The 121,896-nt window shown below is 38.7% G+C and overlaps 1 protein-coding gene and 1 non-coding gene across 2 annotated transcripts; both read left to right on the top strand.

Moving 5' to 3' along the window:
- On the top strand, positions 552–82,284 carry SLCO1C1 (solute carrier organic anion transporter family member 1C1). The gene is made up of 15 exons (XM_013964182.2): positions 552–859; positions 12,668–12,821; positions 14,216–14,357; positions 32,134–32,266; positions 40,259–40,383; positions 45,214–45,360; positions 47,569–47,667; positions 51,368–51,613; positions 52,787–52,951; positions 62,093–62,288; positions 65,658–65,823; positions 68,753–68,937; positions 71,429–71,493; positions 80,020–80,137; positions 81,668–82,284. Exons 2-15 carry the CDS (start codon positions 12,693–12,695, stop codon positions 81,888–81,890), a joined length of 2,139 nt encoding a protein of 712 aa, XP_013819636.1. The 5' UTR covers positions 552–859; positions 12,668–12,692; the 3' UTR covers positions 81,891–82,284.
- On the top strand, positions 75,603–75,674 carry TRNAC-GCA. Its single transcript has one exon. It is a non-coding gene; the product is annotated as a tRNA-Cys (tRNA).

The following is a 121,896-nucleotide window of genomic DNA, read 5'->3' as shown; positions in this document are numbered from 1 at the left end:
ATAAAATTTCTCAGTGCAAAGAGTTCTTAAATTTACATAGAATGAACTCCTGAATGCCAAAAATTCAATGTTTTTCTTTTTCTTCTCTAGTTTTAAGATTTATAAAAATTGTGGGTGTTAAGCAATTGATCATGTCTCTTTGAGAATTAACTCTTTCTGGAAACAACTCTGCAGAGCCTTAATCCTGGCTTGATACATGGTCCCTGAAGATTCTAGAAAGAATCCCAATGGGGAAAGAGACCATACAGAGCCATACAGAGGTTGAGACCACGGACCTTTTAAAGAAAAAAAATTCCAGTGATGTCCTCAAGGAGCGGCTGGCTTAAAAACTTCTTGGAAGGAGAAGGAGAGATCTTTGTTACAAACTTCCGTCCCTCCTCCTGCTTCTGTTCCCTTACCCTCTGCCCCCTGCAGAGTTCTGTTTTCTGGGAATCAGCAAGTAAGATCACAAGTAGTCTTTTCTTTTTTCACTCTCTCCCATAAAGAAAGCTTTATCACGTGCGGCCTTAAACTTGCAGCAAATTGCAAAGAAATGGCTCAAAGGCTTCAGCTCTTTCTGTGCCCTGGGAGCTGAGATGCACGTCAGTGGCTTTGCCAGCGTGGCCTGTTCCCTGCAGACTGCCAGAGAAAAGAGGCCAAGAGGAAGGAGAAAAGAGAAGAAACTGGCCAGGGGTGAGACCATGCCCTGTATCTTCACTTTGCCCTGATCTGCTCCGTGTCCAGCGAGGCTCTCCCCACCTGACAAAATTGTTCAAAGCTGCTGTAGGATCCACCTGCTTCTTCTTTCAGGTTCTTGAGTGCGGTCCAGCCTCTTGCTGGGCACACGGAGGGGAAATGGCCATCTGATCTCCACCTCCAGGTAAGATCTGGTTCTCTGCTTTCATATTTCATGATGATCATATCAGAGTCTCACAGAAGAGAGGTCAATAAACCCTGTGTTCTGCACTGCACATGTCTTACTCATAACACTTCTCATGAAACTTGTGGGGGCCCTTGTAAGGCTGGTGAAAATGGGAAAGGATACTGGTTAAAGAAGATAAACCCAGAAACTCAGATCTGGGTTCCAACTGTGACTCTGATGCACGTTTTATGGGTTATTTTGGACAAGTCCCTTAACTGCTCTGAGTCATAGGATTTTTCTATAAAGTGAGAATTAAAGTGTTAACCTTGTTTTAAGGATTAGCACAAAGTATATAAATCACCTGGAACATAAACAGTATTTATTAAATCTGCATCTGACACAAACAGTTACTTGTAGTGAGGGGCTCAGCTTTCTAAACAATGCATATTCCTTAGAAAGTACCTAGAGGTTATTTTCCCTCCTGAAGGAAGGGATCCCGGTGTCCACCAGACAAGCTAGTACAAGGCTTTTCCTCATGGGAGATGACTAACACAAGACAGTGATGGGAGTGGCTGCCTTTCTGACTCTCTCTGGGGGGTCAGTGGAGGCTGACTACTGGACGGAATCTGTTAATGGGATCAGGGCAGGGCAGTCAGGCTATTCGCAGGATCCAAATACAACCTTCCCAGCACACCTGCACTTTTTCAAGATGGGAGAACTGCTTATCTTCCAAAACACTGTGAACAGAGAATTCCATTTTTGGAACTGAAAGGAAAAACTGTTTACTTTTTTTTTTTTTTTTGGCCTCCAGAGTAAGTTTTACTCCAACCCGGAGTGTTGAAGGGAGACGTTGCGGAAATCTGTTCAAGTTGTGCGAGAAAAAGCAAGGATTTGCCAAACGCAAGTCCTGCTAAATAACTACTCCGTCTACTTCTGCAGTTGCTAATGGAGAGGGAGACAGGGCCAGCGCAAGTGTGCTGGGAAGCCCGGAGGATTTCTCCGTTCATGTCACTGAGCGCCGCCTTTCCCCTTCTTTTCAGACAGATGAAAAGCTCAGTGCTCAATAATGTAGCCTCTTTGAAACATACTATACTTGAGAGGATATGCAAATTAACCATCAAGATTACGATGTCTGTTCAGTAAAACTATGCAATGTCAATATTTTGATTTAGATGTTATTTTGCCTTAATACAACATCAGTTAGGAGTTCTCTTGTTCTGTCATCCCTTTGGATTCTAGTGAGAGTGATTTTTGTGTCAACATCTCTAAAGAGAAGACAGTGTGTTTTGGTGTCCCAAGTTTTTAGTATTATTTTCAACATTTTTCCCTCTTCAGCATTAGCATTCTAGATATGACCCTTTGAGTCTTTTCAAGGTATGTTTACCATAACTAATAGTGTATTTTATTATTAAATAATTTATTATTTCTGGTCACTGACTTTACTATTATGACTGATCAGAAATATATCTGAACTCCTAAAACAGTAGTCCAGTGTGTATTACAGAGTTTAGTTTGTGGAAGAGAATTGCATTTTACATGGTAAATTTGATATTATTTATTTTGTATTTTAAGATCTTTCTGGTATATATTTCTTGCTGGGCGATATTTCTATATCTTTAATATTTAAAATATTTTTTCATATAGGAAATGTATATTCATTATAGAAAAATTAGAAAATGTGGACATACAAAACATTTTAAGAAATCATCTGCAATGTCACCAGCCAAAAATAAAGTGTTAACCCATTCCTAAAATTTATTTGTTTTTAATTGGAGGATCATTGCTTTACAGTGTTGTTTGGTTTCTGCCATACATCACCATGAATCAGCCATAGGTATACATATGTCCCCTTCCTCTCGAACCTCCCTTCCACTTCCTACTCCATCCCACCCTTCTAGGTTGTCACAGAGCCAGGTTGAGCTTCCTGTATTATACAGCAACTGTCTGTTAGCTATCTATTTTACATATGGTAATGTATTTGTATATATTTCAATAATACTCTCTCAATTTGTCCCACCCTCTCCTTTCCCCGCTGTGTCCATAAGTCTGTTCTCTCTGTCTGAATCTCTATTCCTGCTCTGCAAATATATTCAGCAGTACCATTTTTCTAAAGTCCATATATGTGTGTTAATATTATATTTGTTTTTTCTTTTTCTGACGTATTTCACTCTGTATAATAGGTTGTAGGTTCATCTACCTCACCAGAACTGACGCAAATTCATTGCTTTTTATGGCTGAGTAATTTTCCACTGCATATATGTACAACAGCTTCTTTATCTGTTCATCCATTGATGGACATCTAGTTGCTTCCATGCCCTGGCTATTGTAAATAGTGCTACAGTGAACATTGGGGGCCATGTGTCTTTTTCAATTATGATTTTCTCAGGGGGTATGCCAAGTAATGAGATTTCTAGGTCATATGCTAATTTTATTCTTAGATTTTTAAGGAATCTCTGCACTGTTCTCCATAGTGGCTGTATCCAATTACAGAATTCCCACCAACAGTGCAAGAGGGTTCCTTCTTCATATCCTCTCCAGCATTTGTTTGCAGATTTTTAATGATAGCCATTTTGACCAATGTGATGTGATACCTCATGGTAGTTTTGTCTTGAATTTCCCTAAAAATAAGCAATGTTGAGCATTTTTTATGTGTTTATTAGCCATCTGTATGTCTTCTTTGGAAAAACGTCTGTTTAGGTCTTCTGCCCATTTTTTGCTTGGGTTTTTTTTTGATATTGAGCTGCATGAGTTGCTTACATATTTTGAACATTAATCCTTTTTCAGTTTCTTATTTGCAATTATTTCCTCCAATACTCAGGGCTGTCTTCATTTCGTTTATGGTTTCCTTTGCTGTACAAAACTTTTAAGTTTAATTAGGTCCCTTGTATTTATTTTTGTTTTTATTTCCATTTTTCTAGGAGATCAGTTGTAGAGAATCTTGCTGTGATTTATGTCAAAGAGTGTTCTGCTTAGTTTATCTTCATGTAAGGTGTTGTGAGTGTTCTAATTTCACTCTTTTATATATAGCTGACCAGTTTTCTTAGGACCATTTATTGAAGAGACTGTCTTTTCTCCATTGTATATTCTTGCCTCCTTTAACAAAGATAAGGTACCCATGGATTTAACTCTGGGCATTCTATCTTGCTCCATTGGTCTGTACCCTTGCTAAGTCACTTCAGTCATATCTGACTCTTTGCAATCCTATGGACCTAACCTGCCAGTTCCTCTGTCAATGGAATTCTCTAGGCAAGAATACTGGAGTAGGTTGCCATGCCCTTCTCCAGGGGATCTTTCCAGCCTAGGGATCAAAACTGCATCTGTTATATCTGCCTGCATTGGCAGTGGGTTCTTTACCACTAGCACCACCTGGGAAGCCCTCCGTTGGTCTATATTTCTATTTTTATGCCAGTACCATACTGTCTTGGTTGCTATAGTTTTGTAGTATAGCCTGAAATCAGGAAGCCTGATTCTTCCATCTCCATTTTCATTTCTCAAGATTTATTTGGCTGTTTGGGGTCTTTAGTGTTTCTGTACAAATTGTGAAAGAGTAGTATAATCATTTTCACAATATTCATTCTTCTGATCCAAGAACATGATATACTTTCCATTTGTTTATGTCTTCTTTGATTTCTTTCATCAGTGTGTATAGTTTTCTGTATACAGCTCTTTTGTCTCCTTGTGAAGTCGCTCAGTTGCGTCCGACTTTTTGCGATCCCATGGACTGTAGTCTACTAGGCTTCTCTGTCCATGGGATTTTCCAGGCAAGAGTACTGGAGTGGGTTGCCATTTCCTTCTCCAGGGGATCTTCCTGATCCAGGGATCGAACTCAGGTCTCCTGCTTTGCAGGCAGACGCTTTACCTCTGAGCCACCAGGGAAGCCCTTGGGTGAGTTTATTTCTAGATATTTTATTATGGTGAATAGGATTGATATCTTAATTCCTCTGGATTTTCTTTTATAGTGTATAGGAATGCAAGTGATTTCTGTGTATTGATTTTGTATTCTCAACTTTAGTAAATTCATTGGTTCAGTTCATTCTCTCAGTCATGTCCGACTTTTTGCAAACAAGAGTCACTGATTAGCTCTAGTAATTTCACTGATTAGCTCTAGTAATTTCCTGATAGTATCTTTATGGTTCCCTGGTGGCTCAGGCGGTAAAGCATCTGTCTACAATGCAGGAGACCTGGGTTTGATCCCTGGGTCAGGAAGATCCCCTGGAGAAGGAAATGGCAATCCACTCCAGTACTATTGCCTGGAAAATCCCATGGACAGAGGAGCCTGGTAGGCTACAGTCCATGGGGCCGCAAAGAGTCGGACACGACTGAGCGACTTCACTTTCATGTATATTATTGGGCTTCCCAGGTGGCACTAGTATAGTATCATGTCATCTGCAAACAGTGAGAGTTTTACTTCTTTTCCAATCTGTGTTCCTTTTATTTCTTTTTCATCTCTGATTGCAATGGCTAGGACTTCCAACTATACTGAACAATAGTGGTGAGAGTGGGCACCTTTGTCTAGTTCCTCATCTTGAAGGAATGGTTTCAGTACCATTGAGAATAATATTTGCTGTGGGTTTATCATATATGGCATTTATTATGTTGAGGTAGGTTCCTTTCATGCCAATTTTTTCAAGAGTTTTCTCATAAATAGGTGTTGAATTTTATCAAAAGCTTTTTATGCATTTACTCAGATTACCACATGAAGTTTATCTTTCAATTTGTTAATATGGTGTATCACACTGATTGATTTGCATATATTGAAAATTCTTGCATCCCTTGGATAAACTCAACTTGATCGTGGTGTGTGATCTTTTTGATGTGATGTTGGATTCTGTTGGCTAGAATTTTGTTGAAAAATTTTGAATCTATGTTCATCAGTGATATTGGCCTATAATTTTCCTTTTGGGGGATGTCTTTGTCTGGCTTTGTATCAGGGTGATGGTGGCCTCATAGAATGAGTTTAGAAGTATTCCTTCCTCCACAATGTTTTGGAAGAGTTTGAGAATGATAGGTGTTAGCTCTTCTCTAAATATTTGATAGAATTCACCTGTGAAGCCTTCTGGCCCTGGGCTTTTGTTTTTGGGGGGTAGATTTTGGATCAAAGCTTTGATTTCAGTGCTTGTGACTGGCTTGTTCAAAATTTCTTTCTTCCTAGTTCAGTCTTGGCAAGTTGATCTCCTCTAAGAACCTGTCCATTTCTTCCAGGTTATCCACTGCATTGGCATATAGTTGCTTGTGATGGTCTCCTTTGATCCTTTGTATTTCTGCTTTGTCTGTTGTAACCTCTCCCTTTTATATCTGTGTTTGCCTTATATAATAAGCTGCTCCCATGTTTGGTGCAAAAACATTTACATTTGTTACGTCTTCTTTGATTGATCTCTTGATCTTAATATAGTATCCTTGCTTATCTCTTATATCATGCTTTATTTTAAGGTCTATTTTGCCCGATACAAGAATTGCTACTCCAGCTTTCTTTTGATTTACACTTGTGTGGACTATTTTTTTCCACCCTCTTGCTTTCAGTCTGTATGTGTCTCTATGTCTGAAAAGTCTCTTGTAGTTAGTATAGGTCTTGTTTTTGCATCCATTCAGCCAGTCTGTGCTTTTGGCTTTCTACTTTAATCTATTTGCCTTTAAAGTAGTTATTGATATATATGTTCCTATTGACATTTTATTAATTTCTTTTAGTTTGTTTCCATAGAACTTTTCCTTCTTTTGTGTATCCTTCCTATAGAAGTCGCTTTAGCATTTGTTGTAAAGCTAGTTTGATGATACTAAATTCTCTTAGCTTTTGTTTGTCTGTAAAGATTTTGATTTCTCCATTAATTTTTATTAATTTGAATTTATTTATTTTAATTGGAGGCTAATTACTTTACAGTATTGTATTGGGTTTGCCATACATCAATTTTTTTTTTTTTTTAGGTCACTAATTCTGTTTTTTGTTTTTTTTTTTTTAAATGAGATCCTTGCTGAGGAGAGTAATCTTGGTTGTAGATTTTTCCCTTTCATTACTTTAAATATATCCTGCCATTCCCTTCTGGCCTGCAGAGTTTCTGTTGAAAGATCAGCTGTTTACTGATCTTTGGGGTTTCCCTTGTATATTACTTTTTGCTTCTTCCTTGGTGCTTTTAATATTTTTTCCTTGTGTTTAATTTTTGTTAGTTTGATTAATATGTGTCTCAGCATGTTTCTCCTTGGTTTATCCTTTATGGGACTCTCTGTGCTTCTTGGACTTCATTTTTGTCTATAATCTGTTCACAAGTTTTCTCAGACCTTTTCATTTTCTCTTCTGCTGATGCTAAGTCGCTTAAGTCATGTCCGATTCTGTGAGACCCCATAGATGGCATCCCACCAGGCTCCTCTATCCCTGGGATTCTCCAGGCAAGAATACTGGAGTGGGTTACCATTTCCTTCTCCAATGCATGCATGCATGCTCAGTCACTTCAGTCGTGTCCAACTCTGTGTGCCCCTATGGACAGCAGCCCACCAGGCTCCTCTGTCCACAGGATTCTCCAGGCAAGAATACTGGAGTGGGTTGCCATTTCCTTCTCCATCTCCTCTTCTGGGACCCTGTAATTCAAATGTTGTTCTGTTTAATATTACCCCAGAGGCTCTTGAGACTATCCTCAATTCTTTTCATTCTTTTTTTTCCTATATTCTGCTCTTCAGCAGTTATCTCAAATATTCTATCTTCCAGCTTCAATACTTTGAATACTCCAGCTCCAATACTTTGAAGCTTCAATGTTTTGCCCACATGTAGCAAAGACCTGACTCATTGGAAAAGACCCTGATGCAGGGAAAGACTGAGGGCAAGAGAAGAAGTGGGTGACAGGATGAGATGGTTTGATGGCATGACTGACTCAATGGACATGAGTTTGAGCATACTCAGGGAGATAGTGAAGGACAGGGATGCCTGGCATTCTCTAGTTCATGGAGTTGTAAAAAGTCATACATGACTTAGCAATTGAACAACAGCAAATTTTCCAGCCCGCTTATCCATTCTTCTGCCTTCATTACTCTGCTACTGATTTCTTTTAGAGTATTTTTAATTTCAGCAATTGTGTTGTTTGTCACTGTTTGTCCACTCTTTTATTTCTTCTAGGTCCTTGTTAAATGTGTTAAATAATTTTCTCCATTCTACTTTTGAGAGTTTGTATCATCTTTACTATCATTACTCTGAATTCTTTCTCAGGTAGTTTGCCTCTTTCCCCTTCATTTATTTGGTTTTGTGGGCTTTTACCTTGTTCCTCCATCTGCACAGTGTTTCTTTTCCATTTTATCTATCTTACTCTGTTTTAGGTCTCCTTTCCCTAAGCTATCAGGTCTTAGTTCCTCTTGGTTTTGGTCTCTGCCCTCAGTGGGTGAGGCTGTTCAAATGTTTTTTTTTTTTTTTTTAATTTAAATTTATATATTTTAATTGGAGGCTAATTACTTTACAATATTGTATTGATTTTGCCGTACATCAACATCACTCATTATCAGAGAAATGCAAATCAAAACCACAATGAGGTACCATTTCACGCCAGTCAGAATAGCTGCGATCCAAAAGTCTACAAGCAATAAATGCTGGAGAGGGTGTGGAGAAAAGGGGACCCTCTTACACTGTTGGTGGGAATGCAAACTAGTACAGCCACTATGGAGAACAGTGTGGAGATTCCTTAAAAGACTGGAAATAGAACTGCCTTATGACCCAGCAATCCCACTTCTGGGTGTACACACCGAGGAAACCAGAACTGAAAGAGACACGTGTACCCAATGTTCCAACGGTTTGAGTAGGCCTCATTTGGGGCTTCATGGACACGTGTGCCTGTGCTCTGGTGGAAGAGGCTTTTCTTTCCCTCTGATGGGCAGCGCTATGTGAGGTGGGGTGTTTTGGGGTGTCTGTGGGAAGCCTATCTGCTGACAGTCGGGTTTGTGTTCTTGTCTTCCTTGTTGTTCAGGTGAGGCATCCTACATGGAGTGCTGCCAGGTCTTGGATACAGGTGGAGGTCTTCGAGAGAGTTCTCACTAATTAATAGTCCCTGGGGTCAGGAGTTCTCTGGCAGGCCAGTGTTCCAGACTCAGTGCTCCCATGCCACAAGCTCAGGTCTAATCTCTGGTCAGGAAACCAACCAGAGCTACAGTGAGGGCTCCACCCTGCGTGTGACTCAGCAGTAGCACCCTGCACCCATTGGCTGCCCAGCTTTCCTCCAAAGGTATTCCCTGCCATCTCCCCACCGTCAAGAGCAGTCCTCACCCTGGGATTACTCTCCAGTCCCTGTGCTCCAGTGCCCGACTGCTGCATGTTCCAGTGGACGTGCATACTTGACCAGGGTATGTAGGGCTGCGGCACAGATCATCTATGTGACTCTCACTCCATTCAGACTGTCACAGATCAGCTCCTCTACTCTCCAACAGCCTTCCCCTTGGTTCCAATCTATCGCCTCAAAGTGGGGATCTTGACCCTGCTTTCAGCTCCTCTACACCCTGGGTGCAGGTCCAGTTCACTCACTCTTCTCTTCTTTTCCCCTTCCTTCCTGCATATTACTGAGATTTGCGTGGATCTATTTATTCCTTTCTAGTGGTCAGGGACTCCTGCCTCTTCTCAGCTGGTGCTGTGCAAGACCTGCATCTGAAGTTGTATTCCTGATGCATTCATGAAAAGAGATGTACTCTCTGTCTACCTCCTCCTCTGCCATCTTTTCTTTCCCTAACCTGTTCTTTATATACTTTCTGTAGCTTTGTTTCTGTGTATACACACCAATGAATGTATGTGTTTCTATTATAAAGTAGTGTTTTATACATATATATATTGTTTTTAAGCACTGTATTTTTAAAATCAACTCTGTAATAAAAATAGTTTTATATTTCTATATTCACTTCTTTACACTAATTTCTAATGATTTCAAAGATTTCCTATGTGAGTACACCGTAATTTGTGGACATTTAGGTAATCTTTTATAAGTAATATGTTTCTACAGGGGTTTAATTAAAGGTATTTCTGTAGAAAAGATACCTATTTAACTCAATGCTTCACAAATGTTCTTTCGCTGTTCTGGCAAAATGTCATTCTGAAAAGCTAGTTTTAATGATTCAGTGGTTATAAGAAGCTAGCTGGGTCATCCCAGTGCACCAGCCCCAAGCATCCTGTATCCTGCTTTGAACCTGGACTGGCGATTCATTTCATATATGATATTATACATGTTTCAGCCAATACAATATTGTAAAGTAATTATCCTCCAGTTAAAATAAAGAAATTTATATTTAAAAAAATTTTTTTTAAATTAAAAGGACTATTTGACAAAAAAAAAAAAAGAAGAAGCTGACTGTTGGTATCAAACAGTAAAAAGAATATCTATGTACTCAATTTCTTAAAATTTTTAAAATCATAAATGCCTATTGAACTTTATCACCTGATATGCTGCATCTTCTGAAGTTTTATTATTTTTTATTTTGAATTTTTCAGCTTTATTGAAATATGATTGACAATAAAGATTGTATATATGTAAGGTATACAATGTGATATCTTGATATATTATACATGTAACCTTTTGAATTTTTAATATGATGATTTAGGTGAAAAGTTCCTAATATTAATCAATTGTTATATATTTTTAAATGTTAATTATAGAATTTTAATTAATTGTATTTTCTAGTATTTTATTTAGGATTCTGGCATCTCGAAGTTGGTTCTTTTCATTTTTGGTGCTATCTTAATGAGATTTTGTTATCAAGGTAACTCTGGCTTGGTCAAATGAATGGAGACTATTAGCATCTGTTTCCATTATCTACTATTTTTCCTTAAAGGATATTCCTTGATAAAGCACCCCTGTTACATCATCTAATCTTACTATTTTTATTTAGGGGATAGGTTTAGAGTATTTTTGTTACTGTCTTCCTTAGCTGTGTTTTTCTCCTGGTTTGTATCAATATAGCAACTTATATTTTCTAGAAAGTTATCCATTTTGGAAAGACCTTAAAGTTATTTCTATATATTTTCCATAATTTTTATTTCGTATTCTCCTAAACATCTGTGTTTATATCTTACAAATATTGTGTTCTTGTGTCTTTGTCTTTTGCTCTTGTTTAGAATTCTCTGCTCTTTGTTTATTTTTTGGCTTTAAAATTTTTTGTTTTCCTCACTTTCCTTTATCCATTTTTAAAAAGCTAAATTTATTCATGTTTATGAAATTGAATAATCTAAAAGTATAATAGCAAGTTTAAAACAAAAACAAGTCCTTGACCTACCCTTCTCAACCCATTTCTCATTCCCTGGAGAAAACCCCTCCACTTTTAAATCTTTTAGGTCTTTCTTCTGTTATTTAACTCCATATCTCAAAATACAATTTGTTCACTGCTATTTCTTGATTTTTCAATTTGAGATACTATCTAGGAAATCAAACTATGAAAGATGAGACTGAGTAAACACAGAACAAGCATTACATACAGTCAAGGTAATATACACATGCATGGGCGTGATCAGTAGCTCAGTTGTGTCCCCATGGACCGCAGTGCGCCATGGACCGTAGCCCACCTGGCTCAGAGACCCCATGGACTGTAGCCCATCAGGCTTCTTTGTCCGTGGGCTTCTCCAGGCAAGAATACTAGAGTGGATTGCCATGCCTTCTTCCAGGAGCTCTTCCCAAGCCAGGGATTGAACCTGCATCTCCTGTACTGGCAGGCAGATTCTTTACCACTAAGTCAGCTGGAGATAATATCTATGAATTCAAACTATGAAAGATGAGGTTGGATAGACATAGAACAATCATTACATAAAGGCAAGGTAATAGACACATAGAATCATTTAAAATTTCTACCACAGAACATTAAGTTTTATCCCTAATGTCATTCTTTTAATGTGATGAGAATATGGAAAATCTCTGTTTATGTATAAATACATCATCTAATAAACATTAGGGTGATCCAGAAGTTATTTTATTTCTAAATCGCTTCACTAAGATTACTTTAGCAGGCAGGCAGTGAGCTATATGGAATCCTAAAGGCCTGGCGTGGGGTCGCAGAGTCAGACATGATTGAGCGACTGAACTGAAAGAAGCGGGGGCATAGGATATGTAAATATTGATGAGAATCAAAAGAAAAGAAGTTCAGAGTATATGACCCTGTGAAACGTTTAGTAAGGACAAAGGAAGGTGGGAAATTAGACTCAGGAAAGGAGGTATCTTACTTGCTTTAAAGCACACCAAAGACTACTTGGGCCAGAATGAAAACTAAGCCTGAGGCGTAAATCATGCTGCTTCCCTATTTGTTAGACTAAAATGTTACACAGAGTGGTCCCCTTCTCCCCCCACCCATATTTTAAGACTTACTTTGGATGCTACAGCCCTATAGGAGTCATGGTGTATTATAAGCATCTACCAGGGGCATCAATCTTTTCTATTCATTCCACAAAGATAATAGATTTAAAGGTTTTAAAGACTTAATTCCAATGAATCAATATTCAAATGGCTGAATTCCTCTTCCTCACTTCCTGCTTGCCTCTAGTTTTAGTTGGCAAGACCACAAAGTTAGCAAAATTCTCCCTCTTTATTTATTCCAAAGGCAACATTTAAATTTATTCTTTGCTATAATGAGGCTTACTGGAGGGATTGAGAAAGAATGCTGGCTACAGACTCCCAATAGCAGGATTGCTTAATCAGTTATCCTGGTCGATTTTAATTGAAAAACTTTGCCAACTTACTGTGGTAAAATAAGGGAGTTTCGCATAGTGTTATGTCTACAGAATTGTGATCTACTGTGAAATAAAAACATTGTTTAACAAACTGCATGGAAATTAAAACTGGATGTGTATTAACTTTTTTTTTTTAATACTTTAAAAATCAACTTTGACAGATCAGAATCAAGGAACTTTTTCAAAATGGACACTTCATCCAAAGAAAATATCCGGTTATTCAGCAAAAATTCCATGCAACCTGTTGGGAGACTTTCTTTTAAAACAGAATATCCCTCCTCAGAGGAGAAACAACCCTGCTGTTGTCAACTAAAGGTAACAAGCAATTAAGTGATTAACAACCATAAGTGGTTAACTGAAGAGTGTCAGAGAATTTGATGGAGTCCATGCTCTTGGCTCTCGATCTAGATATTTTCTACACATTGTAACTACAAGTGAGAAATTTTTTCCATTTAAAAGAATAATCTTAACTTATGGTTGCCAGGGGCAAGGATGGTGGGAGGGATAGTCACGGAATTTGAGATGAACATGTACGCATTGCTATACTTGAAATGGATAATCAACAAGGACCTACTCTATAGCACATGGAACTCTGCTCAATGTTCTATGGCAACCTGGTTGGGAAGGAAGTTTGGGAGAGAATACATACATGGCCGATTCCCTTTGCGCTCTACCTGAAACTATCACAACATTGTTAATCAGCTATACCCCAATACAAAATACAAAGTTTAAAATGAAAAGTAAAAAGTGATCTTAGATGCAATTTATGAAAATCACATTTTGCCAGACAGTGAAAGCAATCTTTGCTTGACCATGCAGGTTAAATTTCTAATTACTTTTCTGGCTCACTTGAATGTCCCTCCTAAACAGAAAGAAGAGAGGTAAAAGAAATTATTATTTGTTAAATATCTACCATGGATCAGTTACTGTGCTATGCACAGTTGGAACATTTAATCTACAAAACATCCATTTTATTCCTATTCTATAAACAAAAATTTTGACTTTCCTACCCACATGGTAAGGGACAGGATTGCCTTTTAAATGGAACTCAATGTGACTCCAAGTTCCTGTACCTTCTTCACATCAAAAATTTTCAATGCTTTTTCCATGTAATCTACCTATGGATACTCCATCACAGACCCAGGTCTAACAAAACACACAAGCCAGATATCAAACAAATATTTTGTTCATTGAATAAGAATCTGAGTGTTGATTTAACTTTAATATGAACTTAATCACTAGGAATAGTTGTTCTGCTTCTCAGTCCAATATGTTCCCTGCTGGAACATGTACCATCCCTGTGAAATACAGTCATGAGTAATAGACTTGTGACAAGACGTCAAGTGTCTGGTTTATGGTTTTTATTTTCTTACCTTTCAATGCCTCCTTCCTCCTTCTGCTTCCCCAAGCAATGGATCTTCTTTTCAAAGCCAAGATACCTTTAAATATCCTTTAGGAAGGAGAGGAGAAAGGGAAAGAAGAAATTCAATATACATTATAAATGAAAATCTATTACTTCTAAGAAAATTTGAATTGTTAGAACTTCACATGAGCTTGAGGTGGGAAGAAGACTGTTACTGTGCTTGAATGAAATCGTCGATGGCAACAAGCTTGTTCCATGCTTCTTGGTTTGTGTTCGTCTCTTTATCAAATTTCTAGTTTTAGGTCAGGCTGGATTTAGACTAAGTGTGACCTGTCATATTTTCCAGGTGTTCTTGGGTGCCTTGTCTTTTGTCTACTTTGCCAAAGCACTGGCAGAAGGCTATCTGAAGAGCACCATCACTCAGATAGAGAGAAGGTTTGATATCCCTTCTTCACTGGTGGGCATTATTGACGGTAGTTTTGAAATTGGTAGGTATTACAGATGCCTGACTTTACTTTTAAGTACAAAGTTCTAGGCATGACTGAAGGACATCCTCATGGCATATTGTTATCTGCTCAATGTGTAAAATCAGACTCTATGTGTAAAATCTTATTTGGACATAGTTTGCCACTGCCTCATGCCACAGTGTGTACATAAGTCCTCAGTCATGTCCGACTCTTTCGTGACTCCAGCGACTGTAGCCCACCAGGCTCCTCTGTCCATTGAATTTCCCAAGCAAGAATACTGGAGTGGGTTGCTATTTCATTCTCCAAGGAATCTTCCCGATCCAGGGATCGAACCCTGGTCTCCTGCATTGCGGGTGGATTCTTTACCACAGAGCCACCTGGGAAGCCCTGGGCTACAGTAGAGACAATTTGTTCTCTCCAAGTAAACAATTAACATCCTGTCCCAGATTTTCTCTATCATATGATTGACACAAGTTTTCAATCAGAGTGAGATTTTTCAAGGAGAGAGGGTGAAATGCTGGTGGTATTTTGAGTTAGAAGTATGTGGGGAAACATCTTTACAAAAGTTATATTCTAGAAGCCCTGTGATTCAAAATTTGGAAGAATTCAAAGGAAGTCTTCGAATTATTACAATAAAATTTTTACAATAAAAATGTATTGTGATAATTTAAGAAAACGTTAAGCCATAGAAGGAGTATTTCTGCCCAGTGGCCTAGTAACAAGATAAAGGAATTCTATTAATAACAACCCTAGAGTAAAGCAGGAAACAAAAATTCTACTCTCTGGGGTCTTTGCTTAGCCACCAAATCTGTATTTCCTCTTAGGACTTGAAAAGACCAAGAGATTTTAGTCACTGTTTTAGAAGTATTTTAAAGAGTGTAATCCCACTTAGTCATCTTCCTAAACTGATAAACTAAGAGTCTTTGATCTTTGGTTGAAATAAAAAGATTAGTAGCCTCTGTGGTCCTTAATGGCTCCAGGTTCAGCTTCACTTGATCCTTTAGAAGAGTGAAGAAATATTTTTCAACTGTTCAACAATTACTTTTTTCATTCTGTTGGGTCACAGGCTAGCAAGCCCTGTACATGGCCCAGCTTTTTTTTTTTTCAAAGTTTGTCTTTTTTCAATTGAAGAATAATTGCTTTACAGTCTTGTGTTGGTTTCTGCTATACATCAGTGTGAATCAGCCACAGGTATATATACGTCCTCTCCCTCTTGAACCTCCCTCCCACCTCTCTCCCCATCTGACCCTTGTAGGTTTTTACAGAGTCCCGGTTTGAGTTCCCTGAGTCATAAAGCAAATTCCCATTGGCTATCTACTTTACATATGGTAATATGTTTTCATGTTACTTTCTCCATACATCCCACACTCTCTTTCCTCCCCCCACCCCCCCAACCCCGCCACCCCCACCATATTCCTAAGTCTCTAACTGAAGACATAGAGCCTGGAGTCAGTGACAGAGACATCAATGGTTTATCTGAGAAGACTTACCTGTCTGAAGCATTGCCCTGGAGCAACGCCCCAGGAAGAGGGAGCAAGAGGGCAGGCAGGACAGGGTGGTAGTCTTTGCTCCAGGGGAGGAGGGGGGAGCTTACCATTCATAGGGGGAATTCATTTTAGGTTGGCTCATTTGTTTCCCAGGACCAGTAGGAGACACGCCCCTTCATTGCCCCTTTGATAAGCTGTTCTGTGGAGATGTTCTGACCTGAAGTTAGAGCAATCAGTAGCTGGAAGGTCAAGTATATAGGAAGGTCAGTCATGTGAGTAGGGTGTAACTGAAGCATGCCATGGTTGGACAGGTACAGAGAGCAAGAGGAGTTATCTTGGGTGGCCTGATCATACAAGTTCATACTATGTATTTCAGTTCTTACCCTAAATAACTTGAGAAGGAAATGGCCACCCACTCCAATGTTCTTGTCTGGAAAATCCTATGGACAGAGAAGATTGTTGGGCTACAGTCCATGGAGTTGCAAAGAGTTGGACATGACTTAGTGACTGAGCATGCACTCTAAATAACACAATAAGAATGAAGAGAGTATACAGGTAATATTTTACCTTCAGGCTTTTGCTTCCCAAATCCATCTTTTATCACCTTATCAGAAAAAATGTCTTGGATCAGTGCTAGTCAAACATTAATAGTCACACAAATGACTAGACAGGTTTGTTAAAATGCATAGACTGATTCTGTAGGAAGGGAAGTAAGGTCCTGCATATCCAACAAGCTTCAATACAATGTTAATGCTATTCATCAATGGGCTGTAATCTGTGTAACAAGTTTATAAAACATCTGATCGTATCACTCCCTTGTGTAAACTCCTTAGATCAGTGGTTCCCAACCTTTTTGGTACCAGGGACCAGTTTCATGGAAGACCATTTTTCCATGAATGTCATGGGCAGGGGTAGGGGGATGGTTTTGAGATGATTACACTGTGATAAGTGCATTACATTTATTGTTCACTTTATACCTATTAATATTATATTATGATATATAATGAAATTATTATATACCTCACCATAATGCAGAATCAGTGAGCCCTGAGCTTGTTTCCCTGAGCTCAGGCAGTAATGTGAGCGATGGGGAGCTTCCTGTAAATATAGATGAAGCTTCACTCACTTGTCCAGTGCTCACCTCCTGCTATGTCCCCCACTCCTAATAGGCCACAGACTAGCACTAGTCCATGGCTCTGGGGTTTATGGGACCCGTGCCTTAGATAGGTCTGGTTAGGAGATGTATTCTTTGATGCCTGCCCTACCTACAACCCCATATAGAATGAAAAACCATGGAGAGAACTTCTCTGGTGATCCAGTGGTTAAGAATCTACCTGCAAATGCAGGGGATGCGGGTTCGATCCTTACTCAAGGAAGATTTCACATGCCATGGGGCAACTGAGCCTGCAAGCCACAACTGCGAAAGCCTGCATGCCCTAGAGTTTATGCCCCACAATAAGAGAAGCTACCACAATGAGAAGCCTGTGCCCTGCAACTAAAGACTAGCTCCTGCTTGCTACAACTAGAGAAAGCTGGCACACAGTACTGAAGACCCAGCACAGCCAAAAAGAAATAATTTTTGCTTACAAAAAAGGCCATGGAGAGTCAAGGTAAAGGTAACACTGCATCAAGAGAAGAAACAAGTACAAAGAGGAAACTGAAGCAGATCAAAAGAATAAATTAGATTTACAGAAAGAAGAAGAAATACACAGATATAAAATTATACATGAAATATTTCTTTGATTAGTGCTTACTCTAGGTTATAGTATAAAAACATTTTAGAGCTGAAGAAACTTAGAATCTAGTCCAAACTTACTCTTAGATTCCCAGACCCCAGTGCAAAACTTGAGAGGATCTATATTTAATAGAGGGTACTAATGTTACACAGGAAGTGAAAAAGGACCCTGACTCTAAACTCATATTAACCCTTCCAGAGCATTCTAAGGATAGAAATTTTTTACTGGATTAGATGCAATAAAAGTCCTCTTACTTCCATTGCAAAACTTTATCCCAAACATCAAGGGGTTGCTGTAGTTAATTGCAAGCCCTAGTTTTCCAGAAAAGTGGGTTTCCTGACCATAATTTTAATTCATTCCTTTGTCTGTCTCCACATTCCTTCCTTCCAGTGTTCTGGACCCATTCCCACACTCTGTCTCTAGCTTTAAATTCTTCAATTATTTTTTGGAGAACAATTTCATTTATCCTCTAATATCAATTGTCATTATCATCTAATATCCACATACTAGACATTCAGTTTCTTCCCACATATACTGCTTTCCCTCTAAGGACTCTTTCTCAAACAATGGCCAGGAAAGCAAAATTTTTTCTATATCAAGACCTACTAATATTTCTAGATAGTAATTCTTTGTTATAAATATTTTCCCAGGTGTTTTCTTCTAAATATGTAAACGCTTTTGCTTTTAAAGGCAGTTTGGGGTTCACAACAAGAGTGAGCAGATAGAGATTTATCATATACCCTCTACTTGAACACATTCATAGCCTTCGCCATTATCGACATCCCCCACCAGAGTGGGACATTCATTATAGTTGATGACATACAATGACAGCTCATTATCATTCAGAGTCAAGAGTTTACATTAAGGTTCACTGTTGGTGTTATGTAGTCTATGGGATGGAAAAAATGTATAATGACATGCATCCACTATTATAGTATCATACAGAGCACTTGCAAGGCCCTAAAAATCCTCTGTGCTCTGCCTATCCGTCCATCCCTACCCACTATCCCTTGGTAACTACTGATCTTTTAACTGTCTCCATAGTTTTGCCAATGTCAAAATGTTATATATTTGGAAGCATACAGTATGTAGCTTTCTCAGATTGGCTGCTTTCACATGGCAATAAGCATTTAAGGTTCTTACATGTCTTTTCATACTGAGTAAATAATTTTTTTAGCACTGAATAATAATCCATTTTCCAGATGGACTTTAGTATATCTACTCATCTACTAAAGGACTTCTTGATTGCTTCCAAGTTTTGGCAATTATGAATAGAGCTACTATAAACATGTGCAGATTTTTGTATGGACATGTTTTCAACTCTTTGGGAGAAACACATTGGAGCAAACTTGCTGGGTCTTATAGGAAGCATATGTTTATTTTTGTAAGACACTGCCAAATTGTCTTCCAAAATGGCTATATCATTTGGAATGAGAGGTTAACAACAAATGAGAGTTCTTGTTACTCTGCACCCTCAGCACCATTTAATGTTCTAGATTTTGGCCATTCTAATAGATATGTAGTGGTCTGTCTGTCTTTCTTTCTTTCTTTCTTTTTCTAGTTTCCTGATGACATGCAAACTTGAATATCTCTTTTCTGTGTTTATTTGCCATCGGTATATCTTTAGTGATCTGTCAAGGTATTTAGCCCACATTTTAAACAGGTTGTTTGTGTTCTTATTGTTAGATTTTAAGCGTTCTTTGTGTATTTTGGATAACAGTCCTTTATCTGATATAGCTTTTTCAAATATTTTCTCTTGGTATGTGGCTTGTTTTTTAAGTCTCTTAACATTGTCTTTCATAGAGCAGAAAATTTTAATTTTAATAAAGTCTAACTTATCATTTTTTTCTTTCATGGGTTGTGCTTTTGGTGTTAGTTCTAAAAAGTCGTCACCAAACCCAGAGTCTTCCCTGGTGGCTCAGATGATAAAGAATCTGCCTACCATTGCTGGAGACCCAGGCTCAATCCCTGGGTCAGGAACATCCCCTAGAGGAGGGAATAGCAACCCATTCTGATATTCTTCCATGGGAAATCTCATGGACACAGGAGCCTTATGAGCTACAGTCCATGGGTTTGCAAAGAGTGGGATACAACTGAGTGGCTAACACTTAAACCCAGGGTCATCTAGGTTTTCTACGTTATATTTTAGAAGTATTATAGTTTTACATTTTACATTTAGATCTGTGATCCATTTTGAGTTTATTTTTGTGAAAACTAATGTTTATGTCTAGATTCAGGATTTTTTGTTGGTTTTTTTGCATGTGGATGTCAAGTTCTATCAGAACCACTTACTGAGAAGACTTATCTTTGCTTTATTGTATTGCCTTTGCTCCCTTCTCAAAGACTGCTGCTGCTGCTAAGTCGCTTCAGTCATGTCTGACTCTGTGCGACCCCATAGACAGCAGGCAACCAGGCTCCCCTGTCCCTGGGATTCTCCAGGCAAGAACACTGGAGTGGGTTGCCATTGCCTTCTCCAATGCATGAAAGTGAAGAGGGAAACTTAAGTCGCTCAGTTGGTTCTAACTCTAAACGACCCCATGGCCTGCAGCCTACCAGGCTCCTCTGCCCATGGAATTTTCCCGGCAAGAGTACTGGAGTGGGGTGCCATTGCCTTCTCCTCTCAAAGACTAGTTAACTATAATTCATGTAGTTCTTTTCTGGACTGTCTATTACGTTCTATGTATCTGTTTGTCTTTTCTTTCACCAATGTCACACTGTCTTCATTACTATGACTTTATAGCGTGTCTTGAAATTGGGTGGTGTCTGTCCAACATTTTGTTCTTCAATATTTTGTTGGCTGTTCTAGGTATTTTAATTCTGGCTGCCTAGGTATTTTAATTCTCCACGTAAACTTTAGAATCAGTTTGTCACTATCCACAAATAACTTTCTGTGATTTTGATTGAGATTGTATTGAATACATAGATCAAAGAGAAAAGAACTGATGTCTTGACAATACTGAATCTTCCTACCTGTGGATGTGGGATATAATCTCTCTCCATGTATTGAGTTAGTTGATTTCTTTAGTCAGAGTTTTATGCTTCTCTTCATGTAGATCTTGTACGCATTTTGTTAAATTTATACTTATTTTAGGAGATGCTAATGTAAATGCACTGGTAATAGCAAACACCCTCTTCCAACAACATAAGAGAAGGCTCTACACATGGACACCACCAGGTGGTCAACACTGAAATCATACTGATTGTATTCTTTGCAGCCAAAGATGGAGAAACTCTATACAGTCAACAAAAACAAGACTGGGAGCTGACTGTGGCTCAGACCATGAACTCCTTATTGCCAAATTCAGACTGAAATTGAAGAAAGTAGGGAAAACCACTAGACTATTCAGGTATGACCTAAATCAAATCCCTTATGATCATACAGTGGAAGTGAGAAATAGATTTAAGGGCCTAGATGTGATAGATAGAGTGCCTGAAAAACTGTGGATGGAGGTTCATGACATTGTACAAGACACAGGGATCAGAACCATCCCCATGGAAAAAAAATGCAAAAAAGCAAAATGGCTGTCTGAGGAGGCCTTACAAATAGCTGTGAAAAGAAGAGAAGCGAAAAGCAGAGGAGAAAAGAAAAGATATAAGCATCTGAATGCAGAGTTCCAAAGAATAGCAAGAAGAGATAAGAAAGCCTTCCTCAGTGATCAATGCAAAGAAATAAAGGAAAACAACAGAATGGGAAAGACTAGAGATCTCTTTAAGAAAATTAGAGATACCAAGGGAACATTTCGTGCAAAGATGGGCTCAATAAAGGACAGAAATGGTAGGGACCTACCAGAAGCAGAAGATATTAAGAAGAGGCGGCAAGAATACCCTGAAGAACTGTACAAAAAAGATCTTCATGACCAAGATAATCATGATGGTGTGATCACTAATCTAGAGCCAGACATCCTGGAATGTGAAGTCAAGTGGGCCTTAGAAAGAGAGCATCACTACAAACAAAGCTAGTGGAGGTGATGGAATTCCAGTTGAGCTGTTTCAGATCCTGAAAGATGATGCTGTGAAAGTGTTGCACTCAATATGCCAGCAAATTTGGAAAACTCAGCAGTGGCCACAGGACTGAAAAAGGTCAATCTTCATTCCAATCCCAAAGAAAGGCAATGCCAAAGAATGCTCAAACTACCGCAAAATTGCACTCATTTCACACACCAGTAAAGTAATGCTCAAAATTCTTCAAGCCAGGCTTCAGCAATATGTGAACTGTGAACTTCCTGATGTTCAAGCTGGTTTTAGAAAAGGCAGAGGAACCAGATATCAAATTGCCAGCATCCGCTGGATCATTGAAAAAGCAAGAGAGTTCCAAAAACATATCTATTTCTGTTTCATTGACTATGCCAAAGCCTTTGACTGCGTGGATCACCACAAACTGTGGAAAATTCTGAAAGAGATGGGAATACCAGACCACCTGACCTGCCTCTTGAGAAACCTATATGCAGGTCAGGAAGCAACAGTTAGAACAGAACATGGAACAACAGACAGGTTCCAAATTGGAAAAGGAGTCCTTCAAGGCTGTATATTGTCACCCTGCTTATTTAACTTATATGCAGAGTACATCATGAGAAACTCAGGGCTGGAAAATCACAAGTTGAAATCAAGATTGCTGGGAGAAATATCAATAACCTCAGATATGCAGATGACACCACCCTTATGGCAGAAAGTGAAGAGGAACTAAAAAGCCTCTTGCTGAAAGTGACAGAGGAGAGTGAAAAAGTTGGCTTAAAGCTCAACATTCAGAAAACTAAGATCACGGCATCCGGTCCCTTCACTTCATGGGAAATAAATGGGGAAACAGTGTCAGACTTTATTTTGGGGGGCTCCAAAATCACTGCAGATGGTGAATGCAGCCATGAAATTAAAAGATGCTTACTCCTTGGAAGAAAAGTTATGACCAACCTAGATAGCATACTAAAAAGCAGAGATATTACTTTGTTCACAAAGATCCGTCTAGTCAAGGCTATGGTTTTTCCAGTGGTCATGTATGGATGTGATAATTGGACTGTGACGAAAGCTGAGTGCCGAAGAATTGATGCTTTTGAACTGTGGTGTTGGAGAAGACTCTTGAGAGTCCCTTGGACTGCAAGGAGATCCAACCAGTCTATTCTGAAGGAGTTCAGCCCTGGGATTTCTTTGGAAGGAATGATGCTAAAGCTGAAACTCCAGTACTTTGGCCACCTCATGCGAAGAGTTGACTCACTGGAAAAGACTCTGATGCTGGGAGGGATTGGGGGCAGGAGGAGAAGGGGACGACAGAGGATGAGATGGCTGGATGGCATCACTGACTTGATGGACGTGAATCTGAGTGAACTCCGGGAGTTGGTGATGGACAGGGAGGCCTGGCATGCTGCGATTCATGGGGTTGCAAAGAGTCGGACACGACTGAGCAACTGAACTGAACTGAATGTAAATGATATGTTTTTAAACTCCAATTATTCACTCCTGGCATACTAGAAAATAATTGACATTTGTGTATTAACTTTGTGTCTTACAACACTTCTATGGTCACATATTAGTTACAGGAGTTTTTTTGTTTATTCTTTCAGACTGTCTACAAAGATGATCATGTCCTATGGGAAGAAAGACAGTTGTATTTCTTCCTTTCAAATCTGTATACGTTTACTTCCTTTTGTTGTTCTATCGCATTTAGTTGGACTCCTCGTGAAATATTGAAAAGCAATTTTAAGAGGACACATGCTTGCCTTGTGCCTGATCTTAGTGGAAAAGCTTTGAATTTCTACCATTAATTATGATATTAGCTATGCTTTTTGGTAGTTTTTTTTTAAAAATCAACTTGAGGACATTCCTCTATCTTTCAAGTTCATGTAGGTTTGTTTTTTTTTTTAATCATGATTGGTTGTAGAATTTTGCCAAATGTTTTTTCTGCCCATGTTGATTTTTCTTCTTTAACCTGTTGATGTGATGGATTACATTAATTGGTTTTCTATTGCTGAAACAGCCCTGAATACCTGGGATAAGTCCTGCTCGGTCTTAATGTATAATTATTTCTATATATTGTTGGATTTGATTTGCTATTATGTTGTTGACAGTTTTTGCTCCTATGTTCAGGAGACATTTTAGTTTGTTTTCTTTTCTTGTAATGCCTTTTCTGGTGTTGGTATTAGGGCAGTGTTACCCTCAAAGAACTAGGGGGTATTGCCTCTCTATCTTCTGAAAGAGGTTGTAGAGAATTAGTATAATTTCTTCATTAATTGTTTGGAAAAGTTCACAGTGAGTCTATCTGGATATTGTACTTTCTGTATTGGTAGAATATTAACTATTGGTTCAATTTTTTTAAATAGATATAAATGTATTCAGATTATCTGTTTCTTTCTATATAAGTCTTGGTAGATTGTATCTTTCGATTTGAATTCTTCCTTCTCATCCTTTGTATCACTGTTATTAATCATTTTATTTCACTTATATATAAGAAAACATGCGTACATAAGAATACATCACTGAAAACATTTTTTATATTATTTTGAACTATTATCTGCTGGACTTATTACAAATAAGAAAAATAAAAGTTTTACACTTATCTTCACTTATCTCTTTTTCTCTTTAGTTATTAAATCATGTCTGACTCTTGCAACCCCATGGACTGTAGCCTGCCAGGCTCCTCTGTCCATGGGATTCTCCAGGCAAGAATACTGGAGTGGTTGCCATTTTCTTCTCAAGGGGATCTTCCTGACCCAGGAATCAAACCCAGGACCCCTGCATTGCAGGCAGATTCTTTACCAACTGAGCTATGAGGGGAGCCCATCTTTACTTATGCCTTCTCTGAAGCTCATCCTTTCTTTATCTGAGATCTGAGTTTCTGAACTTTATTATTCTTTTTTCTCTAAAGAACTTCTTTTAACATTTCATTCAAGGCAGGTCTACTAGAACCATTTCCTCAGTATTTGTCTGATATAGTATTTTCTGTTTGCTTCTGAAGGATAACTGCAGGGTACAGAATTTTAGGTTGGTGGAGTTTTTTCTCTCAAGACTTTGAAATTCTTTTTATATGCCTTTCTTGTTTGCATGGTTTTGGAGGAGAAATAAGATATAATTATTTTCCTCCCCTATGGGTAAGGTTGCTAAAAAATCATCTCATATTTGATTTTCTATAGTTTGAAAATGACATATCTGGTTTATATTTTTTGGCATTTATCCTGCTCATTGTTCTCTTAGCTTTCTAGATCTGTGGTTTGGTGTCTGACATTAATTTGATAGAAATTCCTAGTCGTTACTTTAAAAAATATTTCATCTATTCCTTTGTCTCTTTCTTCTCTTTCTAGAATTCCCATTACCTGTATGTTACATCTTTTATAGTTCCACATCCTTGGGTATTCTGGAATTGTTTTTCAGTATTTTGCCCTTCACTTTTCAGTTTTGGTGTTTTCTATTGATATACCTTCAAGTCAGAAATTATTTCCTCAACTGTGTCCAACAAGCCAATCAAAGGCATTCTTTACTTCTGTTACTGTATTTCTGTTCTCTAAAATTTTTCTTTATGGATCTTTCTCAGAATTTACATCTCTCTGATTTACATTGCCCGTTTGTTCTTGCATGCTGTTTACTTTTTCCATTAAAGATCTTGGCATCTTAATTATAGTTGTCTTACATATCTAGTCTACCAACTCTGAAATCTCTGCCATGTCTGGTTCTGATACTTGCTCTGTCTCTTCCAAAAGTTTTTCTTTTTAATTTCAGTATGTCCTTTTTTTTTTTTTTTCTTCATAGTCAGAAAAGATGTACTGGATGAAAGAAGCTGCTATAAACAGGCCTTTAGTAATGTGATGGTAATATGTGAGGGAGAGAAAGCATTCTATGGCCCTATGGGCCTTAGGCTCTTAGTGAGTCTATGCCTCTGGACTCTGAACTTCAGGGGTGCTTTTCAGTCCCCCAACCCCTCATTGGCGGGACAGGATAGCTAGAGTGGCTGGAGTTGGGTATTTCCCTTCCCCCAGGTCAGCTGGGCTCTGATAATGCCCCAGCAGGTTAGACTCTGGTTTCTAGCTCCCCCTAAAAGCAGGCTTTCTTAAGATAAACAGAGTGCCCTGGCATATTTCAAATGGTTCCCTTTCCCCTCCCCATGCTGGAAGCACAAAAAATTTAATCTCTGATATCACTGTGAAAACCTAATTGAGCTCTTGAAGTAAAGCTCACAAAAGTGTGGGGGCCCTCAATCACTGGATCCCTTTGGAATTTTCTTCCCTCAGAATTGTCAATGCTGAGCCTCTTGTCAGGTAGAGTTCAGGTTTTTCTTACCATAAAGCTTGTTCCCAAGGAGATTTATTGCTGTGGATTTCTTTTCCAGCTGGCCACAATTCTTTGCATTTGCCTGTTGGTCTCTCCAATTATGAGGGCAGCAGTTTACCCTATGATCCCACCTCTCTGACAGATCTAAGATTTGTTGATTTTTCAGCTTTTTACTTAGTGTTAGGATGAAGAAAACTCTTCTAGCTTCTTATATGCTGGATCAAAAGAGGCATTCTAAAATAGAATTTAAAAAAATTCAAAGCCAGGGAGCAGCCTCTTTATATTATCATAACAAATTGTCTAATCAGCACTAATTCAATATATACTTATCCCAGGTATTTGAAATACCCTTTTATCACATAAAAACTTATCTATTAAGTGTAAATCTTTTCCATAAGTCTGTTGATCCCTAACTCTATACAAGACTGTCTTCTTGATTATAGTTTTATAACTAGCTCTGCAATTAGGTAGGAAATTTTCCAACTTTTCTATAATTTTTTTTTCTTGGTTGTACTTAGAATAGTTTTCTGAAGTATCCCATTTGGTTTGGTTGAAATTGCATAGAATTTATATATCAAATCAGATATATTTTATGTTAATGAGTCTTTCCATCCAAGAACATGGTGTGTATCTCCATTTAGTTAAGTCTTTTTATAGCTTTCAATATTATATTTACAAACTATAAATATACTACTTATTTTCTGCTATATTTGTTCCTACATTTTTAAAGTTTATGTTGCCATTATGAAAAGAATTTTTGCTACATTTCTTATTTAGTAATTCTTAGGGTACTGGAAGAGTATTAATGTCTAGTGTTACAAGTATACAGCAATCTTGTTGAATTTGTTAATTCTAATTGATTGTCTATAGATGCTGTAGAGTTTCCTGAACTCTAAGACAGAAGGTAATTTTATGTCATTCTTTCCCATTATTAGATATAGTATTTCTTGTTCTTGTGTTATTCCACTGGCCTCAGTACTATGTTGAATAGAAGCAGTGACAATGGGCATCCTTGTCTTACATCTTACCTTAGTGAAAATACTTTCAAAATTTCACCATTAAACAATCTATGAGCTGCACAGTTTTGATAGATATACTTTAAAAGCTAATTTGCCCAGATTTTTCTCATCATAAATGGCTAATTATAGTAAATGCTTTTATATGTCTGATCCCCTGGAATAGGAAATGGCAACCTGCCAGGGTCCAGCCCTGGTCGATCCAGGGAATTTGAAGGGGAGATGGAGTTGGCGTCCTAGGAAAAAGCTATTTAATTAGAAATATAAAAAGAGATTAGAAAAGAATAGTGTAGTAGGAAAATTAGTGGAGAAAAAGAGGCTGAATAACTTGGTTTACGTGGAATACCAATAAAACCTCGAGACAAGAGGTTTGGACCACCTACATAGGTCACCGGCGCCCACTTGAACAGTGGAGAGTGCCCCGCCTTGGGCTCCCTCTCACATGGGTCTTAGAAGCCAGGGCAAAATTAGGAGGCTTGGTGAGCATCCACGCTCCAGATGGGAATTCAGCCAGAAGGGGAAAGAAAGAATGACACGGGGGAATCAGTCTTTCCAGAAACTGATCCGTTTTCTTTGTTTTTCAGGTTCGCTTATATACTTTTTGTTATACATAGGGATGAATAGAGTCATGTGGGGTCAGCAGACCTGACCTTTATCAAAATCAGGTGTTTCATATAAATGTATACTAAGGTCTTAGGGGTTTTACATCATCTTATGGCCATGAGGCCTGCTGACATTTTTTGGCTCTTTCTGATAACAGTCAGTCAACCAGAAAACTTATTTTTTCCAGTGGTGATTTTTTTCTTAAACCAGGTGCCACCCTCCGAAGGTACCAGGTAAAGTTCATTCCTATAGGGTGAGGGTGTAATGGGTTACAATTAAGAAAGGAATTTACTTAGCCTAAGGTTTAACATGATTAATATCAAAGGTTAATACTTATTTCTCCTATATGCTAGTTATATTCATTATAAGGGCAGAGAATATGGAGACTTGGCAGCAAATATTGCCCCAACAAATGAAAACCCTTCACCAATATAATTCCTAATCAACCCACTATATTATACTAATAATTTTCTAACTTCTCAAAAGAATCTGTATTTAGAAAGTTTAAGGCATCTCGTGCCTCTCACGGTTGGGAGGCTGTGAACAATCACATGTGGCTGGACGAACCTGTTCAGGCAGGCTAGAGAACCTTCAGAGGAGTTTGTAAGTTGAAGCACTCCTGTCACGTCCAGGAATTTTTATGGACTGGAGCTACAAGTTAACTCCTTCTCCGAGAGAGGTGGTGGGGGACAACCCCCCCGTAAAGTCAGAGGTATAGGTGAGAGCATAAAACAGTAAAGTAGGCAGACTCTGGTTTTGGGGGGTAGATGCTCAGGAACAGGGGGTCTCCTGAGGCTCAATCCTGCCTTTGTGTATGCCAAACCTCCTTCCTCATGACCTTTGCCACAGGTGGAGTTCCTCACACTTGCTCCCAGCATCACCCACTCCAGTATTTTTTCCTGGAGAATCCCATGGATGCAGGAGCCTGGTGGGCTACAGTTCGGGGGCTCACAAACAGTTGCACATGACTGAAGTGACTGAACACAATACAATCATGGAACTTTTCTCTTTCCATTATTTTATATACAGCTTTAATTAACAGATTTGTTTCTTATTTGGTGGTGCCCTTCCACTCCTGGGCTTCCCTTGTGACTCAGACGGTAAAGCATCTGCCTGCAATGCGGGAGATCTGGGTTAGATTCCCGGGTCGGGAAGATCCCCTGGAGAAGGAAATGGCAATGCATTCCAGTACTCTTGTCTGGAAAATTCCATAGATGGAGGAGCCTGGTAGGTGACAGTCCATGGCATCGCAAAGAGTCAGACACAGCTGAGCAACTTCACTCACTTCCACTCCTAGAATAAACTGCATTTGGTCTCTTCCACTGTCTTCATCTAGTTTGGATTCAGTTCAGTTCAGTTCATTCACTAGTCGTGTCTGACTCCTTGCAACCCCATGAATCACAGCACGCCAGGCCTCCCTGTCCATCACCAATTCCGAGTTCACACAAACTCATGGCCATCGAGTCGGTGATGCCATCCAGCCATCTCATCCTCTGTCGTCCCCTTCTCCTCCTGCCTCCAATCCCTCTCAGCATCAGGGTCTTTTCAAATGAGTCAACTCTTCCCATGAGGTGGCCAAAGCATTGGAGTTTCAGCTTTAGCATTAATCTTTCCAGTGAACACTCAGGACTGATCTCCTTTAGGATGGACTGGTTACATGTTGATTTCAAAAAAATAAATAAATAAATAAACTCAAATTCCAACTGCTATAACAACTAGTAGATGATCATTAAATACTTCTTAAATACTCTTGAATAAAACTATTAACAGGTAAATGAATGAATTGTATGTTTTGGAATAAATTATTTCCTTCTGTGGACAAAAAAAAAAAAAAAATAGGATGGACTGGTTGGAACTCCTTGCAGTCCAAGGGACTCTCAGGAGTCTTCTCAAACACCACAGTTCAAAAGTATTAATTCTTCAGTGCTCAGCATTCTCCACAGTCCAACTCTCACATCCATGCATGACTACTGGAAAAACCATAGCCTTAACTAGATGGGCATTTGTTGGCAAAGTAATGTCTCTGCTTTTGAATATGCTATCTAGGTTGGTCATAACTTTCCTTCCAAGGAGTAAGAGTCTTTTAATTTCATGGCTGCAGTCACTATCTGCAGTGATTTTGGAGCCCCCAAAAATAAAGTCTGACACTGTTTCCCCATCTATTTCCCATGAAGTGATGGGACCGGATGCCACGATCTTCGTTTTCTGAATGTTGAGCTTTAGGCCAACTTTTTCACTCTCCTCTTTCACTTTCATCAAGAGGCTTTTTAGTTCCTCTTCACTTTCTGCCATAAGGGTGGTGTCATCTGCATATCTGAGGTTATTGATATTTCTCCTGGCAATCTTAATTCCAGCTTGTGTTCCTCCACCCCAGCGTTTCTCATGATGTACTCTGCATATAAGTTAAATAAGCAAAGTGACAATATACAGCCTTGATGTACTCCTTTTCCAATTTGGAACCAGTCTGTTGTTCCATGTCCAGTTCTAACTATTGCTTCCTAGTTTGGATTACAAGTTTGTATTATTCTTACAGGCATGAGTTGGGTAGCTTTCTTTTCTATTATTTGAAGTACTGTGTTTGGGGAAAGAGAGGAAGAGAGAAAGCAGGAAAATTTAGCACTCAAAAACTTGATAAAAACATATTTGTAAACCTCTCTGGACCTGTTGTTTTTTCAGAAGTTAGTAATGGTAGATATGAAAGAATTTTGATATCCAATTTGTTTTCTTTTTTTAAAGATTATACGTCACCATTTATTTTCTAAGTCTATCTTGTGAGAACTCAGAAAGCTTACTAAAAAAAGGAAGCAAAACCCACAGATATTACAGAAGTTCAAATGGTATTTTGTAGTGTCTGGGATACCCACTTATATAACACAGAAACGGCCTGTAAACATGAGTCCTTTATTGTGACATATTGGTGATATGGGAATTTGGGTAATTATGGTGATGGGGGGCACATTACCTGTAAGCTAAAAGTTAGGTTTTGATTTAGTTTTGTTTATTTACTGTTACACATTAGCAAAATTACAGACATAATTATCAATATATATATATTACAACATTTCTTCTACTAAATACTTAAATAAGTGATTTCATACAGACTTAAGCTTTTCTTATATGAAACCTAGAAAGAGCTCAATCCTTCCTGGTGAAGAAGCCTGAAGCCACTGTAGCCAGGAGCAAGCTACTTCTTTCACTATCATTATTATCCTCAAAACGATAAAAATTGCTGCTGTTTTTGCATTTAACTAAAGCTGGCAGTGTGAATAGACAGTAGTAAATTAGATGATTGCTTACAGATGTAAGGAAACTCACTCTTTCTGGAAAATTGAAAACATCAACAACTTCAAACCTAGGCCACCCAACAGACTCCACAATCAATTGCTGGAGAAATGATAAGTTTTACTTTATCTAGCACCACAATCTTTAAAAAAATAAATACTCCAAATGTAAATAGCTAAAACATTAAAGTCCCTTGAAATCTAAGACCCTAAGCAATGTTTATCAAAGCATGTTCCAGGAATTATCCCCATCAACACATTTGAATGAGTATTAAAAATGCAGATTTCTTGGCCTGTATCCCCTCCCCCATCCATGAAATCAGAAACTGTTGAGAGCTGCCAAGATTCTGCATTTTAATGTTTCTGTGAATATTTACCTTGCCACTCCTTTCCAGTAATTTTTGTACACAGCAAGGCATGAGAAAATCTTGCCTAAAGCATGTTTAATCAGTTAATCACCATCATCGACTGCTTCACTGGAGATATTTTAGAAAGCCTGAAGTCCTACCTTCAAAAAGCTTTATTCTTTATTTTTTAAAAAGAGTTGGTTATATCTTACAGACTTTTTATTTCATAAAATTTGTATTCTGAGCATACATTGAGATAATTATATAAATATAATTGATGTGTTTATGTGGAATAATTTTTTATTTCTCTTTTGAACCTTTTATTTTCGTAAAAAGTATGTAAGCAAGCAGGCTTCCCAGGTTGTGTAGTGGTAAAGAATCTACCTGCCAAAGCAGGAGATCCAAGAGATGCTGGCTTAATCCCTGGGTCAAGAACATCTCCTGGAATAGGAAATGGCAACCCACTTCAGGATTCTTGCCTGAAAAATTCAATGAACAGAGGGGCCTGGTGGGCTACAGTCCATGGAGTCTGAAAGAGTTGGACACAACTGAGCATTTCATAATTTGATTTCATAAAGTGAAACAATTGTATTTTTTTTTCTTTGGGGAATATCAGCTAAAGCAAGACTATATGATGTATGTTTTATGGGAAACCAAGAGAGGTTTTAATAGAAAATGTTAACAAATGAAGAAAGAGTAATAAAGTTTACTTCAAAATCACCAAGAAAAATTTAAGAGTGAAACTATAGGAAGCCTTACAATTTAATTTATTGATAAAACACTTTAAAAGGACAAATAATTAAGGTGGATGAAAACAAGGTAGAATGGTTAGTTATTAAAGTATCTTGATAAAGGGATGACATGATTGAAGTAATGAATCTCAGGATTGTTTCAACAGTCATCTCAGATTAAAGGAAAGACAGACAAATGATGGGGAAGATGGTGGGAGATGGTTTAGTCAAAACAAACATTGCCCAACTTGCCATAGACATTCATTCATTCAGTTATAGTTATTTAGTTATGCTGATGACTTTCTAAGTTCTCTAATTTATGAACATTTTATTCTTTTCCCCAAAGGGAATCTCTTAGTTATAGCATTTGTTAGCTACTTTGGAGCCAAGCTTCACAGGCCAAAAATAATTGGAGCTGGGTGCCTGATCATGGGAGTTGGAACATTGCTCATTGCAACGCCTCATTTCTTCATGGAGCAGTAAGTCTAATGCAAATATCTTTTTCTTATGTTAACCAACAACTGTATTGCCTCTCTTTTAATGAATACAATTAACTATTTTAATTTGAGAAAATAATTCCTGGCCATTACAATAACCATGATAGTTTGTATCATGATAACCATGATAATTTACATCTGATTTTATTACATGCACTTTGGGCAAAATTTCAAAATGTTTACAATTTTGCTTATGATTTAATAAACTGTAAAAAAATGTCTTTCAATATACCACTATGTATGGATGTCAACGTTATTTAAGGGAAATTTTCACAAACATGCCTTCATTCAAATAATTTAATACAGCTGTGGAGGCAATGTTCTAAGTAAAAAAAAAGTAATAAGCATCAAATGAGTGTTGAATGGGTAATAAAAGAATGCTACAGACAATATGCTGGATCATGGTAAAATTGACTGGTAGATCATTGACGGAGGGATACATTACCAACTGAAATAACTATTCAAGATTCAAGTATTATCTCACAGAACTTTCTCAACAGAAGTGGAGTGTTTGTATTCTGCAAACTTGAAGTTTCCTGTTGATACTTTTGTTAGTAATTTTATTAGTACTTGCATACAACTTTAGTAGTTCCAAAGATTCCATCATATCATCTTCATAACAACCCATGAGGCAGGAGAGCACAGCTTTTCCTTTTTTTTCTTAGTTTAAAGCTAAGGACCATACCTAGAGAGTCTGGTGACCTTCTCAAGTTTAGGTGTTTTGTAATTTACAGAACTCGATCCTTAAAACAGGCATTCTGATATCTTCTTCATTCATATACATACTGCCTCTCTTCTCTGTGGTTGCCCATTGCCTACTGAGCCAAGTGACAAGCAAGAGGTTTTAAAGCAAGAGAATATTTTAGGAAATTATGTCTCAGATATATTTTTGATGACTTCCCACTCTAGACCACCATACCATGACATTTCAAAGCTGGAGAGATTTACAAATGATCTGCGTGTGTGCTAAGTTGCTTCAGTCATGTCTGAATCTTTGTGACTCTATAGACTAGCTTGCCAGGGTCCTCTGCCCATGAGATTCTCTAGGCAAGAATACTGGAGTGGGTTGTCATGACCTCCTCCAGGAGATCTTCCTGATCCAGGGACTGAACCCATGTCTTTCACATTTCCTGCCTTGGCAGGCAGGTTCTTTACCACTAGTGTCACCTGAGAAGCCCACAAATGATCTGGTCCAAACTTTTTCTTGGATTCCCAGGTCACTTATATAAGTATAGTCTGATTTTGGTATCTATATCCAATCTATAAAAACAGCTCACAGAATCCTTTGTGTAGAATCTTTCCTACCTATTTGCATGGTTTCTGTGATCCCTTTGTCTTTGCATGGCTTCAAGATTTCTGCCTATTCTTTAGACACATATCTGACCTCCTTTCCACAGGGCAGAAATGTCCTTACATCACTGAGATTCTACAAAGGTATTATCTGCAGCCAGTGGGTAAGGAGGAGGAAAGGGAGAGGGCTGAGGAAATAGTCTGTAATCCCAATAACCCCTGCTTGATCCATTTCTGTGTTATCTATTCTAGTCATTGAATCTCCATGCAGCTATTTGCTCAGAGGGGGAAAAAAAGAGTCCCACTAAAAATATTAAAACATTTGAAAGCAGTTACAGAAACTAGATAAATCCTTGACCCTTGATCTAACTCATTCGGAAGGGCATCAGTAGCTCAGAAGAAATGTGACCTTGGGCATATTACCTAGCCTTCCTAGACCTCAGTTTATGCACCTTAAAATACATATTATAGGTAATAAAACAATAGTTAGCCTGTAATATTGTTGAAGATATTCAGTGAGATGACACAGGTAAAATGCTTAGCTAACAGCTGTGTCATTCTAGTTGTGTTTTGTTATCAATCCTCTTTAGATAATTAAGCCACCTGGTTTTAACCAGAGATGGCAACGATTTATCTTAAAGGTGTTGCACTCAGATTAAGAATAGTGTCGCTTCAGTTCAGTGCTGTTCAGTTGCTCAGTCATCTCTGACTCTTTGCGACCCCATGAAATGCAGCATGCCAGGCCTCCCTACCCATCACCAACTCCCAGAGTACACCCAAACCCATGTCCATTGTGTCGGTGATGCCATCCAACCATCTCATCCTCTGTTGTACCCTTCTACTCCCACCCTCAATCTTTCCCAGCATTAGGGTCTTTTCAAATGAGTCACCTCTTCGCATCAGGTGGCCAAAGTATTGAAGTTTCAGCTTCAACATCAGTCCTTCCAATGAACACCCAGGATTGATCTCCTTTAGGATGGACTGGTTGGATCTCCTTGCTGTCCAAGGGACTCTCAAGGGTCTTCTCCAACACCACAGTTCAAAAGTATCAATTCTTCGGTGCTCAGCTTTCTTTATGGTCCAACTCTCACATCCATACATGACTACTGGAAAAACCATAGCCTTGACTAGATGGACCTTTGTTGGCAAAGTAATGTCTCTGCTTTTGAATATGCTTTCTAGGTTGGTCATAACTTTCCTTCCAAGGAGCAAGAGTCTTTTAATTTCATGGCTACAGTCACCATCTGCAGTGATTTTGGAGCCCCAAAATATAAAGTCAGCCACTGTTTCCACTGTTTCACCATCTATTTCCCATGAAGTGATGGGACCAGATGCCATGATCTTAGTTTTCTGAATGTTGAACTTTAAGCCAACTTTTTCACTCTCCTCTTTCACTTTCATCAAGAGGCTCTTTAGTTCTTCTTCACATTCTGCATTAAGGGTGGTGGCATCTGCATATCTGAGGTTATTGATATTTCTCCCGGAGATCTTTATTCTAGCTTGTGCTTCTTCCAGCCCAGCGTTTCTCATGATGTACTCTGCATATAAGTTAAATAAACAGGGTGACAATATACAGCCTTGACGTACTCCTTTTCCTATTTGGAACCAGTCCATTGTTCCATGTCTGGCCCTAATTCTTGCTTCTTGAACTGCATACAGATTTCGCAGGAGGCAGGTCAGGATGGTATTCCCATCTCTTTCAGAATTTTCCACAGTTTATTGTGATCCACACAGTCAAAGACTTTGGCATAGTCAACAAAGCAGAAGTAGATGTTTTCCTGGAACTCTCTTGCGTTTCCCATGATCCAGTGGATGTTGGCAATTTGATCTCTGGTTCCTCTGTCTTTTCTAAAACCCGCTTGAACAATCTGGAATTTCATGGTTCACATATTGCTGAAGCATGGCTCGGAGAATTTTGAGCATTACTTTACTAGCGTGTGAGATGAGTGCAATTGTGCGGTAGTTTGAGCATTCTTTGGCATTGCCTTTCTTTGGGATTGGAATGAAAACTGACCTTTTCCAGTCCTGTGGCCACTGCTGAGTGTCCCTTCAAGTTAATGACAAATATACTAATACAAGAAAATCAGAAGGAAAAGTATATCTAAGAAGCCAATCAGGCTCGTGCTTAAAAATAAAGATGAATTCTTATCAACCACCTTTAGATGTAGAAAGATACATTTGTTCATTTATTATTTAGTGTCTGCCAATTGCCTGGTGGGTTTTTCTGGTGGCTCAGATGGTACCATGACAGACAATGGAGAAAAATCAAAAAGAAAGAAAACAAAAATACCCTCCCCCAAACACACACACACAATTCTTTCCCTCATGAAATTTACTTTCTACTGAGGATTATTATCATTTCTTTCCAACTTTTCACAGCATTAGTCAAATTGGACACTTGTTCAAAATGTTAATTTTTGTTCTTTCAATGATGACTATACTCTGCTTGGCAGAAATTCCCTTGATGTCAATAAAACATAATATTAATTATAGATATCAATTATTAAGGGCCTACTTCCAACAGACTGTGTTCAGTTTTATGTGTGTTAGCTTACCTGACTCATGAATTTGATAAATATATATTGGTCACTGTTCTAGGTAACAGGAATAGAGTAGTGACAAAAACCTCTGCTGTCACGGATCTTATTAGAAAGAGAGAGAGAGTAAACAAACAGATAAATAGTGACATATGCTGGAAATGTTAAGTGCCATAGAGAAAAATAACCCAGGGAAGACACATAAGAGTACATGAGGGCTTGCAGTTTAAAGCAGCGTTGTCAGGGGATTATTTACCAAGATGATGACTTTTCGGAAAGGCTGAAAGAGATGAGTGCCAACAGACATCTGGGGAAGAAGATTCCAGGCTAGATGAACAGTGACTGTTTCTATAGCAGGAGGATGGAGTCAGGCATGATGTCTGCTGCAGGGGCGAGCAAGAGGAAAGTGGGTTTGGGGGTGGTGGAGGTGGTAGAGAAGGAGACTTCAAGTTGATTCTCAAACCGTGATGGACATTTAAATTGCCTGAAGCTCTTGACAAAATGTAGATTCTGAGCCAGTAGTTCTGGGTGGGTGGTTGAGATTCAGCTGGTGCTACACCTTTATAGACCCCACAACACAGGTAATAGGTCACCAATTATTGCAAGGATGATACCTCCTCAGAATGGGATGAGAAGCCAGGTGAGAGATTTGAACAGAATGACACAATCTGACATATTTTTAAAAGGATCTAGTACCTACTGCTCAGGAAAATAACTCTGGTGGAGCCAATATGAGAGCAAAGAGATTATTTAGAGGGCCACTCTGCAACTTCATGAATCAGAATCAAGAGCATGTCAGTGGGGCTGGAAGTTAGGACAGAACTAAAATCCCAGATTTAAAAGATTTTAAACCTATATGCAGGTCAGGAAGCAACAGTTAGAACTGGACATGGAACAACAGACTGGTTCCAAATAGGAAAAGGAGTATATTAAGGCTGTATATTGTCACCCTGCTTATTTAACTTATATGCAGAGTACATCATGAGAAATGCTGGGCTGGAAGAAGCACAAGCTGGAATTAAGATTGCTGGGGGAAATATCAATAAACTCAGACATGCAGATGACACCACCCTTATGGCAGAAAGTGAGGAACTAAGAGCCTCTTGGTGAAAGTGAAAGAGAAGAGTGAAAAAGTTGGCTTAAGCTCAACATTCAGAAAACTAAGATCATGGCATCTGGTCCCATCACTTCATGGGAAATAGATGGGGAAACAGTGCAAACAGTGGCTGACTTTATTTTTATGGGCTCCAAAATCACTGCAGATGGTGACTACAGCCACAAAATTAAAAGACTCTTGCTCCTTGGAAGGAAAGTTAAGACCAAACTAGACAGCATGTTAAAAAACAGAGATGTCACTTTGCCAACAAAGGCCCATACAGTCAAAACTATGGTTTTTCAGTAGTCATGTATGGTTATGAGAGTTGGACTATAAGGAGGGCTGAGCACAGAAGAATTGATGCTTTTGAACTGTGGTTTTGGAGAAGACTCTTGAAAGTCCCTTGGACAGCAAGGAGATCCAACCAGTCCATCCTAGGGGAATTTGGTCCTGGATGTTCATTGGAAGGACTGATGTTAAAGCTGAAACTTCAATACTTTGGCCACCTGATGGAAAGAGCTAACTCATTTGAAAGACCCTGATGTTGGGAAAGATTGAAGGCAGGAGCAGAAGGGGACGACAGAGGATGAGATGGTTAGATGGCATCACCAACTCAATGAATATGAGTTTGGATAAACTCCAGGAGTTGGTGATGGACAGGGAGGCCTGGCGTGCTGTATTTCGTGGTGTCGCAATGAGTCGGACACAACTGAGTGACTGAACTGAATACCACTGGCCCCCTGTTCAAGCACTTCTTTGTTTACTTAAACAATAGAGCCTAAATAAGCACAGACCACACCTATAGCCCCCATCTTATAACTAAGAAAACTGAAATTTGAAAAGGTTGTTATTATAGTATTTAGTGACAAAAGTGGCACTTACATAAAATTCTATTTATTCAAGATCTAAATAATTTTATATGCAGCAGTTGCCTTCTGATAGATTAAACAGAAAGCTCAAATAACCAAAACTTTCAAATTACTACCTAATTGCTATTGATAGTCATTTTAAGAGCATTAGGTTTTATATTGGGTTAGTCAAAAAGTCCATTAGGGTTTTTCTGTAAACATCTCATGGAAAAACTCAAATGTACTTTTGGCCAACCCAATAATAATTCCTGGTATCTCTGGAATTATATTAAAGAAAGAAAATTATATTTACCATGATTTTAATGCTAAATGTTCTCCTCTGTAGCTAATAATCTTTAAAATTTATTGTCATTAAATAGTTTTTTTTAATTTTTCTGAGGTTTATTATAAAAATATTCAGACATATAAAAAAGAACTTAAAAGAATTGCACAGGAACATCCATACACCCAACACCTGAGATGTTACTTGTCTTTGTAACTTAGGAAACCTATTTTGGTCAAGGATTCATTTGATAAAAGTGCCAAAACTATGAACCTTTTCCCTTAAATACATATATACAAAAATATTTTTATTTTTCCAGCAGGGTTCATAGACCCATTGACGTGTAGGTTATGCAACACTGATATGCACTGTCACTCAGTCATATCCGACTTTTTGCAACCCCATGGACTGTAGCCCACCAGGCTTCTCTGTCCACAGGATTCTCCAGGCAAGAATACTGGAGTGGATTGCCATGCCCTCCTCTAGCAGATTTTCCCAACCCAGGGATTGAACCAAGGTCTCCCGCATTGCAGATGGATTTTTTACCATCTGAACCACCAGGGAAGCCCTGACATAAGATAAGCCATTTACAAATCTGAATATGTTAACAAGTCAATACATCTTGACCTTATTGTGTTAAATAGCTATTACTATTTTTAACATTACTATGATGATTAGCCTTTAGCCACATAATGCCTGAACAAAATGAGAATCAAGGTGATGTGATTCCTTTCATCAGTTACCTCTGCCCTGAACGGTGCTTGTGGAGCAGAAAAATTGACTTCTGAAGGGTAATTTGAGAATGAGTATGGTGCTATGACAAACCTAGATAGCATATGAAAAAGCAGACATCACTTTGTCAACAAAGGCCCATATAGTCAAAGCTATGGTTTTTCAGTAGTCATGTACGGATGTGAGAGTTGGACCATAAGGAAAGCTGAGTGCTGAAGAATTGATGCCTTTGAATTGTGGTGCTGGAGAAGACTCTTGAGAGTCCCTTGGACTGCAAGGAGATCAAACTAGTCAATCCTAAAGGAAATCAACCCTAGATATTCATTGGAAGGACTGATGCTGAAGTTGAAGCTCCAGTACTTTGGCCATCTGATGAGAAGTGGTGACTCACTGGAAAAGATTCTGATGCTGGGAAAGATTGAAGGCAAAAGGAGAAGAGGGTGGCAGAGGAAGAGATGGTTAGATAGTATCACTGAGTCAATGGACATGAATTTGAGCAAACTCCAGGAGACAGTGAAGGATAGAAAAGCTTAGCATGCTACAGTCCATGGGATTGCAAAGAGCTGGACACAACTTAGCAACTGAACAAAACAATAATGGTGCTGGGGAGCTGTAGATGGAATGATCACAGTCCTACCATGTGGCATTGGCTCCTCGATCCAGCTGCCATAGTAACCTTATAAACAGAGAACACTAGAAATAACTTAGAGCCAGAATAATAAAATGAAGACTAGGATACTGTCTGGATAAAGGGTTCAAAAAGCCTAAGTATCATTCTCAGTTCTCTAGAATCAACATTCCAGGTGTTCTACTAAATTTACAACTCCAAGTATAGACATTAATTGTTATTTATTGTTTTCAGAGATAAGCATGATGTTATGGAATGTTTGATATTTTTTCACCAACAGAGTAGGTGATTTATAGTTATTATTTTATATTAAAATGAGCCTCTCCAAATCATTCTTTTATTGTCTTTCATGACACTGGGCAGTTGGTTCAGATATAGTGTAATAAATGTGAAGCAGATATTCTAGCACTCTCTTCAGAAAACTGTACTGTTAAATGCTGGTTTGATTTAGTGATATAGATTCAGAGAGAGCTGTAGATTCATACAGGTATCCTAGTGAGTCAAGTAGTATACTTATAATGTTTTTCATATGATGCTAAGAAAATGTTCTTTTTATACAGGTACAAATATGAAAGGTATTCTCCTGCCTCCAATTCCACTCTCAGTATCTCTCCATGTCTCCTGGATTCAAACAATTCATTACCAATTCCAGCTGTGGAAAAATCACAATCCAAAATAAATAATGGTAAGATGATTACTTTTTACTTGAGTAAACAAGTTATTTTTAGTCTTTATGGGTGATTTAGCATGTGGTATATGATTTTTACTGTCAAAAGCTTTACTAATTAAATTGAGATATTATAGTGCCGTTAAAAAAAATCATAGAATATAAAGCTGAAGCTCCAATACTTTGGCCCCCTGATGTGAAGAGTCAACTCATTGGAAAAGACCCTGATGCTAGGAAAGAATGAGGGCAGGAGAAGGGGGGCAACAGAGGATGAGGTGGTTGGATGGCACCATCAACTCAATGGACATGAGTTTGAGCAAACCCTGGGAGATAGTGAAGGCCAGGGAAGACTGGTGTGCTGCAGTTCATGGCATCGCAAAAAATCAGACACAACTTAGTGATTGAACAACAAAAACAAAAGCAGTATATCATGAGATCTTAAGAAAATACTCAGAAAATCAAATATTATAGAAAGATGGTGCATTAATTGCTGATGACTGGGAAAATTTACAGCAGTTCTAAATAATGTGTACTGTGAAACAGGGTAAAACAAGTTTAACATGTACAAATCTCATATAAAGTAAATTTATTTTTTCCCCAAACACAGTTTAATTTTTGTGTTCAGCCCCTTTTCATCAAAATGGCAAAAGCGTGATGTCAATTTGTCCCTAATCTCTACCCACATTCCTAGGGGTAGCTTACATTCTAAGGAGCTTACATAATTTCCCTTTAGGGGGAAATTGTGGGAGGGTAGGTCTTGGTATTATCAGTCCTCTGTCAGTCTAAATATTTAAAATCCTCCTGGCCACAGTGTTTGTTCATACACGTCATCTCGGGGTCATCTTATGTCCACATTTGTGTCCTTTACAGCATAGCAGCTCTCTTTGATGCAAAAGTGACCATCATGGAAACATGAAATAATTCTAGTTTCCACCCAAGTTAGGGTTCAGGGAATTTTGTTAGCATATCCAGAGTTCCATGTGGCTGACCCACATTGCACAGCAAGGCTATGTGTGGGCCATGCTTGGGAGCATGGGAACCATCTCTTCTGTGTTATTCTAGGCATTGGAAGCCCTGTGAAGAGGCAGGGGCAAGGATGCTTAGCAATACCACATTTCATCCTTGGGCTCTTGCTACCTCCCTGGCTCTACCTATCCGTGGTGGCACAGGTTTCCTTACTCATGGAGTCCATGAATCTACCCACAGGTCTTCGCCATGTCTCTGGGATGCTGCACTGGTGGACACTCAAATCCTCTCTCCCCACAGACCTTCAGCATCAATAGGCTCAACCCTTCCTCTCCACTACCCTCATCTCTCTCCTACTCCTAGGCTGCAGAATCCGCTTCTATAGAGGCAGTGTGGAAGCCCTTCTTTTACATACTTACTATCTATCTAAATCTTTCATCTATACCATAAAACCATTTTACTCCCCTGACATCCTCACTGATGCTTTCCTTTGAGATGTCCTTTTTCTGGCAAATGACTCTGACTCTGAATGAGTCAGACTCAGAGAGGCTTGACTCTGAATGAAAGCAAGGATAGGAAAATTGAAAAAAATACTGAAATATGAGGAGAAAAATGGGGGTGGTCATATACACGTAAAAAGTTTATCCTATCCTGCTGTATGAAAAGAAGGCATTTTAGAAGAAAAGGAAAGCATGAAAGTAGGCAATAGATACATTAGGGAGAACATATATAAATCAATGAATGAAAACAGAGGGATTGTTTATTTAAGAATATAATGGATATTTGGACCATTAAAAAAAAAAAAAAAACTGAGTGCCAAATAATTGATACTTTTGAACTCTGGTGCTGAAGAAGACTCTTGAGAGTCCACTGGACAGCAGGGAGACCAAACCAGTCAATTCTAAAAGATATCAACTCTGGATGTTCACTGGAAGAGGATAAAATGGCATCACCAACTCAATGGACATGAGTTTGAGCAAACTCTGAGAGATAATGAAGGAAAGGGAAGCCTGGTATGCTGCAGTCCACAGGATTGCAGAGTCAGACATGACTTAGCCACTAAACAACAAACGTTTAATTCAGTTTAATTCAGATCCACAAAAAGAAGCAAGGAGACAGACTAAAGGATTTAGACTTTGGTCTGTACATAAGGTACAGTCATTGAAGATATTTTGGGTTTGGTTTTGACACTCAAGGGAGAGACATGTTATAAATGACAATGGGTGTGTGTTTCTGTGCTGTCGTTTCCAACTCTTTGTGACTTCATGGACTGTCGTCTGCCAGGATCCTCTGCCTTGGAATTTTCCAGGCAAGAACACTGGAGTGGGCTGCCATTTGCTTCTCCAGGGGATCGTCCTCAAAAGCAATCAAACCTGCATCTCTTGTGTCACCTGCATTGGCAAGCAGTTTCCCTATCATTGTGCCACCCAGGAAGCCCAGAAGTGACAATACAACTAATATCTAAACCTTTCATATTAAAAAGAGAAATGTAGGCTTAAGTGGTGGGGGGTGGAATTTTTTAATGTAATGATACAAATTATTAGGCAGGTTCAGAATATAAGTCTCATAAATCAATGCTTTTCTTTCCTTTAAATGAAATCCTGTTCGCTTAAAGTCATAGATATATAGAAACCTTAGATACAGTGGACATAAGCATATCCTAAAGTGGTTAGCGGGGCAAATAGAGGACTCATCTCAAAAATGCTCTGCATGCAAACCCCATTTCCTGCAAATATTTTAGAGCAGAACTGTCTACCAGAACTTCTGTAGTGATGGGAATGTTCTATATCTATACTGTCCACTGGTGGCTCAGACAGTAAAGAATCTACCTGGAATGCAGGAGACCCAGGTTTGATCCCTGGATCAGCAAGATCCCCTGGAGGAGAGCATGGCTACCCACTCCAGTATTGTTGCCTGGAGGATCCCACGGACAGATGAGCCTGACAGGCTACAGCTCATCGGTTGCAAAAAGTTGGACATAACTGAGTGACTAACACATACATACACACATAGTAACTATTAGCCCCACGTGACTATTGCATACTTAAAATATAGCCAGTGAGACTGAGGAATTGAATTTTTAATTTCATGTAATTTTAATTAATAAATTCCAGTGGCCACCTGTGACTTGTGGCCACCATAATGGAAAGCCCAGAGCTAAAGTGTCTACACGTATCTACGAGGCTCCTCTATCAACAACAATAGAATCCCTTAAAGTCAGGGCTGAAATTGACACTGGAATCAATGTTGAAAAAGGAGTCCCACTGTATTTTGGGGAGTGAAATAAAAATCCAGAGAAGTTAAGTGAAATATCCCTGGTCACTTGGCTACATTTCTAGGAGAGGCAAAATCAGAACTAAACGTCACATGATTACACAGTAATCTTTTCTGTCACAAAGTCTGATTCATCCACACAAAAGCATTCACCCAAGTTCTTAATAACCCACACTTCACTTTCAAAAATTACTTTAAAGTGACTAGAAGAGAAAATATCTCCTACCTCATAAGATTCTTAGGATAATTTGATTTGAAAATGTCTGCAAACCACTTAGCTCAGTGCTTGCCAGAAAGGGAGCTTCCAGAAGTGGTGATTGTTGGAGGTAGTTAATATTGTCACTTTTGTTAAAGTCACTTAACTGTTTTTAATTACGATATGGGGAGTAATTATTCTCCTTAACATGATCATACTAAGACATGACTTTTATGAAAGCATTTAAAATTTTTAGCTTTGACTTTCCATCAGAAGCTTCTCTCTTTTTAGAATTGTTGTACCACTAAAGCATGAAAGTGTCAGTCCCTCAGTCATATCTGACTCTTTGCAACCCCATGTAGCCTTCTGGACTCCACTGTGCATGAAATTCTCCTAGCAAGGATACTGGAGTGGAGAGCCATTCCCTACACCAGGGCATCTTCCAGACTCATGGATTGAACCTGGGTCTCCTGCATTGCATTACAGGCAGATCCTTCACTATCTGAGCCACCAAGTATGGTTTTTAAGTTTTATATGAATTTGTTTCTGAAATTTGAGCCCTTAATACATCTGTTCACTATCAAACAATTTTAGTTTAGGCAATGCTGCTAAAATTTGAAGTATCACCCATATAAAATTTGAAATTCAGATAAACCTTCAGTTCAGTTCAGTTGCTCAGTCGTGTCCGTCTCTTTGCGACCCCATGAATCGCAGCACGCCAGGCCTCCCTGTCCATCACCAACTCCCGGAGTTCACTCAGACTTGTATCCTTCGAGTCCGTAATGCCATCCAGCCATCTCATCCTCTGTTGTTCCTTCTTCTCCTGCCCCCAATCCCTCCCAGCATCAAAGTATTTTCCAATGAGTCAACTCTCTGCATGAGGTGGCCAAAGTACTGGAGTTTCAGCTTTAGCATCATTCCCTCCAAAGAAATCCCAGGGCTGATCTCCTTCAGAATGGACTGGTTGGATCTCCTTGCAGTCCAAGGGACTACTCAAGAGTCTTCTCCAACACCACAGTTCAAAACCTTGGTCACCAATAAAACTGCAGGTGTTTTCTGTTGCAAAATAGAAAGTTTAAAGATTAAGGCAAGAAACGTCTTTGTTCAAATTTTTCTATTTTTGCCCCAGATTGGATATTGTATGTTACTGAAGTCTAGGAATTCAAATAATACAGTAGTAATATGAAATAAAAAGAAAGAAAATAAGAAATAAGAACAATAGATTTCCTTGGTCAGTTTCTGGAGGATTTACACTACCTAAAATATCTTGCTCCAACTCCTATCAATCAATTTATTGCTGATTTCACTCCTGCATTCTCATGCATCCTTAGGACAACTTGTAGATATACAGAATAAATGTTTAACTTCAACAGTGATTGAATTTCAATCCTCTTGTTTGCTTTCCTTTTAAGAATGTCAAGTTGATGCCAGCTCCTCCATGTGGGTTTACGTCTTCCTGGGAAACCTTCTTCGTGGATTTGGAGAAACTCCCATCCAGCCTCTAGGCATTGCCTACCTTGATGATTTTGCTAGCCAGGACAATGCGGCTTTCTATATTGGTAATTCCCACCTCATTCATCTTCCTGGGGTGCAGGATACCTGGTTTTCTCAACTCTATTCTCAACTAAATAGGATGTGGAAGATTTTATATTTCATATCTAACTCCTCTATTCAGATCACACTTTTCTGAAGTTCACACTGAGGGTTTGTATAGTGAAGAAACTTCAGTTAAAAGGACCTATTGCATTAGGGAAAGAATATCGGATTAAAAGAAATTATCTGTGAGCTCAACTTCTGTAATGTATGACCTGTATCTTTATGGATACAGAAGGACAAGAGCCAGGCCTGAGCCACTCTTTTCTAGAATAGGTCCCAGTGCATAGAATAGTGGCTAAAATCACAAAAACAAAAATAGGTGTTTTCGGTCATTCAGTCACGTACAACTCTTTTCCACCCCATGGACTATATCCCACCAGACTCCTCTGTCTTGGGCTTTTCCAGACAAGAATACTGGAGTGGGTTGCCATTTCCTCCTCCAGGGGATCTTTCTGACCCAAAACAAAAATATAGCAATCCAAAGCCAGGTGAATCAAAGCAGCATTTGAGTGCCTCTTACATTCTGAAAGCTAAATTTGTTCTCTGTTTCATACATTAGTCTTGGTTTCTGGGGGTTCTGATCTTCTGAGGGTTTCACCTTCAGAGACAGAAGGACAAGATTTAAATTCATTAAGGCAGTGGGGTGGGGGGCAGGTGGCATTGTGCCTGAATGGAGGAGCTTGGTGGGCCCCAGTCCATGGGGTCACAAAGAGTCGGATATGATGAGCAATTTCACTCACTTAGCTATAGCTAGGTATAGTTCTGTCCTGGCTAGTCACACGGAATTCCAGAGGGTTCTGATGACAGCCAAGTATGCTATATGTAGTTAAAAACAGGGCACCTGTTCTAATGAAGCTGCAGCACAGATCAGGATGTAGAACAGAAGCTCCATCACATGTGCTAGGCCATTACTCTGGGGACCAGAAGAAAGATTGTAGCCAGGAGATGCATATAGATGTCATCGTGTCCCTGTCCTGTCCAGGAGCTCAGAGGCTGCTCTTCTCCTTTGCCCTCTTTTCTATTCTGTAAAAGATCTGGTATGAGTTTCCCAGGTGGCTCAGTGTTAAGGAATTTGCTTGCCAACGCAGGAGCCACAGGAGATGTGGGTTTGATCCCAGGTTCAGGAAGATTCTCTGGAGGAAGAAATGGCAACGCACTCCAGTATTTTGGCATAGGAAATCCTATGGACAGAGAAGCCTGGTGGGCTACAGTCCATGGGGTCATAAAAGAGTTGGATATGACTTAGTGACTGAACAACAATAACAAAACTAAGGTCTAGAAAGTTTAAGAAAAGTGCCAAAGACCACAAGACTGAGCCCTAAGCTCAGATGTGGTTCTTCTTCCTCTGCGCAGTGTGACACTGTGGGGGCCCGCTGCTCAGCTGGACTGTTTGGTATGTCCTTCCTCCACCTACAGCCCATGGGGTCACAGAGAGTCGACACTACTGAGCATACATGCATAGACGCAACTGCCATTTACTCCTCCAGTTAATCTCTCAGGGATATGCACAATATGGTCTGTGATGAAATAAAAGGCAGATGGGTGATATTTTGCAAGGAAGAGCAGACTTGCTGGTTACTAGAAATGATGTCATTGAGGAGATCTGCTCCAGCTACCTGGAGCTGCCCAGGTGGGTCAGGGGCATTGCAGAGTGCACCTCTCCCCTCTCTCAAGCCAAGCTCCTTTGCTTGAGCTGCATAGTTACTGTGTTCACAGGTGGTCCCCTGGAAGCTCTAAACACAAGCTCTTTCCCATTAAGATGGAAGAAATAAATTTTAATGTCAAAACAAGTCTTATGGTCAATTAAACAACTGACCGTAAAAGGTTTTCGAAAGACTGTCAGAACAGTATAATTCTGATTTTTATCACCAGGGGGAATCCAATCCAAATTTTAGGGGAGTAAAATTTGTTCCATTCGCCAAAATTAGCTGAATCTTAGTGTTGTTTTCTTACTAAAATGTAATTAATGCCTTAAAGATGCTCATTCTTTTTCCAACACTGAGAAGAAGTTATTTCCGGATTCAGTGAGGTTGAAAAGTTGACAAATTAAGCACACTTAAGGGAAGAGTTGATGAAATATTTTCAGTGACTAACTGGATCTCATGCATGTTTCCTGTTTAAGCATTTATTAATTTATAAGAGCAAAGAAATGGTACTTTTGTATTTTGCAGGATGTGTGCAGACGGTTGCAATTATAGGACCAATCTTTGGCTTCCTGTTAGGCTCGTTATGTGCCAAACTGTATGTTGACACTGGCTTTGTAAATCTAGGTAAGGACGTTTATTTCTATTCATTCATTTATTTTAGTTACTGTAATTTTTAATGGGAATAGTGTCCAAAATATCAAATTGGTTTTTTTTTAACAAAATGATAGGATGGTAGTCTTTCATAAAATGAAAATAATCCTTGAAAACTTATTACTGATACAATTATCACACACCCTAATAAATGGAACATGAAAAATAGGTGGTGATTATAACCAGATGACCCATAGTTTGTTAATCAGTTGTATCATTTTCCACTTCTGGTTTCCCAGTTTAAAGGCATTCAAGCTTAGTTAAGACTAACAACTGTGGCTTCTTGTTGGCTTCAGGTGAATCAACATTTACTACAGGCACATCAATTAATAACATATTTCTGGACTTTCCAAAAAGGCCAACGATTGAAAGTCTCTGGCAAATAAAATTCCTTTCTTTAATGTACAAATCTTTTTTAGTTGAAGGAACTTTATAGTGAGACTAACTTTCCTTCTGGAGGAATGCTTGTGGAGAGAATAAGTAAGGACTTCATCTCGCCAGAGCTGTTAATTTGTTTCTTTCTTTATAAGATGTAGGCCGTAGACATAGACAGAAATTTTGTTTTTCTGAAGAATTCCTAGAAAGCAGTTAAAACCAAGAAAACAAAATTTATTTTTAAAAATTTTGGAATTGCCTCGTCACTAGCGTATGTTACAAATGATTATTATGTTACAATAGAATGCAAAACACTTGCGCTAGCTGTTCCTTTTTTAATCAAATAACCAGAATAGGCATTCCAGGAATTTTGTTTGTTCATTTATTACTCCTCAAATTTATTTCATGTCTACTCTAACCCAAGTGATGTTCTACCAAAGTGAGCAAAATAGTTGATTCCTTGACTTCATGACATTTAAAATCTGATCGTGGCAACTGATATAGATAAGAAAGGGTTGGCATGATGAGAGGTACAGAGGAAAATTGTGAAAAGGAAGCCTTGAACATGCAGTGATAAACTAAATCAAACATTTCACTGAGTATAACATAGTGCCGATCAAGCTTAATTGTCAAAGGATTCCCATAGAGTGTAGTAGAGTTAGAGTATAATAGAATGTTTCACACATTCTTATATATATATTTTTTAAAACTGTATTTGCTTAAAATACATTTGTCAATGCTTACATTTCAAATAAGAAACAGTATTAAAAGTTTTATAATGAATAAATATTGATGTTTTAATTATTAAAACATATACAAATCTTGTATCAGACCTAGAATATCTCTGAAATATCACTAATCATCATTTAACAAATAACATTCTGAGTGGCTCAGATTAGATTTGGATGAGAGCATATAGGGTCTTTTTCTTTCAGCAAAATCCTAGACATTCAGTGTGTAAATCAGATGAAAATGGCACTCATGTGGAGAGGCAGCAGAAGGTTTTAAACCCTCCCAAGTCTTTCTCACATGTTGCTTTCCTCCTGTCATAGGTCCCTCTGCAGAAGCCCAGAGCAGAGTGAGAACCCCTTCCAGACTCTAGATTCTATACTTTTAATCTAAGGAATGAAAGAGAAATAATTTTGCTCTGAAGACATCTTCTTTCCTTTAATAAGCAAGATCATAATAATGTGCAGTTCAGTTCAGTTGCTCAGTCGTGTCTGACTCTTGTGACCCCATGAATTCCAGCACGCCAGGACTCCCTGTCCGTCACCACCTCCCGGAGTTCAACCAAACCCATGTCCATGGAGTCGGTGATGCCAACCAACCATCTCATCCTCTGTCATCCCCTTCTCCTCCTGCCCTCAATCTTTCCCAACATCAGGGTCTTTTCAAATGAGTCAGCTCTTCACATCAGGTGGTCAAAGTATTGGAGTTTCAACTTCAGCATCAATCCTTCCAATGAAAACATAGGACTGATTTCCTTTATGATGGACTGGTTGGATCTCCTTGCAGTCCAAGGGACTCTCAAGAGTCTTTTCCAACACAGTTCAAAAGCATCAATTCTTCAGCGCTCAGCTTTCTTTACAGTCCAACTCTCACATCCATACATGACCACTAGAAAAACCATAGCCTTGACTAGATGGACCTTTGTTGACAAAGTAATGTCTCTGCTTTTGAATATGCTTTCTAGGTTGGTCATAACTTTCCTTCCAAGGAGTAAGAGTCTTTTAATTTCATGGCTGCAATCACCATCTGCCATGAATTTGGAGCCCAGAAAAATAAAGTTAACCACTGTTTCCACTGTTTCCCCATCTATTTGCCATGAAGTGATGGGACCAGATGCCATGGTCTTAGTTCTCTGAATGTTGAGTTTTAAGCCAATTTTTTCACTCTCCTCTTTCACCTTCATCAAGAGGCTCTTTAGTTCTTCACGTTCTGCCATAAGGGTGGTGTTATCTGCATATCTGAGGTTATTGATATTTCTCCTGGCAATCTTGATTCCAGCTTGTGCTTCCTCCAGCCCAGCATTTCTCATGATGTACTCTGCATAGAAGTTAAATAAGCAGGGTGACAATATACAGACTTGACGTATTCCTTTTCCTATTTGGAACCAGTCTGTTCCATGTCCAGTTCTAACTGTTGCTTCCTGACTTGCATACAGGTTTCTCAAGAGGTAGGTCAGGTGGTCTGGTATTCCCATCTCTTTCAGAATTTTCCACAGTATATTGTGATCCACACAGTCAAAGGCTTTGGCATAGTCAATAAAGCAGAAATAGATGCTTTTCTGGAACTCTCTTGCTTTTTCCATGGCAATTTGATCTCTGGTTCCTCTGCCTTTTCTAAAAGCAGCTTGAACATCTGGAAGTTCATGGTTCATGTACTGTTGAAGCCTGACTTGGAGAATTTTAAGCATTACTTTACTGACGTGTGAAATGAGTGCAACTGTGTGGTAGTTTGAGCATTCTTTGGCACTGTCTTTCTTTGGGGTTGGAATGAAAACTGACCTTTTCCAATCCTGTGGCCACTGCTGAGTTTTCCAAATTTGCTGGCATATTGAGTGCAGCACTTTCACAGCATCATCTTTCAGGATTTGAAATAGCTCCACTGGAATTCCATCACCTCTACTAGCTTTGTTTGTAGTGATGCTTCCGAAGGCCCATTTGACTTCACATTCCAAGATGTCTGGCTCTAGGTGAGTGATCACACCATCGTGATTATCTTGGTCATGAAGATCTTTTTTGCACAGTTCTTCTGTGTACTCTTGCCACCTCTTCTTAATCTTTTCTGCTTCTGTTAGGTCCCTACCATTTCCATCTTTTATTGAGCCCATTTTTACGTGAAATGTTCCCTTGGTATCTTAAATTTTCTTGAAGAGATCTCTAGTCTTTCCCATTCCGTTGTTTTCCTCTATTTCTCTGCACTGATCTTGAGGAAGGCTATCTTATCTCTCCTTGCCAATCTTTGGAACTCTGCATTCAAAAAGGTATATCTTTCCTTTTCTCCTTTGCTTTTTGCTTCTCTTCTTTACACAGCTATTTGTAAGGCCTCCTCAGATAGCCATTTTGCTTTTGCATTTCTTTTTCTTGGGGATGGTCTTGATTCCTGTCTCCTATACAATGTCATGAACCTCCATCCATAGTTCATCAGGCACATGTTCAGATTATTTAAAAAGTTGTCATGTATGAATTGTGTATTTTTATGATGTGATAGAGCTAATGCTAGGATTTTTTAAGAGGCTTGTTTAATATACTAGCTTTGCTGTATATGTTCTCTAGCCACTCTGTCTCTTTTTCAGATCATATAACCATCACCCCAAAGGACCCACAGTGGGTGGGTGCCTGGTGGCTTGGCTATCTCATAGCAGGAAGCATCACTCTTCTGGCAGCTGTGCCTTTCTGGTGTTTACCAAGGACTCTTCCAAGACCCAGGAGCAGAGAGGACTCCAGTTCCTCCTCTGAGAAATCTAAGTTTATTATGGATGATCTCACAGACTACCAAACACCTCCTGGAGAAAAAGCAAAAATCATGGAAATGGCAAGAGGTAAGCCCAATTGTCTTTGGTTGTGAAGCACTTTCCATATTTCTGTTGAAATTTTAGAGGTGATCTATATACAATACTTCTCTCTCCACTTCATGTGTTCAGAAAAAAAAATTTGAGAAACTGTACAGGAAGTAGGGCTTCTCATGTGGCACAGTGGTAAAGAATTTGTCTGCCAATGAAGGGGACGGAGGACACATCAGAGTTCGATCCCTGGATCAGTAAGCTCCCCTAGAGGCAGAAATGGCAACTCACTCCAGTATTCTTGACTGGGAAATTCCATGGACAGAGGAGCCTGTTGGGCTACAGGTCATAAGGTTGCAAAGAGTTGGATGCAACTGAGCACAGGAAGCAGAAATGAAGACTATTAAAAGTCTTTGCTGCCATCCCCACCCTTTTACCTCCTCCGTGTGGACCTTGCAAACAGCCCTCCCAGGAGGGTTGCTCCACATTAGTCTGTGTGGTCAGAAAAGTGAACCTTCAGGGCTTGTGGCCATTTGACAGATAACATCCACCCCCTTGAGAATGAGCACCACTGCATGTGTCCTACCAGTGATCAAAGGAGTGAGTGTAGGGCCAAAAGTCAGACATGTTCTAGTGAATTCCTTTCCTGCAGAAATGGGTGACCATGAGAAAGATTGGTCCCCTTCAACTGGCCCAGCAATGTTGACATTTACAGAAAATCTTCAAATTTCTATTTGGCTTGCATAAAAAGGAAGAAGAGAGAATGCCAAAGCTCATTGTATCAATAATTAACTGGAGAAAAGTTTCATATTCTCTTCTCTGCTTCCATGACCCAAGTTCAAAGGAGAGAGACCAGAAAACTCAAGTTTCTGATGTCTAGCCTATGACTTTCAGCTTGATGGGGAGGGAGTTTTCTTATACCTCATGTCTCTTACCACATCAGAGGAATCTGTTCTCATCTGACTGATTCTAATTTATAATCTAGATTTTATGCCTGTGGAAGTGAGCACCTAGGTCTGGATCTGAACCTGGCCAGATCTCAACTCTGTCTTGCGTCACTGGCTTAACATTCGGTGTGTGGGTGTTCCACTCTATAAACGCTCCTGGGAACCAGGACAACAGGACTCAACCGTTCAGCTCTGAGGCTATGGCTGCATCTTCCACCAAGTGTGACACTGTCTTTAATTACTCTATGCTATTTTTGTCTTGTAGATTTTCTGCCGTCACTGAAGAGTCTTTTTGGAAATCCAGTGTACTTCTTATATTTGTGTGCAAGCACCGTTCAGTTCAATTCTTTATTTGGCATGGTAACTTACAAACCGAAGTACATTGAGCAGCAGTATGGGCAGTCAGCCTCTAAGGCCAACTTTGTTATTGGTATGCTTCTCTGTGCTTTCTGCTTTCCAATAGGTATTATCAACTCTGTGTCTTATTGATCCTTAGTCGTAAGTTGTTCTGATATTTAGACTGAAAACAATTTATGACGTTTTAGAAAGTGAGTGAAAAAATCTGGCAGAATAAGATATTTAGAGAGTCTGTGGTACAACTTTGTAGCAAAAGTTATTTAGAACAGTGTGTGAGTGACCATGAGCATACCATGCAGAGTAAACATGCATTTTGTTAGGAGATTGTTAATACTGGCTATCTGTCTTTCAAGTGTAGCTGAAACCTCATAACAGTGCCTCTTCTACCTGAAGAGTTTCTAGGATTACAAAAGGTGAGTATTCAAACAGGTTAGAAGGTATGCATTGCAAAACAAAGTTTGTATTTGCTCAGGATTGAAAGACTTCTCTGACTCCTGGCATTTGGGGTTGTTTAAAGGGACTGTGTTTCTAGCACAGCCGAACAACCATTTAAGAGGAAGATATTCAAAGGCAAAGAAAAATATGAAAAGATGAATGAAGAAGAACCAGAATCTCCAAATACATAACCACGGTCCTGCAAGCAACTATATACTTTAAAACCTGGACTGTGTGCTTAGTTGCTCAGTTGTGTCTGACTCTTTGAGACCTATGGACTGTAGCCCACCAGGCACTTCTGTCCATGGGGATTTTCCAGGCAAGAATACTGGAATGGGTTGCCATGCTCTCCTCCAGGGGATCTTCCCAACCCAGGGATCAAACCCAGCTCTCCCAAATTTCAGGTGGATTCTTTACCAGCTGAGCCAACAGGGATGCCCAAGAATACTGGAATGGGTAGCCTATCCCCTTTCCAGGAGATCTTCCTGACCCGGGAATCGAACTGGGGTCTTCTACATTGCAGCTGGATTCTTTACCATCTGAGCTACCAGGGAAACCCCAAAGTCCATGAAGATGTCATTTAATGCTTGCAAAGAGTCAGACACAACTGAGCAACTAACATAAGCATGAGATAACTAGGATAATTTCCTGAGTGGTATGATTTTACATTAGGAAGTGTAGGATACAGCAGGGTAAGGGAAGTGGGTAAATTATTTGACATCCCTAACACTTAATTAGAAAGGTGAAAACAAATGCACCACTGGGTTAAAATAAAGATGAGAAAAGACATGTGAAATGGATTGGAAATGCACATAACTCTCATTCAACATATGCTTTCTCCCTTTCTTCATTTCTTTCCCACCCCTGGCTCTTTTCTCCTACAGCTTTTTCCTTTGGGTTGTGGGAGAATGACCCTTTCTGTGATAAAACATGAGAAAGGCCCAAAGAAGACACATTTCCATTCTACTCTCAGAGAAACATTTGATATGACATGGATGAAAGAATAAATAGGAATTTCTCTAACGTGTTCAAGGGCCAACTGATCCAGTGACAATTTATTTTACTGTGTTTTCATATGTTGGTCACATTCTTTCTAAAGTCTAGAAATACTATCTCCTTATATTAATGACTTTCATTTTACAAATAAATGAAAGAAAGATAAAGATGTTTCAGATTCAGGGACTAGATAGTATATTTCAAAATGATTGTGCTTTATTTTTTTAATGGTATGAGCTTTAAAAAAATTTTCCATTGCAACTTCTACTGAAAGAAATTTGACTAGCAGGTGAATCTTTCATTTAAGGCTTTTTTTTTAATCACTGTGAAGTTACATGGACATGATCTCTTCTTCCTCTTCTTATAACTCAGACTGCAATTATTTAATTATTTTGCTTAATTTCTTGAAATTTTTTGATTAAATAAAATAGTAACTAGTAGACAAGATATAACAATACTGACTATAATTGACAAAAATGATTATCATTCTCAATTTTTGGAGATGTTAAATACGGAAAAATTAAAATAATCATTTGAGAAAAAATAATTAGAAAGCTTTATTTTGTGGCTAAGCTAGAATAGCAAATTTGGAATAGTGATATTATCATGTGTTCTAGAAATAAGTTACATTAAAAACTTGTGAGGTGATGGAAAACTATCTTAATTTGTGAGGAGGAAAAACTGTTATTATGCCCAAGAAGGATGGCTATGTTTACTTGTCTGCACCCAACAGATATATGAAAGTGTAGATTTTTACTTACATTTTTCTCTCTTTATAAAATTCACATCTTAATATTTTGTCTTCTAATATTAGAGTGATGTTGTGAAGGTCCATAATGTAACCAGAACTTTTACTTATCTGGGGAAAATCTCTAAAAATATCCTAAAGTACTAAAGAGCCTCATGATGAGGGTGAAGGAGGAGAGTGAAAAACATAGCTTAAAACTAAATAATAATTAAAAAAAACTAAGAACATGGCATCCAGTCCCATCACTTCATAGCAAATAGGGAAAACATGGAAGCAGCGACAGATTTCCTTTTATTGGGCTCTAAAATTACTTCAGATGGTTACTTCAGCCACAAAATTAGAAGATGATCACTTTTGGCAGGAAAGCTATGACAAACCTATACAGTGTGTTAAAATGCCAAGGCATCACTTTGCCAACAAAGGTCCGTACCATCAAGGCTATGGTCTTTCCAGTAGTCACGTACGAAAGTAAGAGCTGGACCACCAAAGAATTAATACTTTTGAACTGCAGTGCTAGAGAAGACTCTTGAGAGTCTCTTGGAGAGCAAGAAGATCAAACCAGCCAATCTTAAAGGAAATCAACCCTGAATATTCTTTAGAAGGGCTGATGTTGAACCTCCAATGCTTTAGCCACCTGATGCAAACAACTGACTCATTAGGAAAGACCCTGATGCTGAGAAAGATTGAAGACAGCAGGAAAGAGGGAGACAGAGAACAAAATGGTTGAATGGCATCATCAATTCATCGGACATGAACTTGGGCAAACTCTGGGAGACAGTAAGGGACAGAGAAGCCTGGCGTGCTGCAGTCCATGGTCGCAAAGAGTCGGACACAATTTGGTGACTGAACAACAACAAGCTCAGCCTGCCTGATATTTGGAAAAACATAAATGTTGAATTCAAGAAAAAATACATAAAATAAATTGAAACAAATTACAGATGCCAACATAAATTATGGCTAATATTTCCATCTGAAATATTCAGATGGTAAACATTTTAAGAGCAGCACAGTTTATGATGTGAGTGGAAAAAGTGTGCAATGAAGAAATCATACTGAAATTTCTACCTCATTAAATGGCTCAAAAATACCTAAGATGAAAGAAAAGAAGCTTTGGGAGGTGAGAAGTGCACCTCATCTACTTTTCAGGAACTTTGCCACTAAACTGGCCCTGCGTGGATGACGTACAGATCCTAGGGAACTTGAAAGGGCAACCAAATTGACGACATATTTGAAAAATCCTACTAATCTTTTTTTGAATCATGTCATAATTTAGTCATCCTCAAACTGAGAAAGATATTCTGGAGAAATGGCTTTTATGCACATTTTAATAAAAATCCACCTATGTAAGAAACAAAGGATTCTACCAGGAGCATAGTTCTTCCCTTGAAGGTTTGATTGAAGGGTGAGAGGTATGAACAAATAAGCTAATAGGCAATTGTGATAAGTACCAAGGCTGCCTCTAGGACCCCACAAAAGAGCTTCAGACTGAGGAAGAAAGGGGGTTCTGATGACCAAGTCATGCACCCTGGTATCAGATACATCCTCTGGAGGCATGATATGGTTGGTAGAGGATTTGATAGGTGCTCTAATTAGGGGAAACCCAGAATACCTTGGTGGAGGAGGAAATGGCAACCCACTCCAGTATTCTTACCTGGGAAATCTCAGGAACAGAGGAGCCTAGTGGACTGCAGTCAACGGGGTCACAAAGAGTCAGACACAACTGATCATGCATGCATGCAGAGTACTCTAGATGAACAAGCATAACCTTGGAGTCAGAAAGAATTATCTGGGAGATGATGCTATCTGAATTAAGAGCAAAAAGATAGGGAGGTGTTTAAAGAAGAACGCACAAGAACAGGGATGGAGATTGGGGAGGACACTGTGTCAAAGATAGCAAGTATTCTTGAGCAGAGAGACCTACAAGCAAGAGAACACATTAAATCCTCTGCAAGTTTCAAGAGAACACAAGCCTCTAAAAAAGAGGTCAGTCTAGAGGGGATATTCCTGATTATTAACAATCCGTTCTGAGGGAGAAATATCCCTAGAATTCCTTTATTCTCAGGCTATTCTAAGCCAGATGGAGTGCTGGGAAGTCAGTGGAATTTAGCACAACATGTTGCTCAGGCCAAAGAGTGTATTTTGTACCATTGTTTCTGATGTCCCAGGCAGGATGGGTACTTTACAAAATAAATTTCTTTTTTATTAAAGTATAGTTGATTTTTAATATTGTGTTAGTTTCAGAGATTCTACAGCACAGAGATTCAGTTATACATTATATATATATATTCTTCAGATTCTATTTCCCTATAGGTTATTATAAAATATTGAATATAGTTCCCTATGCTATACACTAGGTCTTGATTATCTATTTTATATATAGGAGTACATATATATTAATCCCAATCTCCTAATTTACCCCTCCCCCACTTTCCTTTTCCCTGTGGTAACCATAAATTAGTTTATATGTCTGTGAGCTTGTTTTGGAAATAAGTTCATTTGTATATTTTTTTTTAATTCCACATACAAGTGATATTGAATGATATTTATCTTTCTCTGTCTGGTTTACTTCATTTAGTGTGATAATCTCTAGGTCCATCCACGTTACTGCAAATGGCATTATTTTGTTCTTTTTGATGGTTGAGTAATAGTATTTCATTTCATTCATGAGTAATTTTATTTCATTCGTGAGTAATAGTATTTCATGCTGGGAGAAATATCAATAACCTCAGATATGCAGATGACACCACCCTTATGGCAGAAAGTGAAGAAGAACTAAAGAGCTTCTTGATGAAAGTGAAAGTGGAGAGTGAAAAACTTGGCTTAAAGCGCAACATTCAGAAAAGTAAGATCATGGCATCCAGTCCCATCACTTCATGGCAAATAGATGGGGAAACAGTGGAAACAATGGCTGATTTTATTTTGGGGGGCTCCAAAATCACTACAGATGGTAATTGCAGCCATGAAATTAAAAGACACTTACTCCTTGGAAGGAAAGTTATGACCAACCTAGACAGCATATTCAAAAGCAGAGACATTACTTTGTCACCAAAGGTCCATCTAGTCAAGGCTATGGTTTTTCCAGTAGTCACATACGGATGTGAGAGTTGGACTATAAAGAAAGCTGAGTGCCGAAGAATTGATGCGTTTGAACTGCGGTGTTGGAGAAGACTCTTGAGAGTCCCTTGGACTGCAAGTAGATCCAACCAGCCCATCCTAAAGGAGATCAGTCCTGGGTGTTCATTGGAAGGACTGATGTTGAAGCTGAAACTCCAGTACTTTGGCCACCTAATGTGAAGAGCTGACTCATTTGAAAAGACCCTGATGCTGGGAAAGATTGAGGGCAGGAGGAGAAGGGGACGACAGAGGATGAGATGGTTGTATGACATCACTAACACAATGAACATGGGTTTGGGTGGACTCTGGGAGTTGGTGGATGGACAGGGAAGCCTGGTGTGCTGCAATTCACAGGGTCACAAAAAGTCAGACACGACTGAGTGACTGAACTGAACTGAATAGTATTTCATGGATTTTTTCTTTGTGTGTGTACATATGTATGTGTGTATATATATATATTTTATATCACATCTTTATATATTTATCCACTGATAGACAATTAGCTTGCTTCCATTTCTTGGCCATTGTAAATGGTGCTGCAGTGTATACTGGGGAGCAATGTATCTTTTAAAATTATGGTTTTCTCTGGATATATGCCCAGGAGTAGGGTCATATGGTAGATCCATTTTTAGATTTTAAGGAACCTATATATTGTTCTCCATCTTCCAGTTTACATTCTCGCCAACAGGGTAGGAGAGGTCCCTTTTCTCCACACCCCACTCCCCAGCATTTGTTATTTGATAATGGTCATTCTGACCAGTGTGAGGTGATACCTCATAGTTTTGGTTTTCATTTCTCTAGTAGTTAGTGATGTGGAGCATATTTTCATGTGCTTTTTGGTCATCTGTATGTCTTCTTTAGAGAAATGTCTACTTAGACCTTCTGCTCATTTTCTGATTGGGTTGTTTAGAGGTTTGTTTGTTTGTTTGTTTGTTTTTAATATTGAGCTGTATGAGCTGTTTGTCATAAAAAGTAAAGTGAAAGTAGCTTGGTCGTGTCCGACTCTTTGCGATCCATGGAATTCTCCAGGCCAGAATACTGGAGTGGGTAGCCTTTCCCTTCTCCAGGGGATCTTCCCAACCCAGGGATCAAACCTAGGTCTCCTACATTGCAGGCAGAGTCTTTACCAGCTGAGCTACAAGTGAAGCCCATTTGTCATAAGAAAGAATGAAATTTTGCCATTTGCAGCAACATAGATAAACTTGGAGGACATCATGCTAAAAAAGTGAAACCAGACAGAAAGACAAATATTGTATGATATCACTTATCTGTGGAATCTAAAAACTATAACAAAGTAGTGAATAAAATAAAAAAGAAGCAGACTCACAGATACAGAGAACCAACCAGTGGTTACCAGTGGGGAGAGGGAAGGAGATAGGAGCAATATAGAGATGCTGCTGCTGCTGCTGCTGCTAAGTCGCTTCAGTCGTGTCCGACTCTGTGTGACCCCATAGATGGCAGCCCAACAGGCTCCTCTGTCCCTGGGATTCTCCAGGCAAGAACACTGGAGTGGGTTGCCATTTCCTTCTCCAATGCATGAAAGTGAAAAGGGAAAGTGAAGTTGCTCAGTCGTGTCCGACTCTTAGCGACCCAATGGACTGTAGCCTTCCAGGCTCCTCTGTCCATGGGATTCTCCAGGCAAGAGTGCTAGAGTGGATTGCCATTGCCTTCTCCAAATATTGGACTTCCCTGGTGGCTCAGAGGTTAAAGTGTCTGCCTGGAATGCAGGAGACTGGGGTTCGATCCCTGGGTTGGGAAGATCCCCTGGAGAAGGAAATGGCAATGCACTCCAGTACTCTTCCCTGGAGAATCCCATGGAGGGAGGAGCCTCGTAGGCTACAGTCCATGGGGTTGCAAAGAGTCGGACACGACTGAGCGACTACACTTTCACTTTCACTTTCTCCAAATATAGAGATAAGGGATTTTTTAAAAGGGAGGTTATTATGGGATTATCTAAAATCACATTGTGTGAACCTTTCAAAAACTGTAAAGCACTATAGAATTTAAATACTTTTTAATTCAAATAAATGAACTTTCAAGTTAAAATCATCAACATCATCATCAGCCAGTGCCTCTTAGCTGATGTTCAGCTCTTCAGGAGCCCAGTGCACTATCTCTGCCATTTGCACATCCACAAACCTCAGTTCAGCTGAAGAAGCAAAAATGAACTTCTCTTCTTTTTTCAGTTTCACTAATTTCATGATCATGCCCCCTTCAAGGTGGGTTAATTTCTAATGTGATCAGTTTAATGCTAATTTAATGCATAGTCATTAACAGATGAAACAAAATATCCTTTTTAAAATCATCTATCAATACATGATGAAAACACTTTTTAAAATAATATAATAGCTAACCAAGTATCACTATATATCTGATGTTTTAGACTCTATGAAACCTAGTTAAGTGACTAGATATATAAATCAGAAAATAAAGAAAGAAAGGAGAGGAAGAAAGGAAGTTACTTTGCATCTATTATCACTGTATGTCAGTATTCTTAATTTTTTAACACAAATTTCAGTGTGAGTCAGAAAAGGATACTTGTAATTATTGTTTACCTCAGCAGATGCTGGCCAAAGTTATACAAATTTCAGTCCTTTTATTACATGAAAGAAATGTGTTATCTCAAAATCTCAAGATACATCAGTATTTGATGAGTAGACAATATGAGAAATAGATTCTAATTCACAGAGAAGTTTAGCATCGGGTACCTGATTACCTTCCCTACAGTTATTTACCAATTCACAGTCTGACAAAAGAGCCTCTTTCTCCATCTTTCCTAACGCAGAGCTGTTCCACTTCCCCCAACCCCAGCATTTGCATCTTTGTCTCATAGATGGAAATGTTCATAATAACCTAATTGAATGATGTTTTGTGCCAGATACTAAGCTAAAACTTTTCATGCCATTTAATCACTTTAAGGACACTATTATTAATTCCATATTATATGTGAGGAGTCAGTTTTAGAGAAGCTCAGGCATTACTCGCAGTTGCACAGCTATTTAAGCTGTGGAACTGAGATTCAAAGCCACAGAGCTGGGTCTTTGGGATCCAAACTCTTAGTCACTTTGTTGAACTTCTTCCTAGTATTGCTTTTTAAGTCACACTTATTTGACTACTAGTGAGATTAAACATCCATTTATGAAGAATTCTATCTGCCAAATCCCCCTGAAGGAGAGTCAGTTTAACATAGTTATTGAAAGCATTTAACTCGATACCAGCCTTCCTGGATTCATATCTGGCTTTTCCACCTACTAACCACAACCATGAACAAACTGCTCTCCGAAGTGAAGATAACATATGCCTATATTCTAAGGTTGTGGTGAAGAGTAGATGTGATAGATAATATATCAAATGCTAAACTAAGTGACTGGTATACTGTAAGCAAATTAAAAAAATATGAAAGGTGCCTAATAATATGTGGTTATTGTTCATGCTGTAAGAAAGCATATCAAACTAAAAGGCTTGGCAATAAAAGCAAATATTGTCGGGGTCAGAAAATAGAACCAGGACTGTTTTTGTGCTTATTTGTTTATTCCTTACAGTCTATATGCCTATTATTCTTTCGTTCACAACCTTATAAAACATTATAATCATCTAATTGCCACCTGATTGCACCTGTTATTCCTGGGATTAAACCAAAAAGACTAGATTCATTGACTGATTTGGTGTTTATTGATTTCAAACCCTATGCTAGACATTGTGATAGGCAGAACCCTGGGTCTGTCAGCTGTGTTATCATTAATATGAAACCCACATGTTAGTGGCTGAATAGTTCTGTAAACTTAAATTGACCAAGTAGTCTAATAATAAGTTTAGAACTATTATTACACAGTTTCATACAATCCCTTAGAAAGTTTGGGTGAATGTACTCAGATTTCTTTTAGAGGTTCACAAATGTGACACATTTTCCTTTTTCCTCAGGGCTCATCAACATACCTGCAGTGGCCCTTGGAATATTCTCTGGGGGAATAATTATGAAAAAATTCAGAGTCAGTATTCGTGGTGCTGCAAAACTTTACTTGGGATCATCGGTCCTTGGGTACCTCCTATTCCTTTCCTTGTTTGCACTGGGCTGTGAAAACTCTGATGTGGCAGGATTAACTATCTCCTACCAAGGGTATGTTTACTCATTAAGTAATCAGAGGAGATCAGTTTGTTTAATCAAATTAACTATTCTGTTTCAAAATAAGATAATTAAATTATTAAGAATCATACCTATGAAAAGAAATTATTGTTTTATTGTGGAAGAATGGGCAATGCTTATGAAGTCGGAGCTGTTATTGTCACCAAAATCTGTCATTTCCTTTGAATCTGAAAGTGGAAGCAAATATTAAAAAATACCAAATCCACATCTTTCTTTAGGGAAGCAACCTGATAGTAGAAAATACAGACCTTGAATTTTGCTTCTCTATTCTTAGTGAAGTGATACTGTATTAATGTAGCCGCAATGTTAGTATTTTTAAAACAGAAATAATAACTGCCTTTTAAGGTTTTGTAAGGCAAGATAATACACATGAAAGGGATTAGCACTTACCCAGCACAAAATTGAGGTGCCATTCTTGGAAACAATTGTAGTTTTTTTTTTTTTTCTTTGAACATCTAGATACCCAGAAAACTGGAATGGTTTCTATGCTACACTTTATAGTCTTTGTTATTCAAGTCAAGGGAAATTGAAGGAGAGAATGGCTATCCCTCAACCCAGAGACGAACATACAGCTCTTTGCAGCTGATCACAGGAGTATTTACTGATGCTTTTAGATTTATGCCATTCTGTGTGGGAGTAGCGATTAGATTTCTTAGTTTCCAGGGTCTAAAGCCTGGGTCTTGAAGAAACTACTTCATCCTTCCCCTTCAAGAGTCCTCATTATCACTCTGTCTCCGCACCTGAGTTCCCAGAGACAGTTCTCTTCATCCTCCTACGTGTCTATACATCATTTGTTTAAAAAAAAAATGTATTGAGCTGCTATAGGTTGCCAAGCCAGCCTCCCTGATTTTATCTGCCTGGGTGCCTAAAATTCTACCTGTTGGCTCAAAGGTCAAGCATCCTGATAATATATTCTGTTTCCTGATGATTCAGTTGCTTCTTGCTCACTGCTTGCTCTCCAGCCTCTTTCCGCATTTATCTGTCTGGTGTTCATGTTCCAACACCTTCATTAACCTAAGTTTCTCCTGTTGTTACATACATACTCAGTCATGTCTGACTCTTTGCAACCTCATGGACTATAGCCCACCTGGCTCCTCAGTCCTTCGGACTTTCCTGGCAAGAATACTGAAATGAGTTGCCATTTCCTCCTCCAGGGGATCTTCCCAACTTGGGGATTGAACCCACATGTCTTGCATTGCAAGCGGATTCTGTACCACTGAGCCACAAGGGAAGCCCACACCAATTATACTTTTTGTCCTCTAAAGTGTTCAGAAAAATTAGTGAATGTAAAGGTCATATAACATTGCTTCTGGGAGTTGTCACAGCAACAGTTAGACTTAACAGAGTGTATGTTGCCTTGGTAACAATGAACAATATAGATCAAGAATGTTAGTTATAAACAGGAATTGCAAGAAGATTCTGGAGAGAGTAGAAGTCCTGTGCCATGTTTTCCAATCCCTAAGATCCTCATGGTGGATGGACAGTGGTGAAGTATTTTATATTTTGCAATTTAGAAAACACCTTACCTTTTTATCAACTCACTTCTATCTTAAGGTGCCTTTATGAAGTTTTGTTACCCTCATTTAAAGAACTGAGATTAGAAAGGTCAGTTAACTTCCTTCCAGTACAATGTTTTTTTCTATTGCATTGTGCTATCTCTAAGCCAAAAGCAAATACAGAAGTAGACAACAGACACATTTTTAGATTTACATTAAAAGTATACTCAGATGATAATAAGATTCAATAGTCTTAAACAAACAAAAAATTTCATTGAGTACTAGGTCCCTGAAAGCAGGGACTATAAGTACAGTGTAATAATGCTGCTGCTGCTGCTAGGTCACTTCAGTCATGTCCAATTCTGTGCGATCCCGTAGATGGCAGCCCACCAGGCTCCCCTGTCCCTGGGCTTCTCCAGGCAAGAACACTGGAGTGGATTGCCGTTTCCTTCTCCAATGCATGAAAGTGGAAAGTGAAAATTGAAAGTGAAGTCGCTCAGTCGAGTCCTACTCTTCGCTATCATTGTTTAAAACTCCTCTTTTGAAATTGCTTTCCATATTTTTAAGAATATTCTCAACAATGGCAAAGATTTAACCTCCAAGAGTAGCTTTGTTATTGGAAGCAACCAAAGAAAAGGCTACATCACTGGCGAAATCTTTCCCCTCCCACCATAACTATTTTGAAAGAAAAATCTCATAAATATAAACTTTCTGGCATATTTGATAAAGCTAATAATTAAAAATTTAAATAACGACTCTACTGTCAACACATCTTTCAGGAAACATATATGCAATTAATTTCTGCTTCAAGATTGTCCTAAGTGATAAATTTAATGTTACCTTCAGCAATATAAAAGAATTGACTACATAAAATAAACATGCTCTCCAGAGTTTATCCAGAGTTTCTTTGTTCCACAATGTTGGTTTGATTCCAGACATTCATTCAGGATCAATACAGAGAAGCTTTAGATATGACAGTGCAAGAAGTTTCTCTTCTGCAATGATGAGAATTAAGTCTGATGCCCAAGACAAGAACTTAGAATCCGGAGGCCTGGAAGGGTTTGTCACTGAAAAACATTGTGAATTTGAGCACGTTATCTGCCGACTTTGGCTCTGAATTTCCTGATTTTCCGAAGAGAACTTAACCTAGATCATCTCCACTGTTCTTTTGGCTCTAATCTTCTATAATCTTGGCTCTACCGTATCCATAGTGGCCTAATTCTAAGCTTTCAAAGACACACATTTGTACTTTCAGATACAGCAAAACGGTCTCAGTTAAAACTTCATGCCTTAGAGAAGAGAATTAGATAAAATATCCCTGGGTGACTTCTTAGGAGGCCTAGTTAAATAGCCTCTCATTCTGCTAGAAGAAATCTCAAAAGTCTTTTGTCTTTACATTTGGGGTGACCAAATCCATAGTAGTTCTACAGGATGGAATATTGTATGAGAGTTTGTGATTATATTGATACATAGTAAGAGAAATGTCATAAATTGCTCTTGAAGTTTATTCTGTTTTTCTTTTTTGATAGTTTTTTCCAAATACATCATAATATAGAAAAACATTGTAACATTCTAGAGTCAGTAGATGTTAGTGAAACCCATCAGCCAAGACAAGGATATCATGTAAAATGGTAAACTTCTAAAGGTAATTATCAAAGGAAAGCTGTCTAAGAGTGAATTCACATTTAATGATGAGAAGCTGGTATTTCTGATGACAACTGTGTTCCCCCCCAGGCAAAATTTGTGGCCATTGCCATTTACATACCCAAGAACATTGATTTTTGAAAATATTAGGGTACTGCTTACTAAGAGGTAACATTTTATATCATTACATTTTTTTTTCCAGAACCAAACCTGTCTCTTATCATGAACGAGCTCTCTTTTCAGATTGCAACTCAAGATGCAAATGTTCAGAGACAAAATGGGAACCCATATGTGGTGAGAACGGAATCACGTATGCATCGGCTTGTCTTGCTGGTTGTCAAACCTCCACCAGGAGTGGAAAGACTACTGTAAGAAACCTTCTCTAAAGGGTGTGCCCCTAGGCATGCAACAGTGCTTAACTATACAACCCTATGTGGGCTCAGGGACCGACCTAGGAGCAGACCACATTGATAGAATCCATGGTGTTTACTCTGCCTTTGTTCTTTTGTGTGGTGACAGGAAATGAAAGCATCACTAGTAGAATTACAGTTGTTGGAAGAATTGGGGTTAGAATGAGAATAATGAAACAGGCTGGAGGAACTTTGTAATTATGTAATCTAGTTCTCTTATTTTACTAGTAAGGAATATTAGCCTCAAATGAGACAGTCTCAGTCATAAGATCATTTAATAGCATCTGCCTTGGGCTCCATCTCTCCTGATCCCATGACCAGTGGTCCTTGCAGGTTTTTGAGGACAGGACAAATAGAGGCCAGTATAAGGAAATTTAGCCCAAAAGGTCTAGACCCAGGGATCAGAGATCCAGAAGAGGCTGATGGTTCTGAGATAGTTCTGCCTGAGATATCAAGCCAGTTTGTGTAATGATGGCTGGAATCAAGGATTCCTATAGAATGTAAGAGGAAGACAGGGTTGGAAATATAGGTAGGAAACCAGTTGTGAAGAGTATCATGTACTTCAATTAAGAGTACTATGTACTTCATTAACAGATTCATTCTTCTAATCACACCTTTACAGCCCTGTCCCTAATAGACTCTTCCTTATACTCATTGTGTATAAGGCACAGTGGTCAGATGGCTTTCTGCTTGTGACTGATGAAATCTACCTGTATTTGACAGCCCCAGAGAGCTTAAAATTAAACCACACATATATTTCTGTATTCTTATCCACTAGATTAAGAACGCTTGGGCAACCACTCTATAGACAGTCTCATGCTTGTTGATTTTCCATTTCTTATTATTTTGACATTTTATTCAGAGAAGAATGGATTGGTCTGTAGCAACACTGATATTAAGACCACCCACCCATCTGAAATCTGAGCTTTAACATTCCCTTCCTTTTCTTCCTTCTTGTCTTTCTTCCACCCAACCTCCAATTTTGGCCACTATACTCTTTGGCCTAAACCACTTGAAGGATTTTCTTTTCTTTTACTTTGGATTTGCTTTTTTTTTTTTTTTAATTGAAGTATAATTGATTTACAATGTTGTGTTAATTACTGCTGTACAGCAAAGTGATTCAGTTATATATACATTCTTAAAATAGTTTTCCATATGATTTATCATAGGATATGAATATAGTTCTCTGTGCTATACAGTAGGACCTTCTTGTTTATCTACTCTCTATATAAAAACTTACATCTGCTAACCCCAGCCCCTACTCTATCCCTTCCCTAACACCCTCCTCCCTTGGCAACCGCCAATCTGTTCTCAATGTCCATGTTGCTGCTTCATAGATCATTGCATTTGTGTCATATTTTAGATTCCACATGTATGTGGTAACATATAATACTTTTCTTTCTGTTTCTGACTTACTTCACTTTGTGTAATAATCTCTCGTTGCACTGAAAGGTCTTTCTTAACCAGAGCTTCCATTTATTGAAAATGTTGCATGCCAGGGACTAAGGGAAGTGCTTTAAAAAAATATTTAGACATCATAATACTCAAGTGATTGGGTATTATTTTAATTATTTTGCTCATGTGAGAATTGAAGCATTAAGATACAAGGGATCTGCCTAAATGTATGTATCCGGTGAGAGGCAAAGTCAAGATTCAAAAGCTTCTTACCAGACACTCAAAACAAAATCAAAAATTCTATGTTGCTATTCCTCTTCGAAAAGGAAATTCCACTTTTATTTCATTTTTAACTAAAACTTCACAAAGTCTTTCGTAATTAAAAAAATGACAACTCATTACATGTATACATTCACACATGAAACTTACAGAAATAAACTGATGAGGGATTATGAAAGTTGCCTCTTTATCCAAGATTTAGTTGGGTTTTACTTATCAAGGTTTTTCTTTCCTTCTCATTATCACTGTATATTCTTTCATATCTTCAAACTGTGCCCATTTATTTAACACATTTTTACTAAGCACTTAAATTGAGGGCCTATTTTTAAGCCTACATGTACAATGATAACAAAGCAAAGAGTTTTTGCCAGAAGTTACATTCTAGTGGGGATATGTAGTTTAGAATTAAATGGTTATATAATATCCTGATAAAAAGTAATAAATGCTGTGAGGAAAACAAGTTAGAACAACAGTGTGGAGAGATGGAGGTACTGTTTTGAATGGGTGGTTTTGAACGCTCTCTCTAATGAACTATCTGAGCAGAGACCTGAAGTGTATGAGCCAACCATGTAACTCCCTAGAAAAATTCCCTAACAGAGAAAGCAGGAAGACCATGAGCCCCGACTGGACTCACCACGTTTGAGGGCTGGCATGGGTCCCCTGAGAGCTCGTGAAGTAGAGGGAGAAGGGGAAGATCACGGAGCAATGAGATCAGAGTGGGACTGAGGAGATGCATTGTGGAGAGTGTGGAAGCCACTCTAAGGACATGGGATTTTATCCAAGTCCAATGAGAAGCCATTGGGAAGCTGAGAATCGTGATGCAATCCGACTGCCATTTTTAAAGGCTTAGTTGGGTTATTGCAGAAAAGAGACCAGAGCCAGGTAAGAGTAGAAACAGGTCAAGCCCAAAGAGACCATGGTGGCTTAGATTTAGATGTGGCAGGGAAGAAGGTAAGGTAGCGTTGGATTTGGTGAGATTTGCTTAGAGATGGTTCCGTAGGATCAATAGTTTGTAGACCATCTGCTCTTTGGGTACTGAAATGTTTTCTCTCTTGATTTCACTTTGCTTGATACTGTCTAACACAGAAAAATAAAAATTTCCCCACTGTTTGTCTTATAAATGTATACTATAAAATCATTTAAAATAAATATATGTCTTTAATGTTACATACTATTTACCTCAATAATTGGATTTTTCCCTACTGTGTTACAGATATTTAATAATTGTACCTGTGTGGGACTTGCAGCCTCAAAATCAGGAAATTCCTCAGGCATGGTGGGCAGATGTCAAAAAGATAATGGATGTGCCAAAATGTTTCTGTATTTCCTCATAATTGCAGTCATCACATCCTATACTTTGTCTGTAGGCGGGATACCTGGATACATATTGCTTCTGAGGTGAACCTTGAATCTCCCTGCCCCAATTTTAATAGAAGACACACCATCACCATCTACAGCAGTGACTTCCAACTCTGCTCTGTGGAGTCATTGTGATTCATTACAGCACTCTCAGGAAACTTGTTCCACTTTTATGCTTTTCTCCCTTTAGGTTTTTATTCAAAAATGTGGTTGGATAGAATTTTTTTCTATTGTCATATAATTTATGCTTGAACATTTTTTCATTGGCTCTCCTCTCACAAATTGATGCAATATACACATAAATTCAAATGTTAAAATATTAGTTTTGTAACAAGTATTCTCGGTGGTAAAATTTTCCTCCCCATTGAATTAGTATTGCAATTATTACTGTTATACAACTGATCAAAATAACCTAAAGATACTACAAATTTCGATTAAATTGTTAAACATGAAAAGTCACCATTTATTGTAAGTCAGTCTTTTATGAGATGGATTAGGTGACAGAAATTAATTCATACATCAAAGGATTATTTTTTCTAAATGAAGCTAATCAAAATAGCATATATATTTTTAATTTCCCACAGCTTATGTTATAGAAATTGATTAGGAATATTTATATAAAATAGGACGAAACATCCACAAATCTGTTTTCATAAAAGGGTTTTTAAAAAATTATTTATTAGTTATTAAATTTGGGGGCTGTGGCACAAGGCATGCAAGATCCTAGTTCCTCAAACATGCATCCCCTTCCCTAGATCACCAGGGAGGTCCCTCATAAAAGGATTTAATGTGAACATAAGATCTTGGGGTTTTCAAATGGAAGCATAGGTTTAGTGGGAAAGCATTACACCAGAAGTCTCAGACCGGGATCATTCTCCGCAGGTACCTGTTTCTTCAACATTTTCTTACATAGTACCAAGTAGTCACCTGGGCCTCATGAATAAACAGGTGAACAGAGGAAGAGTTTTCCTCACCACCAGCCCATAAATGAACCACACGTTATTTTGATGCTAGAAAGAAACATGTTTGCTTAAAGGAGAAAAGTTGTAATTTTTTATCATTTTAAAGCAGAGATTAAATATTATGCACATGAAGAATTTACTACCATGGTTAACGCTCAGTAGTTATTATATATCCTCATGATTATCTCTATTAAAATCCATCAGTTCAAGCTATGTGTGCATACAATGTCACTATGTTGTGTCCAACTTGGACACCTCATGGACTATAGCCTACCAGGCTCCTCTGCCCATGGGAGTTCCAAGGCAAGAATATTGGAATGAGTTGCCACTTCCTTCTCCAGCGGATCTTCCCAAGCCAGGGATCGAACCAGTATCTCCTGCATTGACAGGCAGATTCTTTACCACCGAGTGACCAGGAAAGTCCCAGTTCAAGTTATATCAGTTCAGTTCAGTCGCTCAGTCGTGTCCAACTCTTTGTGACCCCATGAATCGCAGGACTCCAGGCCTCCCTGTCCATCACAAACTCCCGCAGTTCACTCAGACTCACGTCCATTGAGTCAGTGATGCCATCCAGCCATCTCACCCTCTGTTGTCCCCTTCTCCTCCTGCCCCAACCCCTCCCAGCATCAGAGTCTTTTCCAATGAGTCAACTCTTCTCATGAGGTGGCCAAAGTTTTGGAGTTTCAGCTTTAGCATCATTCCCTCCAAAGAAATCCCAGGGCTGATCTCCTTCAGAATGGACAGGTTAGATCTCCTTGCAGTCCAAGGGACTCTCAAGAGTCTTCTCCAACACCACAAGCATCAATTCTTCGGCACTCAGCCTTCTTCACAGTCCAGCTCTCAAGATGCTCTTGTTATTTTAGATAATCTTGTACTTGGCTGGTAAATTCAGATCCACACTACTTACCAAAAGCACTCAGCATGTCACAGTGATTTTAATTCAACTTAAGTCAATAGGGTCCCATAGTTTTAGACCAGAATCCACAAAAACTAGCTATAGGTCATTAATCCTTTATTGTGCCTCATAATCTTACAAATTGTTAGAATTATTCCCTGTCTTTGCTACTTTACTGATAAAATTTTACTTTACTTTACCTAACACCATTTGAATATGTCATGTAAGAGTGATTTATCTTTTAGAAATATTAACTAAAAACCCAATACATTGCATATAATGGAACATGGCTTCTACATAATTTGCTTTCCCTATGCTAGAATATGTGGATTCTCCATAAATGCTACTTGAATTCTGAGATTCTATATCTAGTAGCCAAAAAAACAATAATAACTAAATATACAAAATATACAAAAAATATTTGTGGATGTTTGGTCCTATTTTCTGTAGATCTTTCCTAACCAATTTCTATTATATAAGCTGTGGTAAATTAAAAATACATACAATATTTTGATTAGTTTAATTTTAGAGAAACCTAGTAGTCATCCTTTGACATGTGAATTAATTTCAAAGTAATCTAATCCACCTCATTAAAGACTGATTTATAATAAACTGACTTTATTATATGCTTTAATGCACTATTTTTTTGTAATGGTGCTTTTATTATTTATAGGTGCATTAAACCACAACTTAAGTCTTTTGCCCTGGGTATCTACACCTTAGCAGTAAGAGTTCTTGGTAAGTATAATCTATGCTTAAATTATGGTAGCCATTATAAGTATATTTTAATAGTCTTCTAAATATTTTTACAGAATTATGACACATAACTAAATGCTGTAAGTAGTAGATTCATGTTCTTTTAATTTTCTTCCCTCCTTTATGTCTTTCTTCCCTCCCTCTTTTCCTTGAATAGCCTCTTCCTTTCTTCCAGAAATATTTATTGAGAATCAATGATGTACCCATAATAAAGTGATCTTATGAGAGTAATGACATTTTTTATAACAATCTTGCCTCTTCTAGTACTGATCTAGTCTCCAAAAACCCATGCTATTATAAAAGAGCCCTCTGAGAAGAAAGCAAAAAATGAATCAGTAAGAAAATCTGAATTCTAAATGTAATTTCTTAAATTATTAAATGGAAGGAATTCTTTTGAGCTACTTTCAATGCTAGGATATATCACTGGTAGAAAGATCATTCAAGCAGTTAAAGCAGTATGGCTTGGAGTTCAATTTCTTAAATGTAATTGGAATGATTTTTTATGACTATCAGAATTTTCAATATTCATTAGTTAAAACCTACAGGAAACAGAGTGAATAAGTCAAATTAGGTTTTGTCCTTCAAGAGTTTATATTCTAAAGAAGAAAGGGACACCATTGTACATTCCTCTGCGCTTCCCTGGTGGCTCACACAGTAAAGAATTCGCCTGCAATGAGGGAGACCTGGGTTTGATCCCTGGGTTGGGAAGATCCCCTGGAGGAGGGCATGGCAACCCACTCCAGTATTCCTGCCTGGAGAATCCCCATGGACAGAAGAGCCTGGTGGGCTACATTCCATGGATTGCAAAGAGTCGGAGATCACTAAGTGACTGAGCACAACACAGCAATTTGACAGAGAAGAGCTACTTGGGAGAAAAATAAAAATTCAGAGTTTTAAATAAATGGGTTTATGTAACTTGGGATACAAAAAGGATATAAAAGGATATCCGATATAAAAAGGGATATATGCAAAGATACCATATAATCCTTGGAAAACAATAAAAATGGAGGTCTATGCCATCATAGTTGGCTCAAATTCTACAATATTAAAACAGAGATTATCTAGAAAAAAGGTTATTGAGTCTGAAGTACATCCCAGGCTGTAATTAGTCTATCCACCTCCTTTTGGGAACATAGATGTAACCACACTGTGAAACATATCTTAAGCAAAAGAAATAATTCATAAAGTTGACCCCATAAAAATGAAAATACATTTAATCTTACATGACATCATTTATTGCTGTTATTTAGTTGCTATATCATATCCGACTCCTTAGTGACCCCATGGACTGTAGCTCCCCAGACTCCTCTGCCCATGGGTTTCTCCAGCAAGAATACTGGAGTGGGTTGCCCTGCCCTCCTCCAGGGGATCTTCCCAATTCAAGGATCAAACCCATGCCTCCTGCGTTCGTGCACTGGCAGGCAGATTCTATACCACCGAGCCGCCTGGGAAGCCCCATGTGTCATTTATATGTAGAACCTAAAAATACAGCAAACTAGTTAATATAACCCACCAAAAGGCAGACTCACAGATATACAGAATTAATGGTTGCCAGTGGTGGGGGGCAATATTGGAGTGAGGGAATGAGATACAAACTACTGGGTACAGGATAGGCTCAATGGTCTATTGCATAGCATGGGAAATATAGCCAATACTTTGTAAATACTGTAAATGAAAAGTAACCTTCAAAAAATAAAAATATAATTAAAAATGAAAAAATATCACAAAGTAAATGGAAAACTACATATAGTATTTTTTTTTCAATCTATATAACAGATGAGTGGCTAACATCTTATTATATGGAGAATGCCTAGGTACTGAAAACAAAAATATCAAAGCTCTAAGAGAAAAGTGGCAGCGGCGGTTTAGTCGCTAAGTCGTGTCCGACTCTTGCAACCCCATGGACTGTAGCCTGTAGGCTCCTCTGCCCATGGGATTCTCCAGGCAAGAATACTGGAGTGGGTTGCCATTTCCTTCTCCAGGGGATCTTCCCAATCCAGGAACTGAACCTGGGTCTCGTGTATTGCAGGCAGATTCTTTACTGACTGAACTATGAGGGAAGCCCAAAAGCGGGTAAAAGATATAAACAACCATTTCATGGAAAAATAAATGGATACGTCTTAATATAGAAAAAGATGGTCAAGGCCCCTCATAAGAAGAAGAATACAAACTAAAGCTATGCTAAGAGACTGATTCTTACTTAACAGACAGGAAAATTACCAAATGTCGTTTGTAATGTATTATAATACAAATAGAAAATCGATACACTTATACATTGCTATTGTGAAATTATACCTTTGCTGGAGGAGGACATTTGGCCATAACTAAAAAAATTGCATCTAGATTTATCTTTTGACCTAGCAATCCTACTTCTACCTGCTGCTGCTGCTAAGTCGCGTCAGTCGTGTCCAACTCTGTGCAACCCCATAGAAGGCAGCCCACCAGGCTCCTCTGTCCCTGGGATTCTCCAGGCAAGAACACTGGAGTGGGTTGCCATTTCCTTCTCCAATGCAGGAAAGTGAAAAGTGAAAGTTAAGTTGCTTAATCGTGTCCAACTCTTCATGACTCCATGGACTGCAGCCTACCAGACTCCTCCATCCATGGGATTTTCCAGGCAAGAGTACTGGAGTGGGGTGCCATCGCCTTCTCCCCTACTTCTAGCAATTGATACCAAAAAATGAGCTCACAAAAGTTTGAACTGTAATCTTACAGGGGTCCAATCATTGTGGCATTATTTATAATAGTAAAAGGCTACAAGCAGTCTAAATGTACATCAATATGAGACTGGTTAAATAAACTATAGTAAACCCACATAAGGGAATACTTTACAGCTGTATGGACAAATGGGGAAAAATCTCTCATGTTACCAAGTTTATTAGTCAGTACAGGCTGTCATAACAATACACCATGGACTGAGGGGCCTAAACAGTAGGAAGTTACTGCTTCATAGTTCTGAAGGCTGCCATGTCCAAGATCAATGTGCCAACAGACTGGTGTCTGGTGAGACCTCTCTTCCTGATGCATAGATGGCTACCTTCTCACGGTGCATTCACACAACCTTTTCTCTGTGCAAAGAGAGCAGTCTTTGGTGCCTCTTCCTCTTCTTATAAGGACAATATATACACTACAATGCATAAAATGGGCTTCCCAGGTGGTGCTAGTGGTAAAGAACCTGTCTGCCAATGCAGGAGACGTAAGAGACACAGGTTCGATTACTGGGTTGGAAAGATCCCCTGGAGGAGGGCATGGCAACCCACTCCGGTGTTCTTGCCTGAAGAATCCCATGGACAAGGGATCCTGGCAGGCTACAGGCCATAGGGTAGAAAAATGTCAGACATGTTTGAAGGACTTAGCACACACGAATGTAGAAAATAGATAACTAACGAGAACCTGAGGGCTTCCGTGATAGTTCAGTTGGTAATGACTGCCTGCAATGCAGGAGGCCTCAGTTCAGTTCCTGGGTTGGGAAGATGCACTGCAGAAGGGATAAGCTACCTACTCCAGTATCCTTGGGCTTCCCTTGTGGCTCAGCTGGTAAAGAATCCTCCTGCAATGTGGGAGACCTGAGTTTGATCTCTGGGTTGGGAAAATACCCTGGAGAAGAGAACAGCTGTCCACTTCAGTATTCCGGCCTGGAGAATTCCATGGACTACAGTCCATGGGGTCATAAAGAGTAGGACATGACTGAATGACTTCACTTTCAATGAGAACTTACTGTATAGCACAGATATACTGTATAGCAGATATATATACAGATATACTGTATATTCTGTATAGCACAGAACTTACTGTAGAACACTCTACTCAGTGCTCTGTGGTTACCTAAATGGGAAGAAAATCCAAAAAAGGGGATTGCCTGGAAAATCCCATGGACGGAGGAGCCTGGTGGGCTGCAGTCCATGGGGTCACTAAGAGTCGGACATGACTGAGCAACTTCAGTTTCACTTTCATGCAATGGAGAAGGAAATGGCACCCCACTCCAGTGTTCTTGCCTGGAGAATCGCAGAGACGGGGGAGCCTGGTGGGCTGCCATCTATGGGGTGGCATAGAGTCGGACATGACTGAAGCGACTTAGCAGCAGCAGCAGGGCTTCCCTGGTGGCTCAGAGGGTAAAGCATCTGCCTGCAATGCAGGAGACCCAGGTTCGATCCCTGGGTTGGGAAGATCCCTTGGAGAAAGAAATGGCAACCCACTCCAATACTCTTGCCTGGAAAACCCCATATACAGAGGAGCCTGTTGGGCTACAGTCCATGGGGTCGCAGAGTCGGACACGACTGAGCGACGTCACTTTCACTTTCATGTATACATACAGCTGATTCATTTTGCTATACAGCAAAAACTAGCACAACTTTGTACAGAAACTATATAATAATTTTTTTTAATGGCAGCCTCCCTATCAGATTAGGGCTTCACTCTTACAAACTCATTTAACCTTATCTCCTTAATTATTTTGCTTCCACATGCAATCACATTGGGAGTTAGGGCTTCAACTTATAAATTATGGAAGGATACAATCCATATCAAATGATTTCCAGGATATGCAACTAAGTTTAAGAAAGCAAAATGTAGAAAATTGTATACAGTATGATGCATTTGGTGTAAGTATAGAAAGGTGAAAATATTATATACATGCACAGGTATTGATATTTGCTCTTGTTAACAAGAAACAATGGAAGCATAAACTAAAAATGAATAATATTTTTTTCTAAAGTTGCCTGTTAGGGAAGAAAGAAAAAAACAAGGGGAGAGAACAGGATGGAAATGAGACTTTGTAAATATAGCTGCCATATAATTTTTAGTTTGAAAGAATACAAAAATTTTATATCATTTTAAATAATTAAAAGAACCAAAAATATTCTTAAAACAAATAAAAACTAACTGTATATTACAGGGTGACACACCATATAGAAAAAACATAAAACTACATGAAAAACAGAATTACTATGAAATCCCCATTGCTTCAGTATATTTTATAGTATTGTTTTTAATAGTAACTTTAGCATTGTTATGTTAAAACTATTATATATTTTAAGATAAAGCAGAAGTTATGTTAATATCATTAGGAATCAATATTTTCAGCATAATAGAAAAGTGATAAAAAGCATAAAATATTGTAAGTAAAATTCATTAATTTAAACTTAAGATGTCAATATGAACTCATATAGTTTTATTTTAAAATAATGTGTATTTTATCACTGTGTCTCCTGAAAAATCTAGAATCTATTTAATCCAAGAGAAATGAGCACCCATAGCAATGAATCCATGGTATCTAAATATCATTCCGCAATAAATAAACCATAGGACCTTGGAAAACTGACCAAGGTCTAGGTTAGAAAATACATAACATGATTGTGGGACAACTTTTGGTGCAAGAAAGTGAGAAAGCTATCAAAAGGATATATCCAAAGGACACAGGAACAATCTGAGGACCTTGGTCCAAGGTGAGATAATTTCAAAATAATAAATTAAAATACTATTATATTAATATATAATAATCATTATAATAGCTCCAGTGTCTCAAAATACATTGAATATAAAAAAAGATATAAATTTGTAATGATACCTAAGTAATTTTGAAGAATACTAGGACACTAACTCATTATTCTTAAAACAGGAAAGAATTGAACATTTACCCTGCCTTCCTTCTACTAATTGTATTTCAAAGTAACCAAGTAAACAATGATGAAGATAAGTTCTTTTATAGAGAAATCTTAAATTATTTACACAAGGAATAATGTAATTTTGAGAAATCTGTTTTGCAAACATCAATATTTACTAAAAGCTATAAGTGAAAATGAATGAAAATTTTAATAATGGAGGGCATAGCGTGAACCTCAGTTTCATTTTAACATTACTGAGAGTGGCAAGTAAGTGGAAAGTGTCTCCTGTCTGAACACAAATCACTTATGTCTTGTTCCTGCCTGAGTCATTACTGGCCTACCAAATTATCGGGAAAATGAAGGATAGGAGAACAAAGCAAATGATCTTACGAAACAATCATTCAAATCCAGACTGTGGCACGTTCTACAGGACATATGTCTTTTTTCAAAAGTCATTACTATAAAAAAAAATATGTTGGGAAAGAAGCTGACATAAAGAGCCATTTAGGTAAATTTAACGTGTCTACCTTGGTTTGAATTCTGGTTAGAATGAACCAGTTCTAAAGACATTTAGAAAAGTTTGAAAGTTGAAGACATTTAGAAAAGTTTGAATATGAGTTCAATAGGATTAAAAAATTATTTTAATATGTGTTATGTGTTAAATGGCATAGTGATTTTTTTAATTATGGGGTTTTTATTTTATGTTTATTATATATATATATATATTTTTTTAATTTTTGGCCAAGCTACACAGTATGTGGGGTCTTAATTCCCCGACCAGAGATCAAACCCACATGCCCTGCATTGGAAGTGCAGAGTCTTAACTAAGAGACCACCAAGGAAGTTCCCATAGTGATATGTTTAAAAAATCCTGTCAGTCAGAGATGTGTTCTGAAATACATGCAAGGAGAATTACTTAGTATCTGAGATATCTCTTAAAATGTTACTTTTATTTATTTATTTATTTTTTAGTTTTTTATTTTTTTAATTTTAAAATCTTTAATTCTTACATGCGTTCCCAGACATGAACCCCCCTCCCACCTCCCTCCCCATAACATCTCTGTGGGTCATCCCCATGCACCAGCCCCAAGCATGCTGTATCCTGCATCAGACATAGACTGGCGATTCAATTCTTACATGATAGTATACATGTTACAATGCCATTCTCCCAAATCATCCCACCCTCTCCCTCTGAGTCCAAAAGTCCGTTATACACATCTGTGTCTTTTTTCCTGTCTTGCATACAGGGTCGTCATTGCCATCTTTCTAAATTCCATATATATGTGTTAGTATACTGTATTGGTGTTTTTCTTTCTGGCTTACTTCACTCTGTATAATCGGCTCCAGTTTCATCCATCTCATCAGAACTGATTCAAATGAATTCTTTTTAACAGCTAAGTAATACTCCATTGTGTATGTGTACCACAGCTTTCTTATCCATTCATCTGCTGATGGACATCTAGGTTGTTTCCATGTCCTGGCTATTATAAACAGTGCTGTGATGAACATTGGGGTACATGTGTCTCTTTCAATTAAAATGTTACTTTTAGAAAGTTTCTGGATGGACAATAGATTGAGGGACTGAAGAAATATGACACAAATAACAAAATTTTAATAATTGCTAAAGTTAGTGATGGTACATGAAGTTGCACTATATCATACTCTCCATAATTTTGTGAAGGTTTGAAATTTTGCCATTATGAAAATTTTAAAACCTACAGAAGATGACAAGTATTTGAGTACTGAGGAATATCTTCATGTTATTAAGAGCAATGTAAAGCTATTAATAGCTATCACCTAAATGTTTTTAGGTGACAATCTGTTTAGTTAGAGAATGTATATAAAAAGAATTTTTATTTATGACGTCAAATAGTCCAAATTAACCATTCAACTTTATCAATATAAGCTTTACCATATAGCTTTACTTCATCAATATAAGCTTTACCATATAGCTTTTAGTGATTGTGTTTATGGGACTCTATGCAAAATAAAAGTTTATGCAGTTAGCTCTTTTTTGAATCTGGAATTCTTGTGGTACAAAGAGGGAGTTGTTACTTAGTTGCTGAGTCAGGTCTGACTCTTTTGAGACCTCTACCAGGCTCTTCTATTCATGGGATTTCTCAGACAAGAATACTAGAGGTGGTTACTATTCCCTTCTCCAGGGGATCTTCCCAACCCAGGGATCAAACCTCCGTCTCCCACATTAGCAGACAGATTCTTTACCACTGAGCCTCCAAGGAAGCCTTTACAAGGTGTTGAGAAACTCTTGCAAATCATTTCCTTTGTAAATGTACATTTTCCTTAAAAAAGGGAAACTTATGCTCTGTCTTCCGAGCTTCTTCTCTGACTTCTGCTTCTCAAAATTATCAGCTCAAAATAATCTTTATACCAGTGGCATATTCTGGTCTCCTGGAGAGGCCCTGCTATTTCCAAAGAAGTGAATTTGGGACAGAATGTGGTTTCTGAGAGTCATTCTTTGTTCAGTTCAGTTCAATTCAGTTCCATCACGCAGTTGTGTCCGACTCTTTGTGACCCCATAAATCACAGCACACTAGGGCTCCCTGTCCATCACCAACTCCCAGAGTTCACTCAAACTCATGTCCATCGAGTCGGTGATGCCATCAAGCCATCTCATCCTCTGTCATCCCCTTCTCCTCCTGCCCTCAATCCCTCCCAGCATTAGGGTTTTTTCCAATAAGTCAACTATTCGCATGAGGTGGCCAAAGTTTGGAGTTTCCGCTTCAGCATCATTCCTTCCAATGAACACCCAGGACTGATCTCCTTTAGGATGGACTATTTCCAAAGAAGTGCATTTGGGACAGAATGTGGTTTCTGTGAGTCATTCTTTGTAGGCTAACCAAAAAGATATGCATATATTTTTAATGGCACTTATTTGTTTTTCTCACAGCAGGAATCCCATCTCCCATATATTTTGGAGTTCTGATTGATACTTCATGCCTCAAGTGGGGATTTAAAAGATGTGGAACTAAAGGATCCTGTAGATTGTATGATTCAAATGCTTTCAGGTACCATATCAAACTCTTTCCTAAATCTCATTGCTACCACATGCCAGGTTTGCAAGAGGCAACTGGCATGAATAATCCTCACGTAGTTTCATCATTTGTAAAGAAAAGGAGAATCTAATCCAGAGGTTTGTTCTGTTTTATAGAATAATTCTATTATTATCTGACCATTTGGCTAGATCTTTTGTTTTCCTTCATTCTTAATCTTGACTCCCATCATTTAAAAAAGATAAGACAGAAGATTTCAGAATAGAGTAGGATTTTCAAAGTTTATGCACACAACTCAGTTAATTCCTTGAAACTCAGAAGCATTTAGATTTAGGTCACATTTGGGGTTTAATTCTTTTCTACACCCCCCCCCCCAAACTGAGCCAAACTGTCCCATTTACGTCAGCTATAATCCCCCTGGGCAAGATTTGGATTTGGCTCTAAATCTGTCCGGCTTTTATTGCCAAACTGATGTTCAATTATTCCAGTACTTGAAATGCATAAAAGTAAAAGGTTTTCTCTATGTGTGTACGGGGTTGAGGGCATGGATTTTTCACTATGGTATCATTCAGTGCAATTCAGCAAACATTTAGTCCCCTTATTGCTTAAAGCAATGCTTCAATGGCTTAAAAACAAGAAGGACTTTTTTTTTTTTCAATTTACATTCTGAGTATTCTCTAGAAAAATAAACTTGGTGCTAAACCCTGTAAGTTGGAAGTTGGATGTGAATTGAGCTGACCATCTCAAATAAATTTGCTTGACTTAATAGGCTTTGATGTTATGTGAGAAATTTATGTTGGTCTTTGAAAGGGACCTGATCTATGAGGAAAATTGGCAGTTTATTCACATTTACTCGGGCTATATTTTACTGTAAAGACAGTGTAACTCAGAGATTATGAGTGTACATACAAGGTGACCAGCATGAATAATTCAACCTGTGCTTTCAGACCTTCATGTCTCATGATCTAATAGAGCTAAAGGCTTCTCGTGGAAGAACCTGATGTAAACCTCTGGTTTGCTTAGGTCACTCTAGTGTACTGAGATCTCCAATTCCCCCTTAACGTTACTTCTTGCAGTTTTACTGTAGGAGTGAATTTGGCCAAGTTTCAAGGGAAGGCTAACCATATAATTTATCATTCAAATCTGGATATTTTTGACAAGGAAAGGAGGCAGATTACCCTGGGACAACACTAGCTTATGCTAGCTTATGCTGGGACTGTTCTAAGCAAACAGGTCTATAGTCACCTGGTCTAAGGAAATAAGTTACAGAGAGGATGGAAAGGATTATATAATTAGCAGTAGCTGAAAATGATGGTGCTACTAAAAATTTGCTTTATATTAGCTTACTGCCTTCAATAGTCCGTCAGATGTTCACAGAAAGGCCTTTTATAGTCACTGAATCGGCATTCTTAAAGAAAACCATCCTCATGATAGTTTTATTGATATTGATTGATTTCACTGATATTGATATTTTTGTATATTATTATATTTTATTTAAAATTGGATAGCTACAATAATTAAGACTGAGATTCTGTCTTCTTCTAGACATATATACCTGGGACTAACCATGATGCTTGGCATAATGTCTATTTTCCTAAGTACTGCAGTGCTTTTCACTTTAAAGAAAAATTATGTTTCAAAACACAGAAGTTTCAGAACCAAGAGAGAAAGAACAATGGTGTCAACAAGAATCAGGAAGGAGAATTGCACCACAAATGATCATTTGCTACAACCCAACTATTGGCCGGGCAAGGAAACACAACTTTAGAAAAATGGTGGTGACTTGAAGCCATGTTTTCTGATTTCTGGAAATTCTGCATACCAATTTTAATCGGAAGGGTTTTAAATGTGAGAATTCTTTCTCCTTTCAAAAAGCTGTCTACTTTGTTTTTGATACTGTACCTGATAACAAATATAATTAGTCATGTTGTAGAAGGTGTAGATGGTAAAGTTAATCTTAAATATTTTAATTTATAAACAAATTCCTTATATTATTTACTCATTCTGCTGAATTTTGCCTGTGCCCATTGATAAATTAGCTATACTTCTAGTAGAACAATTGTCAATATAATTTAATGGCTGTATGTAATTTCCAAACTGACATACTTGCCTAGGATAAGAGAATACTTAAGAAAAAAAAAATTAAACATCTTGTGTGTGTGTTCAGTCACTCACTTGTGTCTGACTCTCTGCAACCCCACAGACTATAGCCTGTCAGGCTCCTCTGGTCCATGGAATTTTCCAGGCAAGAACTCTAGAGTAGGTTGCCATCATTTCCTACTCCAGGGGATCTTCCTGACCCAGGGACTGAACCTGTGTCTCTATTGTCTCCTGCATTGGCAGACAGATTCTTTACTACTAGCACCACCTACCTAAGAAACATCATCCTTCAAATATCAACTTGATGATGGTGTTTGGATAGAGTAAGAACATGTGGAGGAAGATTTCTTTTTAAGCTCCTTTCTTTTGAAATACAGTAACTGATATAGATTACTATATCAATCTATATAGTATCTATTTGCTCTATCATTGCAAATGATCTTGGATGATTCGAATTTTGAATTACTAACTCTTCTGCTGTTCATTATTTCTACTTTTTGTGTGAGTTTTTTTTAAGTGACCGTAGTTGTGAAGTAATAAAATTGATATGCTTTCTTGTCCTTCTATGAATTTAATGGAGTAAAAAATATTGTTAATACTGCCCACATTTTAAAGTATATAAGTAACTCCAGACTTGTGACTGTGACATGGTACTGATATATATTTGAAAGTGAATTTCTAAAAATCTACAATGAACTTACATATTATGATAGGAACACAGAGTGATGGGTTGAGTGGTGGTGGGTATGATCCCTTTTGGTGCCCTTCCTGGCATCTGTCTCAAGGTTTCTGGATGGGGTGGTACCACTGGTATACCCTGCCATATAGTTCTCTGTCTGCAACTGAAAAAGTCAAGCCAGGCATTTCCTCTTGACTGGCTTCCTGGTCTTGCTCTCACTAAAACCAGCAGATTCAGCAGTCCTCCATCTTTAATCTTCAGCTCTGCTATGTGTTACGTCTTTCTTCCTCTATCACAACTGCACCCTAGGAGGGACCTGACCTTCCCAAGGAAAACAGACTTAGGTAGATCCACCCCTCCCCACAAGTAAAGTCTTGAAATTATGCCACAATTCTTAGCAGCCTTCAGAAAACACAAACAGGGCAGTCCCAATGATATGTCTTTTTGAGAAATTTCTTAGGAGACCAAGTTAAACAAAAAGGTCCAGCTGAGAAATGCAGTCACCTTACACAGTTCAAGGATCATATAGTATAGACAAAAGGGTTTATAGTCTCTAAATTTCCCCCTTTATGTACCAGTCCTGAAAATAAGATGAATGGAAAAAACCAGAGATGAAAATTATGGGGATGGAGAACAGAAAAAACTTCTTTAAATATATATTATTGTTTCCCTTTTATTTGAATTGGTGGTACAAGATTATTTCCTATTTTGCTATTTTTTAAAATGAACATAGACTGGTTTTGTTTCTAGAAGGCCTACTTCTGCTGCTGCTGCACTAATTTGTGAGCAAAAATCCCTTTTGTTGTCTCAGTATCAGTCTTACCCATAACAAATATTTACTGAATGGGTGAGTAGGTACACTTGTCAAGAGTTTTCTTTGTAGAGATGTAATTAAAATTCAAGTTCCTCATCCTGTCTCCCACATCCTCTTTATTTTTCAAAGCCTTTGTAGCAATATCCTGAAAAATAACTTCTTTGCAAGTAAATTTCTAAACAGGATCCTATCCAATGTACTCTTGAATGACTTGAAAAATAAAAATTAGCATAAAGGATACTTATAATGACTTTTTCATAAAAACACCAACTGTCAACAAAAACCATAGTTTTATGCATACCCATTACTTGAACAGTAGAATTATACACACTAAATTTAGCTGTATGGTATAGGAAGGTATCATTTAGGCTCAAAGTAAATTTAGTAAAAGGAACCTTGATGTTTTAGATGAGTAAATTCATCTGACAGAAGTAAAGAGATTTTTTTATGGCTCAGAAAATAAATGATTTTTTTTTTGACAAATCAAACCCCATTTCAGAGATCAAAAAAATTCTCTCAGCCTCAGGGCCAAATATTAGAGGTAAGGCCTTGACAGATGTGTGGGATCCCACAATTGCACCACTTTATTCATTTACTGTACATTCGTGACCCCTGGAGGTCACCAGTACCTCAAAAGAACATCTGATTCACTCTAACCTTCAGACAGGTAATGTTCTAGCAGTATAATTTTATAAATGGAGTGAATTAAATTGAATTAAATAATTTGCTCAAGGTGGAGGCAGTCACAATAATGCTGGCTTCTTCCATTATATTACAATACCTCTAGAGCAAGTAATAAAAGCAAACGATATAAAACACCTAAAAATAGCTGGAAGAATGTTGTGACCATGCAAATTTAAGAAATCTTCACTTACTGTAAATTTGTAGACATAAAAGGAGACTGAAAGAGTAAATTGACTGTAACATGTCTGGCTATAATTGTTATAACAATTTTAAGCGTAACAATTAATATTAATTAATTAAGCACTCTCTTTACCTGTGCTAAATGCTTTAGACACATTATCTCAATTTCAAAGGTCAAAATAACTTATGTGTTAGGTGTGAGTACTGATATGAAGTTTCAGAGGAAGCTTAGAGAGTTTTAGTGACTCTTCCAAGGGCAAGGTGTTCTCATAGATGGTAAAGCCAAGATTAAATCTGAGGTTGATCAAATTCAAACAGCTATGTTGCTGCTGCTGCTGCTGCTGCTACTAAGTCGCTTCAGTTGTGTCCGACTCTGTGTAACCCCATAGACGGCAGCCCACCGGCTCCCCCGTCCCTGGGATTCTCCAGGCAAGAACACTGGAGTGGGTTGCCATTTCCTTCTCCAATGCATGAAAGTGAAGAGTGAAAGTGAAGTCACTCAGTCGTGTCCAACTTGTAGCGACCCCATGGACTGCAGCCCAAAGGTTGTTGCTGAACCACGAATAGATGCCAGGATTCTTGACCTCCAGAGGAGAAGAATTCAATCCGGGGCCAGAGACGAGGCTTGATTGCTCAGAACTTTTGTGCAATAGAGTTTTATTAAAGTATAAAAGGGATAGAGAAAGCTTCTGACATAGACATCAGAAGGAGGCAGAAAGAGTACACCCCCATTGCTAGTCTTAGCAATGGAGTTATATACCTTTTAATTAGTTACTACAATGAATCAAAAGAATGTCTGGAGGTTGTAAAGATCTAACTAGACCCATTTCCATAATTTACATTTTAAGATAGCAGGATTAGCCAGAAGGTTTTCAGGAAGGAGAAACTGTCCTCAAGCAGGATACATTGTTGTATAATCCCTAGTACAGAATTTAAACTGAGTTGTGTAATTGAATAAGGCTAGAAGGAACTGGCCCTGGGTGTTCTTTGGAGGGAATGATGCTAAAGCTGAAACTCCAGTACTGTGGCCACCTCATGCGAAGAGCTGACTCATTAGAAAAGACTCTGATGCTGGGAGGGATTGGGGGCAGGAGGAGAAGGGGACGACAGAGAATGAGATGGCTGGATGGCATCACAGACTCAATGGATGTGAGTTTGAGTGAACTCTGGGAGTTGATGATGGACAGGGAGGCCTGGCGTGCTGCGATTCATGGAGTCGCAAAGAGTTGGACATGACTGAGCGACTGAACTGAACTAAACTGAGAAGGAACTGGCAACCCATTCCAATATTCTTGCCTAGAGAATCCCATGGACGGAGGAGCCTGGTGGGCTACAGTCCACGGGGTCGCAAAGAGTCAGACACGACTGAGCGATTTCACTTTCACTTTCAAAGAATGTAGACAAAAAAAAGTTTATCCTTTCCTCCATCTTTAGAATTCCACACCCCTATCTCCATTTCGAGAGCCCGAGACCCCTTTATCCTCCTTGGGGACCCTGGACTTCTTATCAATCTGCCTAGGAACTGACTCTCTCAGCTCCTAAATTGTTGTCTTCCACTAACTTCCAAAATCACTGCAGATGGTGACTGTGGCCATGAAATTAAAAGATGCTTACTCCTTGGAAGAAAAGTTATGACCAACCTAGATAGCATATTCAAAAGCAGAGACATTACTTTGCCGACTAAGGTCCGTCTCGTCAAGGCTATGGTTTTTCCTGTGGTCATGTATGGATGTGAGAGTTGGACTATGAAGAAGGCTGAGCCCTGAAGAATTGATGCTTTTGAACTGTGGTGTTGGAGAAGACTCTTGAGAGTCCCTTGGACTGCAAGGAGATCCAATCAGTCCGTTCTGAAGGAGATCAGTCCTGGGATTTCTTTGAAGGGAATGATGCTAAAGCTGAAACTCCAGTACTTTGGCCACCTCATGCGAAGAGTTGACTCATTGGAAAAGACTCTGATGCTGGGAGGGATTGGGGGCAGGAGGAGAAGGGGACGACAGAGAATGAGATGGCTGGATGGTATCACTGACTCCAATGGATGTGAGTCAGAGTGAACTGCGGGAGTTGGTGATGGACAGGGAGGCCTGGTGTGCTGCGATTCGTGGGGCCGCAAAGAGTCGGACACGACTGAGCAACTGAACTGAACTGAACTTTGCTGAAAGTCAATTTTGCACATGGACATTAGAGAAGTTTTAGCATACTAAATCATGTACATAGTTAAAAAAAATCGAATGATTTAAAATGAGAAGTAAACAGTCCTCCACACCACCTTCACTTCTGTTCCTCAAGAGAATTACTTCTAACTAGTTTGGTTTGCTGGTTTTTTTGATGGTGACTTCCATTATCTTTAAATAGTATGCACACACCACTTTCTTGAGTTATTATCGCAGGCAATGTTTATTGACTGATTATGTCAGTGTTCTATTAGATTGAACTAATTTCACTTACTCATCCCTCAGTAATCTCTACATAGTGAGGTCACTATTTTAGTTTCCTCAAATATCACCTTGATACCTTCATTTCTTATTTAATAAACATTGAGTATTATAATTTTCCCCACTCTACAAAATGAAGAGCTTAGAGATCCCCTCCCTTCCCTTTATATCTGCAAACTCTGCTATATCTTTCTGTTAGCTGTACTTCTATTTTCACATTGTTAAAATGTCAACTCTGCAACTGTTACACATAGGAAAGGCTTGAAGTTTACAATCACGATCAATGTCACCATCATCTACTGTTGAAGTCATGAAATCTACCATTAAGAAAAAAATTAAAAAGAAGGAAAAACATATTTAATGAGGACCTACTATGAACCAGCCTAATGGTAGCATATTTAAATATTATTAAGTGTGATGTTTAAAACTGTTTTATGTTTGAAAACTGTTTTATGTTAGCTCTCATATGTTTGCAGAATCTCGGATTCTTTGATGTGATGCTATAGATTGCCAATCTCTAAAGGGAGTGTGCATTTCAAATTTATTTGGCATTAAATCCACAGTTTCATTAACAAGTCTTGGACCTAACTAATCTTCCATACAATATATTTGGAAAACACAAGTTTATCCCCCTCTTTATTAAAAATGTTGCCATCTTTGTCAGCTTCTGGTATCAAATTATGCAGTTTTATAAAATTAACTAGAAAACTACCTTGTTTCTAAATGCCTGGAAAAGATTTTGTAGCACAGGAACTATCTGCTGCTCTTACATTTTAGGCTTTTTTGAGAAATAATACCTTGAAAAGTTGTGTATTGGTTATTGTAGCTTTTCCTAAAAAAAATTATTTACTGATTTCAACTTTCAACATTTATAATTTTTCTAGAAAAATCTTCTAGGTTTTAAAAGGCATTTTTAACATTGTAAGCTTAGGGAAATTAAGATAATTATTATGCTTTTCCTATTCTTAATTTTGTATATCTGGATTTGTCTTTTTTGCATATTGTGCTTGCCAGGAACTTGTTTCACTGGACTTTTCAAAGAAAAAGCATTTGGATCCTGTCTCCCTGCTACTTAATTAATTTTTTCCCTTCTACTTTCTTTATGCATGCTTAACAAAAACACGCACAACTATTTACCTAAAAAAAAATTACTCACCTAAATACTTGATGAGTAGCCATATAACTGTATGATCTAGCTTAGAAAATTTAACATGCCTTAATCTTCAGTTTTAAGGCATGTTAAATTTTCTAAGCTAGAGGAACCAGAGATCAAATTGCCAACATCCGCTAGATCATGGAAAAAGCAAAGGAATTTCGGAAAAACATCTGTTTCTGTTTTATTGACTATGCCAAAGCCTTTGACTGTGTGGATCACAATAAACTATGGAAAATTCTGAAAGAGATGGGAATACCAGACCACCTGACCTGCCTCTTGAGAAATCTGTATGCAGGTCAGGAAGCAACAGTTAGAACTGGACATGGAACAACGGACTGGTTCCAAATAGGAAAAGGAGCACATCAAGGCTGTATATTGTCACTCTGCTTATTTAACTTCTATGCAGTGTACATCATGAGAAACGCTGGGCTGGAAGAAGAACAAGCTGGAATCAAGATTGCCAGGAGAATTATCAAAAACCTCAGATATGCAGATGACACCACGCTTATGGCAGAAAGTGAAGAGGCACTCAAAAGCCTCTTGATGAAAGTGAAAGGGGAGAGTGAAAAAGTTGGCTTAAAGCTCAACATTCAAAAAACGAAGATCATGGCATCCGGTCCCATCACTTCATGGGAAATAGATGGGGAAACAGTGGAAACAGTGTCAGACTTTATTTTGGGGGGCTCCAAAATCACTGCAGACGGTGACTGCAGCCATGAAATTAAAAGATGCTTACTCCTTGGAAGAAAAGTTATGACAAACCTAGATAGTATATTCAAAAGCAAAGACATTACTTTGCTGACTAAGGTCCTTCTAGTCAAGGCTATGGTTTTTCCATTGGTCATGTATGGATGTGAGAGTTGGACTGTGGAGAAAGCTGAGTGCCAAAGAATTGATGCTTCTGAACTGTGGTGTTGGAGAAGACTCTTGAGAGTCCCTTGGATTGCAAGGAGATCCAACCAGCCCATTCTGAAGGAGACCAGCCCTGGGATTTCTTTGGAAGGAATGATGCTAAAGCTGAAACTCCAGTACTTTGGCCACCTCATGCGAAGAGTTGACTCATTGGAAAAGTCTCTGATGCTGGGAGGGATTGGGGGCAGGAAGAGAAGGGGACGACAGAGGATGAGATGGCTGGATGGCATCACTGACTTGATGGAAGTGAATCTGAGTGAACTGCAGGAGTTGGTGATGGACAGGGAGGCCTGGCGTGCTGTGATTCATGGGGTCGCAAAGAGTCGGACACGACTGAGCGACTGAACTGAACTGAATCTTCAGTTTTCTTCATAATAGAAAGTTTTGCCATACTGCAGTACCCAGAATATTTTCCTGTTTACAAATGCATTCTTGATTTTCTATTCAATTCAGAATTCCTGTTTTCTCTAAAAGTAGAATGATTTAAAGTTTCCCTGTGCTTGACTATTTAAATTTAAGATTTTAGATTAACTAACTACATTTATAATTAGGGAATGCTGCTACTGCTGCTAAGTCACTTCAGTCGTGTCCGACTCTGTGCAATCCCATAGACGGCAGCCCACCAGGCTCCCCTGTCCCTGGGATTCTCCAGGCAAGAACACTGGAGTGGGTTGCCATTTCCTTCTCCAATGCATGAAAGTGAAAACTGAAAGTGAAGTCGCTCAGTCGTGTCCAACTTGTAGCGACCCCATGGACTGCAGCCTACCAGGCTCCTCCATCCACAGAATTTTCCAGGCAAGAGTACTGGAGTGGGGTGCCACTGCCTTCTCCAATTAGGGAATGTAGCCCACTCAATTTATTATTTTGGAAATTTGAGGATTTAAGCCCGTCATCAATATTTGAAAATGTTCAGATTTTGAAAATAAAGTATGTTTATTGATTATAGAGGATACTACTACATATATATTTACCAAACCAAACAATTTCACTACTCACCTCTGTTGATACTTATTTTCCTTCCTGTTTTCTCTTCAAGGCTTTAGAGTTACAATATGTCAAAATCTCCCAATTATGATTGAATGACTTTTTGTGAATTACTTCTACTTTTAAAAAGGTTTTATTCATAGAATTGAACATTATGTTGCAGAACTATTATAATGTATATATTTATTAAAACTTTGTTGTCATAGTTAATACTTTGACTTTTATTTTTAAATAATTATCTTCATTAATTAATATTGCCATTTCTGCTTTATTATGTTTACTTGATATATCTTTGGTCCTTCCTTTATTTTTAAAAGTTTCCTGTAATTTGTTTAACATTAGACATTTGTTAACAGTTCCAAATTGAATTTTATTTTCACTTAAATTTTTTCCGTATCAACAAGTCATTTAATTATCACATTTGTTTGGTTTTAGTTTCGTTATATTATTCATTAAATTTTCCCTTATGCTTTCCTTACATTCTTTCATATGCTATATGTATTATATTTTTGCTTTTATTTCTCAGCAATATGGAAGTTACAGCCACTTTTCCAGCAGTCTGGAAAATATTCTGCAATTGGTTAACCCAAAATTATAAAAAATATACATTGATATCATTCCCCTCTTTTAAAAATACCAAGAATCAGACAATAAATGTTGTCTATTGCCTTTTTTCATGTAAGATTAAATATTCAAAATGTTAAGTTTAAAAGACTTAAATGTAAGACCTGAAACCATAAAGCTCTTAGAAGAAAAATAGGGATCAGCTCCTTGGCATTATCATGGCATGGTTTTCTAGATTTGCACCAAAAGCAAGCACAACAATAGCAAAAATAAATTTGTGGGACTACATAAAACTAAAAAGCTACTGCACAGCAAAGGAGACCCTCAGCAAAATGAAAATGCAGCCTATGGAGTGGAAGAAAATATTTACAAATCATGTAAGCAGTAAATATCCAAAATAAACAACTCATAGAGCTCAATGGTAAAAGACAAACAACACTGACTTAAAAATGGGCACAGCATTTTAACGCTGTGAATGAATAAGCATTTTCCAAAGAAAATATACACATGGCTAACAGATATGTGAAAAGGTGCTCAATATCACTAATCATCAGGGAAATGTAAATCAAAACCACAAGATACCACTTCACACCTGTTAGAATGGCTACCATTAAAAAGACCAGACACAAGTGTCAGGAAAGATGTGGAAAAAAGAGAACACATGTACACTATTGGTAGGAATTATTAATCCATTTGTGCAGCCACTATTGAAAACACTAAGGAGATTCCTCAAAAAATTAAAAATAGAATTACCATACAATCCAACAATTTCACTTCTGGGAATATATCTAAAGGAAATAAAAACAGAATCTCAAAGATATACCCACCCTTCTATGTTCATTGCATCATTATTCACAATAGACAAGATCTTGTATGAAGACTACATGTTTGTCAACAGATAAATGGATATACATCAGTTATTGCTCAATAAAGCTAAAACTTTAAAAATTTTAGGTAAAAAGTTTTTACTTCCAACCTCCACTCCTACCCACAAGTGCAAGATTTTTTTTGCTAATATAATGAAGGATTTACTTTAAAGTTATTACTAAATTAATTTTACTTTCTAAATCTTTTTGCTATATAAACAAATCTACAAGGAAACTTTTGTGCATGCATCCTCTCCTTATCTTTATTTAAAATAGATTCCTAGGAATAGAATATTTCAAACATATGAATCAACAGCATTCCAAAAAACAAAGATAGTAGATCCTGACACAAACAGCACTTGAAAGATAAGCTCTCCTCAAGCTTCACTAATCAATCAGCTGCATAAGTTGAAATGGCATCTCAATATTTTGATTTTCATGTCTTTACTACTGACTTAAAACTTTTATATGTGTATTGATCATATTTCTTATTTCTTCTTCTATAGATTGTGTTCACAGCCTTGCTTATATGTTTATGGTTGTAGATCTAATCATTATTGTATCCCATATATAATAACCATTTAAAAAAATATATGGGGTCTGTATTAGTTTCCTAAAGCTACCACAACAGAATACCATCCTGGATAAAGGTCAAACAACAGAAGATGTGTTTTCTCACAGTCTAGAGACTTGAAGTCCAAGGTCAATGCTTGGCAAGTTACGTTGTTTTTTTTGTGTGGATTCTAGTCTTGGCTTGCAGATGGCTGCTTTCTCACTGTGCTCACACAGTCTTTTCTCTGTGCATATGAGTCCTCAGTGTCTCTTTTTCTGTCTTAATTTCTTTTTATAGGAATCAGAATGACTGGACTCAGGCAGGCCCATTCTAATGGCCTCATCTTAACTTAGGCTTGCATGCTCAGTCTTGCCTGACTCTCTGTGATCCCTTGGACTATAGCCCTCCAGTCTCCTCTGTCCATGAGATTTCCAGGCAAGGATACTGGAATCGGTATTCCTACTCCAGGGAATCTTCCCAGCCCAGGGACTGAACCTGCGTCTCTTGCATCTCCGGCATTGGTAGATGGATTCTTATCACTAGCTTAATCACATCTTTAAAGACTCTATCACCAAATACACTCATATTCTGAGGTACTACATGCTAGGTCTTTAACATACACATTTGGGGACATTCAACACATAGCAGGGGCTAAATTTTAATTTTTTTAATGTGATTTTTTAAATTTATACATTTGAAAAATGTATATAGTCAAATATCTTTCTCTATAGATTCTATATTTGCATATGTGCTTAAAAGAATTTTCTTACCGTAAGATGATGATTACTTACATGTACCTGTTTTATGATTTCTAAAGCTAAGATATTTAAAATATCTCAGTTTATTTTGATGTAGTATTTTGAGATAAGGAATCCCATTATTTTGACAAATGGTTAGACACAATCCAACACTGTTAATTTAATAATCCTTATTCTCCACCTTTAAAACTTCTTAAATTATGGGTGTTTGGGGACTTTCTAGTTTCATTAATATACCTATTTCTGTCTAGCGTCACTCTATATGAAAATTATAACTGTAAAACGTAAAAACACATTTCAGTTTCTAACAATTGATATCTTCCTTCATATGGTTCATTTTCAAAAGTTCTTGGACTTCCCTTGCGGTCCAGTGGTTAAGAATCCATCTGCCAATGCAGGACATGGGTTACATCCCTGGTCCTGAAAGATTCCATGAGTCATGGAGCAACTAAGTTCCTGGTTGCAACTCCTGAGCAACGTGCCACGACTGCTGAAGCCAGTGTGCCCTAAAGCCCAAGCTCTACAACAAGAGACGCCACCTCAGTGCGAGGCTAAGCGCCACACTAGAGAGCAGCCCCGACTCAGCACAAGAGAAAGCCTGAGCAACAGCGAAGACCCGGCACAGCCAAAAACAAATAAATATTGAAAAAATTCTCAAATATGCTCACTCTTTTTCCCCCCCTGGATAAATTCAGGATTATTATGTCAAGTTCCAAAAATACCCAATTGAAACTACTAATCTAAAAGAGGAAGAAAAAAACTACCTGCTTCCTCTCTGTACTATACATGACATTTAAAGTAAAAGAAAATCCCCACTTTCTCAAGCAGGGCATCTCCCCACATCCACCACCAACCATTTCACCAACCCTAGCTGGGTGTCCTAAAGTGAAAATAAAAGTGCTCAGTTATGTCCAACGCTTTACAACCCCATGGACTATACCGTCCATGGAATTCTCCAGACCAGAATACTGGAATGGGTAGCCGTTCCCTTCTCCAGGGGATTCTCAACCCAGGGATTGAACCCAGGTCTTCCACATTGCAGGTGGATTCTTTACCAGCTGATCTACCAGGGAAGCCCTAAGTGTCCAAAACTTTAACTCAGTTCTATCTATTTAGAGTAATTGTCAGATGCCACAGATTAAGAGCTCATCTCACAGGACTGGGCATCCCCTTCAGAGGCCAATCACAAGTACAGGTTATCACCTGGGCTTCTGACCATCTGGCCATAAATAAAAGATGACCACACGCTCAGGTTCATAACAGGCAAACCTCAGAAATACTGCTGGTTCACTTTCAGGCCACCTCAGTAAAGTGAATAGAATCAATTAAGTGTGAATAGCATTCTATCTTTTTTGTTGTTGCTGCTTTCGCCAGACAACCACCATGCCACTCATGGGATCTTAGTTCCCTGGGCCCTCGAAAGGGATTGAACCCAGACCCTCAGCAATGAGAGCTCAGGGTCCTTACCACAGGATCAACAGGGAATTCCCAGCACTATATCTAATAAAACAATGTACATACCTTAAATAATACTTTATATTGCTAAAAAATGCTAACCATCATCTCAGCCTTTACCAATTCATACACGGTAGTACCTTCATAGACCATTGATTACAGTTCACCATAATAATGAAAACATTTGAAATATTCTGAAAATTGCTAAAATATGACACAGACAGACACAAGGGTGAGCAGATACTTTTGGAAAACCAGAGCCAACAGACTTGTTTGAAACAGGGTGGTCACAAACCGTCAATCAGGAAAAAAAAAAAATGCAATTATCTGTGAAGCAGGAGTTGGGCTACATCCCGCAGTCTTAGGAGACCTGTACTTGTCCAAATTTAAGACAGAAGAAAGGACAGGAGTCAGCAACAGAGACAATGGTTTAAGGCAGGGCTCTGCAAACCCTTGTGCCCATCCATGACTTCTTAGAAACCAGGTCACACAGCAGGAGAGGAGATGGGGGAGAAACTGAAACCACCATCACCACCCCATCACCCCCAGCCTTGTCTGCGGAAAAACTGTCTTCCACCAAACAAGTCCCTGCTGCCTAAGAGGTTAGGGACTGCTGGTCTAACGGATGAGGGGAGCTTACCACTCTGAAGCAAGGTCCTGGAGCAACACCCCACCTTGTGAGGCAGATGGTGAGCAGGACATGGCCGCAGTCTGGAGGGGTATATTGCCAGTCACAGGAGGAATTGAGCTCAGGTTTATTTATCTGTTCCCATGGAAACGCCCCCCTCACTGCCTTTTAATAAGAGCAGTCAGTGGCTGGGGTCTGAGGCAAGTATGTAAGAAGGCCAGGTAAGTGAGTAGGGTGTAGGTGAAGCAGGCTCTCACTGGTTGGGCAGGAGACGTACAGAGAACAGAAGAGCCGCCAGGTGTGGCCTGACCACACACACAATAAAAGAAGGTAATCCCCAGACAGCTCATAGAACTCAGAAAGACTTACTAGATTACTGATTTACTATGACAAGGTACAACTCAGGAATAGGCAGATGGAGGAAATGCATAGGGCAAGGTGTGTAGGAGAGTAGGAAGTTTTCACATCCTCTCCAGGTGCATCACCCTCCTAACTCTTGCACTTGTTTACCAAGCTGGAATTTGTCTGAAACCACACAGCCCATTATGTTTTTTGTTGTTGTTGTTTTAATGGAGGTTTTAATGGATAAGCAATTAAGTCATTGACCATTAGTGATTAGATCAACCTCCAGCCTCTCTCCCATCCCTGGAGGTGGTAAGGAAGGGGGCTGAAAGTTTCAGTGGTTCAAGTAGTTGGTTTCCCTGGCAACCAGCCCCACCTCCTTTGGGACTTTCCTAAAATTACTGCTTATACATAAACTCAGGTGGTTGAAAGGGGCTTGTTAGGAAGAACAAAGATGCTCTTTTCAACTTTATCACTTAGAGAATTCCAGTGGTTTTAGGAGCTCTGTTCTTATAATTCATAGTTTCACAATAATCATGTAATCTACTAGAACCAACCTTGCATGCTAAGTTGCTTCGGTTGTGTCTGATTATTTGCAACCCCATGGACTGTAGCCTGCCAGACTCCTCTGTCCATGGGATTCTCCAGGCAAGAATGGAGTGGGTTGCCATTTCCTCCTCCAGGGGATTTTCCTGACCCAGGGATCAAACCCACATCTCTTCTGTCTCCTGCATTGACAGGAGGATTCTTTACCACTAGTGCCACCTGGGAAGCCCAGTACCAACTGAGTAACTGATAATTTCATAATCTTGAGTCCTCCCATCAGGAACGTGGTTTATGTTTCACAATATTTTTCTTTTTTTTTACTTTAAACAAATATGTGTGTGTATACACACTCAGTTGTGTTTGACTTTGGGGGATCCCAAGGACTATAGCCTACCAGGCTTCTCTGTCCCAGCAATTTTCCAGGTAAGAATACTGAAGTGGGTTGCCATTTCCTCTTCTAGGGGATCTTCCTTACCCAGGGATCGAACCTGAGTCTCCTAGGTCTCCTACGTTGGCAGGCGGATTCTTTTACCACTGAGCTAACTTGGGAATTAGCTCTCCTCAAACTTCACTATTTTATCAATTTTATAAATTAAAAATGGCATCTTAAAGTTTTGAATTTCAAGTCTTTGCTAATGCATTAAAATTTTATATGTGTATTGGTCATATCTCTCATTTTATAGATTGTGTTCACAGCCTTGCTTTTATGTTTATAGTGGTAGTTATCTTATTGATAATGTTAACCATTACTGTGTCCCAATATAATAATTATTTTTCTAATTTGGGAGCTGTATTAGTTTGCTAAAGGTGTCACAACAAAATACCACCCTGAGTAAAGTTCAAACGACAGAAATGTATTTTCTCACTGTCTGGAGGCTAGAAGTCCAAGGTTAACGTTTGGCAAGCTTTTTTCCTTTTGAGGACTCTCATCTTGGCTTGCAGATGGCTGCCTTCTCACTGTGCTGACATGGTCTTTTCTCTGTATGTATGTATCCTTGCGGTCTCTTTTTCTGTCCTGATCTCTTGTTTTAAGAACCAGAGAGATTGAGTTAGGGCCATTTTAATGGTCATCTTAGCTTAATTACATTTATAAAGCCTTATCGCCAAATGCACTCATATTCTGAGGTTCTGGCTGTTAGGGCTTTAAAATATGAATTTGGGGGAAACATAATTCAACTTGTAACAGGGACTGAATTTTAAATTTTTGTAACTGATTTTTCAAGTTGAAAATTTTTTGAAAATGTGTATAATAAAACATCTCCTTTCTCTATAGATTCTACATTTTCATATGTGCTTAAAATAATTTGTTTACCTTAAGATGATACAATTACCTATATTTATATTTATAATTTAATTTCTAAAGATATTTAAAATATACCTTTTGATGTAAAATTTTGAGACAAACAGCCTCATTGTTTTGACAAATTATAGACACTTGTCCCAATACTATTAATTTAATAATACTTATTTCAGATTGCTATGTTTATGTACACATTGCTATGTTTAAAATAGATAACTAACAAGGACTTACAGTATAGCACATGGAACTCTGCTCAATGTTATAGCAGCCTGGATGGGAGTGGAGTTTGGGGGAGAATGGATACATGTTTATGTATGGTTGAGTCCCTTTGCCGTTCACCCGAAACTATCACAACATTGTTAAATGAATATACCCCAATACAAAAAGTTTTTTTTAAAAAATCCTGATTCTGTACCTTTATTTTTTTGTTGTTGTTTTAAAAAAATTTTATTGGAGTATAGTTGATTTGTAATTTGTGTTAGTTTCTGATGTACAGCAAAGTGAATGAATTATATGTATACAAAATGATATATCCACTTCTTTTTAGATTCTTTTCGCATATGGATCATTACAGAGTATTGAATAGAGTTCTCTGTGCTATATAGTAGGTCCTTATTAGTTATCTGTTTTATGTATCAGTTCAGTTCAGTTCAGTTGCTCAGTCGTGTCCGACTCTGCAACCCCATGAATCTCAGCATGCCAGGCCTCCCTGTCCATCACCTGTACCTTTAAAACTTATTAAATTATGGGTGTTTGGGGACTTTCTAATCTCATTAATATGCCTATTTCTGCCTAAGGTCACTCTATATAAAAATTGTATCTATAAAATGTAAAAATACATTTTAATTTCTAAAAATTCACATCTTCCTGCATAAGATTCATTTTCAAAATTTCTTGGACATCCCTGGCGATCTGGTGGTTAATAATCCACCTGCCAAGGCAGGGAACATGGTTTCAATCGCTGGTCCAGGAAGATTCCACATGCATGTTGGGAACTAAGACCCTGTACCACAACTACTAACCCAGTACCCTAGGGCCTTCGAGCCACAAGAAAACCAACCACAATGACAAGCCTGTACACTGCAATTGGAGAGAAGCCCCCACCCCCCACAACTAAAGGAAGCCTAGGCACAACAACAAAGACCAGAGCAGCCGAAAAATATTGAAAAAATTTTTCTTAAATATGCTCACTTTATTTTTCCTGAATAACTTTAGAATTATCATGTCAAGTTCCAAAAGTATCCAACGGAGACTATTAATTTAAAAGACAAAAATCAAAAAACCCCTATCTGCTTGCTATCTGTATCATATGTAACATTTAAAGAAAAAGAAAATCGCCATTTTTCTCAAGCAGAGTTTATTCTTCCCCCACACCAAACATTTTGCCAACCCCAGCTGGGTGTCCTACAGTTTAACCCAATTCTATTTAGAGTAATTGTCAGATGCCACAGATTAAGTGCTCATCCCACAGGACTGGCCGTCCCCTTCAGAGGCCAATCACAAACGCAGATTATCACCTGGGTTTCTGACCATCTGGCTGTAAGTTAAAGGCGACCACAACGACCTCTTCAGGTTCGATACAGGCAAAGCTCAGAAATTCTGTAGGTTCTGTTCCAGACCACTGCAATGAAGTGAATAGAATCAATTAAGTGTGCAATAGCATTATATATATATATTTTTTTCACCCATGCCACACGGCTGCCATGCCACGTGTGCGACCTTAGCTCCCAGGCATTTGGCAAGGATTGAACCTAGGTCCTCCACAATGAGACATCAGAGTCCTAAGCCACCAGACCATCAGGTATTCCCAGCATTATGTCTCATAAAATCGTGTACTTACCTTAATTCAATAATACTTTATATTGCTAAAAGGAAAAGTGCTAACCATCATTTCAGCCTTCAGCAAATCATACATGGTAGTAACATTATAGATCACTGGTCACAGTTCACCGTAACAAACAATGAAAACATTTGAAATATTCTGAGAATTATCAAAATGTAAAAAAATACATAAAATGAGCAAATACTAATGGAAAAACAGAGCCAACAGACTTGCTTGATACAGGGTGGCCACAAACCATCAATTAAAAATAAAAAACTATTGAAACATGTATAATATCATATATGAAACGAATCGCCAGTCCAGGTTCGATGCGTGATACAGGATGCTTGGGGCTGGTGCACTGGGATGACCCAGAGGGGTGGTATGGGGAGGGAGGTGGGAGTGGTGTTCAGGATGGGGAACATGTGCACACCCGTGGCAGATTCATGCTGATGTATGGCAAAACCAATACAATATTGTAAAGTAGTTAACCTCTAATTAAAATTAAATTTATACTAAAAATAAATAAATAAAAACTAGATTATCTGTGAAGCACAAGTTCAACTGCACCCCACATTCCTAGGAGGCCTGTACTTGATCAACTTTAAGACCAGAGAAAGGCCAGGAATCAGCAACAGAGACAATAATGGTTTAAATGCAGGGGTCCTCAAACCCCAGTGCCTGTCCAAGGCCTCTTAGATACGAGGCCACGCAGCAGGAGAGGAGCTACAGGAGAAACTGAAACAACCACCACCACGCGACTGCCCCCAGCCTTGCCTGTGGAATGATTATCTTCCAAAAAATCTGATCTCTGGTGCCTAAGAGGTTAGGGACTGCTGGTCTGACAGATAAGGGGATGTTCTCTCTCTGAAACAAGGTTCTGGAGTGATACCACACCATGTAAGGCAGATGAAGAGCAGGACATGGTGACAGTCTTGCTTCTGGGGTGGAGGGGGGAGGGTAAGACTGCAATTTATAGGGGGAATTGACCTCAGATTGGTTTATCAGTTCCCAGGAAAACTGCTGCTGCTGCTAAGTCACTTCAGTTGTGTCCGACTCTGTGCGACCCCATAGATGGCAGCCCACCAGGCTCCACCGTCCCTGGGATTCTCCAGGCAAGAACACTGGAGTAGGTTGCCATTTCCTTCTCCAATGCATGAAAGTGAAAAGTGAAAGTGAAGTCGCTCAGTCGTGTCTGACTCTTAGTGAGCCCATGGACTGCAGCCCACCAGGCTCCTCCGTCCATGGGATTTTCCAGGCGAGAGTGCTGGAGTGGGGTGCCACTGCCTTCTCTGCCCAGGGAAACTAGTAGAGGGACAACAGCACCTCACCACCCTTCAATACGAGCAATCAGTGGCTGGGGTCTGGGACAAGTATGTAAGAAGGTCAGGTAAACGAGTAGGGTGTAGGTGAAGCAAGTGCTCACTGATCGGGCAGGGGATGTACAGAGAGCAAGAGAACAGCCGCAGTGAGTGGCCTGACCACACACACAATAAAACAAGGTATGCCCTAGACAGCTCTCAGAACTCAGGAAAACTTACTAGATTACTGATTTATTATGATAAAGGACAACAGGAATAGGCAGATGGAAGAAATGCACGGGGCAAGGTATGTGGAAGAGTAGGAAGCTTTCACATCCTCTCCAGGTACAGCGCCTTGCCAATTCTTGCAAGCGTTTACCAAACTTGAAGTTTGCTGAAACCACACATCCTTTATGGTTTTGTTTGTTTTTTTTGTTTGTTTGTTTTTAATGAAATGGAGGTTTTATTAAGTAAGCAATATTAAATCATTGACCCTTAGTGATTAGCTCAACCTCCAGCCTCTCTCTCATCCCTGGAGGTGGTAGGAAAGGGGGCTGAAAGTTGCAATGGTTCAGGTCGTTGGTTTCCCTGGCAACCAGCTCCCACCTCCTTAGAGACTTTTCTAAAATTACTGCATAAACATAAACTCAGATGGTTGAAAGGGGCTTATTAGGAAGAACAAAAGATGCTCTTTTCAACTTTATCACTTAGAAAATTCCATTGGTCTTAGGAGCTCTATTCTCATTATAAATCATAGTTTCACAATATCATGTAATCTCCCAGTACCAATCTTAGTAACTGATTTTTATGATCTTGAGTCTTCCCATCAGGAACATGTTTTATGTTTCACAGTAATATTTTCTACTTCAAACAAATATGTGTGTGTGTTTAGTCACTCAGTCATGTCCAACACTTTTTGACCTCATGGACTGTAGCCTGCCAGGTTCCTCTGTCCATAGAATTTTCCATGCAAGAATACTGGAGTGGGTTGCCATTTGCTCCTTCAGGGGATCTTCCCAACCCAAAGATAATGAACCTGAGTCTCCTGGGTCTCCTGGATTGGCAGGGGGGATTCTTTACCACTGAGACACCTGGGAATTAGCTTTCCTTAAACTTTACTGATTTATTAATTTTGTAAAAAAAAAAAATAGCATCCCATTGTTTTTATTTTCATGTCTTTGCTAGTGAATTAAAAATTTTATGTGTTATTGGTCATATCTCTCAGCTTATAGATTGTGTTCATAGCTTTGCTGGTATGTTTATTGTGGTAGTTATCTTATTAATATATTAACCATTACTGTGTACCACTTATAACAATTATTTTCTAATTTGGGAGCTGTATTAGTGTGCTAGAGTTACCACAACAGAACACCACCCTGGGTAAAGCCCAAACAACACAAATATATTTTCTCACAGTCTAGAGGCTACAAGTTGAAAGTCAAGGTATGGCAGATTTTGTTTCTTTTGAGGACTTTCATCTTTGCTTGCAGATGACTGCCTTCTCAACATGCTCACATGGTATTTTCTCTGTAAAGATGTATCCTTGATGTCTCTTTTTATGTCATAATCTCCTCTAGTTATAAGAACCAGAGAGTTTGGGTTCAGGGCCATTGAGTGGCCTCATTTTAACTTAATTACATATTTAAAACAAAATACACTCATATTCTGAGGTACTGGGTGTTAGTTCAGTTCAGTTCAGTTGCTCAGTCTTGTCTGACTCTTTGCAACCCCATGAATCACAGCACACAGAGCCTCCCTGTCCATCACCAACTCCCGGAGTTCACTCAGACTCACGTCCATCGAGTCAGTGATGCCATCCAGCCATCTTATCCTCTGTCGTCCCCTTCTCCTCCTGCCCCCAATCCCTCCCAGCATCAGAGTCTTTTCCAATGAGTCAACTCTTTGCATGAGGTGGCCAAAGTACTGGAGTTTCAGCTTTAGCATCATTCCTTCCAAAGAAATCCCAGGGCTGATCTCCTTCAGAATGGACTAGTTGGATCTCCTTGCAGTCCAAGTGACTCTCAAGAGTCTTCTCCGACACCACAGTTCAAAAGCATCAATTCTTCAGTGCTCAGCCTTCTTCACAGTCCAACTCTCACATCCATACATGACTACTGGAAAAACCATAGCCTTGACTAGATGGAACTTGTTGGCAAAGTAATGTCTCTGCTTTTCAATAAGCTATCTAGGTTGGTCATAACTTTTCTTCCAAGGAGTAAGCGTCTTTTAATTTCATGGCTGAAATCACCATCTGCAGTGATTTTGGAGCCCATAAAAATAAAGTCTGACACTGTTTCCACTGTTTCCCCATCTATTTCCCATGAAGTGATGGGACCGGATGCCATGATCTTCGATTTCTGAATGTTGAGTTTTAAGCCAACTTTTTCACTCTCTACTTTCACTTTCATCAATAGGCTCTTTAGGTCCTCTTCACTTTCTGCCATAAGGGTGGTGTCATCTGCATATCTGAGGTTATTGATATTTCTTCCGGCAATCTTGATTCCAGCTTGTGCTTAATTCAGCCTGGAATTTTGCATGATATACTCTGCATATAAGTTAGTCAGGGTGACAATATACAGCCTTGATGTACTCTTTTTCCTATTTGGAACCAGCCTGTTGTTCCATGTCCAGTTCTAGCTGTTGCTTCTTGACCTGCATACAGATTTCTCAAGAGGCAGGTCAGGTAGTCTGGTATTCCCATCTCTCTCAGAATTTTCCACAGTTTGTGGTGATCCACACAGTCAAAGGCTTTGGCATAGTCAATGAAACAGAAATAGATGTTTTTCTGGAACTCTCTTGCTTTTTCCATGATCCAGCGGATGTTGGCATTTTGATCTCTGGTTCCTCTCCCTTTTCTAAAACCAGCTTGAACATCTGGAAGTTCACAGTTCACATACTGTTGAAGCCTGGCTTAGAGAATTTTGAGCATTACTTTGATAACATGTGAGATGAATGCAATTGTGTGGTAGTTTGAACATTCTTTGGCATTGCCTTTCTTTGGGATTGGAATGAAAACTGACCTTTTCCAGTCCTGTGGACAGTGCTGAGTTTTCCAAATTTTCTGGCATATTGAGTGCAGCACTTTCACAGCATCATCTTTCAGGATTTGAAATAGCTCAACTGGAATTCCATCACCTTCACTAGGTTTGTTCAAAGTGACGCTTCCTAAGGCCCACTCGATTTCTCACTCCAGGATGTCTTGCTCTAGGTGAGTGATCACACCACTGTGATTTTCTGTGTTGTGAATATCTTTTTTGTATAGTTCTTCTGTATATTCTTGCCACCTCTTCTTAATATCTTCTGCTTCTGTTAGGTCCCTATCATTTTTGTCCCTTATTTTGCCCATCTTTGCATGAAATGTTCCCTTGGTATCTCTAATTTTCTTGAAGAGATCTCTAGTCTTTCCCCTTCTATTGTTTTCCACTATTTATTTGCACTGATCACTGAGGAAGGCTTTCTTATCTCTCCTTGCTGTTCTTTGGAACTCTGCATTCAAATATGTGTATCTTTCCTTTTCTCCTTTGCCTTTTGCTTCTCTTCTTTTCACAACTATCTGTAAGCCCTCCTCAGACAACCATTTGACCTTTTTGCATTTCTTTTTCTTGGGGGTGGTCTTGACCCCTGCCTCCTGTATAATGTCATGAACCTCCATCCATAGTTCTTCAGGCACTCTGTCTGTCTTATCTAATCCCTTGAATCTATTTGTCACTTCCACTGTATAGTCGTAAGGGACTGATTTAGGTCATATCTGAATGGTCTAGCGGTTTTCCCTACTTTCTTCAATTTCAGTCTGAATTTGGCAATAAGGAGCTCATGATCTGAGCCACAGTCAATTCCTGGTCTTGTTTTTGCTGACTGTATAGAGCTTCTCCATCTTTGACTGCAAAGAATATAATCAATCTGATTTTGGTATTGACCATCTGCTGATGTCCATGTGTAGTCTTCTCTTGTGTTTTTGGAAGAGGGTGTTTGCTATGACCAGTGTGTTCTCTTGGCAAAACTCTATTAGCCTTTGCCCTGCTTCATTCTGTACTCCAAGGCCAAATTTGCCTGTTACTCCAGGTGTTTCTTGACTTTCTACTGTTGCGCTCAAGTCCCCAAAATGAAAAGGACATCTTGTTTGAGTGTTAGTTCTAGAAGGTCCTATAGGTCTTCATAGAACCATTCAACTTCAGCTTCTTCAACATTACTTGTCAGGGCATAGACTTGGATTACTGTGATAATGAATGGTTTGCCTTGGAAATGAACAGAGATCATTCTATCATTTTTGAGATTGCATTCATGTACTGCATTTCGGACTCTTGTTGACTGTGATGGCTACTCCATTTCTTCTAAGGTATTCTTGCCCACAGTAGTAGATATAATGGTCACCTGAGTTAAATACACCCATTCCAGTCCATTTTAGTTTGCTGATTTCTAAAATATTGACGTTCACTCTTGCCATCTCTTGTTTGATCACTTCCAGTTTACCTAGATTCATGGACCTAACCTTCCAGGTTCCTATGCAATATTGCTCTTTACAGCATCAGACTTTTCTTCCAGCACCATTCACATCCACAACTGAGTTGTTTTTGCATGGCTCTGTTTCTTCATTCTTTCTAGAATTATTTCTCCACTGATCTCCAGTAGCATATTGGGCATCTACCAACCTGGGGGGGTTCATCTTTGAGTGTCCTATCTTTTTGACTTTTCATACTGCTCATGGGGTTCTCAAAGCAAGACTACTGAAATGGTTTGTCATTTCCTTCTCCAGTGGACCATGTTTTGTCAGAACTCTCCACCATGACCTGTTCATCTTGGGTGGCCCTACACGGCTTGGCTCATGGTTTCATTGAGTTAGACGAGGCTGTGGTCCATGTGATCAGATTGCTAGCTTTCTGTGATTGTGGTTTGCAGTCTGTCTGCCCTCTAATGGAGAAGGATAAGAGATTTATGGAAGCTTTCTGATGGGAGAGACTGACTGAGGTGGAAATTGGGTCTTGTTCTGATGGGCGGGGCCATGCTCAGTAAATCTTTAATCCAATTTTCTGTTGATGGCTGGAGCTGTGTTCCCTCCCTGCTATTTACCTTGGGCCAAACTATGGTGGAGGTAATGAAGATAATGGTGACCTCCTTCAAAAGATCCCATTAAAGCACTGCTACACTCAGTGCCCCCAACCCTGCAGCAGGCCACCACCAACCTACGCCTCTGCCAGAGACTCCTGGACACTCACAGGCAAGTCTGAGTCAGTCTCTTGTGGGGTCACTGCTCCTTTCTCCTGGGTCCTGATGCACACAAGTTTCTGTTTGTGCCCTCTAAGTGTCGGTTTCTCAGTCCAGCGTGAGTTCTGGTGGCTCTATGGTGAGGTTAACGGTGGCCTCCTTCAAGAGGGCTTATGCCATACCCAAGTCTGCTGCACCAGAGCCCCTGCCCCTGCAGCAGTCCACTGCTGACCCGCACCTCCACAGGAGACACTCAAACTCAGTTCTGTCTCAGTCTCTGTGGGGCTCTGGGTCCTGGGTATGCACAAGGTTTGTTTGAGCCCTCTCCTCTGAGCATCTCTGGGGTGTATGGGGTTTGATTCTAAACCTGACTTTGTCCCTCCTACCACCTTGCTGGGGCTTCTGCTTTGCCCTTGGACATGGGTTATCTCCTCACAGTTGCTCCAACACAATGCAGCTGCCACTCCAGATTACTTAAGATCTTTTATTATATTTTATATGTACCAGATTTAGCAAAGCTATTAGGAGCATCATGTTAATTTTGTAACTGGTATTCTTTACCAAAGTCCACTACTAGTTTAGTTTGCTCAATTGATTCTCTTGGTATATCTTGGGAAGTGATCAAAGACTCTAGGAAAGAGTGTTATTTTGACTCCTTTTCAAAGCTGATACTTCTTGTCTGATGGGAAACTCAATGATATTTATGTATATCATACATCTAAAATTTACATGTGTTTATGATTTAAATTTGCTATTCAAAATCAACCAGTAGCTTTCCAGCATTTTTGGGAAATATCAGTCATCCTGGTAAAACATGACCTTTCAAGTTCTGATCCCTGATGACCTCCTCATACCATATCCCACAAAACCCCTGAATCAAATTCTTGACTAAATCCCCTGGTCCCTTGTACCAAATAAAATTTCCTAAATGTGCTGTTCAGACCTACTACTTTCTTTGCCTAAAAAACACTTTCTCTTTTTTCACCTTTTCACCCACCTCAGGGCTCCTCGAACTTTATTATGTGTCTGTGAATCACCTGGAGATCTTGTTTGAATTGCAGATGATTCAGTGGTTCTGGGGTGAGGCCTGAGACTCTACAATTCTAACCAGCCCCACAGACCAGCAGCATCATGTCCTTAGCAAGGACCTGGCTAATTCCTCCTCTGTGACAGTTTAGTTCAGTCCCCTCTAGTCAGCTTTCCCTGGACCTCAGCCTCACAGCACCGCCGAGTACCTGATAGTGGTCCAGTATGGACTAGTGGTAGAAACTCTTCTATCTTGCACATTACCAGATACATGCTACAAACTAAATGTTGAATAAATGAATGAGCTGGTAATATAGGAAAAATAAACTTCCTTTAGGAATTGAGAAAAGGCTTAATAAAATCACACCTTACCTAATTCTTCATAGAATGTCCATATTTTTATTGAATTCACTTCAGGAAGAATTTGGCAAGAACGAATTAAGACTAGGCTAGAATAGGACTTCCCCAGTGGCGCAGGAGTAAAGAATCTGCCTGCAGTACAGTAGATGCAGGAGACATAGGTTTGATCCCTGTGTCAAGAAGATCCCCTGGAGGAGGAAATGGCAATCCACTCCAGCATTCTGGCCTGGAAAACCCCATGGACAGAAAAGCCTGGTGGGCTACAGTCCATGGGGTGGAAAAGATCAGACACAACTTAGCGACTAGCACACACCCTGCAAAGAACCCCATAACAGCAGTAGGGCCTACTAATAAACACAGAGAACCTACAGCCATGGCAAACTGAATATCAGCACACAGCATTGGAGGTCATCTTGGAAACTGTTCAGTGAGCAGACAGGAAAGTCAGAGTCCCCAGGTGAAAGGTCTCATAGTCCAAACACATCCAGTTACTTACTGGCTGTGCTGAGCTTGCTGACTGGATGCCTGACATCCTGTGATCTCTCACCCAGACCTGCTATTAATCAATCTGAGCTGAAAATCAAAGACTTTGAAATTTGAGGTAGACAAGCCTGGAATTAAAAACTGAGAAACTCAGATAACTTTGTATATAAAGCACTCACACTAATATATTGTGTGCATGTGTGTGTTAATCACTCAGTCTTGTCCAACTCTTTGTGACTCCATGGACTATAACCCCCCAGGCTCCTCTGTCTATGGGATTCTCCAGACAAGAATACCGGAGTGGATTGCCATGCCCTTCTCCAAGGGAACTTCCAAATTCAGAGATAGAACCCGGGTCTCTGGCAAATTCTTAACTGTCTGAGCCACCTGGAAACCCAATATAGCATATAATTGTTATTAAATATATTTAATGTTTTCGCGGCTTTCCATCAGCTAACATAGCTGTCTTTCAAATATCATTTCCTCTCATTCTACCCACACTCATTCTGTTCCACTCAGTCGCCCTCTCTGTTGGGCCAAAAATCAAGCAGCCGCTAAGTCATGGGTGTTTGTACTTCCTGCAACATTCCTGAGTTCTCTGCCTGCAATATTTTGCCCTGTAAGGCTTAAATATATATATATATATATATATATATATATATATATTTATATATATATTTATATTTATATTTATATATAGGCTTCACTGTGTCTTTGTGGCTTGCCCACAGGGGTTCTCTAGTTACACTGAGCAAGGGCTGCTCTCTAGCTGCGGTGCATGGATTTCTCATTGCAGTGGCTTCTTTTGCTGCAGAACATGGGCTCAGAAGTTGTGGTGCATGGGCTTTGTTGTCCTGAAGCCCATAAAATCTTCTTGGACCAGGAATTTACCCCATGTCCCTTGCACTGGCAGACAGATTCTTAACCACTGGACTCCAGGGAAGTGCCCCCTAGGACTTGATCCTTCATTCCTTTCTTCCAGTATATTAGCTTTTTAAAGGCCTTTCCTGGCCACCTTCTCAAAAACAGCATGTGCTGGCCCTCTCTGGGCTTCCCTGATACCTCAGATGGAAAAGAATCTGCCTGCAATGCAGGAGACCCTGGTTCAATTCCTGGATCCAGAAGATCATCTGGAGAAGGGATAAGCTAAATACTCCAATATTCTTGGGGCTCTCTGTACTCTCTTAACCTTCCTTGTTTCTCCTTATGGTAGTTATCATTCCTTAATATAGATCCTCTTGCTCATTTATTTATTGTCTTCAAGCTCCATAAAGTGTCAAAGAATAGCTGTTATTCTCCACTATAAAGAACCTAGAACAGAGCACCCAGTGACTGAATGAATAAAACATCCCAGATTTGAAATAAATCAGAAAGACAACAGAGAAAAATCTAGAGATGTAGAAGATGTCTTCTCCATTAAAAAATAATGAATTTGCCCATGAAAAGTTTGTAAATAGATGTCACATACTGGAAGCTAACAAACTTTTTACCCAAAGTTTTCCAGGAGTTACTCTTTACAGAAAGCCTTTATTAAGGTATTATTTATAATTAGCTAGACTTTACAACTGAGGTTACTTAGGTGCATCAACACATAAGACCCTTTAATAGACGCATTTTCTAACATTCAGTCTCCAACATCAGTACAACCAAATCTTAGATTATACAGTGCTTTAGGCCAGGTCTGGCTTGGATTAAACCCATATTTTAAAAATCCAGGCATTGATTTATTTCATGCCTAAGGCCAATGTGATTGGAACATACTCCATGCTTCATAAGTAAAATCCAAAGTAGTGAAAGATTCCAATTCCAAGACAGAAAAGTATTCAGGAGGTGAACAAATGCATCTGTTTTTGACTTATTAAGAAATACATATTTTTTAAAAAGCCTGCCAGAACCCTGGCCATTTTGAAAGTGTATAGTTTACTGTCATTCTGAAATAGCATTTTTGCCATTCTAAATCTGAGTCAAGATCACCTGTGAGTTGACTAAGTGCCGCATCTGTACTTTGCTGTTGTTTAGTCACTAAGTTGTGTCCACCTCTTCGAGACCCCATGGACTGTAGAGGAGCCCACCAGGCTCCTCTGTCCATGGAATTTTCCAGGCACAAATACTGGAGTGGGTTGCAATTTCCTCCTCCAGGGGATCTTCCTGATGCAGGGATTGAAACCACCTCTCTTGCATCTCCTGCATTGGTATGCAGATTCCTTACCACTGTGTCACTTGGGAAGCCTCTTAGTTCCCTGAACAGCAAACCCGCATTTCCTGCATTGAAGGTGAAATCTTAAACACTGAACCACCAGGGAAGCCCCCTTCTTCGTTTCTATTTCTTCTGAGTTTATGTTTTTTAGACTCATGCTTACACCTTCCCCTAAGTGATTCCTTTTGTATTCAAAATTATTTTTCTACCGTGTCTCCTAAAAGTGACATTCCTAATCTAGAGCTGTCTGTTGGACACATTTTTAATTAATCACAGATATCTCAAACTTAATTTGCCTGTGAGGAAATTACCCTGATGTTACCAGTGTATGTGTGGTTTTTGCAAGTTTGGGAAGACCTATATGGAAAAGACTTATGTGCTTGTTATTATATGGGGCCATGGAAGAATAAGATAAGTTTTAGTGTTATTAACCTGGGAAAGAGGGAGTCTGTAGAAAAATTAACTAAGAAAGTGGAATATAGGCCAGTGAGAGGGAAGATTCAGGCTCCGCTCTGATTCTAGTCATCAAATAATTGATATTCTGGGTCTTTGTTCATCATAGGTTTTGATATGAAGCCTGACATAGAGAGTAAGACTAATAGCTAGAAAGGGATGAAATTTACAAAGGCAGATATTAGCAAACTTTTTCCCAAAAGGGGACAGACTATACATTCACGATAAGCCATATGATCTCTGTTACAACCACTTAACTCTGCTCTTAACTCTGCCCATTGTAACATGAATTGAAGCCAAAACTCCAAAACTTTGGCCACCTGATGCAAAGAGCTAACTCATTTGAAAAGACCCTGATGCTGGGAAAGATTGAGGGCAGGAGGAGAAGGGGACAACAGAGGATGAGATGTTTGGATGGCATCACTGACTCAATGGGCATGAGTTTGAGTAAACTCCGGGAGTTGGTGATGGACAGGGAGGCCTAGCTTGCTGCAGTCCATGAGGTCTCAAAGAGTCGGGCAAGACTGAGGGACTGAACTGAACTGTAGCATGAGTGCAGCTGGAGACAATACATAAATGAATGAGCATGGCTATGTTTCCATGCAGCATTTTTTTCTGAGAAAACCATCAAGCAGTTATTTTTGGTCCTCAGTGTGTAATTTTCCCACCATTGATTTAGAGGAACAGGAACTAATGATCATATTTAGAATGGATAACCAACAGGGACCTACTGTATAACACAGGGAACTCTACTCCATGTTATGTGGCACCTGGATGGGAGTTTAGGGGAGAATGGATGCATGTATATGAATGGCTGAGCCCCTTTACTGTCCACCTGAAACTATCTCAATATTGTTAATTGGCTATACTCCAATATAAAATAAAAAATTTTTGAAAAGAAAATAATTAGCAATAAGCTATTACCATAAAACCAACTCCAGCCCCTGCTTTTCTTAATCTCCTAACATTTAGTTTGAACATTTTACTGATTCTTGAACTTATTCAAAGAAATTTAAGGATTTGATAGTTTGACCATAGGTGAAGTAGCATATTACTTAGGGAGCAGCACACCCTTAGGTCATTCATTTTATTTACAATCAGTCTGGGAGCTTCCTGAGGACGTGAACATATTTGTTTGTGTAGATGCCCACCTCTCAGCATGTTAATATCACTCAATAAACTTGTGTCAATTGAATGAGCTAAGTCTTCAGCACTAGTGTGTTGTACTCAGGCTCTCAGTTCAGTTCAGTTCAGTCGCTCAGTCATGTCTGACTCTCTGCGACCCCATGAATCACAGCACACAGGCCTCCCTGTCCATCACCATCTCCTGGAGTTCACTCAGACTCGTGTCCATCGAGTCCGTGATGCCATCCAACCATCTCATCCTCTGTCATCCCCTTCTCCTCCTGCCCCCAATCCCTCCCAGCATCAAAGTATTTTCCAATGAGTCAACTCTTCGCATGAGGTGGCCAAAGTACTGGAGCTTCAGCTTTAGCGTCATTCCTTCCAAAGAAATTCCAGGGTTGATCTCCTTCAGAATGGACTGGTTGGATCTCCTTGCAGTCCAAGGGACTAGCGTTCAGCAAATTTACACAATCCTAAGACTGATGAAAAATTCCTAAGATATATAGATGACACAAATAGAGGTCAGCTCAAGCCTACATTTCTCAAAATATGGAAATGAAGTCGACTTTCCCGACTTTAAATCACTAATACATTTGTAATGATGTTCTAAAATTGAGTTATGTGTTGAAGGACTCTATTCCTTTACCCCGAGACTGGCCTGGCTGGGACTCCAATGTCAGAGTCCCATTGCCTATCTCAGTGCCTAACTTTCCTCCTAGGATAGATAATGTTGACTAGATGGCTTTAACGTCATATTCTATTGGTTATATGCAACTTGGAAGCCCATAGAGAAGGAGAAATGAGGGGTGAAAAAGGCAGCTACCACCTGTATTATTTCCCATTATTACAATACAAAGTATCACAAACTTAGTGTCTTAACACACTCAAACATTTTCCCCTACGGCTCTGAAGTCACAAGTCTGAAACCAGTTTCACTGTGCTGATGTCAAAGTGTCAGTTGGGCTGGTTTCTTCTGGAATCTCTGAGAGGATAGAACCTGTTTCCTGCCTTTTCAAGTTGTAGTGGCCTCTTGGATTCCTTGACACACGGCCTCTTCCTCCATGTTCAAATTTCCTCTACCTGCCTCTTATTTTCTCTTTAATCTTATTTATTCATTGACTTATTTTTGCCTGATGGGGTCTTCATTGCTGTGAAAGGGCTTTCTCTACTTATGGCAAGCAGGGGCTACTCTCTAGTTGTGATGCACGGGCTTTCTCACTGGGGCGGCTTCTCTTATTACAGATCATGGGGATAGGGCCTGTGGGCTTCCGTAGTTGTGGTCCACAGGCTTAGTTACCCCATGGCATGTGGAATGTTCCCGGGCTAGGGCTCGAACCCCTGTGCCCTGCATTGGCAGGTGGATTCTTAACCACCCGAGCACCAGGGAAGCCCTATCTGCCTCTTAAGGGACACTTTTGACTACATTTAGGACCCATCTGGATTTTCAGGATGCCTTCCTCATGTTAAGATCCTTAATTACACTAATAAAACATCTTTTGTCATGTAAATTAATACTCCCAGCGGCGAGGGATTAGGGTGTAGACATCTTTCAGGACTGTTCTTCAGCCTCCCACATCATCATTCTCCAATGGCCTTCAATGTTCTTTCATGCATTACATACATTTAACAAGGGATTCTGCTGGGATAACAAATCCTAAGAAGAGACACCGTACAAACTTCTCTATAGTCATTCACCACTTTACTAACAAATATTTCATGTGTATCCACTAGGTATTTTGGAACTTGTTAGCCTTTGAAGCTGACATTGTAGATACATCCTTGCCCTCATGGAGCTCGGGTCACATTATCCCCATTACTAAATCATGTTTGCCCTCCCACTTACTTCCTTCTCTGTGGATTTGCCCTTTTGAATCCAATCCTCCCTTCCTGAGCCTAAGCCAAGAAGCATTGTCTTCTTAGGAGAACGAGGTAAGAACAGAATTTATTTTGGATGTCCCATGATCAATTTATTAGCATTAAAAACCTACTCAGATGATATGTGGGGCTTCCCAGGTGGCTCAGTGATAAAGAATTCGCCTGCCAGTGCAGGACCCCTGGGTCAGGAAGATCCCCTGGAGATGGAAATGGCAACCCATTCCAGTGTTATTGTCTGGGAAATCCCATGAACAGAAGACCCGTGGGGTTGCTAAACAGTCAGACACGATTGAGCAGCTAAACAACAACAGATGAAATTTTACTCTTTTGTTATGTTTGCTTTGCCTAACCTGAACTTGCATGGAAAAATATACTAGGCATGGGTTAAATTCATGAAGGCTCCTAATCTCCTTTGAATAAGGATTACTGACTGCATAAATATTACCCAAGAAAGGGCAGATTCTTGGAGAAGGAAAGCTGCTTTTACTGCAAAGTGGTAAACAACGGCTCAGATATGAGAGTTGGTCATAGGATCACTTTTTACAGACAGGAGTCTGCTTCCACCTACTGGCGGGAGAATTTCACAAACATCAGTACTGCACAGGTAATTTCCAATTGGATTTTTGTATTTGCTTCTGACTTGTAGCCATGTCAGCTCCTATCTACCTAGCGCTTCTTACTCCAAAACCTACCAGTTGTCTCTAGTACAAGCTTCTGGAGTGATTGATTAAATATTTCAGCATGTTGTGTTATGAATATTGTTAGACGGCTACAAATATCTAAGAGGACGTTGGAAGCCACCAGGAAGTCCATGGAACACGACATACTTAGAGAGGCCTGAAGGAAATGGACAAGATGATTCAAGAAGTCAGGTCATAACTGGAATTTCAGGATTAGCAGGAGTTAAGAATAGGAGAATCCTGTTGTTTCAGAGACATTGTTAGGAATTGTGCTTGGTCTTTTTTACAATATATCACAGGAGAGCAAACAAACTGAGAATTATCTAGAAAAGTTAGAATTTCCAGAAAAAAAGATGTTTATTTTATAACTAGGATTCTTATTACAGTGAACGAAATGCTACATTGGTGAAGTTCAAAAGGACACTTTTTTGCCATTTGAGAATGAAAAAATATTTTTCTGAGTTTAAGCCAAAGTAAACTAAAAAGAGACAGAGGAAGTAATATCTGTGTCATATAAAATACGTTAGAGGACTTGATCATAAGATCCTATGGAATTAGCATAAATATGGTCCACGATCAAATAATGCAAAATGAAAAAACAGTGAGTTTCCATTTAGCATCTATACTCTAAGACTGAAACTATATATGACTGATGGATATGAAATGAGAGGTGCAATATATATGGAGGGTCCACTATTGATAGAATCTATCTGGAAAGCAATTTGAAAAGTGAGTTTTTAAAAGCTTACACTCTCTGAATCAGTAATTTTGGTAGTAAGATTGTACCCTATAGAAATAATTATAGACATATTCAAATATTTACATTAAAGATGTTCACTATAGTATTGTTTATAAATAGAAAAAGACTATCATAATAGCTGTCATGTATTGAATGATTACAATATCTGATATTGTGCTTGATCCTTAATCTTGAGATAGTAGGATATGAAAAGGAGAGAAAAGAGGAGAAAGGTAAATCATACATGGAAATAGAAGTAATAGAGTATTGCATATCTTCTGTTTCTTAATAGCCTTATGATTTGACAGTTCAATCCTTGGAAAGAATTAAGTTAAAGGTAATGTTTTCAGTGAGATTTTGTGATATTCTCAGGAAAAGGTCATTCTTACTCGGCTCTAAAAGGATACAGATTGACACCCTGAAATTATGCTATCCAATAAAGTAGCTACTAGATATATGTGGCGATTTAAATCTGAATTAAATAAAATTAAAAATTCAGTGTCTTGTTCTCACTAGTCATCTTTGAAGTGCTAAATAGCCATGTGTAGCTAATGCTGCCACTTTTGAGAATCCACTTAGGAACATTTTCATCATCACAGAAGGAAATTTGTTCAGCGCTACCTTGAAGGCACAACACAGCCTTGAGTAGAATTTCTTTTGTTTTTAAACATTTAAAATTTTAATAAATACTGACAGTTTGCTTTCCAAAAGGGCAGTATATGATTTGCACTTCAGCTGGAATGTGGGCAAATACCTGTTTTCCCACATCTTCATCAATATTGGTTACATTCGATCTTTCAGATTTTTGCCAATATAATAGGTAAAAATGATATCCGTGTTGTTTGGAGTAGACTTTCTATACTTTTTTGATCAGTGAGAAAATGCACACCTCTATTCCACTTCAGTGAAACCATCCTGTAGCCATTTTTTGGTATTTGTCATCATCTGGAAATGCTCTAAAATAATATATTTAGATTTCCACATTTTACCTTCATCTTATTCCCTCAAATTCCCTCAGGTATTTTTTCTCCTAACTCATTGAACTTCCAGTTTGTTGGATCCCCTATTTTCTCCTATCCATCAGTACCAATAAAAGAGTAAGGAAGTAGGTAGGTATTCTGGTAGATGCTCTATGTTATCTTAAGAAAATTCTAGTCATAGTTTGCTAAGATTTTTTATCATAAATGAGTAAAGAATTTCATCAAATGCTTTTTCTGCATCTTTTGAAATAATATATGTTTAAGAGGGTTTTTTTTTTTCTCTTTGGCCTACTGATGCAGTGAATTACCTTGATTGACTTTGAATGTTAAGCCATTTATTAATGATTTAATTCAGAAGAAATAGAAATAACAGAAAACTTTTTTAACCAACATCTACAACAAACCTATGCGAGAATCATATTTAATTGTGAAAAGCACTATCCCATAATCTCGGGAACAAAGCAAGGATGCTCGCTCTCGCCACTTTTATTTTGTGATAGATTAGCCTAGAGAGGGGACTGGAAATCCTAATCAGTACACTAAGGAAGAGGAGGAAAAGGATCAAATTGGAAAGGAAAAAAGAAGTACAATTGTCTTTATTTGCACAGACCATGGTTCGGTTCAGTTCAGTCACTCAGTCGTGCCCGACTCTGTGACCCCGTGGATCGCAGCACACCAGGCCTCCCTGTCAATCACCAACTCCCGGAGTTCACTCAGACTCACGTCCATCGCGGCAGTGATGCCATCCATCCATCTCATCCTCTTTTGTCCCCTTCTCCTCCTGCCCCCAATCCCTCCCAGCATCAGAGTCTTTTCCAAAGGTAACCTATATTTAAAATCCTAAGAAACATATTTTTTTTTAATCCACTAGAACTATAAAATGAGTTGTGTAGGGTTGCAGGATACAATTCCAATATACAGAAATCAATTTTATTTCTATATACTGGTACTGAAGAGTCAGAAATTGAAATTAAAATAAAACAAAAATAGTATAAATATGAAATGCTTAACAATTTTGACAAAACATGACAGACCAATACACTGAAAACTACAATCTGAGCAGAAATTAAACAAAATTTAACAAAGGAGAGATGTACCATGTTCATGAATTGTATGACTCAATATTGTTAAGATACCGTTTATACCAAAACTGATCTGTAGCATGACTGCAATCCCAAAATTCCAGCAGAGGCTGTTTTTTCAGAAATTGACAAGCAGATTAAAAATTTTATATGGACATGCCAAGGACCTAGAATAGCCACAACATTGTTGAAGAAGAACAAAGTGGGAAGATTTAAACTATTTCATTTCAGGACTTATTATGAAGCTATAGTAAATAAGATACTATGTTATTGCTGTGTAGATAGACATATTAATTAGTGGAATAGCATAAAGAGTCTGGATCTAGACCAACATATTTATATTTAACTGATATTTTGCAAGCATTCTAAGTCAATAGGAGAAAAATAATCTTTTAAACAAACAATGCTAAATAAATTAGATAATAATAGACAAATTAATTAATCTTAACCCTTGCCTCACACCTTATACTAAAATTAATGCAAAATGGAATGTAGACATAAACGTAATGCTAAAAATATAAAATCTCTAGAACAAAATGAGACAATTTCATTGGCCTTGATTTTGGTAAAGATTTCTCATGTAGAACACAAAAGCACAAACTGAAAAGAAAAAATTAATTGGACTCTATCAAATTTTAAATTTTTGCTCTTGAAAGTCTTTGCAAACAATTTTCCAAGAAAGGCCTTCTTTGAAAACATGTAAAGAACTCTTACTATTCAATGATAAGAGGACAAACACTCCAGTCAAAACTGGGTGAAAGATTTGAGCAGACATTTCACAAAAGTAAAAGAAAAAGTGAAAATATATTTAGGGAGATGGACAGGAAGTAAATACAAGATAAGATATTCAGCATCATTTAATATTCAGTTCAGTTCAATCGCTCAGTCATGTCCGACTCTTTGCAACCCGATGAATCGCAGCACGCCAGGCCTCCCTGTCCATCACCAACTCCTGGAGTTCACTCAGACTCACGTCCATCGAGTCAGTGATACCATCCAGCCATCTCATCCTCTGTCCCCTTCTCCTCCTGCCCCCAATCCCTCCCAGCATCAGAGTCTTTTCCAATGAGTCAACTCTTCGCACGAGGTGGCCAAAGTACCGGAGTTTCAGCTTTAGTATCATTCCTTCCAAAGAAATCCCAGGGTTGATCTCCTTCAGAATGGACTGGTTGGATCTCCTTGCAGTCCAAGGGACTCTCAAGAGTCTTCTCCAACACCATATTTCAAAGTCATCAATTCTTCGGCTCTCAGCCTTCTTCATAGTCCAACTCTCACATCCATACATGACCACAGGAAAAACCATAGCCTTGACAAGACAGACCTTAGTCAGCAAAGTAATGTCTCTGCTTTTGAATATATTATCTAGGTTGGTCATAACTTTTCTTCCAAGGAGTAAGCATCTTTTAATTTTAGGGAAATGTAAATTAAAACCACTATTAGATGCCACTACACATCTACTAAAAGGACTAAAATTAAAAAGACTGTTCATACCAACATGAGTGAGGATATGGAGGAACTGAAACTCTTGTACACTGCTGATGGGAATGTAAAATGAAACAACTGTGTTAGAAAGCAGTTTAACAATTTCTTAAAAACTTAAGCACAAATCTTCCATATGAGCCAGGCATTCCACAGCTAGGTATTTTTTAGGAGAAATGAGAGCATATGTACACAAGAATGCATGTAAATGAATATTCATAAGACTTTTATTTGTACTAGCCAAAAACTGAAAACAACTCAAATTTTTATAACCAGGTGAGTAGACAAGTTGTGACATACCCATATATTAGACTACCAATTAGCATAGAAAAGAATGAGACTACTGATATACATAACATGGTTGAATTTCACAATAATTATGCTGAATGAAAGAAGTCAGTCAAAAAGCAGTACATACAATTTGACTACATTAGTATAAAATTCTATAAAATATTAATTAATCTGTAGAGCTGGAGGAGCATCAGTGGCTTGGTCTAGGCTTGGGAATACTAGAGGACGTAGAAGAAAATTTCTGGGAGTGACTTTATGTACATTATTTTGGTCCCATCATTGAAAGCATATGTTAAAATATTAAATTATATTTGCAAATGTATAGCGTACCATGTGGGCTTCCTGGGTGGTGCAATCATAAAGAAGCCACCTGCCAATGCAGGAGACAAAACAGACTCAAGTTCGATCCTGGGGTTGGAAGATCCCCTGGGGGAAGAAATAGCAACCCATTCCAGTATTTTGCCAGGAAAATTTCATGGACAGAGGAGCCTGGCGGGCTACAGTCCACGGGATCGCAAAGAGTCAGACACGACTGAGCAAACAGTATACTGTGTATCCAATATCCTTCAGTAAAGCTGTTAATTTTTCTCTAAAACATTATCTATGCTTGCATAACCTTTCGAAAGCCTTCTCATTTCTCCAAGAGAATACGTATCCTAGACTTAAGACCTCTAAAGACTAAAATTCATAATATGATGAATTATAAGAGAAAATAAATTAGTGAGGAGCTATATTGAGGTCAGAGGAGATAATATTTAAAATAATTTTCAGAGAGCACTTCACTGAGAAAGTATCATTCAGATGGGTATTGAAACATGATGATGATGAAAGATGATGAGGCAGATATCTGGAGAAGAACATTCTAGACAAAAGCAACAGCATGCTGGGGTCCAGCCCCGGTGGATCCAGGGTAATTCAAAGGGGAGACGGAGTTGGCATCCTAGGAAAAAACTTACTTAATTACAGATATATAGAGAGATTAGAAACGGATAGTGTAGTAGGAAAATTAGTGGAGGAAAGAGGCTGAATAACTTGGTTTATGTGGAATACCAATCACCACCTACGTAGGCCACAGGCATCTTTCCATTCTCCCGAAGGAGAGGAGGCACTGAGGCCTCCCTGGTCCAATCTTAGAAGCCCAGGCAAAATTAGTATGCTTGGTGAGTACCCACATACCAGATGGGAATTCAGCCAGAAGGGAAGAAAACGACACAGAGGAATCAGTCTTTCCAGAAACTGATCCGATTTCTTTATTTTTTAGGTTTGTTTATATACCTTTTGTTACACATGAGGATGAATACAGAGTCATGCAGGGGTCAGCAGACCTGACCCTTGTCACAATCAGGTGCTTCATATAAAATTATACAAAGGTCTTATGGGTTTTACATCATCTTATGGCCATGAGGCCTGCTGACATTTTATGATCCTTTCTTTTCTGATAGCCAAAAAACTTATTTTTTCCAAGGGTGTTTTTTCTTAAACCAGGCGCCACCCTCTGAAGGTAGCAGATAAAGTTGCATTCCTATAGGGTGAGGGTGTAGCGGGTTACAATCAAGAAAGGAACTTACTTAGCCTAAGGTTTAACATGATTAAGCTTAAAGGTTAATACTTATTTCTTCTATATGCTTAAAGGTTAATACTTATTTCTCTTATATGCTAGTTATATTCATTATAAAGGCAGGGAATATGGAGATTTAGCAGCAAACATCAGCCCAACAAATGAAAACCCTTCACCAATGTTCCCCTTAAGATCTATTTAGTCTTAAGATAGTGATAAACTTACATTTTTGCATAGCAAGGACACAGTGATTTATAACAAAGTACAGTGATCTATAACAAAAGAGAAAATTCATTAACTCAAAAAGTCTAGTACTGCTATCATCAAAAACGACTATATTTCCTTTTCTATATTCCAAATACATTGATTAATATATTCCCAGGCGCCTAAGGATATGGAGACCTGGAGGCAATCATTGACTCAACAATGAGAAAAGCCCTATGCTAATTAAGACTTTTAAAATACTCCAAACTCTCTGTGCTGTTTATGGTTGAGAGGTTGTCACACAAGCTAGTCTGTCAGCAGAGAGGTTTGACCTGAGATACCCTAATCACACCCAGGGCATGGAATTAGCAGTAATTATTGGCACAATAAATGAAAAACCCTTCATCAATATAATTCCTAATCAACCCACTATACTATACTAATAATTTTCTAACTTTACAAAAGAGTCTGTATTTAGAAAGTTTTAAAGCATCTCGTGCCTCTCATGGTTGGGAGGCTGTAAACAATCACATGTGGCTGGAGAACCCACTCAGGCAGGCTAGAGAACCTTCAGAGGAATTTATAAGTTGAAACGCTCTTGTCACGCCCAGGAATTTTTATTAACTGGAGCTGCAAGTTAACTCCTTCTCCGAGAGAAGTGGTGATGGGGGAGAGCCCACTGTAAAGTCAGAGGTACAGGTGAGAGCATAAAACAGACTCTGGTTTTGGGGGTAGATGCTCGGGAACAGGGGGTTTCCTGAGGCTCGACCCTGTATTTGCGTATGCCGAGCCTCCTTCCTAATGACCTTTGCCAAGGGTGGAGTTCCTCACGCTGGCTCCCGGCAACAGCAAGTACAAAGATCCTAGGCGTAGGATCTCTATCTTATACAGCCTTGAGGCTAGTCTTCGGATTTTTATGCTGAGTAAGGTAAGAAGCCATTGGAGGATTTCAGTAGAGCAGTGTCATAAGATGACCTGTTTTGTCATGAGGGTTCAGGCTGTGTATTAAAGTTTACACTGGGAAGTGAGGTTGGGAAAGAGTGGGGAGGAGGATGAGTGTAAAGAAGGTAACTTTTTAATAAAAGTTAAAGGGTGTTGGTTCAGGACCAAAGTGATAACTGCTGATGGTTAAAAAAAAAAAAAATCAGATTCAGGATATATTTTTAAATTAGAGCCTGATATGGTGTCAGAGAGGAGTCAAGAATGATTCCAGGATGTGTGTGTGTGTGCAACTAGAAAGATGAGTGCGTGCTCACTCACTCAGTGATGCTATGGACTATAGCCCACCACTCTCATTTGTCCATGGGATTCTCCAGATAAGAATACTGGAGTGAGTTTCCATTTCTTTCTCCAGGGGAATCTTCCTGACTCAGGGATTGAACTTGTGTCCCCTGCATCTCCTGCATTGGCAGGTGGATTCTTTACCACTGAGCCACCTGGAATTGGGAATAATACAGGAGATGAGGTTTGGGAATGGGAAATGATGAGAACAACTTGGAAAATGCTAAGTGTAAGATGTCTATGATAGCTAAAAAGGGATGGTGAGAAGGCAATGGAAATATCTACAGCTCAGAAGTGAAGTCTTGATCAGAGATAAAAAGTTGGTAATTAGCAACATACCAGACATCCTGGAATGTGAAGTCAAGTGGGCCTTAGAAAGCATCACTACGAACAAAGCTAGTGGAGGTGATGGAATTCCAGTTGAGCTGTTTCAAATCCTGAAAAATGATGCTGTGAAAGTGCTTTACTCAATATGCCAGCAAATTTGGAAAACTCAGCAATGACTACAAGATGGGAAAAGGTCAGTTTTCATTCCAATCCCAAAGAAAGACAATGCCGAAGAATGCTCAAACTACCACACAATTGCACTCATCTCACACACTAGTAAAGTAATGCTCAAAATTCTCCAAGCCAGGCTTCAGCAATACATGAACTGTGAACTTCCTGATGTTCAAGCTGGTTTT

The sequence above is a fragment of the Capra hircus genome, chromosome 5 (genome assembly GCF_001704415.2).
Source record: "Capra hircus breed San Clemente chromosome 5, ASM170441v1, whole genome shotgun sequence".
NCBI classification, from domain to species: domain Eukaryota; kingdom Metazoa; phylum Chordata; class Mammalia; order Artiodactyla; family Bovidae; genus Capra; species Capra hircus.
Note: the sequence above shows the minus strand (reverse complement) of the source record. Positions and strands in the feature narration are given on the sequence as shown.

Coding starts and splice junctions, on each gene's coding strand:
- SLCO1C1 (XM_013964182.2), top strand. CDS start 12,693: ATGGACACTTCATCCAAAGAAAATATCCGGTTATTCAGCAAAAATTCC. Junction 51,614..52,786: donor AATCATGGAAATGGCAAGAG/GTAAGCCCAATT, acceptor TTTGTCTTGTAG/ATTTTCTGCCGTCACTGAAG. Junction 52,952..62,092: donor TAAGGCCAACTTTGTTATTG/GTATGCTTCTCT, acceptor CTTTTTCCTCAG/GGCTCATCAACATACCTGCA.